The following is a 125,168-nucleotide window of genomic DNA, read 5'->3' as shown; positions in this document are numbered from 1 at the left end:
TATTTGTAATCATCTGCTGTTCGGAGGCGCCATAAAACTAAAGGTCCTTCGACTTGTAGGAAAACATCAAGACGCGCAAACCACAAATTGGAGGAGGAGCTCGGCCAAACACCCAACGCGCCAATTATTTATTTTATTTATTTTTAATGAGTCTTTCAAAAGTGATGCCAAGATGTCAGTAGTGAATAATTCTTATACGGTAACGGTAACGTGTGCACACTACACAGCGGAGGATTGTTGTCAATCTGAGAAAACAAAAAAATCGTACAAATTGTACTACTAATAATTTAATTGTGATTCTTGCCAAGAGGTATCCTTTTAAGTAAATCAACAACGTAGTATCAGCGAGAACTGCACGGCGTCGATTGTACAAAGGCAAAATAGCTCGTAAAGTTCGACTGTTGAAAAAAAGCAAATTTAAGCAAGAGGAAAAGTTTTGCTCAAGAACACAAGTCATGAAGTGGGCCAGAGGGTATGAAAAAATGGTGTAACGTACTTTAAAGCGGTGAAGAAAAATGGAATTTATTTGGAAATGACACTAGGCGAAATGTCAGCAGGACAAGAGTTCTCAACGTGGTTCATAAAAACCCGTTACAATACAAATAATGATTTAGGGATTCTGCTCTTGGTTGGTCGGTATGGACAAATTTGCTTAGAAGGATGTACTTCACCAAGTGATGCTCCCATTTGTTGCGGAAAATATACCACTTCGGCGACTTTTTATGCTAGATAATGAACCAAAAACACTTCTCGTTGTTAGTATGTGAATGGTTTTTACCAAACAATGTTCAAGTTATGGATTAGTCCAGGGTAGTCACCCGACCTAAACCACATTGAAAACTTTTGGCGAGATTTAAAGAAGCGAATCGGGAAGAAAGCATTCAAAAATAAGAAGCACTTATGGCAAAAAATCAAAGAACTATGGCATTTCACTCCCACAGAAACCTGCCGTAGGATTAGCAATTTTATGCCAAATCGAATAAATACAAAAGTCGTTGACATTGATGGTGCAGACAGTGATTACTGATTGAACCATGATAATTTAAGCACACAGAAATATGATCTCAAAGTCAAAAGGCGCATAATCTCACACCAAAACAGCAACAAGTGAGAGAGCGAAGGAATTGCTTCACTTCGCCGAAATCGGTCAATTTCCAAACATTGTGTTTTCTGACGAAAAAATTTTTCACATTTAGCAATTCGTGTACTCCCAAAACCAGGTAATGGTTTGGGTCGCTGTAACCGCAGATGGGCGCTTCTCAATCGTTTTCATCGCACCTGGTGTCAAGGTAAATGCGAAATATTATATTATCAGGAAAGTATTCTGGAGGTTGCTTTGAAGTCGTGGGCAGACAAACGTTTCAGTGGCAGACCATGGACGTTTCAACACGACTCGGCACCGTCTCACAAGGCTCGAGTGAACCAAGAATGGTTAAAAAACAACGTTCCGAACTTCATAACGTCCACGCAATGGCCCTCAAATTTCCCAGACGCGAAACCGATGGATTATTCTCTTTGAGCCATTTTGGAGAGCAACGTCCGAACTAGAAGATTCACCAGTCTCGGGGTGCTGACAAAAGCCATTGTTCGCGAGTGAACCAAAATACCTGCAAGTCATATACGGGCAGCTTGCGATTCGTTTCTGGACCGTCTCAAGGCCAAAGTCAAGGCAAAAGGTGGTCATATAGCGCAAAAGTAAATCTATTCCTTATTTTGTATTATTTTCACACATTTCTAACATCTAACGAAATAAAAGTAATTTTCCAAACTAAATTTATGGCCTTTTTAATTGGTTACACTTCGAATGCCGGACCCCTTATATTCGCCGTTGCTGTTTACAAGCCCTTACCACCTCTCGATCAAATTTTTGATGCCGTTCCGCCAAAAAATCGCCTCGTCTGGTGTCAAAGATGTTGTGGAGCCAGTTTTGAAGGACCTCTTTGCTATAGAAGGTTTAACAGGCAGCGAAAAAGATGATGATCGGTTGGTGCAAGGTCCAGAGAATACGACGGATACTGAAGAACCTCCCATGCGAGCTCTTGGAGTCCGGCTTTGACGACTTGTGCAAGATGGGGCCTGGCGTGGTCGTGAAGAAGTATGGTTTGACCATGTCGATCAGGTCCTCTCAGATGAATAGCCTCATTTAGGCGGTGTAGAGCTCCTTGTTGACCGCGACATTCTTTTCGAGCACTTCCCAGTACACCATGCCCTTCCAGTCACTCCAAACACATATCATGATCTTCTTTGGATGAAGTTCCGGCTTGGACTCTCGACATTGGCGTATCTCCTGGGGCCACTCAAACCTTTCTTTGCTGCATATTGATGTGTAGGCACCATTTCTCATCTCCCTTGACGATTCGATACAAAAAGCGCTTTTCATGACCGCGCGTTGCTCGATGGCGAGCGATATGCTGAGAAGCACTCCGTGTCATCGTCGTCAAAGACGGCATTTTTGGACTTTGCAAACCATTTTCGTGCTGTAGACTCGCGTATGACACATCAAAATACATCTCAAACGGCCCGGGCTGCTTCGGCAGCTTTTTGACCTCGATGAAAAGCAAAGAAGAGCAGGTGTCGAAATTGTTGATTTTTGCCTCCTGGGTATTCCATTTCTAAGCCTCAAAAGTAATTAAAAATTAAATAACTCAAAAATAGCAGTCACATAGTCTTGTAGAGCAGAAAGAGTTCTATCGAATGAATACTTACCCTTTGCCAAACACAAACAAATCGTTGTAAAATAAAAGAATTTTATATTTTCTTGCTATGAACTTATTCCCGAACCCAATATTTCTATTACGTAACCATTTTAACGATCACATGAATATTTTCGTTTTAGTTGTTCCGCCTTAAAATATGCTTGAATTATTATTTATATTTGTTGTATTAGTCTAAGATGTAAAAATAACATACAACTGGATATCTGTTATTATTAATTTAAAAAACTTGCCTTTCCGTATGAACGTGGGGGGTACCTACTTCCATGGTCATAGGGCTGCGGCGAGTATATAAAATATTGATTAATTTGTTCAAGATTTTGCCAGATATATATGAATGCCAATAAGTGGGCTCAGCAAGCGTTACAAATGCTTTGCACTTACTTTTATTACGCCTGAGTCTGATGGAAAGTGTAAAAGCACAAAATTTTTTGATTGTCGTTTGAAGAAAAAAAATTGAGGTTACTGGAGCATACAACAAATATACGCAATTTTCTAAAAACGTACAACCCTTTAAGGCCACAATTCATGCAGATTTTCTCTAAAAAACTCAGCAAAACACACAAAATCCCCGCAGTCCACTAGGGAGTTCCGCAAAACTGGCGGGAAAAAATTATGCGATTTTTTTAATATTTTTAATTACCTCTCAAATAATGGCATAAGCAACGCAAAGTGCCAAACAAGTGCAATGAACTGGGAAATGCTGGAAAAAATTAGAAAAAAAGCGCACTTATTTCACAAAAAATTGCTTAAAAATTCCATATGAAAATGCGCACAAATGCAGACTGTGCGCCAAATTAGAGGTGTGAATTTTGATGCAAAGTGACAATTGGCTGCACACAAATAACACCTACACACAGCGTACTAAGTGCACATTAAATAGACATTACATAAATATGCATACACACATACATACATACTCGGATACACCTCAGTGACGCGCCAAACCACAAAACCACATTTGTGAAATTACGGTTTATGCCCGTGCAGCAAAGTCACTTTGAGTGGGAAGCTAATATGCAAGCGCGCAAAGTGAAAAAAAAATTGCAGAAAAAAAAATGATATGCATTTCTGCAAATGGTCCCCAGGGACTGGCCTTTGTACGCCCCCATATGCAAATAAACAAAAAAGGCCACTCTTGACTTTGTATGAATATTTTTACCCATCCTTTGAGGAGAAGAAATTGCAGCGCCTTTTGCCTGTTTGCATTTGCTCATTTGGTTTGGTTTGAGAAGGAGCAAAAAAAAAAAAATAACAAATAATCAGTCAATTTATGTTTGCGGTTTCTCAGTGGATTTCCGTTTGTTATGGCATTGAAATTCGAAGCTTTTAGCTTAATTAGTCATTTGGGTTAATTAGTTAAATGAGTGGCTGCTGACAAATGAGTTTTTCTATTTTATAATATTTTCAATGAGGTGATGAAATATACTGTAAGCAATTGGGAATTGCGGCGCTCTAAAAGTTAGGTTAGGTTAGCCTGGTTGGCATTAAGCCACTCATAGACCTTTTGGTCCCTAGCGATACAGTTGGGGACCGACCCCTATGAATACTGAAAGTAGACATCAGGTAGGATATCAACGCTCTTGGTGAATCTAAGCAGAGCTGGGATGCTTTTTGAAGAATTGGAGTAATTTAAAGCCTTTTAGTAAAATTAACCTCTCAGGAGTTATCTTGCGGCGGCGTTGAAATCGTTTAAAACCTCAATTTGGTTTCAGAATCGTGATAGTTTTTGGTTAAATTCCCTTAGTGCAATCACCTAAGGATTTCGCTGTACCGCTAAATTATTATTCCCACCTTCTATGGGGTAGTCAATCAATCAAAGATGTGGATAAACAGAAGCAGCTGACCTTTGAGAGAAGATTTCTGTCAAAAATCTTTGGCGGAAGTGCTACAGTCGCGAAGTCGAAAAACTGTACGTGCACCCGTCCACACGATTGTAACCACAATAATGATCAACAGACTGAGATGGACAGGCCCGAACAAACACTCTTTGGAAAGACAGACACACAGACAGAGAAGAAGAGCAAGGCCGCCACTCTGATGGATTGGCGGTGTAGATGAAGATGCATTTTTTGGTATTTCAGGAGGAGGAGGGAGCAGGCACGAAACCGAGACAATTGGAGTCATATGCAGCAACAGACGAAGATCCGACCAGGGCTGTACAGCCAAATATAACGATGATGATTATGATGATAGCTTTGGAATTGCTAGCCAGGAAGGCAGCATTCCGCTTGCACTGCTTAATTTCGGAAAAGCTGCAAAAATCACACCGAAGATGACAAGTCCGAGCTCAATGTGAGCAACAGCATCGAGATTTCCAGCTGAGATGGAAAGCGAAAAGCAGCAGTGAGCCTACAGGGGAACAGCAAAGCTGTTGGAGCTATGCACTGCATTCTAAAGTAGTAAAATAGCGCTGAAGCTATGAACTATTTAAAGGAAGTATTGGTGGCCGCCTTAACCAAATGGGTTGATGCGTGACTACCATTCGGAATTCAGAGGGAATATAGGTTCGAATCTCGGTGAAAGACCAAAATGAAGAAAACGTTTTTTCTAATAGCGGTCGTACCTCGGCAGGCAATGGCAATACTCCAAGTGGCAATGGCATTTCTGCTATGAAAAAGCTCCTCATAAAAAATATCTGCCGTTCGGATTCGGCTTGAAACTGGAGGTCCCTCCATTTGTGGTACAACATCAAGGCGCACGCCACCAATAGGAGAAGGAGCTCGGCCCAACACAAAATATGTATATAGGAAACCGCCGCTGAGCTGCTGTTAATTTTCACTCATCAGAATGGCATTACTGCTCTTCAATCGTCACTGAAAAATTACCTGGTTGGAAGTTCCTCATTTTGTCTTAAAAAATGAGGTCGTCTGTGTGCGTGCCATTAAATCTCGCGCAGTCCAGAACCGTTCCTAAGGGTGTCACCTATCCATCGTCACTTGCTGCGTTTGATTGTCCATAGCATGGGTTCCTCGTACTTTGATATCCACTGCGCGTCGTTGCTGTTGGTGTGCGGCCAGAATATTCTACAGAAAATATTTCCCTTTCTCCGGGTGTATTTATTGATCGCTGCAAGCTTGGGTCTAGCACTCCAATAAGAACGATGTTAGAAATTTCAGACCTTTTTCGAAACTAAGTAACTATTCCAAACTTTTCGAAAAGATAGTCAACAATAATTTACTGTTTACCATCAAAAATACAATAAACTCGGGTCACCATGATTTTATCTGTGGCCACTCCACAGTTACCGATCTCTTGGTATTTTCCCAATACTGTACCTCTGTTGAGTAGTTCTCAAGTCGACACTATTTAGAATATACGGGCTTTTCAAAAGCCTTTGAACTGTTTCGCAGAATATCCTACTGCGAAAACTTGAATGCTTTGGCTTTAATTCAACTGTCGTGCCATGGTTGAGATTTTATCTTTCCAAAAGAAAATCCTTTGTGCAAATTGAATGCACTAAATCCTACACTTGTATATCCCCCTCGGCTGTCCCACAGTGGAGTATTCTTGGCCCTTTTTTATTTTGCCTTTTTATTAATGGCTTTGGATCTCCTTTAACCATTTGAAGTTTTTACTCTATGCTGATGATTTAAAACTGTAAAATAGCCAATCGGATGCTTCTGTAGTACAACAAGATTTAAACAACCTTGTCGCTTGGAGGGTCCAAAATAAGCTCTCACTTATTACAAAGAAATGTTTTCATAAAAATATCTGTGTGTTATTTCTTCGCCTTATACTTTGCCAAATGTTGTTCTGTCTAAAGTTAAATAGTTTTCTGATCTCGGCGTCACATTTGGCTCTGGTTTTACATTCGAAAAGCATTTTAGTCAGCTATTGCCGAGGGCTTAATTAAGCATTTCTGAGACGTTATGCGAGGGATTTTAAAGACTTCTATGTAGAAAAAGTTTATATAACTCTCTAGTTCGTTTAAAGCTCAAATATGCGTTTTTAATTTGGAATCCAATTTATGGCGCTCAATAAATAGCAGTAATTCCTTTGTCCTTTTCTTATTTATTTGCTGTCATAGTAGCCTAGCTGTTACACATACATTTCTTCATGGCCTATTGGCCTCTTGGATAACGTTGTTTTTTATTATTAGTTTACTCGTGGCCAAATGTATTTCAATGGTACATTGTGTGCCTTTTATATGTCGGGATTAGAGAATAAAAACAAATTTTAATCATCGAAAATCACTTTATTGTTTTTTAAAATATTCTCCATGAAGATCTATACACTTTTGCATGCGTTTGAACCAATTGTCGAAGCACTTTTGCCACTCTGAATGAGGTACCTCCAAAACATGCATTCTGAATGCCGCAACCGCTTCTTCAGGTGTCGAAAAACGTTGACCTCTCAGTTTGTTTTTTACGTACGGGAATAAAAAGAAGTCACTCGGTGCCAAGTCAGGACTATATGGCGGATGACCCATTAATTCGATGTTTTGCAGTTGTTTGAGCCGGTGTGTGAGAGCTCGCATTGTCCTGGTGAAGAGTGATCCGTCTTTGGCGATTGGTTTCTTGGAAGACAACTGGCAAACAAATGGTTGTGTACTACTCAGAATTTACTGTTCCGCGTTGTTCTAGTGGTGCGGTTGCGAAAAGCCAAGTTTTTCCGAAAAAACAGGCGACCATTTGCTTGGAAGTGCTTCGTGCGCGAACAACTTTTGTTGGATTTGGCTCATCTTGAAACACCCATACAGTCGACTGCTGTTTACTTTCGGGCTCATACTCGTAAATCCATAATTCATCACCTGTCACGATGTCATAAACGTGTTTCGAAGCCCCGCGATCGTATTTTTTGAGCATTTCCTTCGACCAATCGACACGAGCCTTTTTTTGAGCGATTGACAAATTGTGTGGGATCCAACGCGAACAAATTTTTTTGACAGTCAAATGTTTATGCAATATTGAATGTATGCTGGTCCCACTAATGCCTAAGATTGTCTCAATCTCACGATAGGTCACATGACGATCTTGCAATATCAGTTCGCGCACAGCATCAATGGTTTTCGGAACAACAACTGATTTTGGACGACCTTCACGAAATTCGTCTTGGAGTGAACTACGACCATGATTGAATTCACCATACCATCGATAAACACTAGTCCTTGATGGAGCTTCATCGCCATAAAATGAATTAAGTTCATCCATGCAATGTTGCTGAGTTAATCCACGTCGAAAGTTGTAAAAAATAATCGCACGAAAATGTTCACGATTTAATTCCATTTTTGGACCGAGATGAATCTTTTAAGCTACTGTAAACAACACAAATAGCGCTGGTATTTCAAAAGGTTCTGAGTACGTAAAAGCCAAAAAATGTCAAACTTTGCGATACAGCTGTCAGTTGCCAGATTGCAACACCAGGGTTGCCAAATTCTGCCAAATAAAAGGCACCCCTCGTATCACTGACCAGTTGACCTTTTCTGGCTAGCTCATCAGCTCTACAGTTTCCCTCAATATCTCTGTGCCCTGGAACCCAAATAAGGCTGACCTTGAATACGACACTAATATCATTTAGAGCTTCCCGGCATTCCTGTGCAACTTTCGATCTTAGTATAGTCGCATTCATTGATTTATTGGCCGCCTGGCGGTTAGCCAGCGTACAACAAAATTTGATTCGATTCGCTCTGCAACCTCTTCATTGCTCTGATTCACTGCCGCCCTGCAGTGCCGGTGCAAGCTAATAAATCTGAAGTTCTTTGCCCATAGACGTATCCTTCAGGCCTTGATGTTTATTTTTGATGATTTTTATTATTCTGTGGATTGTCCCGAAGTTCTTGAATAGAGTGGCTTGAATGTTTCTCACAAAACTCTACGATTTTACTATTTATTTAAGGTGAAAACAGTCAAATCAAACTACTATAACCCCCCTATTACGAGGGCTCTTACCGAGTTAAATAGTATCTACAGATTAATTGGCGCGTACACTTATGCTAGGAGTTTGGCCTTCTCCTATTTGTGGTGTGCGTCTTGATGTTGTTTTACAAATGGAGGGACCGAAAATTTAAAGACGTCGCCGATCGACAGGTGATTTTCATGAGGCGCTTTTTCATGGCAGAAATACAGTCGGAGGCTCGTCACTGTCTGCCGAAGGGCAACCGCTGTTAGAAACAACTTTTCTGTAATAAAATGAAAGTGAAATGAAGTGAAATATGTTGACTTGAACCAAGTTTGTCCAATGCACAAGTAGGATCAACGGGTCCCAGCTTACTTTGAATCGAACTTCTGTGTATTTGCAAATCGACAGAACCCCGAGTGTGTTGCGACAAGTGCGAGACCTCATGCAGTTCCCTTAATGGTAGTAAAATTGCTTATTTATGCCGATAATGTCAATATAATCGATATTTTAGGAGATCTGTCTTTAAGGCCTTTCATGCTAAGGGTGAAACGGGCGAGTCTGAAGGTCGTCAAAGAAAACACGAAGCTTCTTTTTTTATGTTTATTTTTGCAGAATCCGATGCCTTCTCTTAGCCTTTCTGCTTGAAGAAAACTTAGAGGCTCACAGACTTCCAGATCGCACACTAAATAACTTTGTGATAATGAAGGAGCCGAAGAGTCTGGCACCTGAATGTTACCTGAGCTTCTCGGGGAGATCGCTTACGGCTTTAATTAGTTGAGATTCTGATGCCTTCTCTTAGCACTTCCGCTTGAACTTACAGGCGTACAGACTTCCAGATCAGACATTAAAGAACTTAGCGATAATGAAGGAGCCAAGGAGAGAGGCACCTGAGTGTTACCTAAGTTTACCGAAAAGCTCGCTTAAGGTTTTATTTGGTTGAGACTTCCAGATCAGACATTAAAGAACTTAGAGGGAATGAAGAAACCTTGGAGGAGGTTTATCTGAACCTATCGGCACCTTAAGCGATTTTATTTATTTAATTTATTAGCAGTGCCATCTCTGACCTATGTCAGATAATTATCACGCATCCCTCGTAAACATATTCGTAGTAGCTTTCAAAGCTCCATTTGCCATAACTGCGTGAATTAGAAATTAGACAAAAATCTATTTTAGTAACTCGATATTTTTCTCAATAAATTTGGCACTAAAAACTGTATTTACTAATCAAGACGAATGACACTTTTGAGCATCAGATATATCAGCCATCAAATACTCCTACAATCAAAATTGTTGAAGCAAACGCATTAAACAAAAGAGTGTGAAAATCATTACAAAATATCCGTTTCCAAGTACAGAACAAATACTTACAAATATATATTAATATTTAAAATCACAGAATAGGTAGGCATTTAAATTGTTTTCCACTCAAAATACGGAAATGAGGTTTAACTGCATTTGGCACTTAGTCGTCGCGACGCTTTGATCTGAAGTGCCACACATCATTAATATAGGCGCATACTCATACATATATAAATACATACATACTTATGTACTTATGTGCATATGTGATATACATTTCCCGATATTTTTTTTTTTTTTTTTTTTTATATATTCCTTCGCCACAACAACAAGTTGGAGTGCTGCTTTAGTCCATTTGCCAGGTGTGAAGCGTCGATAAATAACGGAAGTGCATTAAACGAAGAACAAAGCAAAAGAAAATTTTGTGCTTGAGTAAAAGCGGCGCAAATGATGATATGTACGCGTATGTGAGGGATAAAGAAAGGGGATAATGTGGGAATGAGTTCAATGCAAAACCCAACGTCTACAAGAACCAAAAAATTAGCGGAGGAACGTGGAAATAGATGGCGCAGTGAAGAAGCTGGAGAAAGCAAGTGTGAGAGAAATTTTAAAAGTATTGTAACTTAAATTAATTAATTACTTGCAAATTCTCAGTAAAATGTATTTGACATACTTGGAAAACTATTTTTTAGAAACTGAAAACAATATAGAAATGCATAAATTAGGAAGATTCACGTTGTTTTTATTTTTATTTCTTTTTATTAATATATATTTTTTTATTTATTTATGTTCAAGATATTTCTGGCAACACTATGCGTGTCATCTGTCATTACTCATCATCTGTTTCTAATTTTTATTCTTCCTGTTACTGTGACCGCATTAATATCGACTTGTAAATTTCTAAATAAAATGAATCAAATATATCAACTGCAATCTCAATAATTTATTTATTTTTTTTTTTTTATTTATTTATTTTTTTTTTATTTGTTTTTTATTTATATTTTGTTTTTTGTTTTTTACAACTATATTCATTATTTCAATTCACACTTGCTAGTTAGGTAGTGACAGCGAGTATTTCAAGCGATTTAACAATGAGCTGTATGAGCTTTCCGGCGACATCGAATAAAGATTATACAGCGAATAAAAATCCAGCAGCTGGATGGAAACACTTTGGTTGAAAGTATTTGATTCTGCACCATCTGGTGGTAATAGCGGAAAGGGAACGTCTGCTCTGCATTGGAAAGATCATATGGAGAAAGGTTTGGCTTCTCTTAGTGTGTCCAACTGGCACCCAAGAATGATAGAAACAAGTTTGCGCCCATCAAAGAGTGCGTGACGTCACATTAGTTGAGTTGTGCAGTGTTGCCAACCATTTGCTCTTCGCAATAAATTTTAAAGAGGTGTATTCGTAGTAAAAATAAGCAAAAAATACCAAAATATACTGAAAATTCAAAAAGAGTACCTTATCTTGTGACATAACCTCAAGTATAGCAAAAAGGTCGTTCCCTTTACAAAAGAGTTTTTCTTAACCAAAAAACTCATAAATTAAATTGTACATAACCATAACTCATTTATTTAAAAAAGCGCACATTTTAAAGACAATTTGATATGCAAACAACGTTCTTTAAGTAATTCAGTAAAAGTTTGGTATGTTATTTTCTTTAAATGGGCATTTTAGTGCGTTTTTATTACCAAAGCTTGGCAATATTGCAGTAGCGGGAAAGAGATTTGACTGCTGAAAGCAGAAGAACACCAACAACAACTGCAATCGCGGGCAATGCGACCAGATGTTCAAAAAAAGTAAAGCTAAATAAAACTGAGTGAACTATTGAACTAACTTTTAAAAAATCTATATTTTACAAAATTATAAACATTACTTTTAATTAGAACAGGCTAGAAAAATGTCATGAAGAAAGAACTAAAACTCCGAGACTAAATAACAAAAAAAATGCTAAATCAAGTTACGAAAATGGTGATCTGGCCATGCTGATGCTAAAATGACGTAACTCATTGTCAAATTCGCTGAGAGCAAAGTAACGGTACCACGATAGGCGCCATCTCATTATTCTCTCCATCATGCACGAGAGAAAAACGACTGGTGCGCTTTGTTAAACTCAGCCAAAATCTCTTAAGCGATTATCGCGCCAATCAAGAAAAATAAAAATATGTTTGTTTGTACATATAGCGAAACTTCTCTTGGGTGAACACTCACGATCAGCCAGCTGCTGTCCGTCCGGAGAGGTGTGCACTCAAAAGACGGTAACTTTTTCCGAAACATAAGGTTTGGTCAACGACAAAACTACTACTAATAGCAGCTGGACCAACTTAGAAGGTATCTGAGAGAAACAGAGAATCTTCATTCGATTTTGTTAGTACCGAATGGACGAAGAATATAAAGTATAATATTAGAAGATTTTCAAACAAGAGTACACAAATAGTCCTTACAATAATACCAAAAAAATACTGAACCTTTGGCTACATGTCCAACCACCGCCAGGTTGGATGCGCGGTGCAAAAATGTCTACAGCAACTAAAGAATTGCGAACAACGCGGCAGTGCATTCGAAAGTTCCGGAGCGAATGTCTCGCACATCGGAGTATACGATTCAGATTTCTAAAAGTTGGAGTTTGGGAAAATTATATACAGGTATCAAAAAAGCGACTGCCTTTCCTAAAAATAAATCAGCACTCTAAGTAGATGGTGAAAAATCTGAATGCTGGTATTATTATTATTATTACTACTACTGCGCACTGCGACCAAAGTAGGTCTATTGAGCAAAGTCTGCTGAGGTACCCTATATTTGAAGACCTATTAAGATTTTTTGCACATTCTGGGGCTTATTATTCCATAATTTATATGAAGGCACGGCAAGACCACCATAATCCGTAGTAGTTGTACCCGTTTTCTGCTTAATGCAGGACATTTACCATGAATGGGCTTTGCATTTTCAATGTCCATTTAACAGAATCGACAGGTGATGGTCTCAGAGAGAGCAGTTTAAGTGGTGTTTAAGTGGTATCTCAGTCTACCGTGACCTATAAAAGTAACCAGTTAAAAGTCTTAAGAATACTCTGCTGAGTGAAAGTAGCCTATCAGAAATTCCTCGGGTCGGTGTTAGAAATTGTTTCGCTTGTCACTGATCGATAGAGTTTCGCCAATGTTCACCGAATTTCTTCACGTCCCACCTCCTGAGAAGTTCATTAATGTGGCCCTTTGTAAGTCTCTTGGATTATCTTGCAACGAACGAAGAAGAGTGATTGACGTCCCATGCTCCAAATCGAAGTTAAAGAATCGCATAAATAGTACAGAAAGCCTCAGAGCCAATTAGAAGCATGTTAATCCGTATTACTTTGGTCTTTGCTATGTTAATTTTTGTTTGTGCTACTGCATGGCATACCGCTTATAGTTTAACTGATGCATCTGAGTATTTGTGCGATAGTAAGCAAATGTCGTTCGCATAGCATAAGTCTTCAAGCCAGCCACATAAACCCCATGAAATGCCCGTTTTCATGGCATGCAGCGCCCGAGTACAATTCTTTTATGATGGTGACAATTTTCTCAGGCATTCCTTTCAAGAGCTTTCCAGATTGCTGCATGATTGAGATTGTCGAAGTAAAGAGGCGAGCGCCACTCAACGGACTGCTCCACGGTCACTCTCAAAGAGGTTACATGATCGACGCAATAGCAGTGAGGACGAAAGCCTGCTTGTTCTTTGCGTAGTCCCTGATTCAATGAGTTGGACAGCCTTTTGTGAATTACGTGTGCTATTACTTTGTTCACCATGCTTCGCAACATGATTCCTCGCCATTTTTTGCGCTCAGATAGGTTACCCTTCTTCCGGAGAAGGGTGATAACCCTCCTTTTTACCTCTCTCAGATGGTATTCTTTCAGAGTTCCAGATGTTTTTAAATAAGGGCAGAACTATCCGAGCGCTTATCTTGTGGTCAGTTTTTAGTAGTTTCGGGTTGATGTTATCGGAACCGGAAGCTTTGCAGTGTTTTAGAGACTTTATCGTATTTATTATCTCGCTCTCATCCGGGCATAACGTGACAGAGTGAGCTGCAAGGGCGGCGCTGACGGTAGCTTCTTATAATAGCGCTCCCAGATGTTGACTTGCTTGTCCTTAGATGTTGCTGGCTCGCCGTCCTTGTCTTTGTGCGGCTTGGTCGTTTTAAAATTGGTGTTTGTTAATTGTCGTATCATCCGATAAAGATCTCGTGCACGATTCGTTTCCGCAGCAGCCTGCGCTTTAGTGGCTAGGTTGTTGCTCCACAGTCTTTTATCAGATCTGGCACTTTTCTTTATTCGTCTGTGAGTAAGGTTGTATCGATGCTGCAGCTCTGCCTTTCATGATCTGGTTTTCGCGCAATTTAGCTGTTTTTTTATTATTCTGCGGTCATTTATTACATTCCATGTTCGATCGGAGATCCAGCACTTCCGCTTATGCGCCTTGTAACCGATATGGTCCTCCGCAGACTTTACTAAGGCTTGTTTTATCTGCTGCCAATCATCTACATATGCATACTCTGGAATAGCTGATACCAGGGATTCAGTGAATCTGGCGTGCGTAGTCATTTCGTTTCTCCACCTCGAATTTATTTGATGATTTTTGGTTTGGCGTTTTGCTGACCGCAGCCACTCTGAGTCTACTTGTAGCACTAAGAAAGTGGTGATCGCTGGCTATATCTGCTTCTCGTTTGTTGCGCACATTTAGAAGAGTACCACGCCACTTATGACTTAAAGGTTTAAGCACCTCATAAGCCTCCCTAAGGACAAACTGCGATTGTCACAGATCACTGGAGTTCTCCGAGGTCACAGCAGATGCGGGATATGGTCCACTGACTCCTAACACCTTCTTCTTGAATATGAAGTAGACATCTCGACATGATGCAGCAAGAAGAAAGGCACATGCCTTGAGGGAACTGGGTTTGGATGAGATATTTTGATGAGGTATTATGAAGAGTAGAGCTCACAAGAGATCTTTAACATTGAAGGAAGCTTATTTGGCTATAATGGAAATTAAGGAACTAAAGGCATACAGTATTTCTTATTTGAGTTACTAACCCTTCTTCGTGCGAATATGTGACTTCTGCTCCACTTCGTGGACTCTATGGCGGCTAAAAGAGGTATCGGCAACGAGATTTCAACTTGGTTTGGTTAAGGCCAAAGGAAAACGGAAGCTATATATATATATATGTAATATATATATATATAATTGTATATATATATATACATATATATATGTATATATATATGCATATATATATATATATATATATATATGTATATATATATAAGTATATATAATTGGCGCGTACACCCTTTTTGTGTGTTTGGCCGAGCTCCTTCTCCTATTTGTGGTGTGCGTCTTGATGTTGTTCCACAAATGGAGGGACCTACAGTTTCAAGCTGACTCCGAATGGCAGATATTTTTTATGAGGAGCTTTTCCATGGTAAAAATACACTCGGAGAGTTTCGAGATTCGAACCGAAGTTCTCTCTCTGAATTCCGAATGGTAGTCACGCACAAACTCATGCAGCCACGGCGGTCGGAAGCTAAAGTTTGTTAATTAAATAGCCGAGCTAGTCCTTCATCGCTGCTTGAAGTTATTTACGCAGTATTCGCAACTATTCGCTAACCTAGGTCAGGTAAGCCTAGGTAAACATCTATTCTGTTTTGAGTTTATTCAATATTTTATTTGAAAAGTTTTGGATTCCGATACCACTTTTTATTAACTTCCACTTGTCAGTTCGCGACCTGTCAGCAGAAGCCTAAGAGAAGATTTCCTCAGACCTATCTCTACGTGTGAGTAAGCCGTCTTCCTCTGATAAAACCGATCCTAAACTTCCTTTTCTTCTTCTTCTTCTTAATTGGGGCGATAACTGCTTACGCGATTTTGGCGAGTTTAACAAAGAGCGCCAGTTGTTTCTTTCTCGTGCTAACCGGCGCCAGTTGGACCCCACAAGTGAAGCCAACTCGTTCTCCACCTGATCTTTCCAACACAAAGGAGGCCTTACTCTTCCTCTGCTACCACCAGCTGGTGTCGCATCAAATACTTTCAGAGCCGGAGCGTTTGTATCTATTCCGACGACATGACCCAGCCAGCGTAGCCCTTTGTATCGATAAAATAACATACCAGAAATCTAAAGCTTATTGTTATTCTTCGAAATGCGGGACATTGGTGTAAGAAGTGCTAAATAAACTTTATCTCTTTCCCAACTCTACTGCTTTCACAGAAGCCGCTGTGTAGAACCCCAAATCTGGCGGTCAAGTAACTAATATTTTTTGTATTGATCGATGTGCAAAGTGATCGCGATAATCTCCAGATACGTACATAAATTTCTTGTTCTTCTACCTGTTCTAGGTTACCATGGTTACCACTCGCCATGAGGGTGTAGAGAGGCCTACTTAGGCTTAGACGCCCTGCTCTAACCTTCTGCTCAATTTGTGAGAACAGACATCTTAGACGGGCTTTTATGCTTCGTCTCGGCTTTGAAAGTCCAGTTTCAGACCCCTTTCATTTCTTCGAACCCCATTGTATCCCGAAACCAAGTATTGATTGAAGGTGTACTTTCCAAGCTAACTATTTTAGGAATCTTCGTCGTTCTTGAAAAAAAATCGAGTTGCTGCCTAAGAAGGCGAGATTTGAGAAAGCGCGGCATAATGAAACTTACCAATTTCGCCACCATGTAAATCGCTACGAGAACTGAAGCTAAAAAACATTAAAGTAGTCTGGAAGTTTGTAAACCTCTCTTTATGAGAATTGCTGCAGGAGGAGTCCTGATTCCTCCATTTTGAAACGTCTTGTGAAATTTGAAATCTCCCTTAAGACTATTCGTCGAGTGACTGGAATCATCACTGATTACTGCCTGCTCGAAATACTTGGCAGTAAAATGGATTTTCCGGCATATGGATTTTGCCATCTATGCCACTTCTCTGCTCTGGCTACGGCAAAAAGGCCATCACTACTTTTCTGGTTGTCCAGCGAACCTGAGTTCAGTGAAAATGCCCTTCGTATGTTGAGCGGACCTCTAAGCGACTCTGCGAGTATTACAAGAGGCTCATTAGGCCTGAGATGGCCTCATTTGTTGTTAAAGAGGAAGGCAGCCGCAATTACATAACCTTATCGAATATTCCCTTTGTTCGTTGGGTTATCTGAGTAGGTAAAAATAAATGCGACCTTCCCGAAATTCCTCTTGGCGCAAGCTGCGATTACGAGAAACTCAATCAGGCTTTTTAATAATTTTTGATATTTTGAAATATCGCTTGCGATTTCTTTATTTATGATTCCACCTCATTTCCGCCCAGAAAATTTAGTTTACATTTTTTTCTAATTTTTTCGGCGCCAACGCCAAGCAATCACATATTTTCACACCCTTCTTTATAGTTGCCAACTACCGTTATTTTTTCAACATTGCCATTTTATAGGAACGCATTCGTATTTTTTAAGCGAACTCTATTTTCTTTTTTTTGTGATTTTGGCGAACGCCATTTTATTGCTTGCCAATTGCTTGACTTTCACTGGTTGACCGCACTGGGGATGTGTAACTCACACTTAGGATAGGTAACTGAAATCCGTTTAGTAGTAAAAAAAGTTCGACAACTAAAAAACAAAAATTAAAATAAAAAAAGATAAATAGCCAAAATTTACTTTAATCTTCGCTAATACAACAACAAAATTTGGCAAAAGCTCTTTGTTTTTCTGATTGAGGGGGCGTTTTTTGGCGCAAGTTCGCTGGCGTTTGATTTTGTTTTGACACCTTTTTTTAATTGTGGATTTAATGCCAACTAGATCTAAAATTCAAAAATAAATAAATGCGCACACATACATATACAAGTATGTAATAAATATATATATTTCGCCTATATTACCATATATCGGTGCAAAGAAATAATTATTGTATGGTGTGGGCCATGTAAAATTTGCTTTTTGAATCGGCTATAAAAAAAACCTAATCAATATTTTTTCAAACTTTTTTTTTTTTTTGAAGATTGAACATTGTCATTTATGAATAAAAAACAATATCGTTCAAATGACTGCCACGACTGGCTTTACAGTAGGCCATTCGATCAACCCAATTTTTAAGCACATTTTCGATTGTTTGGGCTCCAATTTCATGAACGGCTACTTCGATTTCGCGTTTTAAAGCATCAACCATCTTTGGATGGTTCGCATAGCATTTTTCCTTAACGGCTCCCCACAAAAAATAGTCCAACGGGCTTAAATCACAGCTCCGAGGCGGCTGATTATTCGGTTTTCAAAAACGGTAGCCAAAAGTTCGAGTGTAACTTTGGCAGTGTGACAAGTTGCACCGTCCTGTTGATACCAAATGTCGTCCATGTCATCCTCTTTAATTTTTGGAAACAAAAACTCGTTGAGCATGTCATGGTAACGCTCGCCATTTACTGTAACCGCGGAAGAAGAAGAATACTCACCACTTTGGAAATAGGTTTTCAATATTTCCCAATTTTGTTCAAGCGTATAGCGTCCCATTTCGTAAATGTCAAATCTTTAAGTAAATTATGAACACATTTGACGTGTCATTTGTGTTACCATTCTCAAAAAAATAGGTGGTTTAAAAAGCAACCGCTATATGGCCCACCCTGTATTATATATTCAAATATTTCTTACACATTTCCTTAGTTTGATTAGCAATAATAATATCCTACATCCCTTAAAAAAATTGATTTTGATTAAAAAAAGTTCCTGTGTCCCCTATTATGAATTTAGAAATTACTGAAAGCTTATTGTTTTTTATACAATAAATAGTGTGCTAAAATATTTATATCCGAATTCTGCTTCCTGAATCCCCTGTCAAATATCTTCAACATAGCTAAAATTGAAGAAAAAATGTATGAACAATTTTGTTAAGAAAGTTCGACTCATACAAATTTTTATTTCTTAACAAAAAATAGCTTCACCGAATTGACGAATTTACTATTCAAAATATTTACTCCAAACATTCCGTTCAATACAACATAACATTTGAACCACTGTGGCGCCTCATTTCCTCCATACCATACCATCCCACTGATTTTCTTACTTTCGAATTCTACGCTCGCAATCAATTTCCCAACTCGACTTTCTCTTCTCAAATACGCTACGTTATGCTCTCACAAAAGCAAACATTTTCTATTTTCACACACAAAATATTATACATTTCCAATAATTATTCCATTTGCCGATTTTGTTTGTGTAGTTTCCCCCTTCCACGTCGTACTCCAATCATTGTTTTCCTCTCTAAGTATTCTAAACCCTGGTACATCCATTGTTCCCCCGCTCTATGTATTCGTATGTATTCCACATCAACACAAAATCACTTCCAGTCAATTGTTTTTGCTGCTTTAAACTTTGCTTTTGTGTCTGCACTTCCGCTCATCCAATAAAGCCGAATACTGTACACGTTGTTATTGTTACTGCATTTACAAATTTCCAAGGCTATATGATTGCTTCCGATTTTCCACACTCATGCAAACTCAATTCGTTCATCGTTTAAATACTTCGTACAAGTTTTGTAGTTTTGTTTTTGCTGCAAGTTTTCAAGATTTTTTGTTGTTATTCTAGCTCGGCAGCCGCATTCATTGTTGTTTCTACAGTTGTAGGTTTCGTTGCTTGTGTTGTGTTGTTGTTGTCTAGGAAACATGTTAATTAAGAAATTTTCACTTTTGGCCCTGCCAATTAGTCAAGTTTTATCGATTAGCTCTTCCCAAGCTCCCCAATGGCGCCATGAGTGCTACGTGAAGTAGAGTGGGGTAGAGATAGGAGAATGAAGTGTGTGAGTGAAACGATGAGCAAGACGGGTGAAAATAAAAGCAAGTACTTAGTATGCTCGTACAAGGAGGCTTGGCTGCGCTGTGTGAGTGTTAAAAATGTCAGTGTACACATACAGTATGTAAATTTAGGGGAACAGATATTTTTGGAAGCTGGGCTATTTTTAAAGATGGTGCAAAATTGAGTGTTTTTAGTATTTCATTTAGGGAAATAATAATAAAATACAAATACATAATAATTATAAAAATAAATATAATAAATATTAATAGTAAATAATTTCAAAGCACAAGCTTCAATTGGTAATATCATTTTGTATAAAATTCTTCTGTGTGATTACCAAAATTTAGCAGGTATTAAGATTTAATTTGTCAAAAAATATTTTTCTAATCTGCGAAGCTTTTCTACAATTTTAATGGATAATAAAAAAATATTAAAAATAATTTAATTAAAACAAAAAAACTTTTATTTCAATTTGTCCCATTCTAGCATGCATAAATTTTTGAATTATTTTTAGGCTCATGAAACTCTATATACAGTGTGATCTATCTAGCATTTAATATTTGACCATAGATTTTTGGACTCTGGCAATTGCATTAATTTCCGAACTGAGTTTATGGCTAACTTTAACAAAATGGTTCGCTTTTCGCTTGAACAAAGTATGGAATTATTAAAGCCCTTCGAAAATCTTCGAAAATAGAGTAAGCAGCCAAAATAGAGATGCCAGTTGAACGCCTAAAAGCTGCGATTTGTCTACATTAGATGATTATTTGTGGGACAGCATCGGGGAAAATTTTTGGGACGATCATTCAGAGGCGAAACACGAAATCGAAGTCGCCGTTGGTAAGATAAGTGACGGCTTTTTACCGATTTGGATACAATTTTGTTATCTTCAGGTGAGTATTTAAGCTCCTTCACTAAGAAAACAAAAAACCAAATATTTTGTTATATTTATTTTATTTTATTTTTCTTACTTTATTTTACCTTATTACATTTTTTAATTTTTGTATTTTTATTTTAAAAACAAATATTTTACTCTATTTTATTTTATTTTATTTTATTTTTGTTATTTTATTTTATTTTACTTTGTTTTTTTCATTTTCATTCCAATAAAACTATTTGCTCCATTTTTTAAAATACTCTATATTTTTATATTTTTTATTATAAATGAATTATTTAGTTTTTATTATTTATTTATTTTATATTATTATTAGTAGTATTATTAAGAGAAAAAAATGGCACAATTATTATTTTACATTATTTGAAGATAAGCACCAGTGACTGAGGCTTTCGGCTATTTTATAGTATTTCATTTTATTTCACTTTCTTTTATTTATTTATTTTTTTTTTTAATCCATGGGAGCTGGACATACCACTACTGCAATGGCGGCATCATAATGGGCGTGAGATATTTTAAAATCAAAAGTAAAAAAATATTGTATTTTTATATTATTTTTCTTATTTTGACTTATTTCATTATATTATATTTTCTCTTATTATATTTTACTTTATTTAAACTTTTATTTATTTTTAAATGTATTTTACCTTATTACTTTTTTTATTTTTTTAATTTCCAATTTTTTTTTAATTGTATATTTTTTCCTTTTACTTTGTGTTGACATAAAATTTAAAAATAGGAAAATCCTAGACATTTTTGACGCCAATGCGAAGTTTAGAATCGCAAACGATGCAAAGCAAACATATTTCGCAGATATTTCTTAAAGATTTTGCCTTCTGGGTTCGCTTTGATGGCCCTAAGCACTGCAGCATCAACTTCCTTCTAGTCCTTCCTGCGCTGTTCATTGGGGACGAAAAGTTTCTTCTAGGCAGCGAAAATATCACCCTCACCGGATTTCTTATCCTTCTTGATTTTAAAACGACGGAAGTAGGCATCGTCAATGCTCGGGCACTTTAAGATCGCCCAAATCCACCTTTGAGGATGTATCTTGGTGACGACCAGCCAACAAAATTATCACACGACGAGTTTGCGACGAATGTTGCGCTTGTGGTTGCTGAAATAAGATTTAGCAGGACGCTTCTTGACAAAACGTTTGGTTGGGTAGTTGGCTTTGGGTTTCTTCAAAAACACAGTACGTTCACCGCCGTTCTTGGGGCCATTGATCGTCTTCACTTTCTTGATGGATATCTTGACTTTTGACTTTGAACGATGGATTGCTTCACATTCTTCAAACGGTACAGAGCGTGACGCTTGTACATCTGGCTCTTGAAGTAGCGCAGAATTCCACCTCTAAGTCATTTATTTAGCGGGTGCTTATGGTTCTTTTTGCCCGTTTGGGAGATTTTTTAGCATTTTCGCAGGTGCCACTTTTACGTGTACACCGCACAAAAACGAATGTAAAAAAAATTGTTTAAAAAAAAATGGTTCCTATTTTTTATTTCAGCTTACTTTATTTTTTTTCATTTTCATTCCAAAAAAAAACATTTTTCCGTTTTTTAAATTACTCTATATTTTCATATTACTCTTATATTTATTAAACCTTTTTTCTTATGTTAGCTTATTTTATTTTATTTATTTTTTAATTTATTTTGCCATGTTCCACTTTTAATTAGTTAATTTTTTTGATTTCATTCCATAAAAAAATAGTATTCTTTATTTTTTCTTATTTTAGCTTATTTTTTTTGTCTTATTTTCGTTTAGTTTATTTAATTTTTATGTATTTTTTACTTTATTTTAACTTCTTTCATTTGTCAATTTTTTTATTTCATTCCCAAAAATAATTAGTTAACCTATTTTTTTTTGTTATCTGATTATATTTTAATTTATTGTACCATATTTTATTTTATTTTTTATTTCATTTTCTTTTGTCTTATTTTATTGTAGTCTATTTAAATTTTTATTTATTTTTTACTTTATTTTATCTTATTTCAATAATGATTTTTTTTATTTAATTCCCAACTTTTTTTTAGTTTATTTAAATTTTTATTTATTTTTTAATTTATTTCACCATATTTAAGCTTCAGTTTGTTAAGTTTTTTGATTTCATTCCAAAAAAATATTTTACTCTATTTTTTCTTATTTTATAGCTTATTTTATTTTGCCTTATTTTAATTTAGTTTATTTAAATTTTTATATTTTTTTACTTTATTTTATCTCATTTCATTTGTCAATTGTTTTTATTTCATTCCAGAAAATAGTTTACTTAACTTTTTTTTTTGAACTGATTTTATTTTAGTTTATTTAAATTCTCATTTATTTTACCTTATTTTATTTCTTATTGTATTTTCTTTTGTCTTGTTTTATTGGAGTTTATTGGAGTTTATTTTAATTTTTATTTATTTTTTAATTTATTTTACCTAATTAATGTTTTTTTTGTTTCATTCCAAAAGCAAAAATAGTTTACTCTATTTGTTTTTTCTTATTTTATTTTATTTTATTTTATTTCTTTTTTTTAATTTTTCATTTTCTAACTTATTTTATCTTATTTCATTTTTACCATGTTAATTGTTTTAATTCCATTCCAAAAAAAAAACAAATATATTTAACTTTACTGAAGTTTAATTTGATTTTTATTAATTTTTTAATTTATTTTTCTGTTTATCCTTTCTTTCGTAATTTTTTTTTTATTTCAGTAAAAAAAAAATATTTTAGTCTATTTTATTTTATTTTTTCTTATTTTAGCTTTTTGTTTTACTTCATTTTAATTTTATTTCATTATTATTATTTTTTATGTTATTTCATTTTTGCTCCGCAATTTTTTTTTTTATTTCATTGCGATATCCTTTGAGTGATTTTGTTTCCTATCCATAGGCTTTTTGATATCCATTATCTCATCCATCTGAACTTCAAAGTAAGTGATCACTTTGACGTAAAATATTTTCTTAGTATTAAAACAAGTTTTTATGATTTTATTATTGTATTCATATGTATATGAATTAGTGCAGAAATTCATATACATTCCATATACTCGTTTATGCGCGATAATCACACACAAATGCGTGTCGAATTCCTTTTATACTCGCATCAGCATCCAAAGGCACTTACTTAAGTTCTCATCTTCACATTCACATTTAGGTAGATAACAAAAAGCAATCCCCTCTTTTTCGCTCTCACACTCCTACAACTCAACTGCACTTCATTTTATAGCGCTTACCTTTGCATGCAAACATCGCCACACATGCGTTTGTATATGTGTGTATGTGTGCATTTATTTTAATAACTCATGATAATGTTTACCACTTAGGCAGTGTTCGTTTGTTGTTGTTGTTGTGCTGCTTTGTTTTTATAACTCATTTATCAAAGAAACGGAAAAAATGTTAAAATGGATTATTCAGAGTAAGCCGAAGTGCGCATACATACACTTAAGTTTAAAAACAAAACTCGGATGTGTGTGAGTGCAATAATGTATGAATTATAAAAACACTACTACTCGTACTTACTAAAAGCGCACTCTTTGCAAATCAAGAAAACGTAAAACATATTTAATTGCACATCGCGTAGTATACACCGCCCGTTAATACAGAATTTCAGTATTTAAGATTTCATTTTCAGCAAGCAAGTTTTTGTACCCTGTGATGACTTCTCGGGGTAATTTACCTCCATTGGTCAAGAGGAGGAGGGATATTTTCAGTGGAATCACCACACCGCGCAGTAGCGATGGTTACTATATGGTGCGGAGGCATTTTCAACCCAACCTCACCGCCAAAAAAAAAACAAAATTGGTCACGTTTCGAGGGGAACAATTCGATATTGAGACACTTAGGTATTTGTTTGATATGAGAAGGTATCGAATCCTTTTGTTTTTACACTTGAGGGGGAGCCTGCCTTAAGAGGCCTAAAAATAGCACTTTTAAGGATTTTTTTTAAGAAAAGAAATAACTTAGTTTTACTTAAGATTTATGACAGTATCATTGATATTAAATTTATGTTATAATTTCAAAAGATACTTCACTTGTAATCATTTTCCATGGGCACCTTTCAAATCCAATGTGAATACGATGAGCCAGACGGAGACCATAATTCTTAGCTTAAAAAGACATCGCAAAAAAAAGTTATTAAATATTCCAGAAAAACTTTAAATTTCACACATTTACTTCTCTGTAAACTAGGGGAAATTTGATGAAATTGTGAAACTGGATTTTTTAATATAAGTTTGAAACAAAATATCAGTTAAAAAAAATTACTTTAATTCGCTATAAAGTGTAGGATCGTTAGTCGCTTAGTTTCTTTAATTTTTTCTTCGAGATCCTTTTGGAGTTCATGTTCGTCGTAAGGATGTTTCTTTTATTCTCGAAGCAGCATTGCTGGCAAAGGTGGGAAATACAAATTTGCTCAGTTCAATATAAATTTTCTGAAGAACCCATTCCGCAGGAATTTCAAGTTATCTGAATAAGAACACAATCGCTAAATTCAGTGTCACTTTCTGAAACAGTTGATAAAATATGAAGTAGGTACAATATAATATTTTACCTTTCTATACTTTGCCAAGTCATTTGGAAGTTAATTACCCTCATTATTTATGATTTCTAATGCTTCCACTATTTTCGAAGAAAAATAGGTTTGTTAGTAAAATTTAAAAATCTAAAAATTAATCTTTACAAAGATACATGCAGATAATTGGAGTTTTATTAGCTTAGCTAATCCGAACTAATATAGAAACCACCTTCAAATATCTAGCAAGAGAAAGAGAGGCCTGGAGGAATATCGTAGAGAAGGCCTGGTTGTAATGCTAAATGATGCTGATGATGAGTATAGAAATAAATGCTAAAATAGAAACAACGAGAAAATCTACCCGTTACAAATGTAAATTTTTCCACTTTTTACCCACTGTGCGGCGATTTCATTACTGTAGCAACAATTTTCATGTTTAAGTCTAGATTAGAATAAATGGCTGCCAAGGCGAGGAGCCCATTTGCGCAAAGAATCAATCGGTCAGTGTGAAGCCATACAGGGGAAACTATGGCGAAAAGATTTTTAGAGGGGTACTACCTAGTAGACCGTTATTCGGCTCTGAGCGAATTTGACAGATATGCCGATGTATGGTGAAAAAAAACTTTGAGGAGAACTTTGGATTTACGTCATTCGTTTTGTGTTTCACTAAGCTAAAGCAAAAATTTGTGAAACACAAAACGAATGACGTAGAATCCAAAGCTAAGCTAAAGCAAAATTTTGTGAAACACAAATCGAATGACGTAGAATCCAAAGTTCCCCTTAAACAATTTTTTTTTCACCATATCTAACGAGTAAATCTGGTATCTGTCATCCTTGGAGGAAACTCATCAAAGAAGGGGGGAAACAAATAGGAAAGATCTAAGCTGGGGTTAAAAATTAAGAAGGGGCATTGGATTGCAAGATGACGACTAACGGTGGCTGATTGTACGTTTATATTAAATGCTTCAAGCTAGTCATGAATTTCATTAGGTATGAGATGTTTAAACCAGATATATCCGCAGGTGTAGCAATGAAGTGAGAACCCAGATGTTTGTATCTTAGCTCGACGAGAGCAGGGCAGCTGAGAAAAAGGTGCTTAGATGATTCCACCTCATGCTCCAGACAGCTTCTGCAGCATTACCTTCCTAGTCTCAACGCATGGATAGCTAACGGACAATACCCGGTAAGGGTAGCCACCAAATTAGAGAGTTGCGGCTTTGGTAGCCGTAGAAGTTCCTTCGAGCGCTCACGACCTGCCCGTGGTCAGGAGGATCTGTTTAAGTCTAAATTTCAAGTCTTTTTTCTTACTTAACCAGTTGTGCAAAATTGCCAATATTCGATGTTCGAAACAACTCTTCCAATAATCGCAAAGCTGCTAGTATTTACGAAACCAACATTCAATCACATCTGAAGGGTAAAATCTCCGAATTTTCATACGGTTTAATCCACAAATCCTATGCAACTACGAAGGGGAAAGCGGATCTCGCTCAAATGTGGAACAAGGCATGAAAAATTTAGAAGATAGTGGCAGGAGAACCACTTTAGAGATGATAGAGCTGGCCAGAACTGGGGAAACCTTTTTCTTTAAGAGTGGAGCTGAAATAAAAACGAGTAAGCGTAGAACTTTAATTGTGAAGGGCCTTTCAAAAGTGTTGCCCAGATGTAAGTTGTGAAAAATTCCTAAATGGCGCCTTTTTTATGTCATCTTTGACATTTTCCAGATGAGGAGATGTACAATTTTATTACGAAAATTGTCGATCTTTACGAACAACATAAAGCCAAATTAGTTATATTTTTTTGGTGGAAATAATCGTCCGAATGAGTCGCCAATTCAAAGTTTGATGAAAAAATTTCAAAAAACTGAGAATGGCTATAGAAAAATATGCGTAATAATGCGTATGTTTCGGAATCCCGTCTCTCTCGAGTTCCATGTGCAAAATTGTACGCTTTGTATCTATTTGATATTTTGCCATTTCTATTAAAAATTTCTATTTAAAATGAAAATAATTGCCAGCTAATTTTAAATGAAATTTCTACGGGCGAATTCAAACGAAATACACTTTAACACATCCCAAGCTATTTTATTGATTTCATAGGGAACACGAGAAATTCGGCTGCAACAACAAATGCGCACAACACCCAACTTTGCTAAATATTCAAGTTAATGCGACGAACCACAACTGCAATGCCACTAAAACCTGCGACTGCTTACGATGAGTTAATTTTCCACTCTACGAAAAATCATTTCTTCTAATTGTAGTTGTTGGTGTTTATAAGAAATTGCTGCACGTCACAGGCGAGACTGTGGCGGCGACGGCGGCTGTGGCGTTGGCCTGCCATGTCCTGGCAGCAACTTTTCGGTCAGTAATTAAACGCAAACAAAAGCCAAAACCAAATCAGCCTGAAAGCGCACAAACGCACACACACATACACACACCGCTGCTATAAGGCGTACTCACACGCATAGTGTAGCCACATCCGTGTGACCTTCCAGAGAGTGAGCGCATACGCCGCATAGGTTGTTCGTGCGTGCGACCGAAACAAAGGATATAAATGGAAAATTCCAATTAAACAGTTAGGAAAAATACTTATTGGAATTGTTGCCCCTCAAATTGGAAAGATGTCTTTGCACACTGGTAAAAGTGAAATAGCGCAAGGTGAATAAGCTGTTTCACTCACACCTTAGCGCTTTGGCCTAGCAAAGATGGCGCATCCGGCAATTTAGCGCTAAAGCGACGTATTCGCTCTGACATACAATGTGTGCTTGTTGTTGTTGTTACTTTGAGCACATATTGCTGTTGTGTTTCGTGGTGTGGCTGCAGCAGCTGCTGCTGCTGCTCCATGGGCCACGGCACTGTGTCAGCCTCCGCTCAGTTCCGTTTGGTACTTGGCTGTGTACGTTGAATCGAAATCGTGTTATGTTGTGTGGCGTTGAGGCAACCAACAGCCGTCGCTGTCGCAGTTGGAAAAAGACACCAACCACAACGCACGTGTAACGCGCACCAAGTGAGACGATACCGTACAAATTATCAAAGGCGGCAACAAAAACAGTGCCAATTCAATTTTTTGTTGTTTTGTGTGGCTGCTACCTCTAAACACAAGTGGATTAGTAATTGTAGAAGAAGAAGAAGATGTAGTAAAAGACGTGTTGCAAGTAATAGAGAAGTTTTTGGAATAAGTGACTGTTGATGAAAATACCACGGCGAGGTAAAATATGTTTAGAATTAAGAGTGAAGTGAAAATATGCATAACATATTAAATGATCTAAGAAAAACACACAAAATTCAGTGCTGCAAATCAAGAGAAACTAAAAATTGGATTGTAAGAAAAACAAAAAAAAAAAAAAACAAAAAATATAAAAACTCATTTCAATTAATAGAATGAAAAGCACGGACGCATGCAAGTGGAACTGTAAAAAATATAAAAAATTAAAAATTAAAAAATATGAATTACACTATGCAACATAATTTTTTATACCAGGAAGCGACTAGTGGTGGATTGTGGCAGGCTGCATTTGCATCTGATTTTAAAAATTTTATATCGCCACACAATTCATAGAAAATTGTAAGGCTAAAAACGCAAAAAATCATAATTTATCAGAATTGTTAGTGAAAAAAAGAGGCAAGTAAGCAAGCGAGTCTGGAAGCGTTGCAAGCTACAAAAATTTGAACCCTGAGTAATAGCTCCGTTATAAAGCTGTTTAATTTTATTACAATAAAATGAAATGAGGTGCAGGAGGCGGAGGAGAAGCTCGGCCAAACGCCTAACAGAAGTGTACCCGCCAATTATTTATTTTTATTTTAGGATAAAATGAGCCTGTCACGGTGGCTAAAACTTCATGCAGCGTACGCGAAAGTGTTTATAGATTTCCTGCAACTCCTTTGGATTTCCTTTGGAGAAATATTAACAGCTGCGCGTTGATTGCAGTTCCTCTTTTTTCATGCACCTATTTAATCTAAACTAGAAGTCATTCTTCCCATACATTGAGCCAAAAATACGCAAGTTCTGAGCTGGTGCAAAGTTTTTGTTGCCAAATTCAGTTTCAGCGTCCCGCAAGCAGTCAAACGCGGCTAATCACTTGATACCAAAAAAATTAAAAAAAAATAGGTTGCATAGTGTAATAGTTTAAATTGTTATCAAACATGAATATGTAAAGCAAAAAACTTTCTTGAACCAAAAGAAAAAATGTATAAAAATTCGCATGCACATAAAATTCAAAATACACAAAATAAATAACTGTTTTGCTCCGCCTACGCGCCAACGGGCACTTACAAAAACTTTTAGCTATAATTCAACGACTTTCATTTCGAAAACCACAAAATAACAGACAATTGCACAAGTGTCAGTGTAAAGGTCATTAACCCGTTAATGACTTGAGTTTCCGAACAGGTGCTAATTAAAGCAAATAAACCAAAAAGACAAAATGAGCAAAAATAGTTAAGAGAGAAACGTCTTAAAACAAATTTAACACCAAAATGTGATCAACAACAACAAATTCAAGTAAAAATTTATGCAAGCAGAGGAAAAGAGCTGGGAAACTTTTAGGCCGAAAACTGAAAATAAAAAAAAATACAAAATTTAATACGGATCAAAGCGAAGTAGAAATTTTTTCTGAAAGAATTGATAAAATTTCGGGGAGTTAAAACTAATTAGAAATTATTTCTGAAACAATTTATGCAAGTTGAAGGAATTGAAACTAATTAAAAATTATTTTCGTAAAAATTTAAAAAATTTATAAAATTTGAGGGAAGTATAACTAATTAGAAGCTCTTTCTGAGAAAAATGTATATGTTTTGAAGAAATCAAAGCTAATTAAAAATTCTTTCTAAAGAACTCATAAAGTTTGAAGAAATTAAAACTATTTAGAAATTTTTTCTAAGAAAAATTTATAAAATTTGAGGGAATTAACAATTTGTGAATGAGGGAAATAACAAATGTGAGGGGGAAACAATTTATGAAAGTTGAAGGAATTGAAACTAATTAGAAATTCTTTTTGAAAAAAAATTTTAAAATTTGAGGGAATTAAAACGAATTGGAAATTCTTTCTAAAAAAATTTATAAAATTTCTAAAAAACTTTATAAAATTTGAGAGAATTAAAACGAATTGGCAATTCTTTCTAAAGAAATTTAAAAAATTTTAAGAAATTAAAACTAATTAGGAATTATTTTTGAAAAAATTTATAAAATTTCTAAAAAATAAAAATTTTCCGCATCAAGAAATGTTAGAGTAAAACAGCATTCAAAAGTATTTGTACAACATTTTTTTCCAACTGCATTTTTTCTTAACGTCAATGAATGGGGGCAGTTTTCAATTACTTTACAAAATTGCATTTTAATGCAGATTTTCTGTTTTAAAGGAATTTTGAGCATGCTTTTTACAGTTTACAAAGCTGGTTGGTAACCCTTGAAAAAAATTTTAAAAATGTTAGCATGGGAAACTTTCATGCATTAGAAAGCAGAAATGGACTAAAAATATGAAATACACGCAAGAAAAAATTTGAATTGCTTTGAGCTAAGCCATTTAAAGTATTTGTTATTATTGTTAAGAAAACCCTTGAATTATTTGTTAGTATTTATTTAAATTATTTATTATTAAAAAAATCATATTATTTATTTGACTCATAAAAACTTTTTGCTATAATTCAACGACTTTCATAATAATAATAACAAATACTTTAAAATTTTCGTTATTTAAAAATAAAAAATCTAGTGGGAAAATTCATTTAAGAAAATGATGTTAACTATAATTTTTTTTAACAATAAATACATAATATTAAAAAAAATTTACCTTATTTATTTATTTTTTTACATCCTTCACGAAATTTCTTTCAAAAAGTCTTAAATTGGGCACAAAAATTTTATCAAAGAAAACCTTATTTTTCTTTTCTCATAAGTTTTATTAGAAAAATATCCGCAGCAGCGTAAAATAACAAGAAACGTCCAAGAAATGCTGCTTAATTCATAAAAAAACTAGAAGAAGAAATTAGAAGATTAAAAAAAATACATTTCCAGAATTCCATTTCCAAATTACATATCTTTCAAGGAGCATTTTGAGACATTGTTTCGAAAAAATTTGTTGTAAAAATTTTCTTAGCAAATAATATAAAACGTTAGAAGTTTTTTAAGAGAAATCCTACATTCAAATATTCATTCAACCAAAATGAATTGAAAATATTTAATCCCTATAAAATTTCACAGTCCCATCGTTCTTCTCAAAAATTTACTGTAGTTTGTAAAAAATACGCAAAAAAATACCTAAAAAAATGCGAAAAATAAAGCTCCATAAAAAAATTAAAAAATAAAATTTTAGCTCCATAAAAAAATTAAAAAAAAAAAATTAGGTTAGGTATACCCATATGGCTGATCGGAATAGAGCTCACACAGGTCAGTGTTGCCAATGTTGTTGGGGTCGTGTTAAATGCATTGTAGTTCATGATACACGTCTTGGAGAGTTTTAATAAACAGTTTGAACTTTTAAAAATAAAATAAAAAATACAAAAACAAAAGATCCAAAGACAAAAATACGTGAAAAAAACAAAAATTAAAAAAACGTCAGGAATTGGCTTTATTTTTATTTTTCTTTTCTTATAGGTTTTATTTGAAAAAAATCTAGAGCAGTATAACATAACAAGAAACGTCTTAAAAATTTACCAGCGTTTGAAAAAACAAAATTGATTCCATACATACATATACAAGGTGGCGCAAATTTAATCACCCGAATGGGTTGGTACGTGACTACCATTCGGATTTCACAGAGAGAACGTTGGTTCGAATCTCGGTGTAACACCAAAATTAAGAAAAACGTTTTTCTAATAGCGGTCGCCCCTCGGCAGGCAATGGCAAACCTCCGACTGTATTTCTGCCATGAAAAAGCTCCTCATAAAAATATCTGCCGTTCGGAGTCGGCTTGAAACTGTAGGTCCCTCCATTTGTGGAACAACATCAAGACGCACACCACGAATAGGAGGAGGAGCTCGGCCAAACACCCAAAAAGGGTGAAAGCGCCAATTATATATATATATATATATACTGCAGTATACAAAGAGACAAGAAAGGGAGCGCAAAGGTCAAAATATTTTTTTTTTTATTTAATACACTTAATCAGAAACTAATTGGATGATTAATTTTGCGCCACCTTGGGGCGCATCCTACAAAATATTTTTTTTTCATTAATAAAAAAGTTATTCAAACACAAATTGGATGACTGATTTTGCGCCACCTCGATGCGCATCACTTAAAATATTTTCTTTTTTTTTTCCATTTAGTAAGAAAGTTAATCAAAGACTAAGTAGATGATTAATTTTGCGCTACCTGAGGTGCATCATTCAAATATTTTTGTTTTTTATTCAATAGAAAGTTTTTGAAAAGCAAATTGGATGATTAATTTTGTGCCACCTTGAGGCGCATTATTCCAAAAAAAAGTTTATTTAAGAAGAAAGTTAATCAAAAACTAATTGGGTGATTAATTTTGCGCCACGTTGAGGCGTATCCCGCAATTTTTTTTTTTTTTTATTTAATAAAAAAGTTATTCAAAAACAAATTGGATGATTAATTTTGCGCCACCTTGAGGCGCATCCTGCAAAATATTTGTTTTCATTTAATAAAAAAGTTAATCAAAGACTAATTAGATGATTAATTTTGCGTCACCTTGTGCACACATACATATGTACATACTTTACTTAATTTAATTTAATTTAAATTTTTTTTTTTAATTTTATAAAAAAATACTATTGAAACACATTTCATTGGAATAAAATTTTCCAAAAGTGTTGGAAAACACTTTTCTTAATAAAACTATCACTAGATACATTTAAAAACAAATTAATTTTTTCTCAAAACTTCTATTAAAACATTAAATATTCAAATATCCACTGGAACTAAATTTTCCAAACTTTGTAAAATCTTTGTTTCACAAACATAAAAACATTAAATTATCCACATATAAAATTGGCGCTGACACCCGAGGTCATCGTCCTGTTTGTGGTGTGCGTTTAAAATAAATAACGATTTGAAAAAATACTATTTCTTAAAACTTGGTTGGTTGGTTGAAGTGGTGATTCATTCAGAATCCAGCTAGCGCTTCCGCACAATTTTGGTGCCACATTCTCGTTACCAACTGGTTTAACTTGACCACTAATATATCCAGTCTGCGCGGTTTAAGAACATTCGAGACTCTTGAACAAAGATTTGCCAAGGGTTTACATTCTGTCCTTCCTTAAAAAAGTTGGCTTTTTTCCAGAAATAGTATTTAAAAAAATTTAGGTACATTTCACCTAAGATAACAAAAAAAATTTTCAAAAAATTTAAGATAATGTAAAGATAGAAAATTGTTATTACAAAATTTTAATGAAAAATATTCGGTTGGGGAAATTTTTTTACAAAAATTTTCAAGCTCCCTTGGTGAAGAAAATTAAAAATTAATGAGCGATTAAAAAAATTGTTTATTAAAACTCAACACACCAATACCAACAATTTCATTTTCATTTGAACCAAACTTCATTCAAGAATTCGAATAACTGAAGCGAGAAATTGAATTGAATGAATTTTGAAGCTAAATTCCCATTTAAGAATGGCAGCTGGTTGAGTACAGGTAAATTTAAATTACAGGTATAAATTATAATTTATGCAAAGAAGCTCCAGAAAAGGTTGTGGGGCTTCCAGTTAATTGCCGTTCTCTTTTCAAAAATTTATGAGCAACCTGCAATTGAAATTTGTAAAAAAATATTTTTAATAAATATTTATGAAAATTTTTCGAAAATGCTAAACTAAGATACTTTCAACATTCTCGAAAAATTCCTGCAAATAGTTACAAATAAAATTTTGAAACTAAAGATGGTTTAGTGCAGAACTAAGAACAGAAGAAACCTCTACAAATTTCGGCCACTGCGCAGCCGAATGAACTAAAAAAAGTGCAACTGCTTTGGACACTAAAATAAAAATGTATATAAAAAAATAATTATATATTTTTAATAAAATATTTTCAACAACTCAATTACTTTAAAACTGTACTGGAAATCAACCAAAAATTTGCAAGTTTTTTAATAAAGCAAACAAATTTCTTCTCAAAATCTATACCTAAAACTTTTTACTTTTCGCAGCATAATTTAAAAGTACTCCTAAAAACTATGCCAAAACATTTTGCATAAAAACTTTGATTCCAAAACTCACCTAAGAACACTCAAACTAACAAATAAATACAAATAAAGCAAAAAAAACAAAAACCAACAACCAGTGCAAAAAAAAAGAAACAAAAATCACGCGCGCAACAAATTTGCCGTCGGCAAAATGCAAGCAACGAAAATGCGCACCCCCTTCGCCATTCAGGAGATACTCGGCTTGGGTGTCGGCTCGGCAGCTGCGGCCGCTGCAGCCAATTACCAGCAGGCGCAACAACTCAGTCAGCAGCAGCAACAACAACAACTACAACAGCAACAGCTAACGCCGCTGCCTTTACAACAAAACCAACAGCAACAGCAATCGCTTCAATTGCAACAACAATCGCCTACTTCACAATCGCAGCAGCAGCAGCGCCATAACAGCACCACCTCAACTTGTTCAACGCCTCCACCCGCCGCTACACCAACCGCAACCGATTGCAATAATGCACCGCTCTCACCCGCCTCCTCGCACGGACGTCCAACACGCGATTCGCGTTCCATTTCGCCCGATGTGACGCGTCTCTCAGCGGCAGCGGCAGCTGCGGCCGCCACAGCACACTGCCAGTTGCCTATCTTCAATCCGGCAAACTTTTACGCTGCAGCCGGCTATGCGGATCATGCGGGGCAATTGAATGCGGCACATCATCATCACATGACGACGCTGGCAGCGGCGGCGTACTTGCGTGGCTTTTTGCCGCCGGGCTTCAGCACGCCACACGAATTTCGCGGACACTTTCAACAGCATTTTGGCAGCCAATTTGCGGGTGAGTGGAAGTTGCTTTTTTAAGGTACATATGTGCGCGTGGATGTGTGATTATGTTTTTTTTTTATTGAAAACTAAAAAAAAATTGAATAAATTTGAAGGTTTGAAAGAGGAAATCGTTAAGATGTAGTTAAATGTGGCTTCTGCTCAAAGCGGTGCAGTTATAGGGGCTGTTATGTTGAATTTTTTCGGTGCATCTTACATTAGGTAGATATTTAGTGGTATTATGATATTTTCAGAAACTTAATTATCAACTTTGCCGTGCTGAAAACAAATTTGCCTGATAATTTTTAGCACCCTTGGCTACTTTCTTTCCTTGATTTCCCTTTTGATCAAAGCCTAGTAAGTTTGATTTAGTGCGCGCTCTGGATAGTTTTACGTTGAGTATTACTCCAAACTCAAAGTCAAATCAAAAGCAACCACAAACCTCATATTGTCCTAGGAAGGGCTTTGTAAACAATTTTATAGAGAAAAATGCCGCCTCATTACCCAAAGCCTGTGCTAATCGTATTATTATTTTATTATTTTTTTGCATTAAATCCTATTGGAGTATAGCGCGTCAAAAGCCTACTACTACCAAAGACTACATAAAGTGCTTCAAAATAGTCAATATCTAAATTTGAAATTAAAAAAAAATGTCCTATTCATAGTAAAAAGATCGTTGGTATTAAATTTCATTACACCTTTTCCGTTCCACCATTTGTTCGGTGCAATAAGCACAAGGAAGATATGAGACCTTGGGAAATAAATTTTTCTTAAACCTTGAAAAAGCTTCTCATAAAATCTATCTGCTACTTGAAAGGGGTGTGGAGTTCCAGAACCCTAAAATTGAGAAACAAAATCAAGGCGCACACAACAAATTGAAGGTGGAGTTCGGCCGAAAATCTAATAAAGGAAGTACCCAAATTGGAGGACATCAGAATTCGTTTTAGAGGTATGGTTCCTTCGGCAAAGTTTAGAATATGATTTTCACAGAGCAATGGGCGATTTTTTTGACTCCCCACAAATCGACCCGGCCTAATGTACATTTTTTTGTATGAATATAAATCTTTCGATCCTTCGATTTCGATTTCTCTGAGATGGAAATTGCCGAATTCCGTATAATTAAAAATATTTAATTGAGTTTTTTATACACTAAATAACTTTTTCACAATTCATAGTCAAGGTTTTCAAGAATAGTATTCACTTTCAAATGTTTCAGCTCGAAAACTGAGTTTCTCCCTTACGTGATTCATCGGCATTTAATGTCCCTTCATTTTTCTGGAGGCAGTTGTCTTATATCTGGCATGGCTTTGCTGAGATGATGATAGTCACCAATCAATTTTTTGGCGACTTAAAAGTTCCAAAGTATTTACGTAAATGTGTTTTTTCTCACATTTCGGATTTTGTTGCCCTTAACAAGTCTGCGCCTTGGTTAGGTGAGGTTACGTTAGGCTATATTAAAAGGTCTGCTCCAACGATAAGATGTCTGAAATTGAAATTTGAAAAAGGCGAGCAAAGAAGCACCCAGAGAATGGTAACTCCTAAAACACTCAGGCTATTCGAAGTTCTAAAAAGTAAAAGGGTTGATAGTCAAGGCGGAAAGGAGAGAAGTGACAGAAAGAAAGAGATAGTACAGAATAGAGAGACAGAGACAGAGATAGCTAGTTCTGTGAGAATTTTGCAGATTTTTTGGCTACTCTGAAAATATTCCCCTGTTTGAGAGAACGAATTTTACTCCTTCTCACACTTACAGAGAAAATTCTCAGTGCTATCCGGCTTCTCTTAGCAAGACAGGCAATTCGCGTCCTCAATGATTCTAATGAAGGTCATATGCTGACCCCATGGGTTGTGTCCTACAATAATACCGATCGAACGTCTTTTCTACCAAGTTTTAGAAGAAAGTTCGACAGTTTTCTGTTCGGGCTTGCCACAAAACACTTTGCAGTACTGTAGCGTTCTAGACGTGTATGTAACTTGCATACATAATCGCTGATCCCATTCATGATTCCTGCGTAACTGATACCGATTATTAGCTCTTGAGCTCTGGCTCTTGTGGGAAACCGCTGATCTGCAGTTGGCCAATTCATCGGCAATTTCATTTCCTCAAACACCGCGGTGTCTAAGAATTCTAAATTCGTCTGATGTGCTTTCATACAAAACCGTATAATAGTCGATTAGGTTGGGTTAGGTTACCGTGGTTGCTACCTCCATAAAGGTGTAGAGGATCCACTTAAGCCCTTCTGTTCAAATTCCTACTCTAAGTTCCTATTTGCTGAAACCACTTCGTCTCTCTAATAAGCGACAAAATATTGAGGGCGGTTGCGATTTCCAAGTCTGCCAGCCATCCAAAGAAGTATAAATTTAGCGATGTCGTGTTCTGACAAGAGCGGAACGGTGACAGAGGAAGTATTCAAGCCTTGCCATCTCCTCCTCATTCCCTTAGATGCGGCAGACATTATTAGTGGAAACCCCCATTCGCTTCCCATGCGCTCCCATTAGGCACTAGACCTTAAATCTAGCACTAAGTTTACCATTCCCTTTTCTGGAGCCTCTGAGCAGTGTTATGAAAAAAAAAATGTTTTTCACCAGCTTAAATTACAATTTAACGTCTATAAATGAAGGAAATTCGCAATCAGGAAAAAGTGTGTGCTAATTTCCATGCGAAGTTATTACTGAAATGGCAACTCTTAGGTTGCACTCCGAAGAACAGCTTCAGAGTTTGTAGTTGGCCATTCATAAAGTTCGTCAAGAGTTGGTGATACTTTTCAACATATGTATCTTCAGGTTAAAGTTTCTTCTGAAGAGTTAATCCTATTACTCGATAAACTGAGTATTTGCATACCCTGACTTTATTCATAAGGAATAAGCTCGTAGTACCGCCAATACAAGTAAAAATAGTCAGCTCTTCTGCAAGAAAATTTCCAGTGAGCTCAAGGCAGCGTGGGGTCGGTTCTATTCAAAAATGATGGATTAGAAAATTACATCCGTAAGAGTATTGATTCTGAGAGTAGCTGAGCAAAGCGACTGTCGTCACATATTCTTTTCATTCTTTTTCGCAGGACCCACTATAAAATCACAGGTTTGATAGTTTGCTCAAGGAAATTGAAAATAAGCATGGAAGCTAACAAAAGCTACACCGATGGTATTGGCATTCAAACATCTTCCGACTCCAACTAAATTCTTACAGAGACTACTCAATGGGTTTTGGCGTTGGGCCGCAATCGGAGTTTCGAAGTAAACATCAATAAATCTTAACTGGTTATTTTTACTGAAAATGAAAATATGAAATTAAATGAGTATTAAATTAAGTGCTAATAATGACAGAGCAGACAGAATATTGGTGAAGTAAAAAGTTCTAGCCATTTCCCACTAAATCTCTCCAGAGAAGGCTCTCTCGTGATATATAAATTGCATCCGGTCAGCCTAAACCGGCATTCATTTAAAAACAAATCTCAAACGCTTTTGCGTTGGGTATAGTGCACTTTGTGCTCCCACGTTCCAGAAAATAAGCAAAAATGGGTACATTCGCTAGATTATTCAATAAGACTACGGCTTAGGTAAAATTTGTGCTCTTCAAAGGTCCCATACCCCATCGAATAAAAGCAAAGTGATGTTTCCTACGAATCCGCTCTGGACGTGGAAAATGAGGTTTGCTCTGTAGGACAATCATCGATAAAATCGGTGCCGGCATGTAAATACTTATTTTTCCTGCAGAAACCAAAGAGTATTCATCGATTAGAAGTATTAGCTTCAGACAGATCTCAAGAAGAAGCTCAGTGTGTGGATGTCGCATGGATTTACACAGAGTAACCATGTGAACCGAATTATGGCCTCGATTCTTTGGTGAAACATAACGAAGTCATCGGTATTTTAAAGTGAATGGTAACTGGCGATCATGAATGACATATCACAAAATTGCGACAACGATGGGAGTAGTTTTTGCTGTGACGTAACAATAAATAAACAAGAAAGGAAATGGCGTTGAGGGAAAACTAACTTCGTCTCTCTAATAAGCAAGAAAAATGAAAAACTATAAAACGATGAATTGAATACAAAGATGATATTATGACGTCAGCAAATCAGTTGATTTTTCCAAATTCTCTAAGACGGGGACAGAATTTCCTAGAAGTTACCACCTCCACCATAAATGGGAAAACAAATGGATTGTTTACGAAAAACACAGCAGAAAAAGATCATGGTGCCAAGCGATCACCACGCTAGAATTAATGGTCAAGAAGGTTGTTGACTAACTGGTTTTGATTGGCAGCCACTCTCTCCATGTCGACTTACTTGCCACTTGAACTTAAGAGTTAATTTAAGTTTTCTGATGAAAAATGTTCTCAGCTTACACACTGTGCTCTATATTAGCTCTACACTGACATTGCTCAAGCATCCTAATTTCCCCGAGCCAACCCCACTATTCTCTCTCTCTCACTCTCGACCTCTTTGCCTCTTACATACTCGCGCGAATGCCTATCTTGTGAAAGTCGCAACAATGCCAAGTTTGGAAAATTGCACGGTAGGCAGGGTGACGCCGGGTAGGGGCAGCATGACCATAAGTGCAAACGCAGCTAATTAGAAATCTTAAGAGAAATTGAGGGAGGAGGTAGAGAAGCAGACACTGAGATTACTACTCACACCCAGCAGGCATGCAGCAAAGTCTTTGGCACAATATATGAGCATTGCGATACTTTTGTTGTTTTAGCATATTTCTGCTATCTTTTTTTTTTGTTTTACCCTCTCATTTTTCATAACATTGTTATTGTTTTTATAACAGCCACATAAGATCCATTGGGTGCACTTGAACGGAACCTCAATGTCTATGTCTTGAAAGCCCATGCATGCCTAGATAAGCATATATATATGTGTGTGTATGTATCTGTGTGCTCGTATGTATGTGCATGGTAAGTTCGCCTTTGAGGTTGTTGGCATTGTTGTTGTTTTTTGAAGACACTGAAGTGGGCTAACTTAGAGAAAACCACAACAATAAAAACAATAGCGAAAGTGCAACGCAGAAAACACAGAGCAAAAGCCATGTGTGTAGGCAGATGGCGTACAACAAAAACAACTAAAATGACGGTTGCAGCTGCAAAAGAAGAAGCAACGGCAGCAGCCGCAGCGGCAACGGCGTCAGAAGTTGGCATAGAATTTGAGATACAAAGCACAAAAGCAGCTTATGAATACTCTTATGGAAGCTTATGAATATGAGCTGAAGCAGAAAAGGCGCATAGTAGGTGGCTGGAAAAAATATGCATACTTTTTCGTTTTTTTTTTTTCTATACCGCCTACATGTGGGCGCTGTGACGAACTCAGCCAAATGGTAATGGCGCTGGCATGGCTTGAGCAGTGGTGCTTCTAATAAGCCTCATATGTCGCATTTGGTAGGCGTGAAATTGGTTGGAAGAGTGCTTGTACAAAATTTATGAATAAATGTAATATATTTTTTATTCAGAAGCCAAGAAAATAGAGCGTAAATAAAAATAAAACAAACTAGAAGCGACGCAAATAGGTTAGGTTAGGCGGAATGTTGTAGAAAGAGATGGTTCGAAGGCTTTATGGGCATTGAAATGAGATAGTTGCGCTTCGACTTGAAGATTCGAAAATCTAAAAGCCTTTGTATCATAATCATATGCCCAGAAAAGAGGATAAATGCACGTTTTCACAAGCGAATTAATTTTCAGATTAAAACAAGTCTTTCAGTGCAACAGCGCCAGAACTATGGTAGGCCGCAAAAGAGTGCTGTTCCCAAAATTTTGAACACTTGTGTGCAGAAGGTTCATGCAAACCCATTCTGTCGTTTTCGCGAGATTGAGCCACAATCATACAAACTTTCACATTTATAATGATAGTTTTTTAGTTTCTTTTCTCACGTAAAGGCCAAAAATGGTGATATTTTGAAATGATTGTATGGGGAACCCCCAGGGGAGTTCCAGGGGTGTGCCACTGGCATGGGTGGATCGGCCGTCCAAAGTTAGTGGGGGTCGGTCATACATTTGGACTCGATTGGAGCACTCTAAATGGGTCAAATTGGGATTTTTCGTTTTAGAGGTATAGTTCCTTCGGCAAAGTTTCTTATTTTGATCCCTAGAATACGATTTTCACAGAGCAATGAGCGATTTTTAAATCGACCCGCCCTAATACATATATAGTATATAAGCGCTTAATTTCGAAAATATTGTTTATGAGAGTTGCGACCCATTATAAAGTTAAGTTAAATTAATTACTTTTAATTTTACAATAAAGGTGACAAATGAAAAAAGGTTTAAGACGACTTAATTTCGAAATTATGTTTGAACAGAGTTCCCACCTGTTAAGTTAAGTTAATTAAATGAATAAGTTCAATTAAATTTTACAATACAGAAGTCGAATGAAAAAATGTTTAAGAGAGCTTAATTTCAAAAATATGGTTGAAAAAAGTTGCCACCCGTTAAAAAACTATAATTAAATTAATAAATTCAATTAAATATTACAATACAGCTGTCAAATGAAAAACGATTTAAGAGAGCTTAATTTCGACAATGCGTTTGAAGAGAGTTGCCACCTGTTAAAAAGTTAAATTATATTAAATGAATTACATTAAGCATGCCAATGCAGGTATCTAAAGAGAACAAGTTTAAGAGAGCTTAGTTTTGAAAATATTTTTGAAGGGGGTTGTCAGAGGGTGTCAAGTGGAAGAAATTTGAAAAATCTTATTTCGAATATAGTTTTCAATAAGGTTGCCAAATAAAGCCAAGTTTAAAATATATTAAATTCGAAAATATTTTTGAACGGGGTTGCCACCTGTTTGAAGAGTTTTGTATAGGATAAAATAATAAAATAAATTAAATATAACCATATGGGTGTCAAAGAACAGAAAATTTCACATATATATTTTTTAATATGGTTGCCACCTGTTTGAAAATTAAATTCAATAAATTAAATACTTAATAATAAAAATTATTCCCAGTGAGTGTCAAATGAAATAAAAAATCGAAAAAAGGAGTAGGAAGGTAGGAAGAGTTTATTTTCGAAATATTTTCGGCAAAGGTTGCCGCCTGTTTCCTGGGGTTGTTATTTAAATTAAGTAAATAACTTAAATGAACTGCTGTAAAATACTACTATGTGGGTGACAAACGAAAGAGGTATGGAAAATATTTATTTTGAATATATTTTTGAATAATGTTGCCACCTGTTAAAAAAATAAAAAATATAAATTAGCATATTAATAACTACTTATGAGTTATAATATATTAACTATGTTTTTCAACAAAATAATTTTCGGTTACACATTTTTTAGAGGCGAATGAAATTTAATAATTGCGAAAGTTTCTGCTTTAATACAAAGGGTGTTAGCACCAATTATATAAACGAGGTGGTAGAAAATTAATCTATTTTTTTTTTGTTTTTTTTTAAATAATTTTTTTACTAACATAAGTAAAAATATTTTTTAGTTAGTACAAAAATTATTTTGAGTGATGGAAATCTTTATTTTGATCAATTGCTTGTATGTTTGTATGCTGCAGCTGTCTAGTTTACAAGTGTCAAATATAAGTGACACACAAATGGCGTCGTACCATTTGCAAAAATTATAAATCTTCCGATCGGGTGATTAATTTTGTGCCACACATTATATGTTAAGTCAAAATTGCTATAAATTCTGTTCACTTTTTAAAAATTTCTTCGTGTTTTTTTTTTTTATTAAATTCTCTCTAATACTTCGAATACACTGAACTGATCAACTTTCTTCTTCTTCATGATTGGCACGTTAACCGGTTACACGATTTTGTCTGAGTTCAAGAAAGCGCGCTAGCCGTTTGTTTCTCGCGCTAACCGGCGCCAGTTGGACACTGCAAGTGAAGTCAAGTCCTTCTCCACCTGATCTTTCTAACGCAGAGGAGGCCTTCCTCTTCCTCTGCTCCCACCAGTTGGTACCACATCGACTGGTACTGATCAACTTTATTTACGCCTTTTTCGCCATTATGGCTGACTGGATCTGATTGATCTAAGCAGCTTTTATTCACATGCAGTTACTTTGGGAGGTCAGTTAATAAAGCTCCCCCGTTATCGCTGCTACTACTGTCATACACCTTTCGCGCGCAGAGTGGTCTGAGAACCTATTATTACCAGTTCTAATTATGTACGAACACACTGAGTATTCGTCTAAATAAAATGTTACATTTTTCGCCGTAACCCAATATTTTGCTAATTAAAAATACAGCCAAGTATTTTAAAAATAAGCTTCGTGTGGATAAACAAAAAATTTTGCCAGCAAAGTGTGACTAATGCGTGTAGTGATGACTCTCACTCACTTCCTACCACAGCAGCAACTAACATCATCCGCCTACTGCATCTGCTGACTGTCATTTTCGCTGCTACACTGCTTATTAATCCATTCCATTTCGCTGACATGCGTCAGCTTGCCGCTAATTAAGCAAATTAATATGTCGACCTATAACGCGGAGACATACGGCGCACATTCACACACATACGAGTACACACACGCACGGAAGCCAAAGCACCTAAATTTCCACCCGATAGTTTGATAGGTAGACGACAGGCTATTGGGACTGTGGGACAGGTGGCAAGTCGCAGCTAACTTGTCTTCTCAGCCAGCCCCAATGGTGTAGTTAATCAGCTATTTCTGCAGAGTTTATTAAAAATACATGCGAGATTTTTTTCAGCTGCCTAACACCTGGGATTTATGAAAATTATTATCTCTGTTGCGCTACCAGTCGCGCTAAAATTAACTACCTCGCTGCGTCAACTAATATTCCAATTTCTCACTGTTTCCCAAATTGCCTGCCTTTTTTCACTAGCTTTAGCTATGAGCCAAAGCTTCTCGAAGCAGCCACTATGTATGTAAGTAGTACAACAATACAATGTCTTCACCCTTCAGCGCTCAGCTGCTCAGCTGCTCAGAAAAGTGTGAAATGGTAATGTGTGAACTCATATGTGAAATAAGCATACGAGTTCACACACACACACACACACGCATGCATGCTAGGTAATTTGTTAGGTTACGGCTGCCGCTAAAGTGGAGGCGCTGAGTTGGCAGAAGGGAGGCGCCTAAACTTAGCGTGAATAAGAAGCGTAAAAAAAACAGTCTCAAAATATCAAACCAGTTGGAAGAAAATATGGCGGTTCATGTTTAGTGCTTCCAGCTAATGAGGAAATGCAGCGGGTACAACGACCTCTGTAGGGAATTTGGGTGGGTAAAATACGAAATTAAGTGGCAAATGTTTCAATTGAAGTAGCTTGGGGAATGGCACATACGGTAAATTTCAGCCATAGCTTAACATTTTAAAGTTTTCACGGTTTCTGAAATACCTTTGAGCTAATAAAATTGTTAAAACTATGCACTCGATAGAAGCACAGCTCACCAGTGACTTTAGAAACTCTCACAAGGTGGCAAATGCTTTTAGATAACCATTTTCAAGACAACGCCTCTTTGTGGTACATACCACAGTTCAAGATCCTCATTTACAAGTAACTGAGCTGAAACCTCAGAAGCTGAGACAATGGCGCAGAAGCTTGGACGACGATAATATCCGATAGGATGACCCTTGGGGTATTTGAGAGAAAGATTTTGCAGAAGATTTTTGGAGCTTTGCACGTTCGCGACGGCGAGTATCGTAGGCGATGGAATAATGAGCTGTATGAGCTTTACGGCGACATAAGCAAAGCGCAGCGAATAAAGATCCAGTGCCTTCGTTGGTTGGGTCATGACTTTCGAATGGATACATACGCTCCGACTCTGAAAGTATTCGATGCGGTAGCAGCTGGTGGTAGCAGAGGAAGAGGAAGGCCTCCTTTACGTTGGAAGGTTAGGTGGAGAAGGATTTGGCTTCACTTGGTGTGTCCAACTAGAACCGGTTAGAAACAACAGGCGCGCTTTGTTAACCTCGGCCAAAGTAGCGTAAGCGGTAATCGCGTCAATCAAGAAGAAGAAGAAGGGCTGATACCTCGAAGGCAAAGAAATATCTGTATTAGTGGCTCCAATAGATCCCACATGACTTACAACTTCTTTCAACGCAGGAATCTGAGACATCTACTCGTATACTTAAACATCAGTTGCCCTCTAAATCCTGTTTAACTGCTAAGGTCGTTAAATCGATCCTTGGTTGGTTGATTAGTTAAAGTAGTGATTCATCCAGAACCCAACTTAGGCTTCCGCACTATTTTGTTACCACATCCTCGCTACCAACTTGTTTAACGGTTATTGACGTCTAAAGTTGTAGACATCTAAGCCAGAAAGTTGTTCGAGACTCTCGAACAGTGGTTTGTCCAGGGTTGATATTCTCTCACTCCATAAGGCAGGGCCTTGACTGAGAAAATGGAAAATCGTTTTCTTTTTCTCTGGTTGTTTACAACTGTGGCAGTATGTGTTTTGAAGGATGTCCATCTTGTTCCCAGACAGACCAAATTCGATCCTCACGGCGAATAAAAATTATCAAAATTATAGAAAATGTGGCTTCTAACAGCGGTTGATCACCGGCGTGCATTGTCTAGCCTCTCATTGCAGTTCTTCTTCTTTCATAGCGTTACAACGCGGGGTTCGTCAAAACTTCCTTCAAAATGCTACCCCAAAGCGGTCTTTCTTGAGCTGTTCTTTCGTAGTTATGTATTCCCAACTTCTCAAGATCGTGTCCCACTGCGTCCATCCAACGGTTCTTCGGTCTGCCTTTGGCCTTCTTCGGCCGACCTTCTTAATGCATGAGGTATTCGGGCGAGTTCTATAGTAAGCTGCCCAGTGAATTTCAATTTGATTGTCAGAAAATTTCAATGAATTTCACTGAATTTTTGAGGATTTTGTGAATAGTTTGGAACTGAGATTTATTAGATTTAAGTTGACTATATTTTTATGAAAAATTAACGAAAAAATGTTTTTAATTTTTTTTTTTTTTTTATATTTTAAAAGTCTAATGCTTTCAAAATCTTTCAACAAAATTTCAAGCAAATGAGAGGAAATTTAGCAGAAGCTGCTTGGTGCCGCTTGCACCGCTTTTTCGATTTTACATATTTCAAAAACTTAAGGCTTCCGTAATTTTGTGTAAAAATGTCAAGCAAATCAGAGGACAATTGAGGAAGTTATAGAAGTTTTACTGAAACTTGCGCTTGAAAAATTTGTTCACATAGCTTTTGTTTTTTTTATGGCGAAAAGCTAAAGTGGCTTAATTATGTGAGCACAAGTGTCCACGTGCATGTGGCCAAGGGTGATCAATTTAGATGCATCGGATTTTGTGTTGAAATTTATTATTCTTGTGTAGAACCATTCATGACATTTTTTTAAAGATAATCCCTTTCAAATGTTGTCCGGAACAGCGCCACAATTCGGCCATCCGTAAACACCAATTTTGAATAACTCACTGGAGGACTTCGGTCGGTATCGCGTGATTAACTTTAGTAATGTTGGCTTCCAATGCAATCAAAGCTGGTTTATCCACGAAGGGTTCAGACTTTACATACCCCACAAATAGAAGTCCAAAGGTGTCATATCAAACGTTCTTGGTGGGCAATCCACTGGTCGGAGACGAGAGATATTTTTGCGCATCAAAACGACGACGCAGTAAATCCATCGTTTCATGGGCTGTATGGAAAGTAGCGCCGTCCGCCGTCTTGTTGGAAACAAAAGTTGTGGAGATCACGGGCTTCACTTTCTGGTATCAAAAGGTCGCTTATCATAGCGCGATAGCGTTCGCCATTCACTGTTACATTGGCGCCAGCCTCGTCTTGGAAGAAATATGGCCCGATGATTCCTCCAGCCCATAGGCCGCACCAAACGGTTGTTTTCAATTGTTTTAATGGCTGTTCTTGAATGGCTTCGGGTTGTTCTTTAGCTCAAATATGGCAATTTTGCTTATTGACGTAGCCATTAAGCCGAAAATTAATCTCATCGCTGAGCAAAATTGCTGCGATTTATAATTGTGCGATTTCCCGACTAGAAATATTGGTAAGGCGGTGATTAGGCGCAAATAAGGCAGACCGCATTCCAGATTTGCGCCTCATAAGGCAGCCAAACTAGGCCCAAGTCCCGAAAGGTATCGCCACACATCTGCCTCATTAGGCGCAGGTTCGAAAAACCGAACTTCGGTAATACTCCGGATGCCCTTCTATAAATCAGTTAGGGATTCCAATTTATGCCTAAGTGAGATACTGCCTCAGATTTTCGTGACCGCAACCAAATTAGGTATTGTTCTGGCTTGCCAATCTTTGCCTTGCCTAACGTGGGCCTGGTAAGGTAATAGTGAGGCGTGCCTCAGTAGGGCTTACCTAATTCGGGACTAACTGATTCTTCGGCATGCCTCACTGTAATTCTAGTCAGATTATACAGGTTTTTAAGACGTAAGTCTTTCCCTGATGAAATGTCAATAAATTCTAAAAAAAATTATGTATTTAGTTTGACAGTAGTCACGCGTGATTTGTCAAAAAACCGTATTGGAAAAAGTACCTTTAATCTGAACACTCTTCATCTCTCAAAAGTAAACGATACACATAAAATGGTAAACCATTTTGGGCATGATTGTCGACAGACCATAAACTTCAACTAATGATGTGTCAACCACCCGCGCTAATGCCGCTCATACGATGAAGGCAGTGATGACAGCGATGACGTTGACGATGACGCTCTGCATAGCCAACATTTACGATTTGACACCAGCATTCAAAGAGTCAATTGGTCAATTTACAAAATTCACTAGCAGTCGGAAAAAAAGGTTGTGTGAAAATAAAAACACTTCACAATCAAGCCAAAGCAATAGCCACGAAAAAGGTGAACTGTGAAAAAGACAGCTACTGCCTACCTAACTATCTTCCTGCACCCACACATACATCCATGCACACCTTTCTATTTACGCTGGCCACACTTAAGTGTGAACCAGGCAGTATAATGTGCCACTAATAGGGGTTAGTTGGGCTTAAGTATTTGCAACATATGTTAGCCACAAAATTGTGCTATAATAATATTGACTTTTCCACATCATAAAAGAAAGCAAGGGAAAAATAGATAGCAATTCTCTATAAAAAGGTAAAAAATATACAATAAATGCGAGCACAACTTTCCCAACACTTAAGCGTGACCATTGCAAGAGTTTGCTGGTGGGCCCTTCATCCGGTAGCGGCTGTGGCAGCGGCAGATACACTTGAGGACGTACAAGGAAATTGTAGAATAAACAGACATCAACAGACAGCAAGGATAATGCAACCGCATGCCAACAACAATATCGGCGCACAATTCTTGAGAAAAAGTAAACGCTTGGGCGCTTGGTTTAGGTACCTTTTCCCTGCACAAAACGCAAAAAAGGTGTGAAAAGTGGAACTCACTCGCACTTAAGAAGCGACTTCGCCTGTGCTGGCGAAATAAAGGATAATAGTAGCAGAAGTAGTGGTTAATGCTGACACAGAAACACAATGTTGTGCTACAGTGGTTGTTGTTGCTACTGGTGTTTTGTACATAGCTTGTGGCATTTATTTGTTGTTTGCCAACATTGCTCCTGTGGCTGCTGTCTGTCTGTGTTGGTGCTAACTTCAATGACCACTCAAATGAAAGTATTTCTCATTGCTGCGAAGAGGAACTTCGGTTTTCTTTTTATTTCATTTAGTTTTTCACTTTTATTTATATTTTATTTTTTTCTTTTCATTTTTGTTTTTTTTGAAGCTCCAAAAGTATTTGATTTGCAAAATATCGCAGTTGTCTTGATTTGATTGAGTTAGCAGCATCGAGTGCAGTCCGTTAGTTGTGTAACGGAAATTCTTCATTATACCACTGCTGTTCTTAAAGTTTGATAATTCACTAGCTGACTTTTCTGGCAGCACTAAAGTATTCGTTCGATTCCAACTGTGGCTGCATAAATTCTAATATTTAAATATTTAGTAGCTTCCCGGCAGATGCTTTGACCGAGTTTCTGCTTCAATTTTTATTGTGTGTTTTAAAGTTATGCTAGAAGTGGAGATGTGTTACGAAGCAGATAAAGTTTGCAAGAAGCTTTTACAGAAATGCTCTCTGAGATGTGTTGCTGCCGGCAGAGCATCGAAGACTTTTATACGATTTTTTTTATATTGATATAAGGTTGTCAAAAAAGTCTTGCGGTATTTTTATTGAATTTTCAATTGTTCATAAAATTGGTTATAATAATGCGATTTAAGTCAAATATGCGCCGTTTTGTTCGATGACGAGTTCCCAACGAGATGCCAATTGCATAATGCCCCTCTTATAGAAGCTCGCTTCCCTATTGTCAAAAAACTCGGAGAGCCAATTTTCACAGGACTCTCTTGTGGACAACTTCCGACTACCAAGCTCGTTCGCCATGGACAGAAATAGGTGGTAATCACTTAGTGCGAGATCCGGACTATACGGTGAATGCAAAAGAACCTCCCATCCGAGCTCCCGGATCTTCTGGCGCGTCACCAAAGATGTGTGTGGCCTGGCGTTGTCCTGATGGAAGACAATTCGGCCTCTGTTGATCAAAGATGGCCTCTTCTGCATGAGTGCTGTATTCAAGCGGTCCAGTTGTTGGCAGTACAGGTCCGAATTGAGCGTTTGGCCATAGGGGAGCAGCTCATAGTGGATGATTCCCTGCAAATCCCACCAAACACACAGAAGAACCTTCCTGGCCGTCAATCCAGGCTTGGCCACCGTCTGGGCAGCTTCACCGCTTTTCGACCACGACCGTTTGCGCTTCACGTTGTCGTAAGTGACCTACTTTTCAACGCCAGTCACCATCCGCTTCAAAAACGGGTCGATTTTGTTGCGATTCAGAAGCGATTCGCATGCATCCATACGGGCAAAAATGTTTTATTGCGTCAAGTCGTGTGGCACCCATACATCAAGCTTATTTTTGAATCCAAGCTTCTTCAAATCGTTTATAACGGTTTGATGACTCATGCCCAGCTCTTGGCCGATGCTACGGCTGCTACTATGCCGGTCTCTTTCGATCAATTCAGCAATTTTATCGCAATTTTCGACGACAGGCCTTCCGGACCGTGGCGCATCTTCGATCACCTCTGCACCAGAACAAAAACGTTGAAACCATCGTTGTGCGCTGGAAATGGAAACTGTATCGGGTCCATAAACTGCACAAATTTTATTGGCAGCATGAGATGCATTTTTGCCTTTATCGTAGTAGTACTGTAAAATATGCTGTATTTTCTCTTTATTTTGCTCCATGTTTGCGACGCTATAACTCACGAACGAATAAAAGCAAACAACAATTAATCAAACAAGTGTTAGCACGTGAAAAGAGCTTTCCAAAAAGCTCTAGCGTGAACCGATGCGACGAATACAACTAGAACTACGCGCTTGCAAAGACAAGCTTGCGGAAATACCGCAAGACTTTTCTGACAACCTTATATAAAGCTCGAGTCCACTGTTGTTGTTGTTGTAGCATCATAAACATTCCCCATACATGCACGTGGAATGCTGCTGGAGTGACAGTCCTTGGCCGTATATAAATCCACGTCGCTTCGGTAACGTAGAACCGACTGTCGTGGGTACCCCCGAATCCACTACCCCCTGGTTATGGTAGTTGCCGCTTGAACGCAGTATATGGGACTAAAACAAGCGCTTTTAACTCATTGTGATGCCACTGATATGAGCCCCTGCTATGTTTCTTCTTAAATGTCATGAAGGGTAATTCGGGAGCCCTTACAGTTTAGGCACGATTCCACAGAACTGGCATGATGGAAAGAATAATGAGATGGCGCCTATCGTGGTTCCGTTACTTTGCGCTCAGCGAATTTGACAATGAGTTACGTGGTTTCAGCACCAGTATGGCCAGATTACCATTTTCGTAACTTTACTTAACATTTTTTTTTGTTATTTAGTCTCGGAGTTTTAGTTCTTTATTCATGACATTTTTCTAGCCTGTTCTAATTAAAAGTAATTTTTATAATTTTGTAAAATATACTTTTTTTTTAATTAAAAAATTCAACAATTCACTCAGTTTTATTTAGCTTTACTTTTTTTTCAATCTGGTAGCATTGCCCGCGATTGCAGTTGTTGTTGGTGTTCTTCTGCTTTCAGCAGATTTGACTGACTCTCTCGCTACTGCAGTGTTGCCTAGCTTTGAATATAAAAACGCACTAAAATGCCCATTTAAAGAAAATATCATACCAAGTTTTTATTGAATTACTTAAAGAACTTTGTATGCGTGACAAATTGTCTTTAAAATGTGAGTTTTTTTTTAATTAAATGTGTTATGGATATGTACAATTTAATTTATGAGTTGTTTTTTTCTAAGCGAAACTCTTTTGTTAAGGGAACGACTTTTTTGCTATATTTGAGGTTATGTAACAAGATAAGGTAGAGTACCTTTTATAAAAATGTCAGTATGGTTTTTTTAGTATTTTCTGGTATTTTTACTATTTTTACTATGAACACACCTCTTAATGCCCTATGTCCCACTACGAATTGATGACCGGAAGAAACGATTACACTTCTATTGTTCATAACCTTAAATGGAGCCAAAAATTATATTTGCACAAATACCAAGTTTTATAAGAATCAACAAAATTTCAGTAGCACTAAAATCTTCTCAGAGTTACCTTTTTTAACCTTCTTTTTTTTGAATAATATAGTTTTTTTTTGTAACTTAAAGCTTCGGTAACTTTGAATAAAAGAAAAGAAACAAACACGAAACTGAAAAATTTTCGCCTTTTGGGTATAAAAAAGCACTAAATTTATTGCGAAGAGCAAATGGTTGGCAACACTGCACAACTCGGCAAACGTGACGTCACACACTCTTGATGGGCGCAATCTTCTTTCTATCATTCTTGAGAACTGGTTGGATTCTCCACAATTTCGAGCTGGTTTAAGAACATGCAGAGAGGACTAGTTAAATCTTTACTGTGCACCGTAATGGCGCTTTGCGTACTTTGTTTAAGAGCAGCTCGCCTAACTTACCCGAATATACATTGCCAAGTTTATTTATTTCAGATCTTCAAGAAAATTATTTCAACAACTCGTGCGAGAAATCTTTCTTGGCTATCGCAAAAGGGTTCTTTGTTAAAAGTTGAGCGCCTACTTCAGTCTTATCTAACTTTACCGAGTTTTTGTTTATCCCAGATCTTCAAGGAGGTATTCTAACGAGGCGCGAGAGAAATCTTTGTGAGTCATCCCAAATTGATCTTTGTGATCTTATTTTAAGAACAATCTATTGTCGTCTAACCTAACCCTACGAAGTCTAGTGACGCCAGGTTTTCAAAGAAGTATTTGAAGCTCAACTAAAAGTAAGGCAAGGAAATAACACCGCAACTATCTCCTGCGGCTACCGAGTGAACTCTTGTTAGAGCGTACCATATAACAGAATACAACTCTAGCTACTCTAAGTACCCTAGATATTCAAATAAGTAGTTTTGGTGATCAAGAAAGACTATATTGCTGCTTATATGTAGTGACGGTATACCGAAGCGAGGTTCTCTAAGCCTAAGCAGTATAGTAGAAGTAGAGTACAACATGGTCCACAGCTTCCTCGTCTCTGGTTTCTGTAGCCCTTTTGTTCATTTATTCATATATATTAGTAAATCTAGAAATGCAAGGTTTCTTACAGACTATGTAGAACTAATGGCGGCCACTCAGTGTGAGGGGCACGATTTCAACTATTGGTTGGCTGGTTGGTTAGAGTGGTGATTCATCCAGAATCCAACTAGGGCTTCCGCACTATTTTGTTGCCACATCCTCGCTACCAACTTGTTTAACGGTTATTGACGTCTAAGGTTGTAGACGTCTAAGCCAGAAAGTTGTTCGAGACTCTCGAACAGTGGTTTGTCCAGAGTTGATATTTTCGCCCTCCATAAGGCGGGGCATTCAGAGAGGAAACGGAAAATAGTTTTCTTTTTCTCCGGTTGTTTACAACTATGACAGTATGTGTTGTGAGGGATGCCCATTTTAGCGGCTTGTTCTCCGATAGACCATAAGCCAGTTATGACTGCCGTGAGCCTACAGGTGTCCAGTCGTTTCATATTTATCAATGTCGACGATTGCTTGAGGTTGTAGGTGGGCCATAACGTTCTGCTGATTTTACATTTCGTCTGGTCTCTCCATCTGCAATCTGCAATTCGAAGGTATTTTAGAGAAATTGCATTCTTCACCGCACCTAATGGAGTGAATACTGGTACTGCAAGAACGCTATTCATGGCAGATCCCCCTCTTGCCAGTTCATCAGCTTTTTCGTTACCTTCTATGTTCCGGTGTCCTGGGACCCAAATTAAGGTTACTCTATGGTTTTCACTCAAGTTGGTGAGGCTATTCCTACTTTGCTCCACCACTTTAGAGGTTGTTATAGTCGCGTACAGCGCCTGGATTGCAGCTTGGCTATCCGAAAGAACTATTGGTTACTTATACCCTTTTTTCAGTGACCGATTTTCATGATTTGCATATTTAGAAAGGCTGATGCTTCTGCAATTACGTGTCAAAATTTCAGGCCAATCAGAATAAAGCTGAGGGAGTTACAGCACTTTTACAGAGGAGATTTTACAGATTTGGTGGCCAGATAGTTACCCACAAGCGCGGTTAATTACCCTACTGTCACTTATACATTATTTGCAATAAAATCAGATCTGTAGTAATACTTGGGGTATGTAGGTAGATATAGTGGTTGTCAGTTGACACACCTAGGCCTGCCTTGTGATACCACCGGGGCTGTCCTCCCTCCTCACTCTACATTGTCCTCATTGAACCAACTTGTCGCTTTAATATATCTAACAAGACTTGTTATTTTTGTATTGGCTATTTCTGCCAAGTTATTCAGGGAACTTTTTCCTAAAATATTGAACCTTCTTCTATCCAGAGCCAAGCACCCGCATAGCAAGTGTTCTATAGTCTCTTCTTCTTCGATGTCGTTACAGCTTCTGCAATATTCGTTATAGGGCGCTCGCAGTCTGCTGGAATGTCTGCCAATACTTGGGGTAAGCTCACCTTCTATTTGCAGAAGTTTCCCTGTTACCAGAAATCCATACTACATTCGTATGACAGTACATCTGTGGCTCAATAGCGGGCGCTCCGTTGGTGCTCTCTGACAAGGTGAAGTACCTGGGACTCATCCTTGACAGAGGTCTTACGTGGAAGCCAAACATTGAGGAGAGAATCAGAAAGACAACAGTCGCCTTGTATGGTTGCAGGGGCGCTATCGGCAAAAGATGGGGCCTCTCGCCTAAAGTCACTTTTTGGCTTTATAACACGATTATAAAACCAATCTTGCTATACGGAGTCCTTGTCTGGTGGAATTCGCTAGAAGGGATGGTATCAGTTAAGAAGCTGGTATCAGTTAAGAAGCTGGAGAGGGTACAAAGGTCTGCCCTCATTGGAATCAGTGGGGCGCTCCGTACCACTCCTACTCTAGCGCTTAACGCTATGCTGAATGTGGCGCCCGTGGACATTGTAGGAAAAACTACCGCTGCACGCGCCGCAATCAGATTAAGGTGTTCGGGCCATAGGCTAGACTTAAGTTACGGGCACTCTAGCATTCTTAAAAACTTTGAGTCCATCCCTATGGTGCCGGACCACTGTACACCCACGCTAGGGCCGAGCGGAGCTTTCCCTACTCACATTCCCTCAAGGTATGAGTGGGCGGGATGCAACATTTGGCGGCAAGGCTTGGCAAACGTGTTCACGGATGGCTCGAAATTGGACGGAAGGGTTGGTGGGGGAGTATTCTGTAAGGAGCCTCCCATCAAACTTAAATTTAGGCTCCCGCACCACTGTAGTGTTTTCCAAGCGGAGGTATCCGCAATTAAGGAAGCGGTGGACTGGTTGCTTAATTCGGTAATTACCGTTAAGGAAGTAAACATTTACTCCGATAGCCACTCGGCAATTAGGGCCTTGGGCTCGCTGTTTGTGCGTTCAAGATTGGTCGGGGAATGTCTGGCTTCTCTCTCGATTGCATCCGAATACTTCGTCATCAGGCTCATTTGGGTTCCCGGGCAGGGCGGCATTGAGGGAAACTGCTGGGCTGATGAGCTGGCTAGACAGGGAACTTTGGAGACGGTTTCGTCGCAAAATGAGAGAATTGGCGTTCCCCTGAGAACCTGTGGTCTGCTCCTGGAAAGATGGGCGTCAAGTCAACTCAGCGAGCGCTGGGCTAGTGCGCAAACGTGCAAGGTCGCGAGATCCTTCTGGCCGCGGGTAGATCGGGGACGCTCAAGGGAACTCCTAAAGCTAACAAAGCCCCAGCTCTCGAATTTGGTGGGCATACTTACCGGACATTGTCCGTTAGGTGTTCAGGCCGTGAGACTTGCGATTGCCTCAAGTCCGTTCTGCAGAAACTGTCTGGAGGACACTTTCTTCTCAGCTGCCCTGCTCTCGTCTGGCAAAGACTTAGCCATCTGGGCTCTCACTTTTTCGCTACGCCTGCGGATATAGCCGGTGTAAATATCCTAAATTTGGTGAAGTTCATCAGTAGCTTGTTACGGCTAAATACGAACGCAAATCAGCCACCGTCGGCGTCGTCGTAAAATGTATGGCCATCACTGTCTCTAATCCCAAGGCTCCTTCTTCCTTCCCATGTCCTTTCTCCTCTCCCATGTATGGCACCACAACGGACGAATTTCTAAATATTTAGCCAAGTGAGCCCTTAGCTAGGGCAGCCATTTAACCTAACCTAACCTAACCTAACCTAACATCTGTGGCTCAAAAGCTCCTTTCATTCAAAAGTTACATTCGCGGAGAAACTGTTGGACCTCAGAAATCGAATGAATGACTGCCAGAATAAATTATTGCAAACCTTACCGTTTTAGAAAAATTGTTTACCAATTAGTTTTAGGTTGTCACCTAATCTCACTGGTTACTAATCTTACTGGTACTAATCTGGTTACACTAATCTTACTGGTACAATACTTTTATAGAGCTATCAGTGCATATAGTTGAAGACTTTTGTTGTTGTTGTAGCAGCATAAATAATTTCAGGGAATGCTGCTGCAGTGACAGTACTTGGCAGGTATATAAAGCAAGATATAAAGGTCGTTCCGATAACGTAGAGCCAGCTGCCGTGGGAACAGAGCACTTTTCGTCTTGGTTCTTGGTGATGTTTTATAATATGGTTTCTCTTGGAGATTCTTGAGGGAAACTTTTGTTAAAGCAAAAAAAAGAGTAGTATATTCAAGATGAATATAAAATTAGATGTTTATAGCTGGACGGTAAGATGCTGCGTCCAAAAAAGTAGTTTTCCCAATTGCCGATAGACCTTCAATCTTCCCTAATCAACGCTGTAAGGTTCTTAGTGGACAAGTTTCGAAAACTTTTCGGATGCGACTATCAAGGAGTTAAAAGCGCTTCAATCTGACCATTTTTTCATTTACACAAAATATGCTCTTACGTCTCATCACTCTCCAGATAAAGTCTCGGTCTCAGTAGATGGAAATAAAAACGTAGTCGATTGTAGCCCTTTAAGTAGCCAGTGAGTAAGTTTGCTCTGGTGATTTTTATCAGTAAAGGCGCAGTCGGTTGTAGAAGTTTCAGCTACTGGTGAGCAAGTCAGCACTGCCTTACAATTTAATATGTTTTTTTACTAAAGTGATAATCTATGGATTTGTCTGACTAAAACTCCTTATAGCACCCAAGTAGCTACTCTCCTGTATCTACACTACTTTAAAGCACTAACTCAGTCAATTTTCTGAATTATTATCTAGAATTTTTCATGTAACCAAATCGAAGGTTCCTAAAGCGGTAAATTGTATTTTTTTCTAATTTCACTGCAACAAGTCTGAGGTTGTGCAGGGTCCCTCTATTGAAAGAAGGTTTATTAGAAGTGCAGCGGCGTTTGTGAGCGTGGAAATCAGAACTTCTGTCATACGTGTTATCATATCCAGATAGGCTATAAAAACATACCCAGATACCAAGCGTCTGTACGGTGCACTAGGCAGGACTAATTTATGGGTCGACAGCTCTTGGTCGGAAAAAACGGAGCCATTCTGGTACGCAGAATAGGCTGCCAAGGGATTGACGTTAAAACTTCAAACTTGCGAGATCAAAATAGAGGACTACTACGTCTCAAAGCTCCGCCAATCACCAGAGGAAGTCTGACTGATCTTCTATGCTGACGATTGTTCGATAATGGTGTCGGGCAATGGTGTAGATGGCTTGTGTTCCGAGAAGAACGTTTCTCACGCCAGCCTTTCTCGTTTTTCTACTGCGAGGAATCTCCAACTTTCCTTCATTAAATCCACGACGTGCTCTTGGGGTAAAGCCAAAGATATTTAACAAAGACATCTGCTAGAGTCACCTCCCAGGCGTCTTTTTAACTACACTGACGAGATACAGAACAAAACATATCTACAATTACTGGACCGGACGGTATATAGACATACATTGAACGACATTCATCGGAAGACCCTTACCACCTTCCTAAACTCCCGACCCCCAAACGCCGTTATCGGAGTTCAACCGCCACCTATTGCAAACGAAGATATTCAGCGGCCTCGCGAGACCCGCGTAACTTTGGCCCAATATTGTTTGTAGATTAAACTCCTACTTATCTAGTGGATGCCTCCATCAACTCTTTCTTTTTTATCGATTTTGCGTCAGTGCCTATACTTTTCGAAATTTCTGCTTATAAAAGAGACTGTACGCAGGCCTTAAAGATACATTGGCCTGAGCAGAAAGAAGAATATTCTTCAACTAGCGCTCCAAAGATTCAAATCTGTAAGCAATTTTGATCTATCGGCAAATTCAACCAATGAACAGATGATATACGGATGTTTTTTATTATTCTCGAATCAACCCATCCAATAAGACTATATCTGGACCGGCTATTTTTTCGAATAACTAATATCTCAGAAGCCTCTTGTGTACATGCTTTAGCAAACCTCTGGACCTCTGGACCCAACTCTCCAACTTTCCGAAACAGCACGTTTTTTGGGTCTACCGTTATACGAAGTTAGACGAAGACGATCGGTGACTACACCGCACTTTCAGGTTCCATTATACTGCCACAACAACAACAACCTCTATTTTAATATTCGTTCGTTCTAAACAATGCTTCTTTTGCCCACTCACCGCAGTTACTTCGCCCATAGATAGATTGTTCTTCCTACTGTTTTTCCCTCTCCCAAGTTTTTTCTCTTTATTCCATTTTTCTTCATTTACATGCGTACATTCTTCGGCTTCTTCTTTACTCTTCCCATTATTCTTCTCCGATTCCCATTTGTTTGCACGTCCAGCAGCTGATTTTTACCTTCAATCCAGCACATTTAGAAAGTCTTCATCCATTTGGGTACCTCCTACGACCCGAGCAAATGTTTATGCGATTATTGCTGCAATTAGAGAAATAAATGTGTAAAATTACAAAAATTAAGTGGCGTATATTTACATTACAATCATCGACAGAAACGCCTACTGTTTGCCACCTTTTTTCACACCTCATTGAACCATGGGCCATCCTCTATATTTTATGTATGTATGTATGTGTGTGCACGAGCACATGGGCGACACTCAAGTAGGAAAACGCCCTTTTCAAGTGCAATTTTCTTTTCCTAATAATGAAAACAATAACAATTGCATGGTACGTAGAAAAGGCACCTGAAAATTCACGTGCATTATAAGTTTGTAAGTATATAAATTTGCTATGTGTATATGTGTGTGTATGTGTGTTGGTATGTGTGTCTACACCACCTCATATTGTTTACCTTCTTCTTGTGGTTCGCCTTCATTTTTGAGCGCAAGCAGTTCTGCACAGTTTTCCTTTACGTTTTGCAGCATTTGCTTGCGGATTTCTTGCGCCTCCGCGCCGTGCTCGTAGGAGTGCTCCGCAATCATAGACCGCAATTCAGTTTGTATGTACACTCATATTCGTCAGAGTGTATGCATACTTGCTCTAGAGTCCGGATATCCTTCTGCCAATGCCTTCCTTGTTACATTGTTCGCCTTACTTAATTTGATTACATCCTTTTGTTGGAGGAGTTTGCGCTGTGACGGCTGATAAAACTGCTGCAATTTAAGAAGTTGAAATTGTTTTGTGTCACACATTGTCCCTAGAGACAGTGTTGCAGAGTCAGGACGAAAATGAAGTTACAATGAAAGTGAGAATGCGAAGGTAGAAGGTGAAGGCGATTGTGTGAAGAAAAAGGGAATTAAAAGTGAATGCCTTATTCAGTTTGAAATAATTAAATGATTTAAAGCAATTCATTGCGAAATGGGAGACCACTTTTTAAAGAGTTACTTTGTATATATTTGCATGAGAGAATTAGCAAGAAATGTAATGTGAAAATGATATCAAGCGGCACCTTGTAGGTAGGTGCAATGGTTGAAGGGCCAGTCTGGATTTCCTCAAGTAGCACTAAAGCGCCGTTTTTATATCATTATGAGACCTCCAACAGGCATATATCTACAGCCAGCCAGAGCTGTTGATATAATGGAGATGATTGACGGGATTTAGGTTGGCGCAATGCCCCAGACTGTCGAAGAAAAGAACACCCAGTGAGCTTAAACGTCTTGCTGCCAAACCCGGACATTTACGGAGAAAGTGCTCAATAGTCTCCTTCCCTGAAAGGTCCCCACAGCTTCTGCAATGGGTGTTAAAAGATAATCCTAGCTTTTCCGCGTGTGTGCCAATCGTCCAGTGACCGGCAAACACAGCTACGAGTTTGGAAATTGAATGGCGAGTCCTTCGTATTATATATTGTACTGGAGCCAAAGGGTTTTCGAAATAGCACATAAAGAAATAGAGCTCCATCTTTTCTGCGCTTTCCTGAGAAATAATTTGGGCAGTTCCCCTTTAACAACTGTCAAGGGGTAGGCACCTTGTAAATATTATCAATTTTCCAAGTCCATTAAAATGATTCTCATAAAAAGAAACCTATTGCCTCGGGCCAGCATAAAAATTAAGAAAACTAGCAAAATGCACACCAGAAAAGAAAGATAAGAAGATAAAGCTCAATCCAAATAGATGTAAGCTCCATTTTTAAGTGCTCCAAAATTGGTCAAATATATCGTCTTTACATCCAGAAAAAGTGTTTATCCAAGAACTATTAAGAGATGTCTTAATAAATGCGTATATTCCAGCAGGTCACCATGTAAAAAGCCGCTGATTTCAGAAAAAACCGTCGCCTTCGGCTTAAGTTTGCATGGGCACATATTGGCAAGGGAATGCGTTTCTGGTCTAAAGTTTTATTTACTGACGAATCAAAGTTCAATACATTTAGAAGGCAGAGGCATCCTTCATCCGAAGGCTGATGTTACTGTGCCCCTTGCCGTTTGCGGGGCTATCAGCTTTTATATTTTTGAACGCTGCATTGAGAATTGGTGCGTTCTTTGCCGGCGTGGATCTTAGCAGTAAACTACTTATTCTAAAGGCTGCTTCTGGATCCACATTGTCATTGCGACCATCTCAGATTCCTTCATCTGTTCTTTGCTCGGTGGTTTGTTTTCTGTTTTGAGTGTTCATTTCAATTGTTTTGAGTCCCGACTTCAGACCGCTATCCTTACACGAAAGTGCAGTTTCCCTAAGTGTCCCCATGGTTATCTATGCGAGCAGGAAGGCCATGTGAGGGTTAAATCTACGCTTCATGGACAATAGAGTAAAGAGTCAGGACAGGAATTAGGCAGGATTGCTCAACTGGATCTGCACCACCAACTTAACGGGACGGAGGCGATTGCAGCATTAGCCTATCAGCCATTTCGGTGAAGTGTCACCCTCCTGTACTGAGGTGATAGAATACTACTTTCACCGGCCCATAGACTTCCTAATCTAAGAATATTTTCCTGTATACCGTAATCAGGATCTTACTGGTATCGATCCTGCCGCTGGAAGTACTCGGGGCATATGAGGCCTTTCGAGACGAGCCCCTTCCTCTCCAACAAGTCCAACAAGACAATGACCCTGGGCATACTGCGCTTAGTGTCAAAGAATGGCTCCTGTATTACGCACCCAGTCAACTTATACAACGCCAGAGAATCTGGATTTAAGTCCGATAGATCATGTTTGGATGCTTTCAGAGAGAAAAATTCGACGAAGCGCGGTAACTGACGCAAAATCGACAGAGAAACAGTTGATGGAGGCATGAAACCAAATGAAGCTAGAAGAGCTTAGCCAACTAGTTGGATCAATGCCACGACGCCGTCAACCAGTGATTGATTATGTTAATATGAATTAAAATTTTTTTAAGCTAATTGAACCGTATGTAGACTTTTGTCATACCGCATGCGAGAGCTCCTCTTCCCGTGACCCCAGATTTAGATCTCCGGTCAGACTTCTCATCTAAAATTACTACCAGTTGAGCTTCCATAGGGCTCTGGACTGGTGAACCAATGGAGATAGTCAATGTAATCTTTCCTTGTTTGCTCTCCATTTTCATTTTAACTGAGATCAGTTTTTTGCATTTTGTTCTTCTGTCCGACATTTCGTTTGTGGAGAGTTATAGGTAGATTGGTAGGTTAGATGGCAAGAGTACCTCAGGTACACTACAAGAAGCACTTACGTGCCGTTTTGATATCATAAAGTGGACCACTACCTGCGAAAAAATTTAGGGGGGAGAAAACCGTCTACAGCCACCCAGTGTTGTTGGTGTAGTAGAGGATAGAAAAGGGATCTAGGCTGGTGAATTTCTTTAAGCCAACCCCAAAGGACACTATAAAGAATCTCAAGCACATAGCCGCCAGAGCCGGACATTTGCAGAGAAAGTGCGGAATTCCAAGCTTCTCCACATGAGTACCGATCAGCCAGTAACCAGTGAGCACCGCAATGAGTTTGGAAATTGAAAGGCGGTGGATTCCCATCACCTTAAGCGTGTGTTTATATCGTATTGAGGCCATAGTATTTTACACGATGAGACAGACCTCCATCTGTCTTGCGGTTTGTTTAGAAAAAAATTGTGTAGTTTCCCTTTAACAACGGTCAAGGGGACACCGATGTCTGAGAAGAGGACAACTGAAACCAGTTCTGTCGACCCCTTCCTGGCGAGCTCATCAGCAATTTCATTTCCCTCTATATTCCTGTGCCTAGAAACCCAGATAAGGGAAATGTTTCCTGCACGTCCGAGACTTTTGAGTTCCTTCTTACAGGAGTTTACCAGAAGAGAGCTGCAATACGGCGACGACAAGGCCTTGATCGCAGATGGACTATCGGAAACAATTTGAATGTCTCCCTCCCAACATTTTGCATGCTTGCAGGATCGCGAAGACCTCTGCTCGAAAAACACGACTAAAAACCCAGTTTGCGAATGGAGTGATAAGTATGTACAAAGTACAGAGAAGGAAGGGGAGATCTTCTTCAAGATGCTATAATGTCCCACAGGAAGTTGTCTCCAGAGGCGAATCTCCTTCAACCTAATAGCGCTCTGACCAGCAATGGATTTAACCTGCAAGTCCGCAGGAAGTAGGTGGTGCAAAATAACGTTGAGCACAGCAGTGGGACATGTTCTACAAGCACCAGTGATGCCCACACGTGCAGTTCTCTGCACTCTCTTTAGTTTAGTGGTGTTGTAGCCCTTCTGAAGTGCTACCCACCAAACGAGGCAACCATATGTCAAAACTGGCAGAACCACTAAGTTGTGCATCCAAAGTACGATACGTGGCTTGAGACCCCATTTTTTGCCGAACATAGATTTACAGGCGTAGAAGGCTATGCTGGCCTTCTTAACTCGATTTTCTATGTGCAGCTTCCAGTAGAGCTTGGGGTCAAGTATTACACCAAGATACTTCACTTCCGATGAGAGTGTAAGGCACTGGGAGAGCGTTATAATAATTTCTGATTTATGGCGAGTCTTAAACTAATTTCGATCAGTCAATTTTTTAGTTTCTTCCTCTTGAATGGCCATATCTGCGGCCTTGTTTTTCTGTTCATTACTCGGATCCAAAACTCAGCGTACAACCAGTGCTCCTGCGCAGTTTCGTCATCTCACATCAGCTCGTTCCCAAACAGGTGTTCGGAAGCTACCTAGAGAATACTTGGGTGAAACCCGAACGTTGTGAGCTGCTTCAACCGTAAGCAGAAGAACCTTCTTGGTCACTCCCAGTGAATGGTGAACAAAAACTTTCCCTACTTCGTAGACTTATACACATCGAAACATCCCCCATATAATCTTTTAGATTAGCTTGTCGTTAAAAAGTTTAAAATCTTTTAGGCATCCAAGCGTTGTATAAACTTAACACTTTGGAGCTAATCTTCAGCCAACGGCTCATTAAAAACAAACTCTATGTCGCTGCAACGATAACAGCTGCTTCTTGGAACTACGAAGCATCAAACAGCAGAATCCCAACATTCCCACAATTTGTAGCTACTGTTTTGATAACACTTCACTCTTCATTTTTTTTCATGTTTTTAATTTTTGTTTTGCTTGGGTCAGTTAATTGAAACTCAAACTACAATACATTTAAAAGTACATTGTGCCGATATTATAGGATGTCAATCCAAGAGGCACACTTCCTGGAAATAGCATCTTTGTGAAATTGAAAAATTCTAAACTAAATGAAAATTTAATACTCACTAAATAAATATAAAATGCAATATAAAAACAAACGAGTGATGATGGGTTTTTGAAGTGTTGAAGTGCATAGGCAGGCGGGAGTTACAAGCGCGACGAATGGCGTATGGTGCAGGAGCAATGCTAGGGAGAGCAACAATAAAAATGTGCCTACTTGGCTGATGTGTACAAACTACTCACAGACATTTGATGAATAATATATGTAAGTATGTATGCACATATGTATGTGTGTATTATCTACATGCATATGCAGCCATGAGAAGTACTGTGAACAGGCCTGTAAGTTGATAGTCGAATTATGAGGAATTATGAAAATTAACATATGGCACCTTTGGCAGCCAAGAAGTTGGAAATGCAACATTGTGGTTTTCTCCTTTCTTTGTTTTTGTTTTTTTTGCTTTGAGGTTATAAGCCACTTCGACAGCGCCTGCAAATAGTTAGCTGTCAGCAGCTCATCACCACTTCGTACATATATACATTTTTATTATTTTTTTTATTTCAACTTCTGCTTGGCGCTTCTTTATTTGCTATGCACTTGAGAGCGTGCGCACTTCCTAGAAAAGAATTGGGGAGTGCACTGCTTTAAGTTGGAGAAAGAAAAAATTTAAGTATGCATACATACACACATACATGCATATGTATGTACTCATTAAGAATGTAATGTAGCCTTCTCGTGCTTGTACGCTTTCTCTGCAGCTTGCATGCGCACGGTGCTTTATTGCATTTCCGTTTTGTTTCGTTTCGATCAGCCAATGAGAGCTGTCCTAATCATGATCAGGCACCGCTATTCGCTCGTACTCGTACTTTCTTCGGCTGGCTGATAGTGCTGAAGAAGTCGAAATCGTCGCAATGAGAAACAAACTCAAACAAAGTAACAGTACACAGCGCTGTTGCTGTTGGTGTTGATGATTTTGCTGATACCTTTGTTGTCTAGTGGCTGGTAATGCCAGCAAGTGTTGTTTGTAGGTACGAGAAGGACCACTTGTCAACAAAGAGCTCACTGTTCATGCGGAAATGGACACACACATACATGCATGCGTTCACATGCAGAATGGACCAGACCAATTGCCGCTCTCACTAGTGGTTTTACAGCCAACTGCCCTGCACTTCTACTTATGTACATACACACTTATAATTTTCTAGTTAACCACTCAAGCATTTTTTCTCTCTTTTGACTGCACTAATAATAAAAATAAATAAATAAATACATAAAAAAGAAAGGCATAGGTCTTTTCCAACAAATAATTTTCTGCTACTAAAATACAAAACTATTTATTTAAACACTTTATTGTTGAACTTCTAATTTTCTAATTAAAAAGTAGAGAAGCAACAGAAATGTGGCCAAGTGCACCGCCACTCACACTCGACGGTGTACAAGTAACAGCTATCAACTACCTACTTAAATGTCGACAATTCGACATACAAACATATGTGCATATACACACATACATATGTGTGTAACGTCCAACCTTTCACAAAGTTTTCACCACAAATTTTTATTTTTTTTTTACCTTTTACATCGAATTTCTTTTACAATTTTTCCATTAGTCATTTAGCTGCTTACGTTCTTTGCTGAAGGAATTGCTGTTTTTTTTTTGTTTTTTTTGCTTCACTCAAACACTTTTTTAGAATTGAGGAAAATAGTGGAAAAATATACTACAATTAAGTTGATAGCTTATAAATTATGGTAGCACATTTAAGTAGCTAAAAAAATTTAATTTGCTCTGCCCATAGCAATTATGGCAGCTCAATGTCCAATAATTGTCCCCTAAAATGTTACCCATGTGCTAATTGTGACAGTTCTGAGAGTAATTTGAAATATGCGAAAAGTATCCAATTTCTCTAAAATAAATGAGCAACAAAAAGTGGAAAGGCGTATATGTAGCTCAATCCGGTGGATTGTTAAGCTGGAAACTTAAACTCAGGCTTAAAAGAGATGAACGTTCGTAATTGGAGAAATGAGGCAAGAGAGAGACTGAATCGGAAGAGGATTGTTGATGAAGCTATGGCCCACCACAGACTGGGAAGCTAAGAGAGGGAGAGAGGGAGATTTAAGCTGGAACAATTACCGTAAATAAGCTATTAAATATCATGAATGTTACAAGTGATTAAAAGGGGTTTGCAGTTTTTTTTTAATATATACTTAGAGTAAAGGAACAATTTTGTTTTTCAATAGAAAAATTTTGAAAATATGTTTGAATTTTCAAATTTGAAAATATTACCGAAATTCTTCTAAAAAGACTGTGTTGGCTATTTTGGATTAATTCGGGTCAACAAAGGCAGGTAGGTAGGTGAAATAGCTGAAGTACCAGTCTGACACTCCTCAAGTAGCACTAAAGCGCCGTTTTAATACCATTATGAGACCTCCAACGGGCAGATATCTGCAGCAAACCTGTTTATGCTGTTGATGTAACGGAGAAGGTTGATAAGATTTAGGTGGGAGCACGGCCTTAGTCTGCCGAAGAAACAAATACTCAGTGACCTTGATCGTCTAACTGCCAAACCCGGACATTTACAGCTAAAGTGCACAACAGTCTACTTCTCTGAAAAGTCCCCACAGCTTCTGCAAGGAGGATTAAATAATTTCACACATATTCAGACATTCGACTAATCAGTCGTTGTTCAGATGGCAAAGAAGTCTGGTCATTTGTTGATTTTTTTCGTATATTACTAATACAATTTTTTTAGTTATATTACTAGCTCAGTTTTTTTGCAAACAAACCGCTTCGTGGCCCTAGTGACGTCAGCCCATCAGCTGATTCTGTCAAAATTCGCTCAGAACCAAATAACGGTCTGCTACGTAGCCCACCTCTAAAAATCTTTTCACCACGCATCAGCAATTTCATTTCCCTCTTTGCTTCTATGTCCTGGCACCCATATGAGAGAAATGTTACCTGCACGCCCAACATTCCCAACAAGTCAGCATATTTATTATGGAATATTTCGGGCTACTTAGTCAACGCATCAAGTCCGAGTACTGAAAATATCATATGAAATTATTTATTCGCGGGTGCTCGCTTATAGAAATATGCGAAAAAGAGAGAAAGTAGAGCTGAACGGCTGTCCAGAAACGAGTTCGAAATTAGCCAAATCAGTCAATTTCACGTCTTTTATAAATATTGGTTATCTCTAAGTCCACAAAATGGAAAATTTTGACTAAAGATCGAATTTCATGTTGGCATGAAACACTAAATGATAGAAAAAGTTTTTTTTCTAACCGCAGTCGCGCCTTGGCAGGCAATGGCAAACCTGCGAATGTGTTTCTGACATGAAAAAGCTACTCATAAAGAACCATCGGCTTAAAACTGTAGGTCTCTCCATTGGTGGAACAACATCAAAGCGCGCGCAACGAATAGGAGAAGGAGCTCGGTCAAACACGCAATAAGGGGTAAAAGCGCAAATTATATATAATAAAAGTTTAGAGAAGCTACCTGCAAGCGTGGTACAGGTATAGAGATTAAGATAAAATCCCGTAATTTGTGTTCCAGTTGACTTTGATGGAGACAGTTGAATTAGCATAAGCTTTCTCTTTCTCTCGAACGCTCAATCAATAGGTGGACTGCTGTATCCATGTACCACAACCCACATAAACAGAAAATATACCTATTTCAAGAGCCGACATTTTTTGAGCCGAACTTTATTCACCCACAACCACACAAAATTCACTCTTTCAATTAGAAAAACAGTAATAAATTGGGTAATTTCATTTGCACCTCGCCGTATGCTACCCCTTAACTTAAACTACTACTAATTTGGCATTCATTGCCTCATCAAGGGGTAATAACATTGTTGGTATACAAAATGGATAACTTCAGTGTGTATATGTAGGTGTGTAGGTGTATAGAAATGTAAAAACAAAAGCAACGGTGCATCAAAATTTAACACCACGAACACGTACAAAAAAGTCGTATATTCAGCGTATTTTGGGATAGCACATAACGGTAAAAAAGGGATTTACTTGCAAACGTTTCATATACACATACATACATAATATACCTTTATATGTATAGTATATTGAATTATATGTGCGAGCATAGACACGCCAAGTTGACGCCCTGAAAGCTCATTGTCAAATTAGTGAAAATTTGTTAGAACATAACGGTTTACTTTGCATCCATATACATACAAACGTGTGTATGTATGTGTAGGTATGAGAGCAAATTTACTTTTTCACTTTCTAAATATTTGCTATGTTACCCTTTGCCCTTTACCCTTTACGCTACAAACTATTTACATAAATAGCTTTCTTGATAGGCTTTGGAATTGAAATGAAAATTCTTTTATTACCTTTCCTCATATGGGAGTTAGAGCATGGCGCATTTCAACCCTTAAGCATATCCAGCAGTAATACCTATACATATATACATACCAAATTACATATGTAGAGCGTTATTACGTTGGGAAATTGTTTTAAAATCCATTAGTTAACTTTTCCCACACCTACCCAGCAGTAGAAAAAGATGGTACCAGGCAGCAGCAGCGCCATTTTCAACGGCAAGCGAAGTTGGCATATCGCTGTCATCGGCTCAATTTATGGCAGGAAGTTTATTAAATTTAAAGATTGCACAGGCCGGCAATATTTGACTATCTTTCAGAACCAATAACTAAACTAAAATTTTTTGAAGCTTCTTGACGTGTTGAGTCCGAATCTGAGCTCAGTATAACCTCAATGAGATATTTCGGCTTAAAACTGCAAAAACACGATTTTTGGCTATATTTGAGGTTATGTAACATCATGAGATATACGAGGTGTGTTCAAGAAATAAGGTGAATTTTCATTTATTTTTCAAAAAATGTGTTATTTATTCATCAATTTCTACTTAATCTCCTTTCAAGTAGTCCCCCTCAGGTATAATACGCTTGCGCCAGCGTTTCTTCCAATCCTCGAAGCAGTTCTAATATGCACTTTTTAGTATGTGCTTGAGCTCTCTCAGCGATTTGGTTTTTGTCTCCTCAATAGTCGCACAACGCCGTCCTTTCATGGGTCTCTTCAATCTTGGAAACAGGAAAAAGTCGCAGGTGAACAAATCTGGTGAATACGGCGGCTGAGGCATGATAGCGGTGTTGTTTTTGGCCAAATAATCTCTCACAAGCTGAGATCAGTGAGCAGATTTGTGTTTTTGGTGTTTCTTCACGCAACTGGCGCATATTTTCAAGGTAATACTCCTTATTTACCGTACGACCCTGTGGTAAGAACACCTAATGCAATACGCCATGGTAATCCAAGAAAACAGTGAGCAAAACCTTGGCATTTGAACCAACTTGTCATGCTTTTTTAGGTCTCCGTGCTCTCCTCTATTCTTCTATTGGTACGATTGTGCTTTGGTTTCCGTGTCATAACCATATACCCATGATTTGTCAGCAGTTATAAACCCTTTTAAGCAAATCTGGATTATCGTTGACGTCATGCAACAATTCCTGAGTGATGTTCCAGCGACGTTGTTTGTGGTCAAAATTCAGCAGTTTTGAAGCGAACTTCGCTGCCACACGCTTCATGCCCAAGATTTCTAAAAAAAATGCGTGGCATGAACCAACCGATTTGCCGACATCTCCAGCAACTTTTCTAATTATGATTCGACGATTCTCCATAACAATTTTCTTAACTTTCTCAACATTTTCATCGGTTGTTGATGTGCTGGGCGTCCAGAGCGAGCGCGTCATTCATATCTTTTCGACCTTCTGTGAAAAGCTTGAGCCAGTTGTAAACATTTTCGTGACTCAGAGTTGTTGTTGTTGTTGTTGTTGAGGTGGTTGAACATTTCTGAGCTGAAATGCTCCTAATTAGTGACCAGCACCGTTTTACTACCACTATCTCGTGTAATGATGATATGTTTTTTATTTTATTTTTTTTTTTTTGTCAAGTCAGATCTCCTTAATTTGCTGTAGGAAAGGCTTACCGAAGGATCGGAGTCGTGCCCTGGCTAGTCCCGGACATTCACATAAATAGTGGAACAGACTTTCCTTCGCTCCTTCCGCTTGACAGCTTCTACAGATAGGATTGAACGGTAGATTGAGTCTAGCTGCATGATCCCCTACTTTCCAATGTCCTGTAAGGGTTGCAGTGATACGTGAAATGTTTGGCCGAGAACATCCTAGCAGATCATTCGTCCTTTGGATTTTGTATGACGGCCATGTGTTTTTTGTTGTAATGCATGTAGGTATTTGCTTCCATCTTCTTTCGGCTAAAGCATGATAGTGTGAAGCAATTAATGCTTTTAGTGTGTTCAGTGGGGTGGAGACTGCCACCGCCTCTGCTATGTCTAGTGTCGAGCCCTTTCTTGCTAGCTCATCCGCTATCTCATTGCCCCGTATGTTCCTATGACCGGGAACCCAATTTCAAGCCAATGGCTGAGCAGTTTTAGCTCCTCTGTACACTGTAGGACCAGTTTGGATGAAATGTAGTTGGAGTCTAAGGCCTTAATAGCTGTTTGACTGTCTGAGAAGATAGCTACTCTTGCACCAACTACCTTGTAGAGTTCTAGGGATTTGCATGCTTCTCTGATCGCTAAAAGTACTGCCTGGAACACGGTGGCATAATCAGGAAGACGAATTGATTGAGATAGGTTGAGTGGCTCCGAATGGAAGCCAGCTCCCACACCACAGTTCATCTTAGAACCATCGGTATAAATTTCGAGTAGTATAAAATTCAGAGTAGTCTCACCGTATGCCACTGTCAACATTTCAAGTGTTTTCGAGCACTAAATTCCTTTTTTTTACATAAAATTTGCTGCAACTTCTTTGATCCATTTTTTTCGATAGCAGAAAATCGCCGAACACGCAAAACGCTTGGATTTATTTATGCCGCTCACAAACAAACTAAACAGGCTAAATTACTAAAACCGTGAACATATCTTCGAGACGAGTGTACCAATAAAAAAAATAATAATCGAAAGTCGAATGTACGTAGCCCGCGAAGTTTGAAAATTCTTCTTATTTTTTGAACACACCTCGTATCTGTGCACGAACTCAAAATGGTCTAGTCACGGTTAGTCTGGAGACAGTTGATTTTACCTCGCGAATAAGCAACCCCTCAAAATAGTCTAGTCACAGTTTGTCTGGAGACAGTACATTTTATGGCGAGGCATGTAGCAAACATTGTTTTGTATTCATTTATATTGCTTTACCCATGCCATGCTTTACAATAAAAAACCAAACGAAGTCGAACAGCTTCTGCGCCCCATAAACAGTTCAAAGGCAGCACTGAAGTGAGCACAAACTCACAAATACAAAAAAACATTTGCACATACGAGAATGTATGCTCTTCCACCATTGCCATTTCCACTTCCGCTTTACACTTTCACACAAACACACAGCGATAATCCATATCCACACACTTGGCTGGGTGTTTGGCGTTGCCCACTTGCCTACTTTCTTGCTTGCGCTCGCTTGAATACTCCACTCAAATGCGGGTGTTTGTTTAAATATTTATTAACTCAACACATACGCGTAAAATTTGTTACTTTCGTAAACTTTTACTACGCGCAAAGCATTATTGCAGATATATTTAATACTTAGTTTACACCGACTTGTATTTTGCCTTGGCGACAAGGCCATGAAAATGTGCTTATATACTCGTACAGACATTTGGCGAAATTACATCGCCAGCATAGCAAATTTCTGTCAACAGGGAAATTATTATTGCGCGTCGAGCTACTCCCGATGTCGTTTGCTGCCTTATACATATATAGGCCTCGGACAAACTGGTACTCCCAAACATTGCAACCCTGTTTGCACGTAGGTGTGAAATATCAATGCATGCGCCGCTCGATTTGCATGTGTGTATGAATTTTTATGCTTGTGTTTACACGGTTAATATTCAATTTACGCGTGTTAAAAATTATTGCCTTTTTCACGCTTTTATGTTTACAAGCTACGATTGCGAGTACTTATTTGGTGTGGTAGGCAAGAATTAAAAAAAAACTAGCATTTCATTTGAACAAAAATGTCATCTATTTTTTCACGTAAAATAGAAAGGGGTACTGCCTATGCAAATACAAGAGCTCTACGCTCTTCAGTGTAACAGTAAGGCGACTTTTTCATTAAAAAATTTCTGCACATCTGATGAACTGGCACTAATCTTTCGAGTTTCGAGTATCAAAGCAGGAAAATCTTATGGGCTGACGCTAGACTACTTTGACCTTACCTTACCTCACAAAGTAGATAATAACACTAATCCCTCAAGAGAGTGCTGGAGATTAGCCTTTTGTTTTTTTTTTTTGGTGGGTGAGGTCGCGTTCAATGCACGCAAATAGTTTCAATGCTTTCGCGCTGACAGCAACCGTCTTCTACTGCGTTGAGTGATGTGGCCACTAAAACAATCTCCCCTCTACTTCCTAGGAGACACCTTTCCCGGGACTACTTTCTGCATTACTTCGGGAGGGCTTAGAACGGCATCCACTAAGGACCAATTCTATTCACCCACGTCTGGGTCCAGCGTATTTGTAGCCAGAATTCATGCTATAGGCTCGTCTTCTTGTGTCTATGTCTGTGAGTCTTCGTTTGTTGCACTATGTAGAGGTCTATCTTTTTTTCCGTAGTACGCCCTCGATGTATCTGTTTACCGTTTCGCCATTAGTCTTTTCGGTGAGGTGTCAGCCCAACTGAGGTGGTAGAATACTATTTTCTCCCGCCCATAGATTGTGTGATCTGAAACATTTTCCAGGATACCGTATTAAGAATCTTACTGGTCTCGATCCTGATGAGCCTTACAACCCTAGCGCTGGAGGTTCTCCGGCCTTTCGAGCCGTGTTCCTTCCTCTTCTGCCGTTTTTTGTCGCTTCTTACGACAGGCATGCCTTACCGCGGATGTATTCTTTTACCCGACCTGCTGGGGTGGTGATTAGCCTATTAAGTAGACTAGAAGGCTAAAAATTATGGAATTATGGAATGGAAGCCCCGCTTAACATATGTATTTGAGCGAAAAATTGTGCGCCGCATCCTTGGCCCGGTGCGGATAGATCACGAAGAGAGGCTCGGGCTGCACCGGGCTTGACCTCAACTACGTATACTCAAGTATCCACAGAAACTTTGATTTCATCTCCTAGAGACTGTTCAATGTACACCCTTTCTTACCACAGAATAGATCTTTTTTGATGATGATGCGCTTTAAACTGGTCGAGGAATGCCTGATTTCACTTTCGATCGCATCCGAATTTTTTGCTATAAGATTCAACTGGGTACCTGGTCACTAGCGGCATTGCAGGAAACTGCGAGGTGGTTAGCTGGCTAGACAGCGAACCTGTAAGGTAGTTTCCCGTGAAATGAGAGGATTGGCATTTCCTTGACTAACTGCGGTCTTCAGCTGGAAGGGTGGGCTTCGTGTCAACTCAGCGATTGTTGTGCAAGTACACAAACTTCTAAGGTCGCGAAATTATTCTGGTAAGGCCTTAATATTAACCAACTGATGGAGTTCATCAGCAACATGAAACGATTAACACAACCGTTTTTAGTCATCGTTGGGTCGTCATCCAAAAATCCAAGTTTTGTAAAATTATTGTTTTTGTTTAAAATTTTTTGGGAAACCTTTTTGTCAACTGTGGAAAACATCACCCCTCTACCCCCAAGCAAAATAGCATCCCCTCGAAAAAATGTAATTTTGAGATTTATTCCATATCGAAAATATTTAATATGGAGTTTTTAATAATGTCAAATAGGGCAAAATGCACTTTTTAGAAAATCTTTTTTAGAAAACAATTTTACGGTTTTTTTTCAACATTTTTGGTGACATATTTTTTGGCTTTTCTGGAACGCAGACTAAGACAAAATACACTTTTTAGAAAACAAGAAAGTTTTTGTTCAAAATTTTTGGAAAAAATTTATTTTTTATTTGAAAATTTTTGGTGAAATTTTTTTTCCACCCCTGCCCCAAACAAAAAAATACCCCCTGAACAAATGTAATTTTGGAGTTTTTAAAGTCAAACATACAATGTATTTAAATATTATAATTTCCTAGGACCAAAACACGTTTAAGAAAATGTTTTTTAGAAAACAATTTTACGGTTTTTGTTCAGAATTTTTAGAAAAAAATAAATTTTTTTTCAAAATTTTCGCGAAATTTTTTTTTTAATTTTTTCGGAAAAAAAATTAAGTTTTGTTGAAAATTTTCCTTAACAAAAAAACAATTTTAAGGTTTTCGTTCAAAATTTTTGGAAAAAATTAATGTTTTTTTTTCAAAATTTTTCCGAAAAAAATTAAGTTTTGTTGAAAATGTTTCGTTCAAAATTCTTGGGAAAATTTTTTTTTTTCAAAATTTTTGCGAAAAAAATTAAGTTCAATTTTACGCTTTTCGTTCAAAATTATTGGGTAAAATTAATTTTATTTTCAAAATTTTTGCGAAAAAAAACATTTTTATGGTTTTCGTTCAAAATTTTTTAGAAAAATTAATTTATTTTTTTTTTAATTTTTATGAGGTTATTTTCACAATATTTGCGAAAAAAAAAAGTTTTGTTGAAAATTTTTCTTAAAAAAAAACAATGTTAAGGTTTGCTTTCAAAATTTTTAAGAAAAAATTTTTCAAGAATAATTCTTTATTTTTTAATTTTTACGTTTGAAAATTTCATTTTTGAATTTGAAAATTTTTAAGAACATTTGTTTTTTTTTTTCAAAATTTTGGTAAAAAAAATTCTGTTTTCTTCAAAATTTTTCTTAACAAAAAAAACAATTGTACGGATTTCGTTCAAAACTTTTAGGAAAAAATTTTGCAAAAATTAATTTGCTTCCAAAATTTTTGCGAAGTTTATTTTTGAATTTGAAAATTTCTTTTTGTTCAGAATTTAAAGTTATTGGGTAAAATTTTTTTTTTCAAAATTTTTGCGAAAAAAACTTTTTTTTTGTTGAAACATTTTACGGTTTGCATTCAAAATTTTTGGACAAAATTAAATTTTTTTTTTTAAAATATGTATTTGTAAAAAAATTATGTTTTGTTCAAAATTTTTCCTTAAAAAAACAATTCAACGGATTTCGTTCAAAATTTTTAAGAAAAAATTTTTAAAAAATTATTTTTTTTTCAAAATTTTTGCGAAGTTTATTTTTGAATTTGAAAATTTTTAAGAAATGTTTTTTTTTCAGAAGTTTTTGAAAATAATTTTTTTTTGTCAGTTCTAGAAAAAACCCTCTCAGATTATTTTTAATTTTCTGCATTAATATCTGAGACTATGACTTCGCCTTGGCCTGACGGTTTTATATGAAAAGTTTTTGCGAGCCAGAAATACATTCGAGAAAAAAAATAAATATATGAAAAATAAGAAAATAGCAGCATTAACTCCAGGCCATCCGAAAAAATTTCTATGAATAGATGTTGAATGCCTCCAGTGTCTTTCAAACCCGGAACTAACAAAATTTTAGTTTTGATAGCAAACAGTTCTGATATTTTCCAAAAACGGAAGATACTAAAGTATAGTCTTACGCCGTCTTTGAATGTCATTTTTTCTTCATGAGCGACTTTTTTCATTACAGAAAAACATTCGAAGGTTTGCCTGCCGAGTGCTGAATCTTATAAGAAAAACATTTTTGTATCAATTCGTTTTGAGTGCCTTCAGTGTTTTTGAAAACCAAGACCAATCGAATAGCAGTCACACACAAGTTCACTGGACTATAACTTACATTTTTTTACATGTTTTTATTAATGTAATGTCTGCAATAAATGCTGATCTGATGACTCGGTAAAACATTTGCTATAAAATTTTATTATTGTTAAAATTCCAAGAGCTCATGCATTTTTTTTAAATAAACTCCTATGAATCGAGTAATCAATCATAACTGCACGTAGTTGTACATACAAGGTGGCGCAAAATTAATCATCTTTTTTTAATAACTTTTTTACTAACTAAAAATAAATTATTGACCTTTGCGCGCTCCATTGCTTTTCTGTCTAATTCACGAGTGTCAAATATGATTGACCTACAAATCCATTTTTCATGATTATAAATCTTCATATAGGGTAATTAATTTTGCGCCACCTTGTATAAAAAATACGTTTATTTGCACTAATGATTAGAAAAATCAGCATACACCGTCTGGCAACTACCCTCACGTACAAACACATCTTTTAGTACACCTTTCCTATTTTTATCCGCGCTGAATGCACTAAAGCGTAGAGCAAATAATTAATAATGCAAATTAAATAAGAAAAAATCGCGAATCACTAATAAAATCAAGTAAAAAACTCAAAAACACAGCCACAATATTCGCGCATTCTATGGCTTATTTCCTAATTGAAATTTTCCAATTATTCTTATTACTTACAAAAATACTGGCATACAATCAAACAAAGCAATGGGAATCAAGCTAACAATACAGACAACAACCGCCAGTTGCCGCCACCTGCCAACGAACTCACGACCCACAAACAAATAAATATAGAGAGAATAAGAGAAAAAAATCACCCAATTATTTAATTTAAGCTTCAATTCCTACACAAGCCGCCAGTTAGCAGGGAACTGACAAGGCAGGCGGCCGCCAGGCAGCCAGGCAAGAAAGCGCAGACTGGTAGGCAGCCACCCAATACCAGCAGCAGATCGCTAGCTGCCAGTTATCCAATCAGCCAACAAGTCGGCTAGGCAAGCATTCAGCCAGCCAGCCAGCCACATTCTCGTTCTCTGCCCTCCAGGCTTGTGCTCGAAATACAATACGGCAATCATTAAAATGCAAAATAAAGCAAGTCGAATACAAATGACTGCAAATAAAAAGTAAAATTAAGCAGGTCTACAGAAATTGGCAACACACACACACAAAATTGCTGCTATATTTGTCATTTATACGAGTATAATGGAAAATAAGAGCAGTAATCAGGTGGCGAAAATCTAGGCGTAGCAATACAAAAAATGTTGGCAAGCCAATGCCACTTAGGGACCAGCAGCGGTGGCAATGTTGGTGACGTGCGCACAGCGCTCAATCCGACAACGCGGTTGCCTTCATTCAGCCGCCATTCATGCGCTCATTCGTGTGCTTGAGCCGTTAGTTGGCAATTTAGTCAACCAAATTGCCAGCCAAATAAGAATCGAGCCATGAATCGAAAATGAATGCAAATGTGAAATGAAAATCTGAACGACAAGTGGCACAAATGCAAACGAACAGTTTTGCGCGGCTGGAGTTTTCTTGAGTGACGCATAACCGTTAGTAGTAACACAAAGAAAAAACAAAAAACAAACAAGAAAATAAATAATAGAAAGTAAAATATGTAGCATGCGGCAAAGTTAGTTGGCGAAAAGTCCGACAAGCAGCCAGCAGCTGCCGCATAAGCACCGGAAATGTGCCGCCATGGAAAAACCACGCAATGCTAAAGAAAAATCTTAGATTACCTTGTTAAAAACGACTGCCGACTGCCGACTGCCGACTGCCGCTTTTGTTGCTGACTCTACAATACTTTCATTTCCTGCCAGAAAGCGCGCATGGCAAATGTTCGTGTGAATGCAGACTCCGGCTTGTTGTGGAAGCGAAGAAAATTTTTCACATTGGCAATGGGAAATAAAATAAATTGTAAATTAATGGCATTAATGCAATGCCTGGAGCTAAAATTATTATATTTTAGCGCACTTAATGCGGTTTATAATTTTGCTTAAAAACCAAAATAAGTTAAGGGGTGATCAATTTAGGGGTATCGGATTTTAAATTGAAATAAAACAAAGAAAATTCAAATTAATTTGGCAATCTTTATTATTTTTGTGTAGAACCGTTTATGACATTTATTTTTTTAAGTAATCTCTTTGAAATGTTGGCCGCAACTGCGGCGTAATTCGGCCATCCGTAAACACCAATTTTGAATGACTCACTTGAGGACTTCGGTCGCTATCCCGTGAATAACTTTAGTAATGTTGGCTTCCAATGCCATAATCGATGCTGGTTTATCCACAAAGCATTAAGACTTTACATACCCCCACAAATAGAAGTCCAAAGGTGTGATATCAAACGATCTTGGTGGGCAATCCACTGGTCGGAGACGAGAGATATTTGTGCGCATCGAAACGACGACGCAGTAAATCCATTGTTTCATGGGCTGTATGGAAAGTAGCGCCATCTGCCGTCTTGTTGGAACCAAATGTTGTGGAGATCACGGGCTTCAATTTCTGGTATCAAAAAGTTGATTATCAAAGCGCGATAGCGTTCGCCACTCACTGTTACATTGGCGCCAGCCTCGTCTTTGGAGAAATATGGCCCGATGATTCATCCAGCTCATAGGCCGCACCAAACGGTTGTTTTCAATGGTTGTAATGGTTGTTCTTGAATGGCTTCGAGTTGCTCTTCAGACTAAATATGGCAACTTTGCTTTTTGAAGGAGCCATTAAGCCGAAAATGAGCCTCATCGCTGAGCAAAATTGTTGGCCAGAGCGCGAGATGAACGCTCGATTTTCGTAATACAGTTGAAAGATTTGTAAACGTTGTTGAGGCGTAAGTCTTTCCATAAGAAAATGTCAATGAATACTGAAAAAAATATGTATGCACTCGAAGTGTAACCAATTAAAAAGGCCATAAATTTAGTTTGGAAAATTACTTTTATTCAATTCAAAGTAAAAACTGTGTGAAAATAATACAAAATTAAGAATCAATTTGGTTTTGCTCGAAATGACCACCTTTTGTCTTGGTTGTGGCCTTGAGACGGTCCAAAAATGAATCGTAAGCTGCACGAATGTGACTTGCAGGTATTTAGTCCCACTCGTGGGTAATGGCTTGTTTCAGCGTCTCGAAACAGGTGAATCTTTTAGTTCGGACGTTGCTCTCGAATATGGTTCAAAGAGAATAATCCATCGGATTCACGTCTGTTGAATTTGAGAGCCATTGTGTGGACGTTATAAAGCTCAGAACGTTGTTTTTTAGCCATTCTTGGTACACGCTTCGTGAGACGGTGCCGAGCCCTGTTGAAACGTCCATGGTTTGCCACCCAATTTTTTGTCTCCCATGGCTTCAAAGTAACCTCCAGAATACTTTCCCGATAATATTTCGCATTTACCTTGACGCCAGACTCGATGAAAATGATTGGAGAGCGCCCATTACCTGTGGCGGGTGCTGCCTCCTGGTGGCCAATCAATGACTCAAATTCTCGTATGAACGGTCGGTCAAATAAACACTATCGTTTTGGGAGTTCACGAATTGCTCAATTCGGAAAATTCCGTCGTCAAAAAACACAATGTTCGGAAATTGACCACTTTCGCTTCGCTCTCTCAAGTCTGATTTGTTGCTGCTTTGGTGTGAGATCATGCGCCTTTTGGATCTTGTAAACCTTGACTTTGAGATCATTTTTCAGTATGCGGTGGATGCTACGGTCAGATATTTTCAGTTTTATCACCATTTGATTGGCACTTCGTAGGGGATTTCGCTCAAGTCGCCTCGCCACTTTTTGAACCCTTTCACGTGACGTTGCAGTCTTTTAGTGACCACCTCCATCACGTTTCGCGATGCTACCAGGATCATTGCAACGAGTAATGGAGCGCTAAAAAAGCTTTCCTTACTTTAAGCTGCTCGAGCGCCCGAACAATTGCTGGTTGTGATTCTCCAGCCAAATATAATACAAACACAATACGAGGTATGTTCAAAAAGTATCACGAATTTTGTGTTTTTTCAAAAATTATTTATTTATTCATTAATATCTATTTTGTCCTCTTCAAAGTAATCCAACGTGTGCCAACGTTTTTTTCGAAGCACTTCAAAAAATCATGTTTTTTTTTATTTGTTCAGCTCCTCCTTCGATGGCGTTTTTATTTCGTCAATCGTAGCGTAGCGTCTCCTCTTCAGTTTCGGGAACAATAAAAACTCACAGGGGCCAGATCTGGGGCATCCGGGGGCTGTGGCAACATTAGTGTGTTGTTTTTGGCCAAAAAGTCGCGCACAAGCAACGATGTGTCAGCAGGGGCGTTATCGTGATTCTAGAGCCAATTTTTGTTCTTCCACAAATCCGGGCGTTTCTGGCAGATTCCTTCGCGCAAATTCCGCATAACTTGCAGGTAATATTCTTTATTGACCGTTTTACCCTGTGGCAAGAACTCATGATGCACAACGCCCCTGCAAGCGAAGAAAACGATAAGCAAAACTTTTACATTCGACCGAACTTGGCGCGCTTTTTTCGGTCTTGGTTCGTGCGGCAGCTTCCATTGAGATGATTGAGCTTTGGTTTCCACGTCATAACCATAAACCCACGATTCGTCACCAGTTATGACCCTCTGGAGCAAATTTGGGTCATCGCGGACAGAGTCCAACATCTCATTAGCAACGTTCATGCGATGCTGCTTTTGGTCGAAATTGAGCAGTTTTGTTACGAATTTTGCGGCGACCCGTCTCATGCCCAAATCATTGAAAAAAATCGAATGGCACGAGCCTATCGAGATGTCTAGATCCTCAGCAACTTCTCTAACGGTGATTCGAATTCAACGATTTTTTCGTCTGTTGTTGAAATGCTCGGGCGTCCGGCACGCTTTTCGTCGTTCACATCTTCTCGGCCTTCTGAGAACATTTTGTACGACCGATAAACGTTGCTTTGGTCCAAAGTAGCTTCTCCGTATGAAGCTTAAAACAGTGAAGCCCGCACGGAATTTCCTTACCGCAATCCCTTACTGTGCACAAAACTATTTCCCGTAGATAACAGCTGTTTTAGTTGGTTACATACATACAAACAATATTTACAAAATACATCGGTGACAAAATGGATGAAGAAGACATCGAAATTTGCGACTTATTTCTTAATTTATTTCAACTATATATTTTATATAAAAAATACAAGGACCAAAAAAAGTGCAGAAGGTATAAAGTTCGGCCATTAAATAGGAATTGGGGCACAAGTGGTTACCAAATCCAATTCTTTAAAAAAACGTTATTAGTTATCGCTTTATAAAAATATTCCAACTATACTTACGGTCGAGGAATAACATGCAGCCTTAAAAATGGCATGCTTTCAAGCAGATACCACGGCCTCTGGTATTCTGCTCCACTGCCTGATGGTGCTTCTGATTTTCTGGCTTCTCTGCCATACCGATCGCGAAGAGCTAACCACCTCCCTCTGCATACCTCACCTTTAAAATAACTTTGTTATGAAATTTGAAATACTAGTAAATATAGCTCCCACTCACCACTTGTGCGCAGCTCCTTTCCGATCTGTTCCCATATCGACGTTTTCCTTCCCTGGAACTTATATAGAGGATTGCTCTTGTCGTAGAGTTCCTTTTTGTCTTGTACTAGCGATACAAGATGCTCGTCGTTCGGCGCCATTTCCGTGTTTAATATGTTTGTACACAAATTTATGAATATATATGCATATGCATCTGCTTGTATCGACACAATGTTGCCATTGATATTTTTGCTTACACACTTTTTCACACATCCGCGTTATCAGCTACAATTTTTCATTGTTTAATAAACCAAAGCCAAAAACCAACAAATGCAAATAGTTCATTTATCTATAATTAACATTATTCAACATTATTTTTAAGCTATTTTAACAAAAATTATCATTTTTCTAAGTTTATTTTGTAAATGATTTCGAAATGTACTGCTTGGCAGCACTGTGTGGTGAGAGAGCAATCAGCTGGGTCGGAATTAGGGAATTTTTTTAATAATCGTGAAATAAAATCTACGGTACTACGATAAGGAAGGAAGGAACTTTTCATTTACATGGGGTTCTCATTAGTTTGATCGAAACAGCTGAGTCGGAATTGCGTTTACGGGCTTCACTGTTTTCAGCATGACACAAATGCATCTGCGCACTTAATTTCGCTTTTCACACAAAATTTGATACAGGTTCTTTGATCCATCTTTTTTAATAGGTAAAAATCGAAGACGAGCCGAAACACGTGCAAGCAAAGCAGCTGTCAACAATTAACTGAACATTTAAAATGGCCGGACTCGTTGGCATGAGTGGGAGACATGAATACCAGTATATTGCAACAAAGAAATCGAAATTCGAATAACCGTAACCTGCGGATATTCAAAATTCGCGATACTTTTTGAACACACCTCGTATAAAAATAAATAAATAATTGGCGCGTACACTTCTGTTAGGTGCTTGGCCGAGCTCCTCCTCCTATTTGTGGTGTGCGAGTTGATGTTGTTCCACAAATGGAGGGACCTACAGTTTCAAGCCGACTCCGAACGGCAGATATTTTTATGAGGAGCTTTTTCATGGCAGAAATACACTCGGAGGTTTGCCATTGCCTGCCGAGGGGCGACCGCTATTAGAAAAATGTTTTTATTAATTTTGCTTTCACCGAGATTCGAACCAACGATCTCTCTGTGAATTCCGAATGGTGATCACGCACCAACCCATTAGGCTACGGCGGCCACACACCTCGTATACCAAATTAAAAAGACACTTAAGTTTAACAAAATTTTAAAATTTCTTATTTGCCGACTTTTTGTAACCAAATGCACATTTGCAAGGAATTTTACACAGAAAACAAAAACATTTTTTTTTCACTCTGTTTTTCTTGAGAATTGGAGAATCAACAGTAGCACATTTCGCCAATATATGTACTTCATCGTCAGTTCGCTTTTAAAATTATTTCTTAATTTCGTTCACGAAAAATATCCACACTTTACACTTTAAAACTAACAAACAGCGAACGAACTATAAAATCCCCCACTCTTTCACCATTTGCTCACACAGTTCCTTTGCTCTTTGCCACTTAGCCTAAGTGTTGCTTTGCTCTTCGCCAACCAAGCCTCCAAGCGCTTTGCACTGTTCAACTTTGTGCATGCAATGCAATGCCAATTTGCAGCTACTAGACAACAAAAACCAACTACAACAAACAAATAATGTAAGAGCGACGTCTAACTACACGAACTATGGCAATCAGCGTGAAGTAGAAAAGTAAACTATGCGTGCCATTTTTATCTGCTTGCAAAAAAATAAAATCCACAAAAAAACTTTAAACTTTTGAGCCAGCTCGCACCACTAGCGAACTGTCTGCTGGCACTGCCGTAAATGTGTGTGTGTGTGTTTACTACTATTTATGTGCCAATAACACCGCCATACTTGGCGCCATCTTTGAAATACGATTTCACTTGCACAAGCTGACTGCCAATAAGACACACAAAAAAAACGCAAAAAAACACGATGCACAAAATTGTGAAGAAAACTTTTGTAGCCGGCAGTTAGCTAGCAGACGCCTCGTTTCGTTGCTTTCATTTGTATTTTTTAATTTTTTTATTTTGTAGTACTTCACTTTTATTTTGCTTCATACGGCGTTTTTTATGACGTCTCCATTACAAATAATTGCGCGTCATATTGGCTTACGACGACAGTGACAACGTCCACGGCAACAGCAGCAGCAGCAACGGTGTGGCGGCGCGCGGAAGACAGCCATGATGATATTGTTAATGTCTATGCGGCATGGCAGTGTTGTTGCAGAGCTGCCACGTCTGCATTCTATCTTCAGCTTTCCGCTTTTTTATTCGGTTCTTTTCTCTTCTCAGCTCACATTTTTCTCTCACCTCACTTCAATGCGCCACTGCTCTACAAATAAACCGTGCTTCGTCTAGTCAATCGAATTCAGCTTCGCACCACCGCTGGGTGGCTTTCAAAATTGCGTACCTTTCCAACTTGGCTTGCTTGATGTGCTATTTCCATTCGTACGCTATTTTACTCTACATTTTTATTTCACATTTCTTGCTCGTCTATTTGCAGCTTTGCTCCCTTTTTCCTAGACGCGTAAAGTAGTAGTAAATACGCTGGAGTATTATTAACGTAAATGCAAAATTGCCAATTTCGAGTGTATTTCCTGTCAACAGCGTATTTCCCTTTTCCGCTACGGCATTACTTTTCCGCTGCCAGCAGCATTTCTGAATAAATGTATGTATGTATGTGAAATACCTAAGTAAATCGCAAGTGAAGATGGAGGGGAAATTGGGTAGAGTAAGGAGGAGTAAGAGAAATAGGAGCGTGTAGAGGGGCCGCGCTCCACTTAAGCTTTAAGAAAATTATGCTGCGTTACTTCATGCTGCTTTTAGCATTTTCTGCGCATGGTAATGACTTCTTGACGAGGTAATTGGTGCGTTGCTCATCAACACACTCACACACATACACACATGTCTATTCGCATAGAGTACTTGGTGAATATTCTAAGACCGCCCGCACCCACATTTTGCGGCCCACATTCGCTTATTAGTATGTCTGGCAATTTAAATTCTGTTATTGATAATATTTCAATTTTTCAATAGCAAAGAAAAAAATTAAAACGAAAATGCCTATAAAATATGTACTTGGTCCAATGAATTTCGTTCACTTTTGCCTCACTTGTGCTAATACTCAATTATCCTTATTAAATTTTCGCTTATTTTGCGTTTAGTTGCGAGGGTTACTTTTTCATATAATTTTGTGCATTGCTTTTCAGTGATTTCCTAAAGCGCAAAAGGGGGGTGGCGCGCACGCATTTGTAGTGAGAGATGTTGTCTAATTTGCAAATTGGTTATTTAATTACTCACTCTCAAAAAGTGGAAGAGTGAAGGTGCTCATTGAGAAATTTTGTGGAACCCTTTTCCAAGTGCATCATTTCATTTTTCTACAATGTGGAATGGCTAAATGAAGTTCACTACTTGAAAGGGTCAAAGATAGAGTTGTAGCGTTGAGCAGTAGGTACTCTCTTTTTTTTTCAATATTAAAAAAATATATATTTTCTAAAATGAGATATACAATTGGCGCTTACTCTCTTTCTGTGTATTTGGCAGAGCTCTTTCTCCTCTTTGTCGTATACGACTTGATGTTGGTCCACAAATGGAGGGACCTACAGTTTTAAGGCGACTGCGAACGGCAGATATTTTTATGAAAAATTTTTTTAGGGCGTGGGGCGACCGCCATTAGACAAAACTTTTTCATTTCATTTTGGTGTTTCATGCACGGAGATTTGAGCTTACGCTTTTCCGAATGGTAGTCAGGCACATACCCATTCAGGTACGGCGGCCGAACTATTACTTTCACGAATAAATTGTAAATTTATTTAAAACTAGCTGACCCGGCGAACTTTGTTCCGCCCTAGAGGCAATAAAAAAGCAGATTTTTGATTTTATTAAGTTAATTTTTTTATTAATCAAGTATTTCAATGAAGCTTTAATAGATTGCACTCTTCAGTTAAGCTCCTTGTGATACACGACATTTTTTGTTCTATTATCAGGTGCAAGAACAAACAACGCAAATGGTTTTCCGACCCGTGAACATGCCACATATAATTGAGGAATATTGATTTTCTAAATTCAGACCACAAACTTTCAAGGATTGGCCTTGTGATTTGTTAATGGTCATGGCGAATGCAAGACGGATCGGAAATTGAAGTATTTTAAACTATAACGGAAGATCGGTTGGGATCATCGGAATCCTCGGAATGAGAACTTCTTCACCTTCACATTGTTCATCAATTTATTTACCACCAAACGCGTACCGTTGCAAAGTTTTTGTGGGCTTATGTTTCGAAGCAGATTACTACGGAGCCAACTTTTAGGCGTAAATTGTGCGGTGGTAAGCCAGGCACATCCAAGGAGTTTAAAAATTCAATTAGATAGTTGGTGGCTTCATCTTCAGTTGTTACACAGTCAATGGATCTGGGAATACTTTATTGATAAGTTCATCTTTCGATGAGACAAAGTTACAGAAATTCTGAGGAAATGAAATCAATCCGCTCGATTCGTCGACAGGTACTCGACCATTACCGATAGTCAGTAATTGCTCAGAGAAATCTTCAGTAGATGTATCATTAAATAATGTAACTCTCATGTTTGTTGTCAGCTGAAGTTTCTTCACATAGCGCCATAGATTCGATGATTTGAGGCAAGCGTTTATTTCGTCAGCAGCTGTTGATCTTGGAATTACTGGCAGTGTTTGGCGGAAGTCGCCAGACAGTACAAGCATTGCGCCTCCAAAACATATCGAGTCATTGCGTATATCTTTCAATGTTCGGTTAAGTGCTTCTAATGCACGCGCCATTGTGCATTCGTCCCAGATGATGATTTTCGATGCTGATAAAACTTTGGACATTGCTGAGTAATGCGCCACAATACTCGCAAACAACGTTCATTGGCCCAATGCAAACGGTAGGATGCAAGCAGTAATCAGTGTTGCAATCATATCGAAACGCTGCTCGATTTAAATCAGCACTTGATAATTCTCTTCTTGTGCGTCGAAAATGATCTACTTGTTGATCTCTTCGACGATCTTGACGATCTTCGCTCGACGATTTCGCATTGTCAACCGAGCCGTTTCACGGGCTGCCTCGCTTTGCTCTTGTGATTGAGAAGCACGAAGTCGAGCCATACTAACGCGGCGCTCTTCACGGGCAATTCCTTGCGCTTCTTCAGTCATTTCATTCGCAATGTTTCGTATCCTTCTTGAATTACGGCTTTGTCGGGAAACATTCGATCGTCTTGGTCGCGGCATTGATAATGATGATTCAAAGAGAATACAAATTACTGTGATTATATATGTCTGTCGTTTTTCTTATACCACATTTTATAGTGGCTTCACGGAAACGCGTTCGAATGGGATAAAAAGTATCCTATGTCTTTCTCCTGGTTCTAAGCTACCTCTCCACCAATTTTCAGCCAAATCGGTTCAGCCGTTCTCGAGTTATAAATAGTGTAACTAACATGACTTTCTTTTATATACAGGGTTGGCCATATTAAACTGACCCATTGAGTAACCCTATAACTTTTTACTGTAATTTGAAATCTAAGGTTTACGTCAACAAGCCAAAGACACTAGGCGCACTTAAGGCCAATATCCGACGGGAAATAGCCGCCATATCGGCCGAGACGCTGGCCAAAACTATGGAAAACGCCGAAAAACGGGCACATTACGCTATACGAGCTAAAGGCGACCACTTGTGCGATATCATATTTAAAAAGTGATGTAAACGAATCTCCTTGAACTAAATTAAATGTTTTTCACAATGAAACACAAAAAAATGTTTCTTTTTCCATATTTTTTTAATAATCACATGGGTCAGTTTAATATGGCCAACCCTGTATACAGATTTATTGCTCCCGAGTGTAGTTTATACTGTCTTATGGTTTTGAGAGCCCAACCAAGTATGCACTGGATGGCAAACGGTTGTTGCGAACTAACTGAGATCCTTCGGAAACCTCAAATGAAACAAAGGTTCTTGTCACTTCACGAAAAAATCTAATCTTTCCTTTACATATATAGCGAAAAATCGAGCATTAAACTCCCTAGTGTTTAAGGCAATCCAGTTTCAATAGGCTGACCTGTCCAACTAAACCTGCCAACGATGTTGCGTCCAAGAGCTCATACATCGTTCCATCACTTGAAAACTATTCATTTTTTTTTTTCATTTATTCTCTTATCTATTCTTTATTCACTATTCTTCACCCATAAATTTATTGAAGTATTATTCCGCTTAGGTATTTACATCTCCTCTGTTTTGATTAGGAGGAGCAAGAGCCTTTTCAGAGAGAAAATTACCCCTTCACGTAGCAGTAAAACTCATTCACCACACAGCAGAGCCCAGAGATGAATTCTTCTGATACGCATGAGTGCTTGCAAGTCTGCTATTCGTTTCATAAGCCTGATGCGAATTAAAGAAAATAAAATAGGATAAAGAAATGTATAATTTTTTATTTATAATTTAATTGTGAAATTGTGAGGTAAGAGTTAAACGATAAAGCAGGAATTGGGATTAACTCAACCCACCTATTCACAGTAGTATCTTTTAAGCTGAATTGCCACCATAAGAGAAGAGAGTCCACTTTTTCGCTCGAAAATTTATTGCGTTGATCAGTCGAAGTATGTACATATGTACAGTGGCACACAGCTTATTTCAAGCAGGCGAACTACTAAAACTTCGAATACTGTATTTTGAAAGCTAAAGCTTTTTTTGAAAAAATTTAAGTATCAACTAATTTATACGCAATTGCAGTATAAAAAAGGTTCCTCACATATTTTTTTTTTAAACTTTAAATAAAAAATTAAAAAAAAAAAAACAAAAACGTAGCTTTTAACCTTTCTGGCATTGAATCCACCAGCTTTTTCATTACTTCCGGTCCGATTTTGTTCCACTCCTCCAAAATTACGGCTTTTATCTTGCCTCTATTGCTTACGTGATGTGTGCGGATTTTTGTTTCCAGTAATGACCATAAATTTTCAGGTGATTGAGCGGGTGGTTGCATTAAGGGGGGCGCCTGGTTTATGAGGTCTAAAAATTGCATCTCTTTGCGATTTTTTTTTTTTTAAGGAAAAAATTAATTTAGCACTGCAAAGTTTTTTCTATCTTTTAATAAACATTTAAAAAGTATAAAAAAATTTTGTACTGGTTAAAATAAGTTGAAAAAAATTTTTAACATAGAAATTAGTAGAGCGCTGCAACGCGGGAGTTTCCAACTGGCGTGCAAGTTACAGCTCGTAATTATTATTTAAAGCATTTCTAATTATCATAATTTTTTATTCTAGATGAACTAAGAAAACTGAGAGAAATTCCAAAATTTCAACTTTTTGGAGCTTTTAAAGAAAAAAATGCCTTTCTATAAAAAAAAAATTCGCTTCAACTTGGTATAAAAATCTTGAAAAATTTTTTTTTATCTATTTTGTTAGTTCAAATAGAAGAGAATTTAATACTGAAGGGAATAAGCTATGATTTATTTCAAAAGGTTCACTAGTTTTTTTCATTCATGTACGCCAATTCAAAGAAATCATAAAAATGAAAAGTCGAGCCAAGAAGATAAAGTGTGTACTATAGCTGTCCGGTCACAGCGTAACTACCTAACGCCCGCCTACCTTTGGCTTTGTATCTACGGAAGTATTGAGAATTAGGCTCTGTAACTTTGTGTGAATATTCTGAAATATATTAGGAATCGCTTAAAACGAAAAAAAAATTGATTTTTTTGACCTTATAAACCAGGCCTCCCTTAAATGTGGACAGTTCCATATGAGCCATATCTGCACTATTGCCGCCTTATGTTGCCGCCATTGTCCTGGTAGAAACGGAAATCTTGAGGTATTCCAAGTTTCGTAGCTATTTGGAGTAGATTATCTTTTAGAATATTGAGGTACATTGTTTTGTCCATAATACCCTCGACAAACACTAAATTTCCTACTCCGGCTGCTGACATAAATGCCCATACCATTACACTGCCACCACCATGTTTCACAGTCGGTTTTATGTTGCTTTTGTGGAGCTCTGTATTAGGTTTCCGCCAAACGTAAGACGTTCCATCTGAGCCGAACAAGTTGAATTTGGACTCGTCAGAAAATACGAGTATTACCGTTTTCCAGAAATCAAAATCTTGAATTTCAAGCTCTCTTGCGAAGGCAACTCGGCTCAATTCAGTTTTTTTATTTATGAATGGCTTCTTTCGTGCTACTCGAGCACTAAAGTAGTACCCGTCGCACTGTTTCGACGCAACATGATTTTCCCACTTCCTGCTGAATTTCGTTTAGCAGTTTTGGAGCCGATAGCATTGGGTTTTCTTTTATTTTTCGAACAATTAAACGCTCATCACGTGCGTCAAAAATTTTATTTGGGGCACATCGGCCTTTATTTTGCACCCGATTTTCATGAACGAAGCGTTCAATGATACTTTGTACTATAGCACTACTCAAACAAACTATTTCCGCAATTTTTCGCTGCGACTTTCCACTTTGCAAATGCTTGGTGACCAGGTCTCGCTGTTCAATCGTAGTACATCGGCCCATTTTTTATATCTTTTTATATTGTCCACTTGGCGATCACAAACATACTAAAAATTGCATAGAACAATAATTGTGCGCTAGTTAGAGAAACTAGAAATTCAAAATACCGTTAACCAAGCGACTAGCCGCCGCCACAACATAAGCAAGAGCTTGCATGAAATAAGCTGTGAGCAAAGATACGGCATTGTGGTTGCATTTCATCCCGTAGTGTGAGTAAGACTATTTTTCCACGAATTCTGCTCTACTCATTATATTAGCAAATCATTTAACTAACATTTTTTTTAAATTGCGACAATTTTTCATTCTGCAATAATTTAAATTCATAAACTGAAACTGTATGAAATAAGCTGTGAGCCACTGTATATCTTACCGAACGCCAGCCACCACAACCTAACCTAACTTTGCTACATTTGTCTCTATAAAACTACTTTCTTACCAACCAGCATCCACTAAGCAACATTAATGCCAGCAACTTTGCCTTTAAAAAATTTCCGTCACCAATAATGCCAATTTCTGTGTTGTAACAGTTTATTTATACCTAAATCACCCACTTTCACTCCTTCATTGCTAATCAATCAATTTGTGTTCACAATCAAAAGCACTTCTTAACGAAACCAATTAGTAGGTGACTACAACACAAAAAGCTCCACAGCCGCACGCCACTTTCCCCTACTGATTGAATATTCTAGCACACGTAGCCGCCACACAGTGCAATGGAAGGGGCAAATGCGTATCGGTCGGTGAGCAAGCGAGTGCGCAAGTATGTGCTCGGGTTTGTAATGCGAGTGTATGGAAAAGAGTGTGTCCTATTTGACCACAATACAATCCACACGCAAATGTCATTAGAGACGCATCAATTAACAGCAAAAACTGACCACCACACTTCGTCTCTGCGCGTTGTTGCTGCCTTATCGATTGCTTTCCTCTCATGCTAACCTATATACATACATACATGCTTTGTGAGCGTACATGTATTGAGGCATTCGATGCAGGAGTATTTTATATAGAGAAATAATAATTCAATTAGCAGTAGTGAATATTGTCGTATCACATAACTTGCAATATTTTACTTTTTGTTCGCTTGAATATTTGTGAACTTGCTGCCATCACCATTTGGGTTGGCCTCTCCGTTGACATGCGATACTTTTTTTTTTGGTTTCATTTAAGAAACTATTTACGTGTATTTACCTAGAAAATTTTCTTTTGTTCTCGCCCATGCAGTTAAATCACACCAATCATCGAAACTTCCCGTTTTTCTTCTTTTTTTTTTGTTGTACATTTTCTATAGTTCTAGTTTTGTTTTCATTTCATTTGATTACTTACTTTCGCTGTTGGCTATTAATCCTGCCTATAAGCGTGTCCTTTTCATACAATTAATTGTTCAATTAAGCAATTTGCTTTGTTATTGTGTTGAGCATGGAATGGTTGTGATTTTTCAAGTATAGATATTTGGAAATGTGATACGGTGGCGAGCAGGAATTTAGAAAGCGAAGTTGATGTTTGAGTAAGTGCAAAAAATATTGAATTGCAGTTTTCTAGCATTAAATCTTTGAATAATAACAATGAAAATATGGTATTTCTTACTTTTATTTCCTGGAAACTGATGCCATTTGCACATTTACTGGAAAAACTTTCTCTGAGCGCATTTCCTTCGTTTTTTAATTTCATTTCCTCACATTCCTCTACCTTTCTTAAGTTGCCTTTGCTTGGCTTAGTTATTTATTCGTTAATCAAACACACAACCAAAGGTTATTTTACTTATCTTTACTTTTGGTTTTAATTAGTTTCATTTGCCCTTCCTATTTATAGGTATATCTGCAATTATATATTAATTATTTAAATTATTTTAAAGAAATTTTAATTAATTATATTTTATATCAATACCTTCTGCTCAAATATGAAGGAGACGATATCAATAAAACGGTCCGCGGATGACATATGGCAAAAATAAATTTTTTGTTTTTTGGTAGGACTGTTATAAGCTTACATGGCAAATTTCAGCGTGATATGTCACATAGTTTGTCTTCTGTGCTACTGTAAACAAGTCAAGCTCGAGTGTGTTCTTCGAATTTAACGATGGAAATTCAAGTTGAACAAAGAATTTGTTTGAAATTTTGTTATTCCAACAAAATTTCGGCTTCAGACGCCTTAAAAATGTTGCAGACAACCTATGGGGACTCTACTCTATCGCGTGCACGTATTTTTTTGCGTTTTTCTTTTTTCCAATTTATTACATCTGTCAACCTTCGACACTTGGTAATTTTTATAACAATTATGGAAATATAAGCGTAGCATTAAATCATTATTTAAAGCACATTTCTTTTTACATCATAAGAGGGATAATGCATATTGAATTATATGACATAGGACGGATAAATACACATAAGAATTATATGACATAAAATGTAGAACAAGTTGATGTTTATTTTAGTGATGAAGTATCTGCTAGGGCTGTCGGAGTCATTCCTTTTAGGCTTCGTTTTTGCAGTTCTGAATGTGGAGTTTTCAGCATTTCTTCGTTTGTGTGTGTTAGTAGTCTGTGAATATGATTTGTGCTGCATTCTTGAATGACGTCTTCCATAAATTTAAATTTAACGTCCCTGTGTATATCGTCATTGGCTATGCGTTTGTGATAATCCTTAGGATTTTCGATTGTAGTCGTTGCAATATTTTAAGGTTGTTCCCCATAGTTCGATGACATATTTCCAGATTGGAGTTATAAGAGTTTTGTAGATTAACAATTTATTACCAAGTGAATCATAAATCAGTTGTTCAAATAGCTTCGACAAAATAGGCAAGGGACTTATTGATCTAAAAATTTGTACACATATTATGTTACCTTTAACTGTATGTTAAGACTTAGTAAAAGTAGTATGATTAGTAAAAATATTTATTTGGAAAGGAGCTACAGCTGATCTCCGGCAGCTCCTCTCAAAAAAAGTCGTTTTGCGGTGACCACTATATCTCTGAACTGGATTCTCTGAAATTAAAAAAATCAAACAGATTCAGTTAAAGTATTGTTAAATCTAGCAATTAATCCAAGGAATGAGCAAAATAAATTTTTTTTCACAATATGGCGATTTCTCAAAAAATAAAATGGATTTTTCACCAAAATTTCGCCCTTAAATTATTTAAATGTATAAAAAAAAAAAATATTTATAGGTCAAAAAACATCTTCGATTAATTACTAAGAAGTATATTGAAGAAGCTCGTGTTAAAATTTGTTTGTTTGTCGATTAGTCTGTTTGTCATTTTCGAGTAACGTTGGTCACCGACTTTGAAAACTCCATTTTGAGAAAAACGCGTTTAAACTTTGAAAAGCACTTTCAAGCACTCTGAAACGCCTTTTCAAATTTCCGTGCAACTTCGAAAATATTCACCGGAACGATATTAAATTTTCGGTGTGTATGCTTAAATATTTTTACATCAAGAAAACAAAAATCGATATTTCGAAAATTCTAACTGTATATAACCCCTTAATTAATTTCATTATTTTTTTATTACTACTTTTTTTGTATTTTATTTTAAGTTGTTTTATTTTTTCGTAGCTGACATTAATCTACAATATTTATCTTCGTTTCAACATATTTCATTTTATTTTTTACTTTATCTAATTTTTATTCTTTTTATTATATTTTGGTTGATTTTATTTATTTTTTATTGTATTTTGATATTTTTTTAATTTATTCTACGTAAATTATTTTATTTTTTATGTTTTTATTTTAATTTATTTTATTAATCTACAATATTTTTCTTGGTTTCAAGATATTTCATTTTATATTTTTACTTTATCTAATTTTTATTATTTTTATTTTGGTTGATTTTAGTTATTTTTTATTGTATTTTAATTTATTTTTTTAAATTTTTATTATGTTCTACGTAAATTAATTTATTTTTTATGTTTCTATTTTAAGTTATTTGATTTTATCGTTTTTAACATTAATCTACAATATTTTACTTCGTTTTAACATATTTCATTTTATTTTTTTACTTTATTTCATTTTTATTCTTTTTATTTTGGTTGATTTTATTTATTTTTTATTTGTATTTCAATTTATGCTATATTTACTTTTTATTTTTTATTGTATTTTGATTTATTTATTTTTAAATTTTTCATTCTTAATTTTTTTTATTTTATTTCTTTTATTCTACGTAAATTATTTTATTTTTTATGTTTTTAATTTAAGTTATTTATTTTATTGTATTATATTTTACTTCATTTGATATATTTAATTTTACTTTTTATTTTATTTTATATTTGATTTTTTTATTATATTTTACTTTTATAAATTTTTTTATTGTTTCTAATTTTTTTCAATCTTGTTGTATTTTATACTCGTATTAACAGGTTTAATTTTTTTATTTATTTTTCGTTTTATGTTATTTTATTTTAACTTTTTTAGTTAACATAAATTTCTTTCGCTATATTTTGATCCATTTTAATTTGTTTATTTTCTCTTATTGATTTTTATTTTCTTTTGTTTTATTCCACTTAAAACATTTATAATATTTGATTTTAATTAATTTTTTATTTTACTTTCTTCATTATTTTATTTAATTACTTTTATTATAGTTAACATTATTTTATTTTACTTTATTTTTATTTATTTTAATTTTTTTTCAATCTCAATTTTTTTCTTTAATTTTTTATTTTATTCTACGTAATTTATTTTATTTAATTTTTTTTATTATAGTTAACATTATATGATTTAACTTTATTTTGATTTTTTTTTAGTGTTGTTATATTTTATTTTAATTGAGTTTATTTCTTATTTATATTTCAATTTATGTAATTCTTTTTTCATATTAACTTTTTTCCTTCATTATAAAGGGTGGTTAAGTTTCAAGGGCCGGTGTTGATTTTGAATAAAATAAAATTTTTTTATAAAATTATTATCATTTCTCTTTATTATGATAATATTGGTATGGCTCAATTACGTATACTACAAAATATCGGTCAAATGGGCGCCGCGGCCTCGGCGGCACACCTCCATCCGATGGTCCAAATTTTCGATGACGCTGAGGCATAATTGAGGTTCTATGCCGTTAATGTGCCGAATTATCTCATCCTTTAGCTCTTGAATTGTTACTGGCTTATCGACGTACACCTTTTCTTTCAAATAACCCCAAAGAAAGAAGTCCAACGGTGTCAAATCACATGATCTTGGCGGCCAATTGACATCGCCGGGACGTGAGATTATTCGGTCATCAAAATTTTTCAGCTGTTGTTTCGTTAGCTGTGTGACAAGTGGTCCTGTTGAAACCACATATCGTCCACATCCATGTCTTCCAATTTGGGTCATAAAAAGTTCGTTTTCATCTCACGATAGCAGGACGACGAGTTGAGGTGGACAACTCTTCAACCACACTATCTGCAGTACGAGCTGTACGAGCATGCACTGGTGTTTTCACATCTCCTACAGACTCGATTTGCTCAAACTTTTGCGCAATTTTTCCGATTGTACGCACATTTGGACGATTAAATTGCCCGAAAAAATCTCGAAGTGCGCGATATGCATTTTGATTTGAACGCCCGTTTTCATAATAAGCCTGAATAAGTTTAACGCATTGCTCGATTGTGTATCTTTCCATAAGTTCTAATTGAGTTAATCTGAAATTGAAAAATGTTAAATGAAATGCAGAAAAAAAACTTGACGTTTAGGTGTGGTTCACATTCAACATCGGCCCTTAAAATTTAACCACCCTATACTATTCTATTTTTTTTTTGCTTCGTAAATTATTTTATTTTTCAGTTTTTTGTTTTATTTAATTTTTCATTTCACTTTGTTTATAAGTTTGTTTGTTTATTATTTAATTGACTTCAATTTTTTATTTCATTTGCTTGTATTTTATTTCAGTTGATATTATTTTTTCTTCCTTCTTTATTTGTATTTCACTTCAAATCATTTTATTTTATTTTATTTATTTTCTTAGATTTTTTTCATTTATTTTATATTATTTATTTTATTTGGTTTTTTTTTCATTTTATTTTATTTTATTTTATTTTATTTTATTTATTTTCTTAGGTTTTTTTCATTTATTCTATTTTATTTAACCTATTATTTAATTTTGTTTTAATATACCCCTTTTTATTTTTATTTTTGTATTTCTATTCATGTTACTTTATTTCGTTTTGTTGTTTTCGACTGTTTGACTTTATTTTGATTTAAAATATTTTACTTTTTTTTATTCTTTTTTTACATATACATTGCAATTTTTATTTCATTTTTTATTTTAATAATTTTTTATTTCCTTTTTCTCATTATTTAATTTTATTATATATTTTCAATCAGTTTAGTTTAATTTAGTTGATTTTAATTATTTAAATTTTAGTTTGTATTACTTCGTTTTATTTTGGTTTTCTTTTTCATTTTATTTTGTTTGAAATTATTTAATTAGGTTTCATTCAATGCTTTTGTAATTCTTTTGCATATATTTTTATATTTTTTATTTATCTTTTTTTATTGTTTTATTTTGTAATTTATTTTAAATCAATTTAATTAATTTTTTTTATTTGATTTGATTGTAATTACTTTAATTTAATTGTGTACTACTTTATTTAAATTTTTATTTTTTTTTCATTTTATTTTATTTTAAAATCCTTTATTTTTTTAATTTTTATTTAGTTTTATTTATCTTTTTTATATATTTCTTATATATTCATTTCTTATTATATTCCTTTTATTTTAAATTATTTGGTTTTGTTTTATTTTATCATATTTTTTTAATTAATACTTTATTTTTGTTTTATTTCCTTCCCCATTTCATCCTCACTTGCCTACCAACATATTTTTAATCCTTACAAATCATCATTCACAATCTGAAATACATGAATAATTTTCCATCTGATACAAATGATTGGCTCAAATTGAATTACAAAAGTCTTGTATTTCTTATCCACTCAAATTTAACAAAAATTGGAAAAACACATTGCGGGTAACACAAAATCAAATTAGGCTCAGTAAGCACAAAACACACAAACTCACCATTGCCTCGTACGCCTTGATGTCTTATCAGCAAAACAATGAACCATAGAAAAGGTGCCTTCTGCTCTCCCAATCCATTTCAACATAATTTGATGCGATCATTTTGTATTTTCACAAATTTGTGCGTACGTTTATATGTGGCTTGCAATGTGGCTAAACCACTTAACACCCTAATTGTCACAACACAATGAATACAATAAAAATACAGCCTAAAGCATAGCTGTACCGCACACAACAACAATTTACCAGCCACATACAATAAAAGCCGTTGTAAATTACTTCGCGGAATTCTGTTCTGTATTCTTTTTCTTTTTGGGGCATACACAAATGCGAGCGAAACGGTAACTTAACCCTTCAACGTACATCCACATAAACATATCCAACAAACATTTGACATTTGCGAATTGTCGCGCACCTACCCATTCATACAGGCACACGCAATCGCTGCTTGTCAATCTACTTTTGGTTGAATAGAGTTTGAAAAAACATTTGTCAAACGTGCAAAAATTCGCTGACACTCGTTCACACTCGCACTCGCACTCTCAATATTCAGTTACTCGCTACCGCTCGCATGCGCTTTTTCACCAATTGGCTTGCCGTTATGCATACGAGTATTTATCGCATGCGAGAAATCACACAACTTCCTTGAATTCAAGGCGGTTGTATATGTGGTTTGTGTGTGAGTGCTCAGGCGTTAGTGTGTGAGTGTTCATTGGCTTGGGTTGGCTTCTTGAGGAAAAGCGATTTGCGAAATCTTCTCTTTTTATAGCTGGGCTTGACATCTACACACATGCACACATACAACAATTCGAACAGCCCGGTAGGAAAGTTGTAGTCAAGGGTTTTCAAATAAATTTCGAAACATTGTCACCACTCAGCTACTGTTTATGTATACAAATATGAGCATTCATTTCGGTTTCATTTTAGATTTTAGGAGTATTTTGAAATTCCTTAATATATTCCGGGAACTTTTTGATCAAGGTGATGTACGAGTACTTAATTATGTCTGAAATTACACGCGCCTTTCACTTTATTTAAACGAGAGTGATCTCTGTAGTCGCTTTTTCCAACAGGGTTCCTTTAGAGTTTTATGCTGTATGCAAAAATCTAAGAAATTCCGCCAAAAGGCTACTTTGTTGGCAGCTTAAGACTACAATGGCAATGCAGACATTCAAAAATCCACATACAATTTGCTGTAAGAAACCACATTAGCCAAGAACACCTCGTGCTGCTCAGAAAAAAAAAACTCCAAGGATCAACACATATGTGTGTGTGCATGCATGTGTGTGTACCCCACCCGAAACCTAAGAAATATGGGCGCATTCTATTGTGACAGTCAGCCGGCATAAAGGCGTTTGCAGATAAAGTTGTTTATGCCATTTTTTTTCAGACACTCAGCAGAAAAACTCTGAGTTGAATAGAATCATTTTTGTATTTTTTTTTTCGGGAAATAAGGCTCAACTTTCCAAACGCTCAGTCCTTTCTTGTTTCGAGTGCATGAAAGCGAGAAAATGGGCGAGCGTGTTGGTATGCCAGCCAGGCAGCCAGCCAGTCAGCCAGTCAGCCAGCTATTATTTGAAATCTACATCGGAAATAGTTTAAGTAAATTATAATTTTACCTTTCGCTTCACAAAGGGACTGTGTCGTGTGTGTCTGCTGTGGTATTTAATGCCAATTATGGCATGTGAAATTCAATATACGAACAGGGATGTATTTTTGTATATATCTACATACGTACTTTTTTATGCACGCTTGTTGTTATTGTATTAGGGATTATTTAGGGATTATGCGTGTACGATTTCGCTTGAAGTGGGCGATTTGTGTGCATTTCTTGCCTGTTCCACTAGGATTTATTTGCCAAATTAAGTGGAAACCTTCGAGTATCGGGAAAGTGATTTGACAATTGTTTGGCGTTTAGCGTAGGGAAAGGGTTACCATGAATTAAATGTGTCAAATTTGACACTTCAGTGTCATTAAAAGCGTTGATGGGAAGTAAATAAAATAATTGGTTTAAAGGTTTGGTTTTAATGAGCAGCGCGTGTGTGTTGTTACAGCGTTCACTTAACGGTTAAATGCATATAGCAAAAGTACTCAGAAACTTGTGTGTATACAATTATCTCTACGCCTTCCTTATGCCTTTATCCACTACTCACCCGCACCCACTATTGCTTAAATTTCCATTCCACCTTTGCTTCGCAATAACAAACATTTATTTGCAATCACAAATTTAATTTAAAATATCTTTCTCTTTTCCTAACGCCATTCACGCTGCATAGAACAAGCCGCACGTGGCGCCCAAGACTACAGTAATAGCCTAAACAACAATAACAACAACAACGATGATGTACATTCGCCCAGCAAAGCGAATTCGAGTAATGGCTCGAACGGCAGCAGCAGCACCTCACACATGTCCACAACGAATGGCAGCCTAACTAGCAACAACAACAACAACAGCACCGCATCCTCAAATGGTGGCGTTACGAGTAATGGCAACAGCAGCACCAGCAATAACAACACCTCACCTTCGGTACGGCCTACACTTTCACCCGCTGAACATGCCGCCGCCGCTTTAGCTCATCATGCTGCTGCAGCTGCGGCAGCACACCATGCGCACTCGCATCATCACCAACATGGCCACCATCCGCATGCACATGCACACGCCCATCATGGCCATCATCATCCGCATCATGCACACCACCATCCACATGCGCATCATCCGCACGCTCATCATCCGCATGCGGGCGCTACCCATGAGGCATTCCTGAACGGTGCTGCTGCGGCGGCGGCGGCGGCTGCGGCCATCGGAAGTGGCATGGCCGGTGCCGGAAGTGTTGTGGGCGCACCTAATGGCCTGCTCGGACACGGTGGCGATCCTAGTGCGCTGCTGGGCGGTGCTGGTGGCGCTGGCGGTTTGAGCAGTAAAAAGAAGAATAAACGGCGGCACGGGCGCACTATATTTACGAGCAATCAATTGGAGGAGTTGGAGAAGGCCTTCAAGGAGGCGCACTATCCGGATGTGAGCGCACGTGAATTGCTCTCGATGAAGACCGGCTTGGCTGAGGATCGCATACAGGTGAGTGCGTGTTGTGTGTGAGCTTCCCAGCAGTGGTGGCACTATTTTTCCTGTGTTTTTTTTTTTTTTTGTATTCTCCTTTCATTTCACTTTATTACTATTTTATTTATTGTGATTGATATGGTTGCACCTCTTCGGGGTTAGCAGAGATATTTAATTTACCTGCCAGCCAGCTAAGCTGTTGTGTGATGTTTTGTGTAGCCAGCAGCGCAGCAATCAATAGTGAATTGTAGAGGAAATTTTATTACACACTAAAGTGCTTTATGGGATTTTTGTTAGCTCACGTTCGTACGAACTGATTGCAGTGTTGCATTAGATAGTCATAGATTTCGGAAAGTGTGATTCGCTGGCTGTGTGCGGAGGATTACGTTTACTGCGGCTATAAAAAAGAAACTAGCAGGAATTTTATGGCCGCCGCAGTGAAAAGGTGAACATACGCAAATAAAAAAGTTCTAAAAAGGATTTACAAATATTAAACAAAAATATTTTTTTTAAGCAAATTAAACTCTTCACCTAGGTAGGTAGGTGGAATGGTTGAAGTGCCAGTCTGGCACTCCTCAAATAGCACTAAAGCGCCGTTTTGATACCATTATGAGACCTCCAACAGGCAGATATCTATAACCAGCCAGAGCTGTTTATATAATGGAGAAGATTGATGGGATTTAGGTTGGCGCAATGCCCCAGGCTGTCGAAGAAAGAAACACCCAGTGACCTTAATCGCCAAACCCGGACATTTACCGAGAAAGTGCGCAACAGTCTCCTTCTCTGAAAGGTCCCCACAGTTTCTGCAATGGGGGTTAAATGGTAACCCTAGCTTTTCCGCGTGTATGCCAATCGTCCAGTGATCGGTGAACACAGCTACGAGTTTGGAAATTGCATGGCGAGCAGTCCAAAGAACTTTCTGAGTCCTTCGTATATCGTAATGGAACCAAGGAGTTTCCGAAATAGCACATAAAGGAATGGAGCTCCATCTTTTCTGCGCTTTCCTGATAAATAATTTGTGCAGTTCCCCGGTTCCCCAACTGTCTGAAGGATACCGACGACTGGATAGTCCCCTTCATGGCAAGCTCATCAGCAATTTCATTTCCCTTTATGTTCCTATGTCCTGGAACCCAGATAAGAGAAATGTTACCTGCACACCCAAGAGATTTGATCTCCTGCTTACAGGAGTTTACTAATTTCGCTCTGCACCATGGCGTCGTCAGAGTCTTAATCGCGGCTATTGACTATAGGGGAAAATGTTAACATCTCCCTCACGCCCGCGTTCCCTAAGCATTTTGCATGACTGCAGGATCGCAAAGACTTCTGCTTGAAAAATACTAGCAGTATTCGGCAGTTTAAAGGAGATAGATAAATTGGCTGATTTAGAGAAAACCTCTGCTCCGACTCCCGATGCCATCATCTTGGAACCGTTTTTTTTTTTTTTTTTATCCGAAGTGGGAATCTTGCATAGACACCGTCAATACAGACGGCATGCACGATTCATACTGTTCGCTAAGGGTGCACCTCATTCGGGACCACGCACAGTCAGTATTACTACTAAACTGGACTTGCGAAACAGTACACCTACGTACTAAACCCTAACTCCGACATCTGTAGCTTTAGTTTGCCCTGCGGTACCGCCGTTTAAGCATTGCATCGCAGGGCCAAGCTAGCCATTATGGCTCTTCATTTGTATTTCTCTCTCCGTCTACCCTTCATTACTTCTTTGACTGCGTTCCCATTCCTTTTTCCGCAGTTCCTGTAACGCACTTGCGGACCATTCTTTCATCTTGGCCCACACCAATTTCGACTGCAGCATGTGATCTACAATGTTGCCGGGGTTATTTTTTCTTTTATGATTTCTTCAATGCACTTTCTTTCAGATGCGTATCTCGGGCAGGAGAAGAAGACATGTTCCACGTTCTCGCTACCGTTGCCGCAGAACGAGCAGTCAGCTGCGTCCTCGTGGCCGAGTCTTAGGAGATACTCTCTATAGCATCCATGCCCCGTCAGGAACTGTGAGAGGTAGTAATCTGTGTCACCATGTCCTCTCTCAACCCAGGCCTGTACGCTTCTCATAAGTTTATGCGTCCATCTTCCTTTTGTCGCTTGGTCCCAGCGATTTTGCCACTCACTTATGCTCCCCCGTCTTTCTTCTTTACGCTCTTCCGCCATTAATCGCCTGTTTAGGCTTTTGGCTTTGTCATACACTCTACCCAGTTCAGAGGCCATTATATCTGGTGGCATGATACCCGATATGACACATACTGCTTCGAACGACACTGTCCTGAAAGCACAGGCAACTCTAAGGGAAATAAGTCTAAAAACTATTTCCGCTTTCTTCGCGTACGTTTTCTGTATCAGGGCTTTACCCCATATGGGTGCTGCATACATGAGTGTAGACTGGGTAACTTTAGCCAGGAGCGCTCTTCTACTCTGAATGGGACCACCGATCTTGGAACCGTTAGTGCAGACGGAGATGCAGGCTTCGGTGCAGATTTTCCCCTCGATCCAATCCTGCCTATTTGCAAAGATTGCCCTAGCACGACCCTAGCACTCTAGTTTGCGGATAAAGAGATCTGTTCGAAGTTCAGAGAAATATGGTGTTAACTGCCCGAAAATGCTACCATCTCTTCACCTAACTTCAATACAATTTTCTTGTGCGCACGCATACGCATGCAATTAAATTTGTATTTAATTCAAAATCTGCCATCAGCGAGCTCTTATGCAGCCATTTACCTCTTCACTTTGTTATGTACTTCAACTTATGTAATCTTTTTTCCATTCAAAAGAATGCACGCCAGCACAATTACCTCTTATAAATTTAATTATATCAAAATGCTGGAGCATCCACAGCGCCGGCGTCATTAGTATTATATGGCAGCGCTCCAATACAATTGGCATGTGTCAAACGCAATGCAAAACTCGAAAGGAGTTTCGACACATTCTAGCAAACTTTTGAGGTACCGAGGTTTTCAATACCCTTGCGCACCCGATTGTTTTGATTTGAGTGTCACTTGAAGGATAATTAAAATTGTGCATTACTTGCCATTTGTATATTTGAAAGTATGTTTGAAACCTGCTTTATTTTTCTCGAATTGGGTTTTGTTCAAAACAATTCTCCCCTCTAAGTTCATTGGCAAGTGAACAAATGCATTTGAAAGCAAATGAGGGAAGATAGAATAGAATAGAATAAAATTTGAGGTTTGCACTTCGTCTTCACGGTCTTTTGTGCCTTCTACTCATCACAGTACCTCATCCAAATCCAGTTCCCTTATTAAACTTAAGATTGCCCTGGGTTGGGTTGAGCTTATATGCCTCTCTTCTGGCTGCATTTGGCCAAGATGTCTCAACCTTCTTCACGTAACAGCGCTACATTCAAGGAGAAGGTGCGTTGGAGACTGCGATTGGAAATGAAAAGAGTCAGTGGGCCATAACCCAATTCTGTGCTGATGACTGCGCAATCTGCAAAAGCCTGTGAGAATGCCGTTGAGGATTGTTAATTTATCCCCAAGGAGGGTTATGAGTTTCCTAAACCTCTTTTGAGGTTAACGTTTCCAAAAGAAGGTATTCTCTACAGGCTCCAACACTCGAAGTGTAACCAATTAAGTTTAGTAAATTAGTTTGGTAAATTACTTTTATTCAATTCAACGTAAAAATTGTGTGAAAATAATACAAAACTAAGAATCAATTTAATTTTACTCGATATGACCACCTTTTGCCTTGACTATGGCCTTGAGATGGTCCACAAACGAATCGCAAGCTGCCCGAATGTGACTTGCAGGTATTTCGGTCCACTCGCGGGCCAAGGGTTTTTTCAATGCCTCGAGACTGGTGAATCTCTTAGCTCTCCGAAATGGCCCAAAGAGAATAATCCATCGGGTTCGCGTCTGGTGAATTTGAGAGCCATTGGGTGGATGTTATGAAGCTCAGAACGTTGTTCTTTAGCTATTCTTGGTTCACTCGCGCTTTGTGGGACGGTGCCGAGCCCTGTTGAAACGTCCATGGTCTGCCACCAAAATGTTGGTCTGCCCACGGTTTCAAAGCAGCCTCCAGAATACTTTCGCGATAATATTTCGCATTTACCTTGACGCCAGGCTCGGTAAAAACGATTGGAGTGAGCCCATCTGCGGTTACAGCGGCCCAAGCCATTACCTCTGACGCGTGCTGCCTCCGGGTGGCCAATCGATTACTCAAATTCTCGTATGAAAGGTCGGTCAAATAAACCCTATCGTTTTTGGAGTTAACGAATTGCTCAATATGAAAAATTGTTTCGTCAAAAAACAAAATGTTCGGAAATTACCGCTTTCACCCAAGCAAAGCAACTCCTTCGCTCTCTCAAGTCTGATTTGTTGCTGCTTTGGTGTGAGATCATGCGCCTTTGGGTTCTTGTAAGCCTTGACTTTGAGATAATTTTTCAGTATGCGGTGGATGCTACGGTCAGATATATTCAGTTCTTTCACCATTTGATTGCCACTTCGTCGGGGATTGCGCTCAAGTCGCTTCTTCACTTTTTGAACCATTTCACGTGACGTTGCAATCTTTTGATGACCACCACCATGACGTTTCGCGAAGCTACCAGTACCTTTGTAACGAGTAATGGTGCGATAAATAAAAACTTTATTTACTTTAAGGTACTCGAGCTCACGAACAATCGCTGGTTGTGATTTTCCAGCCAAATAGGTATAATGCAATCACACTTTTACGTTTGAAATCCATTACTGATTTTCTTTTTTCGATACAATACTCTGGACTGTCATTTAGTCAACTAACTAGTCCGTGCGTCAGCTGCGGGAGCAGTCTTATTTACATTTCGAGTGCCGGACCCTGTGAGCAATCTAATTAAAACTTTTTACTGACTGTGGTATATACGATTCGTTTACCAGGAAACTTTGTAGTCCATATAAACTTTGTCTCCATTTAGAAATAAGCGATGATTTTTTTTTTTCTTTTTATTTCGTCAATTTCTTATAAAAACGCAGTCGCCGCCAATCTGCAATAAAATTTTGTAGGTAAAATTTTTGTATGAATACCTGAAAACAAAGGTTTAATTTTGCGCTTACCATAATTTTTTTACTTACCCTCGTATTTGCCGCTGAAAATTTAGTAGTTGTCCATGAAAAAATTACTTACCGAAAATCACTTGACAAAAACACCAACGGCAGCAACGAAGTTATTGGCAAATTTGTTTATATTTATTTCTTAATTTTTTATACTAAATCTGGCAAATCTGTTAAGTGTGAAAATTCACAAATTTAAAAAAAAAAATTTCAAGAATATTTCAATTAGCTAACCTTTAAGTAATAATTTCTGTCTACTATAAAGAAAATTTAAATTAGCATAAATGCATGTAAATTTAACTATCCTGGCTGCTAATTAAAGCTTACTTACCCTCACACTTTGGCTCACAGCGCCGAAGCTGCATTCAATAACTTTATAAACCCACCTGCGGCAAACTAATAGTATCCTGTTTCTTTTTTTATAAGAATTTTTACAGCCTACATTTCCTGCCCCTTCAATAGCACTTTTTAATGTTTCTTTTTCCACTCACAAGCATTTGTCTTTACTTTCCATTTGCGAGCGCCTCACACTGTAAATTACCTCCCGCGCTGTAGCCATTAATGTGCCACAAGTGTTCGTATTCAAATTCAATTATGACAAATATGCGACATGGCGTCAGATACTTCGGCGCCCTTGCTTACAAAGTTCTCGCCAAAATGAAAGGAAAAGCAAAAACTGTTCTCTGCAGTTTCAAGTGCGTTGAGTGCCAAAGTAACGCCTTAAAAATGCACATAGATATGTATTTATGTATATGAAAGTGCCCTACTGTGGAGGCAGCGCCATACGCAACACGCGCACGAATTGCAAATTAACATACAAGTACAATTGGCAATAATGTCTGTCTGATGAGCAAGCGGGCGGGCGCGATTGCAATGTGGCAGGCACTTCAATTAAATGCAAAATGCCAAACTACACACAGCCATATGTATTTCGTTTTTTCGACTTCACTTTCAGTTTGCCGCCGCCGCCGCCGTTATATTTTAATATTTACACAATGCAATTGCAACAACTCTTACCCTTAAAAAATAAAGCAAAAAAGCAACCGACAATAAAAAAAAACAAAAATGGAAAACAAAAAACGAGCATGGCAAACTTATGTAGCTCTGAAAGCCTATTCATCAGCACAGAATCGAAGCACAGCCATTAAATTTGCGCACTCACACTGTTGCGTGACACATTTGCACCACGCATAGCATTTACGTTTTATTTTTGCTGATTTTTATTTTTTTAATTTTTAATTTTTTTTTGTTCTGCTGCTTTTTCTTCCCTTTTCCGCATTGCATATCTTTTATGGCTTTTCAAGTTTACATACTTTTTGTTATTGCAATGCCATGCAACAACACTTGAAAACTCATAAGCAGCCAACAAATATGGCTGGCTGCAGCAGAGCAGCAACACTTCGTTTTCTTCTACTCTCAAATGAGTAGAAGTGCATGCATTGTGTTGTTGCTCTTAAAGCGGGTTATTGCGGTTTTGGTTTGTTGTGTGAGAATGTATGCATGTAGAAGCGCACAACTTTCAAAAGCAATGCAGACAAAGTTGTTGCGTGAATGAGACACAAATACAGACGAGAAGCCGGTTGGGTAAGTAAGTGTGTGTGTATGTGCAGAGTGCAGAGGAGTAGCTTACTAAATTACATTGACTTCGCAGTTTTTCGTTTTCTTGTACGATAGTACGCTTTATTTTGAGCTTTTCAGCGTTGCTGACATGCGTGTGTGAGTTGTGTGTTTTTTTTTTTTTTATTACATCTATATTTTAGTGTTTTGTACCTTAACTGCTTTTTTTTTAATTTGCTGATTTCTTTCTTCTGAAACTTTCTTCACAAAACCGCAAGCGACTTTGCGTCAATTGCTTGCACTGATGTCTGCCGCGCGTCTAGCCTTCACACTCGAACGATCAAATGCATTTGACGAAAGTTGAAGTGAAACTCAAGTGTAGTAGTAATAGCGTAAAAGTGTGCGTGTGTGTGTGGGTGCAGTAGAGTGAGGTGTAGTGTAGAGTTGCGTTGCGTTGCGGTGGAACTGAAAGCGAAAAAGTAGTGAAGTAGTAAGAAAGATTTAAGTAAAAAAAATGCAAATGTAAGATGAGCGAATACTATTTATGAAAAGTAAGGTGATTTTATATTTAAGCGATACAAAAAAAATACAGGTATTCAAGAAATTTAAATATTACACAAGGTGGCGCAAAATTAATTACCCTTTCAGAAGGTTTATAATTTTTGCAAATAGCGTCGTACGTCAGTTATATTTGACACTTTTGCACTAGACAACTACAGTATACAAATAGTAGGGCATTGAAGCTCATGGAGATCAATTTAATCCTAAATAATTTCCATCATTCAAAAATATTTCTTTTTTGCATGAATAAAAAGTTACTCAAAGACAAAATTGAATGATTAATTTTGCGCCTTGTATTAGTATTTAGTAATTAGTAAGTATTGCTATTATTCAACTTGTTCTTAAATTTTTCTTGTGTAATTGCATTTGAGTGAGGGCCAATTCCTTGCTGTAGCGAATAGCGCAACTCTCCAGATTCGCCTGAAACGGTAGTGAAGAATTATAGGGTGGGCCATGTAAAATTTTTTTTGAATCGGCTATATAAAAAAAAAACTAATCAATATTTTTCCAAGCTTTTTTTTTATTTTGAAGATTGAACATTGTCATTAATGAATGAAAAATAATATCGTTCAAATGACTGCCACCACTGGCTTTACAGTAGGCCATTCCATCAACCCAATTTTTAAGCACATTTTCGATTGTTTTGGCTCCAATTTCATAAAGGGCAACTTCGATTTCGTGTTTTAAAGCATCAATCGTCTCTGGATGGTTCGCATGGCATTTGTTCTTAACAGCTCCCCACAAAAAATAGTCCAACGGGCTTAAATCACAGCTCCGAGACGGCCAATTGATATCGGAATTTCGGCTGATTATTCGGTTTTCAAAAACGGTAGCCAAAAGTTCGAGTGTAACTTTGGCAGTGTGACAAGTTGCACCGTCCTGTTGAAACCAAATGTCGTCCATGTCATCCTCTTCAATTTTTGGAAAGAACTCGTTGAGCATGTCACGGTAACGCTCGCCATTTACTGTAACCGCGGCTCCTCGCTCATTTTCGAAAAAAAATGGACTGATGATGCCGCTCCAAACAGTGACTCGTTGTGGATGCATTTGCTTCTCTACAGTAACGTGTGGATTTTCTGAGCACCAAATCCGACAATTTTGCTTATTGACGTAGCCACCGATGTGAAAATGAGCTTCATCAGAAAAGAAGAAGAAGACTCACCACTTTGGAAATAGGTTTTCAATATTTCCCAATTTTGTTCAAGCGTATAGCGTCCCATTTCGTAAATGTCAAACCTTTAAGTAAATTATGAACACATTTGATATGTCATTTGTGTTACCATTCTCAAAAAATAGGTGGTTCAAAAAGCAAACGCTATATGGCCCACCCTGTATTAGGAAATCAAAAAATTTACATATTTATTTATTCAAATAAAAATTAGCTAATAAAAAAATTACGTTACAGACTAATACAGATGTTGTAACAAAAAATTTAACAATAATCTTAGGTTAGGTTGAACTTGGCTGATCCTGTAGATCGCACATAGACCAGAAATTGATCCATAGTAATACCAAGAGTTTGTATGGAGAGTTTAAGAACTTTATATTTCATCTCGGCGGCTGCCGTAGCCGAATGGGTTGGTGCGTGATTATCATTCGGAATTCACAGAGAGGTCGTTGGTTCGAATCTCGGTGAAAGCAAAATTAATAAAAACATTTTTCTAATAGCGGTCGCCCCTCGGCAGGCAATGGCAAACCTCCGAGTGTATTTCTGCCATGAAAAAGCTCCTCATAAAAATATCTGCCGTTCGGAGTCGGCCTGAAACTGTAGGTCCCTCCATTTGTGGAACAACATCAAGACGCACACCACAAATATATTAGAAGGAGGAGCACCTAACAGAAGTGTACGCGCCAATTATTTATTTTTATTTTATTTTTTTTAATACCAAGAGTTTGTATGGAGAGTTTAAGAACTTTATATTTCATCTTTAATACTCAATTTAGATAATTTAAATAGGCTGCAATTTTTTTTATCTGCGACGTCCAACCTATGCAGCTCATTCGTGTTGTGCCAAATGCAGGACAGTGGCAGAGTAGGTATTCCAGAATGCCCCTGGCGTTGACTTCGTCACATATTGAGCATGTTTCGTTCTACACTAGCTTTAGTTTGGTCGCTTACGAAGGCATGAGACAATGTGCCGTCAGTATCCCCATACAAGTTTACACTTTTTCGTGAGAAGAGATCAAATATAGTTTGTAGATCTGACATTGAGCCTGCGTAGCACAATTTTTGCAATCCTGCATGAGCTGATTCTTTCCCATCTCGAGTTCGCTTCTAGAATCATTTGATGGATCTATAACCAGTCGCTGTTTGCAGAGAGTTGGTTGTATGCTGGCCGTGCTAGCTACAGGAAGATTTGCGCCTGCTTTGGCTGGTATATCTTCTCGTTTGCTTTAATTCTGACCTAGCACCGAGTAGATGGGGGCTTGTATCTCAGTTTCTCGCTCATCCATCCCATTCGGACAATTGTCGTACGCAGTGTGAGTTTCTCTTCGCAGCTGCTACTGCTTTGATAATAATCTTAATGAGTAGGAAGAAAATATAGAGAAAATTTATAAATAAATCATTAATAAGCACAGAGAGAGATAAGAGAAATTTATTGAAATAGTGTTTAGGGGAAACAAAGTTGATCTGAAAAAAAAAATTAGAAGCTCTTGAATCAGAGGTGTCATGAAGGGCGTATTTTTTGCATGCAGAGATTATACAAGGTGGCGCAAAAGTAACCTTGCGATGTTTTTTGGCTGTAATTTAAAAAAAAAATGAAAAACTTTGATTCTTCTTGTGGATTATTTTTATTTGGTCTTTTAATTTTTTTACATCAAGTCGAGAATATGATGTCATGTAAATGGCCGCCGCCACAGTTGATTGCCATTTGAGCCCTTTTTATGGCATTTTCCATCACTTTGGCCAAAACTTCCGGCGATAGGTCCTCTCATTCTTGACGGATATTGTCTTTAAGCGCTGCAAGAGTCTGAGGCTTGTTGACATAAGCCCGCGACTTCAAAAACCCCCACAAAAAGAAGTCTGGAGCGGTCAAAACAGCACACCATACAGTGACTTTGAGCGGGTGTAATGGCTCTTAGTGGGTTACACCCGGATTTTCAGTGCCCCAGAAGCGTAAATTTTGCTTATTTACGTACCCGCTAAGATGGAAATGGGCCTCATCACTCATGATTATTTTTGATGAAAAATCATCTTCCTCTTGGTGGTGATTAAGGATGGCTTGAGCGTATGTTAGACACGATTGGCGGTCAACAGCTAACAGCTGATGCACCGTCTGGACTTTGTACGGAAACATCTTCAAATCTTGTACCAAAATTCGCTGTAAAGACCGTCGACTGATACCCATTTGCGTGGCACGTCGTCTGGTCGATGTCGACGGCGCTTCCATGACATCCTCGGCTACAGCAGCAATATTCTCTGCAGAACGGCTACTCCGGGGTCTACCACGCCTGGCAGCATCTTGTGTTGTGCCAGTCTCTTCGAGGCGAGCGGCTAAACGTCGCAGTGTTTCACCAGTAGGCGTTGGACGGCGAGGAAATCTGCGACGAAATTCACGTTGTGCCAAAGTCACCGACCGATTATTGGTCAAATAAATAGTCAGCAATATTCCACGTTCTGGAGCAGTGTAGCGTAACGTTGTTTATTATGTGTTTACTACACAAATGTCAAAACAGAACTGACATTAGGGGCCAATCGCAAAATTTATAGCATTTTCTGATAGGAGGATTACTTTAGCGCCACCTGTTATAAAGCCAGTATGGAAAGAATCTAAAAAATAGATTCGCTCCAAAATGGAGGGCAATCCACAACAACTTGAATAATATCAAAGGCGAAAGATAAAGAGAAAATAGATGGAGACTGCAAATTGATAGTGATTTCAAATGGGTGAACAGGCATCTTGAATATTATTAGGGTATGGGGTCTTGAAAACGAAAGGAACTTAGTTGCTCCAGCCAATGAAAATTTTTGGATACGTTCAATTCCAATTCGAGTTATGTGACTGGCATGATAAGATCTCCAGATGATAGGGCTAAGAATTTAAGAGCATTATAAGGGCTCGTAAATTCTATCCAACTGCGCTTTGGAAACGCTAATTTAGCATAAAATTTTGAAATTATATGAAAAAGAATATGCCAGTCTGGAGATGGAAGCAGAAGAAGTGGGTCTTATGGTGAGCGAGAGTAAACAAAGTGTCTGCTGTCAACATACAAAGAGTACGTCACTGTTGGCAAACGCGAATTTGAAGTGGTGAAGGACTTTGTTTATTTAGGAACCAGTGTAAACAGCCAGAAGGACGTCAGCCTAGAGATTAAACGAAGCATAACTCTTGCCAACAGGCGCTACTTTAGGCTCAGTAGGCAATCGAGAAGTAGAGCCCTCTCACGAAAAACGAAAACAGCGTTGTACAAAAGTCTAATCAACCCCGTCCTTATATATGGACGCAAAAGCATGGATGAGGACGGCAACTGATGAGAGCGCAGTGGAAGCGTTCGAGAGAAAAATTCTCCAAAAAATCGTTGGTCCTCTTCTCATGTAGGCGAGAATGAGTTCCGTGTCCGATGTAAGAGCGCGCTGTATGAGCTATACCGCGATGTGGACATAGTGAAGCGTAATAAAATACTGCGGCTGTGCTGGCTTGGCCATGTCTTGAGGATGATCGAAAGTGCTCCGACACGACAGTCCTTGGAGAGGATACCCACTGGTGGACGATGAGGAAGAGGCAGACCCAATCTCCGTTCTACGGAGATCAAGTGAGGCATGACCTGGCAGCACTCGGTGTCACCAACTGGCGCCAGCAAGCAGTGAACCGAGCTAGATGGCGCAATGTTTTAGATTCGGCCAAAACCGACATAACCATGGCAATCAGCTGTTCTGATCAAACATCTGAGCATCACGCCGTAACCACCGTAACACCATAACCGTAGCCGTATGTACGTATTGAATTTTGGTTTTTTCACCGTAATCAAAAGCAGCTGTGAAATACTTTACATTTGTTTTGATATTTGCAATAAAAAATTGATTATTAGAAATGAACGATGAAAAATTAATTAATTTAAAAGAAAATATCCCTATTTTTATGACAAAATGCAAATGCGGCACCGCTAATTGCAGCTTTATGCGTATCAGACTGTTCGTAATAGGCCTTCAAAGGGTGCACAACTTGGTTTTACATTTTTTTCATATTTTAGGTTAGGTTGAATAATTTACAAAAAGATGATAATTTATAAAATATAGTGGGCGAATGGAAATTTCAAGCGTAGCAACGCTGGTTTCCTAACGGCAAATGCTGGTGAATGCAAATTTCAAGCATTGCAACGCTGGTTTACTAGCCTGACTTGACTTCTGTTAGTTTGGATGATTTTTTCTAGGTGCAATTACTAGAGTGATTTTACTCGGTAATAAGTATACTTTCGTTTTTAAAAAGGGTTTTTAATAAGAATGGAATTTTAGTTGGCAACTAGCGCATAAGCCAGGCAGGAAGTATGAGACTAGTGAGTAACAATGAAAACGGCACAGAGCAATTTGCTTAAACACATTTTTGTTTTTTCGAACTCTCCAAAATATTTGCTCAAATGCCTGAGTTTTCATCATGGATTACCTATTCTTTTAATTTCTGTCTTCTTCAAAAGTTGTCATGAAAGCGCATTACAAAAAGCGCAATTTTCAACGAAATCGCCTACATCGATTATTTAAAAAAATGCCAATTTTTTGCTCTCCATAGCCACTTAGTGCCGTACATACTGCACAACTTTGTGGAATGGCAATGAATGTTTTCCTTCAGTCATTGATTAGCCAGCTACTTGCAGTATTTTTCTTGCTATCCATCACACGCAGTAGAGTAGGGTGTTTTTTTTTTTGTTTTTTTTTTTTGGCGATTTTCAAGTATTTCATACAGATTACGGGCAAAAAAAGCGCAATGCACTCAACCGCATGTGCGAATTTTAGATTCCATTTACTTTTAAAAACCCAAAATCTGCAGGCAATTTGAAGCGCTGAATGCCGTGAACCTTTGCCAAAATGCCGCCTTGCAATTTCGAGTATTTAATGCATTTATGGTCACACAAAATAAAAATGAAAAAACACAAAAAGCGCAATTATTGCAATACTTGAGAGTATAACATGCATATTTTCAAGATTTCCTGCGCGAAATTCACTTTGAAGTACACACAAAAAAAAAAAAAAACAATGTATTAAACGCGAAAATGCACAAAAGATTATTTTCCTTACAAAAGTGCATGAAGAGATCGAGGCTTGGAAATGCGAAGAAATTAACTTTTTGAGACATACTTTTTCGTTTCATTTGCAATTACAAAATAACTAAGCAATTTTAGCTTGCACATTTCCTTCCGCTTTTTTGCTACTTTTTTTCGCTTTGCTTTTTTGAGTGCAATACGCTTTGCATAATTTTCATGCAAATGCTTGTGCAAAGTAGCGGCAAAAATTACTTTATTTGAGTCACTAACATTTTTACCAAGTTCTTCTGTTTTCTTTTTTTTTGTTTTTGTAACTTCCTTCAGCTCATCAAGTCTAAATGTCGCGCACAAAATTACTTTTTCCAGCTCTAATAGCAGAAAATGTGGTATTTAAAATTCATTAATTTGTATGCAGCTTAAAAAAAATGGAAAAAAATTGTAGGCAGAGAAAAAAAAATCCACTACTACGAGCACACAAATAAAAATTTGCATCGCTGCCTCCTTCTAACAGGATAATAACATAATTTTTTAATTATGTTTGTTGCATTTTTAATTTCATTTCCGCCAAACGGTTTATTTTTTAAGCTTAGCTGGTTTCTACTACCTTTTTATGCAGTAATTATACAATTACCCACTACAAACGGCAACCCTCTACACCGCTGCTGTACTAGGTACTGGGTACCGCTATTTGATTCCGTTTGTCATTTGCAGTAATTGTGAAAAATGCTATTGTTAATCATGTAATTATGCATTATGCAATGCAAGAAGAAATAAAAATGTATACGATGGAAAGATATATATAGTATAAATTATTCTACGAAAAAAATGCTTAAAACCTTTAAACTGGATAACAAAGAAAAAAATATTAGTGTAAGAACCGCCTTCGTATTTAACTTCAATTTCTTCTTCGTGCTTTGCGCTTATCCCAAACGATCTGAAGATCTCAAATGGTATCTCTCTCTCTCTCTCGCTCTCTCTTACCCCCTAATTAACATTTGTATATTTATGTCTCACCAAAAAAAAAATGCCGGCTTACAGACTACTTCGTTCTCCTCAAATTCTTTATGGTGGTTCGCGCTCATCCCATACGGGAAGATGTGAAGATCTCAGATCTCTCTCTCTCTCTCTTTTTCTCACTCTCTCACCCAATTAAACTTTCGAATACTCATTTCTCACCCAAGCGCCTTTCGTGGCTAGAAGCTTCTTCGTTCTCCTCAATTTCTTCATTGTGGTTTGCGCTCATCCCAAACGATACCAGGCAAAATGTTCCAGAGTTAATGAATTTCCAGAAATTTATATTCTGAAATTTAATTTTTTTCCTAATTTGAATGAATAAATAAAATAATAACTTTATGAAAGCTTCAGGGCGCGTATTCTTTTCGATTGCCAACTAAGATCTTAAATATCTATCTCAGAAGATCTCTCTCTTACTCTCTCTCTCTCTCTTTAACTTTTGAATATTTACATATGTCTCCCCCAAACCACCTTTGATGATTACAGGCCTCTTCGTTCTCCTCCATTTAACCTTTCTAGTTTGCATTCATCCCAAGCGATACCAGAAGAAGTGTTCCAGAGCTATCGATTTTCCAGAAATTAATTTTCTGAAATATTAATCAATAAATAATTAAATAAATTAAATGTTTAATTAATAAACAATTAACTTTATGAAAGCTTTAAAAGTACACGACTTCTTTCCAATTGCCAGCTAAGAGGTGATTTGAAACTCTCAGATGATCTCTTTCTCTCTCTGTCATTAACTTTTGAATATTTATATCTTATTTATACTATATACCTTCGGATGTTACACAAGGATTTTCGATTACAGGTTTGACCATCCGAGGCAAAACTGTAAGAGTAACTTCGGCTGCCGCATCATCGGGAAATCGGCAACAGAATTCTGTGCTCATTTCACACGTATTTACACACTCGTCCAATCAGTCGTTGTTCAGACTGCAAACGAAGAGACCTGAGCGTAGGTTGTGTTGATTTTTTCGGTATATCACCAACACAATCCCAGTTTTCTGTAAACACTGAGAGCCGGTTAGCGGTCCGAAGTTCGGCCCACCTCTGTATTCTGTGCATTGTAGTTGTTCTCCTCAATTTCTCCTTCCCAAACAGTAATTGGCAAAGTTGGAACAGGTTTTCCTGCAAATAATATTTTTTGTTTTTGATTTCGTTGGAGCATTGAATTTTTATTAATTAGTATAATAATTTTTTTAGAAACCTAAAAAAAATGTTTAATTTTATTTTGAAGGCAAGCTGAAGTTTTTAAGTTGAGCTGCATATTCGCGGCCACATTCTTGGCGGTACGTCATGTTTTTGTGAGGATTATGAGTGTAATTGACTAAGAAGCCAGTCTGCATTTTTTTGTAATGGACGTATTGTGCATTCTTCATAAAGCCTAGCAAACGAGATTTCTAGTTGTTAGTGTAAAAAAAAAATTCAAAAACAAAATATGGCTCAATAACTTGTGTTCCGACCAACCTTTATTTTGTTCACAGCAACAAAATTCTTTAGTTACAGCTTACTAGGGCCACAGTAAAAAGGTTTTCTCGATTTTTTTCATTCACTCAATATATTTATTTTCTCTCCTCTTTGTCTCATTCCAGAGCTAAGTACCTGTTTTGCATAATTATGTAATTAACACCTACACAAAGCAGTTTAAACGCATTCATCCAGCAGTTGGAATAAAATTTAAAAAGGCAAAGTGAGGAAGGCCAAATGGCGTGCAGTTTAGGGGTTAAAATAGCGAAGCGTTTAAATGAAATATGTTAAAAAATGCGAAAGTGTAATGAGCTGTAAATTTTTTTCAGTTGTTCCGACATTACTTTAATAGCCGCGTAATACGAATTAACACAAATATGGATGTGCTTGTGCACAACCAGCAGTGTTTCATATAGAAATCTGCATGACAATTGCGAAATGTAAATAAAGATATCATTGCACTTGTTAGCATTGTCTGTTGGTGTAGCGCATAAAAAGTGTGTCGTGGAAACCAATACACAGTGGCGGGCAAAACTAAAGGATGTACCAAATGCTTTATTGTACACGAAGGCTCCAATTCAACGAGTCGATGGAATCGCGGATTATTTCTTTTACAAAGATATTCTGCAGAATCATGTTATTTTACGCGGAACATGTTTTTAAACGCAATGTAGTGTATAAAAAATACCTAAAAATCGCATGAGAAATACTTCACAAACGCATGAATAATAATTGCGTACAAACACAAAAAAAGAATTGGCATTCAACATTGATGAGCGCGCATTTACTCTTTGTAGGCTGCTAATGGATGTACGATTAGAATAACAACAATAATAACACACAATACAACAGCAACTTTGAAACCTGTCGGTTTCCACCCTTACCCGCTAAATAGAGCACTACAATGCATACAACAATGTTGCAGCAACATTGTTGCTTATATGAGCAAAGCAACATGTGCCTGTAGTGTTGCCTTGACGATAATGCAGCTAGCTTTTGTCATCAGTTATGCATTATTAATGTTTTGTTGTTTTATTATATTATTTTTGTTGTTGGTATTGTTGTCTTTGTTTTGTCATGATCCCCAATCGTCAAGTATACGCCACTATTCGGCATTAGGGTGCGCCCGCGAAGTACGCATTTATGTTATTGTTGTTAACTCGAGCTGATCTAATTTGCTATTTCTGTGACAAGTGTTACAAAAACAAACAAAAAGCACAAACAATAACAACAAGTGTATTAAACAAATACTCATCTAGAATGCTTGTAGCAAAACACTAACTGGCAAACAAACAAGCGTTACAACAAGTGCAAAATCAACAAAGCAGGCAACACACCAAACAACAACAGCAAAAACAATAAATAAACAAGGGGTTGCAGTTGATACTCTTCCCCCTCTTTGTGTTTCTTTTTTTTTTAGCACACGCTTGCACACATTTCACGCGAATACTTTGCTGTGATTCGGTCACGTGATAAAAATTTCTATTTCCCGCTTGAACTTGTCTAATTTTAATATTCTGCTGGTGCTTTTAAATTTTTTTTCATACCTATATGTATAAAATATGTATGTACGTATGAATATCCTTTCCCCACCCTCTTGGTCGCACATACCTTGGAGAATTGCAGCACGCGTTCGCGCCTGTTCGTTTGCATTGCTACTCAAACTATCTGTGTGCGCATCTCGGCGCTCACAGCTGGCAAAAAAGAAACAGTTTATTGCAGTCCGCGTTTTTCTCACGCATACACTTGAAATTGTGGCAAATGAGCGCGTGTCGTGTGTACGACGCTCGTCGTTCGCTCGTTATGAGCTAAGCACCCCACCCACCCAACTACTACTTACTAATGCACCCTCATAGAAACACTTTATCCGCAATAAAATTAAACTTTTCCACACAGCCTTTCAAGTTGTCCCGCGGGAATTTGCCACTCCAGCGCCTAAAACATTTCACGTTCTTTACAAATTCATACTCTTTTTTCTACTTCATTCGGTAATTGCAAATTGACCGTGCCGTTTACATAAATGTTGCGCGCATTATTATTGTTATTATTTTCGGCTTGCACTTGTTTGTTGTTACCACTGTTATACAATTACCGTTAATATCGAATATCAAGCAATGCGTTGCGCAACAACAATGATGTAGTCAACTGACTTTGTGCCGACATTTATTTAATTAGTTTTGGGATTTACTATCGCTTAAGTACCAACAACAAGTTGTGCGGCGAATTAGGTTAGATTGGTACTGATATGAGATGGAACGAAATGAGTGTTTGGCTAGCAAGAGAAATACCGGTTTATCGTTAATTTATGAGTGTGGGAAAAGAGTAATGCGTAAGCAACCATATAAGGAAGGCTTTTTCTGCTGATTATTTCAATGTAAGCATTTTAAAAATTAAGATAAGAAGCAGAATTTTAAAATTTAAATTTTTTTTTTAAATTTAAATGGAAATAATTACCAAAAGTACCAAATACAATAATTACCAAATACATTGTAAATTGAATAAAAATAATAATGAAAAATAATTAATGGAGAGTATGCAAAGGCGCCACCTGAAGACCTCCCCTTTATTCTTTGCACATTTGATATGAGGCCAGGCCAGAAAAGCACAAACTTTTGTTTACTAGATATTTTTTTGCGAAAATTCACTGAATGCCTAGATGAATAAATTTGTGATTTTAAAATTTCTGACTTTTAAGCAATCACTCATCAGTTCCTTGTGGCGATTTGACCAGAACATTCCTTCATATTTTATGAAAAATGGTAAACACAATGAATATTTTGCCTTTATTTTGCATTAAAAATTGAAGCAAATGCCGGGATCGTCTTCACTCACACCCAAATGAAGTTGTCTCTACTCCCACGCCACCACTGCATGAGAAAGATGAAAAAGGAATTGGATAACACCGGTCCAGCTAATCTAAGAGCTCCCTATGAAATGCAAAATTTGTTTATTGGAAAGGATATTCCACAGGAAAAATACCTTTATTACTTAAATCACCGTCACTTTTTAAATATTTGTAAAAGGTCTTCTATGAATTATGGGTATAGGCAGAATACCAAATAAAGTTAAAAAAAAATTGTAATTATTTTGCAATATATTTTCATATTTTTTTCTATAAGTTTACAAACTTTCTCTTACATATTTTTTATTGAACATTTTTTATTTAGAATTTGTATTGCAATGTACATATTCTGAGTTTTTTCTATAAATATACAAATTCTTTCTTACTTTTCCTCTTTTAATTGTTAAATATTATTTTTTGATGCTGAGTCAAATTGGCATTTTTTGTCAGTTAATTTTTATGTCTTAAGAAAATAATGAAAATGAAGTGCTGCATTTTAAATTCTGAAATCATGAATGATAATAAAGCCTACAAATGTATTTTTTTTTTCGTTGGGCTTAAGTTAAGTTAGGTTTGGCAGCTGCATCGCACATAGAGACAGCGATGCTACTTAGACCACGAAATGGATACGTTGTGAGCCGCGGGGGCTGGGCCACATTTCCCTTTCCATATTAAACCATTCTGAGCTTTTGACAAAGCGTAAAAAGTTGTTGATACCTAAAGTGTATAGATTATCTATATTCATTAAGAAGTTGGATCTTAAATATCGGTTCCTGCTTCTGGCTAGAGCCGGGCATGTGCAAAAAGGTGTTGAATTGTTTCGAACTCCTCCTCATTCCTACAGCTACTACAGAAATCATGCATGTAAGCGCCTAATCTCCTTGCATAATGACCTATGAGACAATGTCCTGTGAGGGCCCCTACTAAGGTCCTAATTTGAAGTCTACTCAATTTTATAATACTCTTGGACAGATGTTTGGTTTATTTCTTAATTAATTAATTCATTAGCATTTTAGGAAAAAATTAGATAGCCACTGCCAAAATTGCCAACAAATTGAAAGAAGCTGTAGTGTTTGACAGTTCCATTTCCACGTGGCGGATCCCAAAGCCAGCGCACAACCAGATATCGGCTAATTCGCCTTCTCACATGAGCCTCCTCTCAAACGGATCTTCGGAAGCTGCCTGGAGGATACTTGGCGATGCCCGGAGGCAGCTCATAATGCTTGCACCGTATGCAGAAAAATCGTCCTGGCGACTCCTAAGTGAATAGCAATCGGATGAACTTGAAATAATAGAAGAGTAGGTCAATAAAACCTAAAAATTTAAAAAAAGAACGTTCTTCCCTCAAATTCAACATTCTATTTAGAAGAAACACACAACAGAATGCAAAATAATATGTGAATTGGGATTCCCCTGACTATCTGCGGAATGCTTCCGGGAAGGTTGGCCTCACGCCAACTCAACGAGCGCTGGGCAAGTACTCAAACTTTTAAGGTCACGAAATCCTTCTGGCCACGTGTGGATGGGGGGCGCTCAGGCGAGCTTCTGAGGTTGACAAAATCTCAGCTCTCGAATCTCGTGGGTTTTGTCACAGGACACTATGCGTGAGGAATGCATGCTGTGAGACTTGGAATCACCTCGAGTCCGTTTTGCGTCGGATGTATGGAGGATGAGATGGAATCATCTCAGTACTTTCTCCTTAGCTGCCCTGCTCTGGCGGAGTTAAGATCTAGGCATATTGGCTCTTACTTCTTTGCTACGCCTGCTGATATATGTAGCTGGTGTGGACATTAAAAATCTGATCATCAGCGGCACAAAGCGGTTGACGCAAACGCAGCGCAGTCATGGTTCATAATCCACACAGTCTAAACCTATCGTCCTAACCATCCTACCACCTCCTCTCCCCGCCCTCTCGTTTCATCCCATTCATTTTAAGCAAAAGATGCTTTTGTCCTAAAAATGTAAAAAAAAGTTTTTGCTTGATCATTAAACCCAACTTATGGGAGGAAAAAGGCATCCCGCAATCCAAAAAACGCCTTGAAATATATTATGAGGACTTTCCATCGCCGATTGGAACCATGCAGCAACGCATTGCTCACTTTCGATGGTACGATTATACCAACATAATGGGACGCTGAACGCTCTGGATACCTTCTTGAAGTCACCATATCAAAATTTATCAATAAAATCAGCGATTCAATATTGAGTGAGCGAGCGTTCAGGAACTTGAATAGGCTACAGACTTATCATATCACTTCCCAACTCCAAAGAAGAGCTTGGCGATGTTGAATCGCACGCCGCATGAGTTTTACGTCGTTTCGTTACCATGGATGAAACATCCATTAATTACAACCCACTCATGAATAGTCGATACAGAGCATTTCTAGTAGTCAATCAAAGCCTAAAATGGCAAATATAGCGTTTGCTTTTTGAACCACCTATTTTTTTGAGAATGGTAACACAAATGACATGTCAAATGTGTTCATAATTTACTTAAAGGTTTGACATTTACGAAATGGGACGCTATACGATTGAACAAAATTGGGAAATATTGAAAACCTATTTCCAAAGTGGTGAGTCTTCCTCTTCTTTTCTGATTTTCACATCGGTGGCTACGTCAATAAGCAAAATTGTCAGATTTGAAGCTCAGAAAATCCACACGTTACTGTAGAGAAGCAAATGCATCCACAATGAGTCACTGTTTGATGCGGTTTTTGGTCTGGCGGCATTTTTTTTTTTTCGAAAATGAGCGAGGAGCCGCGGTTACAGTAAATGGCGAGCGTTACCGTGACATGCTCAACGAGTTGTTTCCAAAAATTGAAGGGGATGACATGGACGACATTTGGTTTCAACAGGAAGGTGCAACTTGTCACACTGCCAAAGTTACACTCGAAAGTTTGGCTACCGTTTTTGAAAACCGAATAATCAGCCGAAATCCGATATCAATTGGCCGCCTCGGAGCTGTGATTTAAGCCCGTTGAACTATTTTTTGTGGGGAGCCGTTAAGGACAAATTCGCATAGCATTTCGACGATCCAGAGACGATTGATGCTTTAAAACATGAAATCGAAGTTGCCATTCATGAAATTGGAGCCCAAACAATCGAAAATGTGCTTAAAAATTGGGTTGATCGAATGGTCTGCTGTAAAGCCAGTCGTGGCAGTCATTTGAACGATATTATTTTTTATTCATAAATGACAATGTTCAATCTTCAAAATAAAAATAAAAAAGTTTGAAAAAATATTGATAAATTTTTTTTTATAGCCGATTCAAAAAGCAAATTTTACATGGCCCACCCTATATTAGGAATGAATGAAGAAATGAAATTTGGATCAGTGATGAAACAAACAACATGGAAACCCGCTTCATTTCACACCCTTCACTCCACATTCGGCCAACTTATGATCTCTTATGTTGTGTGTAGAGGTGTAAAGTCGCCAACCCAGCACTAATGCTTGCTGGTGAGGGTGGAGGACGCCCTTTGGCCGCCTAGCACTAAGAAAAAAATTAAATTTTTTTTAAATATATTACTCAATGTATTGGAAAGAAATATTTTGGAAGAACTTTAAATAAGACACAACATACCTACTTAAATACCCATCAATTTCTCATAGTTTTGATTTATTCTCAAATTTCCGTAAAATTCTCATAATTTTGATTTATTAATGAAATATTTATTTCATTTTCTCGCACTTTCTAGGAAGGCATCAAAAGTATGCCATCGCGAATCACTTTTGTATGTATGTATGTGCATACATATATATATGTGTGTGTGTGTGTGCATATTTTTCATTCATTTCTCAACACTTGCGATAGTCCCTGTGAAACCCTTGCAACCTTTTCTGCACACATCAACAAGAAAAACACACAAATTTAATATATAAATATTTACACATTCCACCTTTCAAATGACCAAATATTTTTACATTTTTAAACACACACAAACTTGCAAAAATCATCTTTACGCTGTTGGGCAAATAAATAAAATTTTATTTAATTAAAACACATACCACAGGCTGAAAATCCAACAAAATCCCAAACAGAATACGCCACGCACGCACACACACACACTCTCGCATTTGTATTTGTAATGCGAATGCGGTATTATAAAAATTTTACTCATTCATTTGTTCAGTTCTTTTAATTGAATATCAAATTTCAATTTCTTTTGCTGCGAAAAGAATTCACAATGCACGACGACGGCAGTAGTCAACGATGAGTAGAGCAGTCTTTGCACGCGCGGGGTAATTACAAATGGAATTGTTCTTTGGTTTGTTTTGGTGCGAATTGGTTGTGGTTTTGTTGGAGATGCGCGAAAATTCGGCTGACCGTTAACACTTCTATTTCTTTGTTTTGCAGTTGTTGCATTTGTTGTTTGCATTGTCTGATATGCGATTTTAATACCCGCGCACACGTCCCCGCACACGCAACTCATTATTGGCGTGAGACAGTGCTGCTCGCCAACTTAGAGGCAGCAGCATCATTATTATTATACCGATGCTTTGCTGTGTTGATTAACGAGCAACTAATTATTACCCTGCGGAGTGTTCACACAACTGTGTAAAACTAACAACAACATGCGCGCAAGTGATATGGAAAATAACATAGAGTATACGAGTACTCTATAGGAGAAGGTACTCGTATATGCATGAAAACTGTCATAAATTTGCAATGCCGATCGTTTTCTCCGCCAACAAACAAACAACACCATCTACATACACACACACAAACTTGCTTTGCATCGTTAAAGCTCATGCATACATCCATACATACACATTGCAGCCGCCAAACCACCCGCTGTCAGTGCATGCGTTCTACGCGCGTTGTGCCGTTTCAGTGACGACTCACAGTTTGTGTATTGGATGTGGTATTTGTGTGTGGGGGGATTTGTTATATATAAAGGAAATAATTTTATTTCAATTTCCTTTGCTGCGCCACCATTTTGTGCGCAAAACTTACCCCCAAAAAATACGAGTTGCTATAGATGTACACGCATACACACATACATAGGTCTACGCGTACGTACTCATTGAGAAGCATTAATTTCAACGCGCTCACTTCTGCTTCGTTGAAATGGATTTTGTTAGTGGCTGAGTGGCTGCAGGCGGTCGTACTCATTACTAATTACATAATTACGGCAGCAAATGCTGAGTACCAAGTTAGGTAGAAAAGTTGGTAATATAATTTCCCTTTGCGTACACGAACTGCCAATCATATTTTTTTCGCTTTGCTTGCATTTTAGTAAAATATGTATTGGGAGTACAGGTTGGGGAAAATAAAATGGTAGTCTTGAAAGTGAAAGAAATGAGTTAAAAGTGAGGTGAAAGGAATTGATTTTATTTTTCTTTTAATTAAATCTACAACAAAAGCCTTTTATTTACTGCAAACTTAAATTTACGCGCACGCTTAAAATACCTTTGAAGTTCTCAAGTATGCACCACGCGCTGTAGCTATTGAATGTTTAGTGATAAGGTGGGGAAATTTAACACCGAGTTAAAGGAGAAATGAAATTGTAGTATTCTAGAATCAAAGCTTGTTATGAATTTTTCTAAAGTGCATATTAGAGGTATTTCCTTTTAGAAATAGTTTGAGGTCGCCAAAAAGACTCTAGATTGAGCTATGATCCGAGCTGCGAAGGCTTCTTTTCGATATAAGTCTCGAAGTCTAAGGAAATCTGAAGATTTACATTCATTAAAGTTTGTGTGGGCATGTCAGTTCTCTCTGTGATGTAAACTTTATGAAGTATAACTACATAACTTTATGAAGTATAACTACATAACTACTACATACTAACATATAACATCGGCCTGGGAGTTTATTTTTTTTATGGAACGATTTATTTTTCATTTCATGCTTCGGCTCCTCCAAATTCGTTCAAAATAATGGCGTTTTTCTCCTCAACTTATATCTCCAATTAATTGCATAAAATATTATTGTTTCAATACAAATTCTACGTGTACGTTTAGAGAACTGGAATGACTACAACTAAAAGTGTTTTTTTTCTATTCCTCCAGGTTTGGTTCCAGAACCGTCGCGCTAAATGGCGAAAAACGGAAAAATGTTGGGGCCACAGCACCAAAATGGCTGAATATGGCCTCTACGGCGCCATGGTACGACACTCGCTGCCACTACCCGAAACCATACTCAAATCGGCCAAAGATGACGAATCGGTAGCGCCATGGCTGCTGGGCATGCATAAGAAATCACTCGAAGCCGCCGATATATTGAAATCGGATGAGAGTGATCGTGAAACGCCCACCTCGGACGACACCAACACCTCCTACTCGGCCGGCAGCACACACAATTCACCGATCTCTTCATTCTCCATATCGCGTTTGCTCTTCGATGCCCCCTCCAAACACAAACGGCATCACGATGTGGTGGGGAGCAGTGTTGTTGGCGGTGGCGGCATTGATCTAGCCAATGGCGCTATGAGTGGTTTGGCAGAACAGGCGCATGCACAAGCACATGCGCACGTCATGCAACATCACCCCTACAATCAGCAACAACATTTGCAACACGTACAACATCTACAACAATTACATCAGCAACAATTAGCCGAACAGCATGCGGAGGCGCAACGTCGTCAACAAGCGCATCAACATCAACAACAATTGCTCGCGGCGGAGGCGGAAATGCAACGCAGACGGCAGGAAGCGCATGAACAGCGCGAGCGAGAATGTGAAGTCGAAGCTGATGAAGAGCCGATGTGCGATGATGACGATGATGATTGTGATAGAGAAGAGATCGATATCTGTGACGATGTAGATGACGATAAAGATATGAAAATGTTGCTGAGTGCTGAGAGTGCGGCGAAACGGATTAAGCAAGAGAATAGTGCATCGATGGCGTTGGAGAGTAGATGAAATTTGTGTATAGACGTGTTGTTGTAAATGAGGAATAGGAGAGGGGTGTAAAGAAATTAACTAGTAGTTGAATAGGGATAGTGAAGAGAAGCTAGAGGGAAACACACTGATGCACACGCACGCATACTTGCGTATGTACTTATGTATGTATGTATGTATGTATGAAATGTTGAAGACCATTAAAAGAAAGAAATACTTTCGCTTTTCAATGACTTTTTGAGAACTTCGATTAGAGTTTGAAGAAGCAGAAGAATAAGAATTCTGCAAAACCGTTCTACATAGAAATGGCTTTATTAAGGAATCACACTCACTTTATATCCCATAAATATACAACAACAAAAAACACAAAGCCGACTTTAAAAGCACTTCCAAGGTTTTTTTTATATACGCACCATGCAAATAATTGGCCGATGATAATAAGTCGACTAAGTGCGGATTATTATTACGGCTTTATATTTTTATTATTTTTTACAATACTTTATTTAACAATTTTCACAAATTTTAAACTAAAATGCAGCAAATATTTAGTAAAAAAATTGATTAAAATATTTTCACCATATTAGAAAAATTCTTGATTCAAATCCTGTTACTTCAACTAGCGAAAATATTTAATGATACTAAATATTTGCTGCATTTTAGTTTAAAAT

General features: G+C 37.6%; 1 protein-coding gene and 1 pseudogene across 1 annotated transcript; one reads left to right on the top strand and one right to left on the bottom strand.

The window, feature by feature from the left end:
• Positions 1 to 21,295: 21,295 nt before the first annotated feature.
• Positions 21,296 to 27,855, bottom strand: LOC129238384 (60S ribosomal protein L6-like; annotated as a pseudogene).
• A 6,442-nt stretch (positions 27,856 to 34,297) lies between these two features.
• On the top strand, positions 34,298 to 124,612 carry LOC129238385 (muscle segmentation homeobox). Its single transcript, XM_054873409.1, has 3 exons — positions 34,298 to 34,934; positions 98,176 to 98,972; positions 123,670 to 124,612. Exons 1-3 carry the CDS (start codon positions 34,298 to 34,300, stop codon positions 124,519 to 124,521), a joined length of 2,286 nt encoding a protein of 761 aa, XP_054729384.1. The 3' UTR covers positions 124,522 to 124,612.
• The last annotated feature ends 556 nt before the right edge of the window (positions 124,613 to 125,168 follow it).

This window comes from Anastrepha obliqua, chromosome 2 (genome assembly GCF_027943255.1).
Source record: "Anastrepha obliqua isolate idAnaObli1 chromosome 2, idAnaObli1_1.0, whole genome shotgun sequence".
Classification (NCBI taxonomy): Eukaryota; Metazoa; Arthropoda; class Insecta; order Diptera; family Tephritidae; genus Anastrepha; species Anastrepha obliqua.
Note: the sequence above shows the minus strand (reverse complement) of the source record. Positions and strands in the feature narration are given on the sequence as shown.

Coding starts and splice junctions, on each gene's coding strand:
- LOC129238385 (XM_054873409.1), top strand. CDS start 34,298: ATGCAAGCAACGAAAATGCGCACCCCCTTCGCCATTCAGGAGATACTC. Junction 34,935..98,175: donor TTTTGGCAGCCAATTTGCGG/GTGAGTGGAAGT, acceptor CACGCTGCATAG/AACAAGCCGCACGTGGCGCC. Junction 98,973..123,669: donor TGGCTGAGGATCGCATACAG/GTGAGTGCGTGT, acceptor CTATTCCTCCAG/GTTTGGTTCCAGAACCGTCG.